The 122,992-nt window shown below is 48.6% G+C and overlaps 9 protein-coding genes and 1 long non-coding RNA gene across 19 annotated transcripts in view; 4 read left to right on the forward strand and 6 right to left on the reverse strand.

Annotated features, from left to right (window-relative positions):
- CLN3 (CLN3 lysosomal/endosomal transmembrane protein, battenin) overlaps nt 1-4,060 on the reverse strand; it is an 11,446-nt gene extending 7,386 nt beyond the window's left edge. The window contains exons 1-4 of the mRNA XM_068566184.1: nt 3,821-4,060; nt 3,510-3,632; nt 3,307-3,385; nt 799-895 (exon numbers count right to left, since the gene is read on the reverse strand). Coding sequence (XP_068422285.1) covers nt 799-895; nt 3,307-3,385; nt 3,510-3,555 — 222 coding nt within the window. The 5' untranslated portion in view covers nt 3,556-3,632; nt 3,821-4,060. The remainder of the gene's footprint in view (nt 1-798; nt 896-3,306; nt 3,386-3,509; nt 3,633-3,820) is intronic.
- A 1,508-nt stretch (nt 4,061-5,568) lies between these two features.
- APOBR (apolipoprotein B receptor) lies at nt 5,569-9,196 on the forward strand. Its single transcript, XM_068566183.1, has 4 exons — nt 5,569-5,625; nt 5,966-8,632; nt 8,724-8,986; nt 9,077-9,196. Exons 1-4 carry the CDS (start codon nt 5,569-5,571, stop codon nt 9,144-9,146), a joined length of 3,057 nt encoding a protein of 1,018 aa, XP_068422284.1. The 3' UTR covers nt 9,147-9,196.
- A 921-nt stretch (nt 9,197-10,117) lies between these two features.
- On the reverse strand, nt 10,118-14,794 carry IL27 (interleukin 27). Its single transcript, XM_068524582.1, has 5 exons — nt 14,764-14,794; nt 12,519-12,691; nt 12,336-12,434; nt 11,297-11,455; nt 10,118-10,369 (listed from the first exon to the last, which is right to left on the reverse strand). Exons 1-5 carry the CDS (start codon nt 14,792-14,794, stop codon nt 10,118-10,120), a joined length of 714 nt encoding a protein of 237 aa, XP_068380683.1.
- Nucleotides 14,795-33,205: 18,411 nt separating this feature from the next.
- Nucleotides 33,206-34,647, reverse strand: NUPR1 (nuclear protein 1, transcriptional regulator). The gene is made up of 3 exons (XM_068524563.1): nt 34,381-34,647; nt 33,827-33,976; nt 33,206-33,494 (listed from the first exon to the last, which is right to left on the reverse strand). The coding sequence occupies exons 1-2, from the start codon at nt 34,490-34,492 to the stop codon at nt 33,840-33,842; spliced, it is 249 nt and encodes an 82-aa protein (XP_068380664.1). The 5' UTR covers nt 34,493-34,647; the 3' UTR covers nt 33,206-33,494; nt 33,827-33,839.
- Nucleotides 33,876-38,293, forward strand: LOC137750202 (uncharacterized). Its single transcript, XR_011070393.1, has 3 exons — nt 33,876-34,006; nt 36,542-36,895; nt 37,872-38,293. It is a non-coding gene; the product is annotated as an uncharacterized lncRNA (long non-coding RNA).
- A 5,409-nt stretch (nt 38,294-43,702) lies between these two features.
- Nucleotides 43,703-71,669, forward strand: SGF29 (SAGA complex associated factor 29). Of its 2 annotated transcripts, none has more exons than XM_068524492.1 (10): nt 43,703-43,864; nt 58,975-59,069; nt 63,185-63,260; nt 63,914-63,986; nt 68,503-68,567; nt 69,508-69,637; nt 69,709-69,855; nt 70,100-70,135; nt 70,248-70,410; nt 71,460-71,669. In XM_068524492.1, the coding sequence occupies exons 2-10, from the start codon at nt 58,995-58,997 to the stop codon at nt 71,574-71,576; spliced, it is 882 nt and encodes a 293-aa protein (XP_068380593.1). In that variant the 5' UTR covers nt 43,703-43,864; nt 58,975-58,994; the 3' UTR covers nt 71,577-71,669. The 2 variants fall into 2 exon arrangements, with proteins under 2 accessions (XP_068380593.1, XP_068380592.1); XM_068524491.1 differs by having other exon boundaries at nt 43,703-43,860.
- Nucleotides 71,670-71,816: 147 nt separating this feature from the next.
- LOC137750145 (sulfotransferase 1A1) lies at nt 71,817-75,128 on the reverse strand. 4 transcript variants are annotated; one of them, XM_068524482.1, is made up of 8 exons: nt 75,013-75,128; nt 74,060-74,243; nt 73,828-73,953; nt 73,641-73,738; nt 73,006-73,132; nt 72,807-72,901; nt 72,129-72,309; nt 71,817-71,988 (listed from the first exon to the last, which is right to left on the reverse strand). In XM_068524482.1, exons 2-8 carry the CDS (start codon nt 74,205-74,207, stop codon nt 71,828-71,830), a joined length of 936 nt encoding a protein of 311 aa, XP_068380583.1. In that variant the 5' UTR covers nt 74,208-74,243; nt 75,013-75,128; the 3' UTR covers nt 71,817-71,827. The 4 variants fall into 4 exon arrangements, with proteins under 4 accessions (XP_068380583.1, XP_068380586.1, XP_068380584.1 ...); XM_068524485.1 differs by having other exon boundaries at nt 72,129-72,352; XM_068524483.1 differs by having other exon boundaries at nt 74,060-74,282; nt 75,013-75,119.
- A 1,027-nt stretch (nt 75,129-76,155) lies between these two features.
- Nucleotides 76,156-78,809, reverse strand: SLX1A (SLX1 homolog A, structure-specific endonuclease subunit). Of its 5 annotated transcripts, none has more exons than XM_068524487.1 (6): nt 78,622-78,809; nt 78,029-78,080; nt 77,607-77,936; nt 76,616-76,743; nt 76,367-76,454; nt 76,156-76,285 (listed from the first exon to the last, which is right to left on the reverse strand). In XM_068524487.1, the coding sequence occupies exons 1-6, from the start codon at nt 78,807-78,809 to the stop codon at nt 76,256-76,258; spliced, it is 816 nt and encodes a 271-aa protein (XP_068380588.1). In that variant the 3' UTR covers nt 76,156-76,255. The 5 variants fall into 5 exon arrangements, with proteins under 5 accessions (XP_068380588.1, XP_068380587.1, XP_068380589.1 ...); XM_068524486.1 differs by having other exon boundaries at nt 76,367-76,523; XM_068524488.1 differs by having other exon boundaries at nt 76,367-76,523; nt 78,029-78,173; nt 78,622-78,708.
- A 272-nt stretch (nt 78,810-79,081) lies between these two features.
- Nucleotides 79,082-79,960, forward strand: BOLA2B (bolA family member 2B). 2 transcript variants are annotated; one of them, XM_068524493.1, is made up of 3 exons: nt 79,082-79,329; nt 79,421-79,518; nt 79,818-79,960. In XM_068524493.1, exons 1-3 carry the CDS (start codon nt 79,267-79,269, stop codon nt 79,915-79,917), a joined length of 261 nt encoding a protein of 86 aa, XP_068380594.1. In that variant the 5' UTR covers nt 79,082-79,266; the 3' UTR covers nt 79,918-79,960. The 2 variants fall into 2 exon arrangements, with proteins under 2 accessions (XP_068380594.1, XP_068380595.1); XM_068524494.1 differs by having other exon boundaries at nt 79,102-79,329; nt 79,459-79,518.
- Nucleotides 79,961-82,354: 2,394 nt separating this feature from the next.
- On the reverse strand, nt 82,355-87,814 carry CORO1A (coronin 1A). The gene is made up of 11 exons (XM_068565687.1): nt 87,718-87,814; nt 85,931-86,129; nt 84,652-84,774; nt 84,432-84,561; nt 84,161-84,345; nt 83,894-84,013; nt 83,589-83,693; nt 83,330-83,475; nt 83,157-83,214; nt 82,848-83,063; nt 82,355-82,546 (listed from the first exon to the last, which is right to left on the reverse strand). The coding sequence occupies exons 2-11, from the start codon at nt 86,126-86,128 to the stop codon at nt 82,442-82,444; spliced, it is 1,386 nt and encodes a 461-aa protein (XP_068421788.1). The 5' UTR covers nt 86,129; nt 87,718-87,814; the 3' UTR covers nt 82,355-82,441.
- Between the last annotated feature and the right edge of the window lie 35,178 nt (nt 87,815-122,992).

Consider the following 122,992-nt stretch of genomic DNA (forward strand, 5'->3'; position numbering starts at 1 on the left):
GAAAATCTTTCACCCAGGGAGGCAGGAGGGCAGACAAACAGGGCCAGGCTCCATTCCCAGCTCTGCTCTAACTTGAAGGATGGCCTTGGGTCAGCACTGGCTTCTTAAGACCTCAGTTTCTCTATGTGCACAAGGGGGAAGGGGAGGTTTCCACAGAAGTCTCAAACTAATGGTCCACACGCCAAAGATGGCCTTGTTAGTGGACTTTATTTGGGTAACACACTCGGGAACTTTCATTTAAAAAATCTGGGTTTCCAGAAAAATCTGTTCTTGGACCAAATTCCCTGTTGGACCTGCAAGGTGGTAGCTGTTCCCCTTGGGGCTGCATCCTCCAGCTCATCATAGACAAGAGGTTCTCGACCAGAGATGATTATACCCTTCAGGGAACATCTGGCAATGTCTGGAGACATTCTTGTTTGTCACAACTGGAGGGTGAGGGATATGCCATTGTCATCCAGTGGGTAGAGGCCAGAGATGCTGCTAAACATCCTACAATGCACAGGAAAGTCACACAACAAAGAATTATCCAGCCCAAAACATCAACAGTGCTGGGGTTAAAAAACCATGGCTTAGACCATAGTCCCACCTGGCCAACGTTTGAGTTTGCAATTGCTTTACAAGAACAAATTGATTCTTAAAGACCCTTCCTGTTCTGAGGTCTGGGAACTTTAGCCATCTTGCCCCACCCCTTAGCCACCTCATTCCATGAATTTTTCAAGTGGGTTTCTGCCCAAGGGTGAGTCCCTCATCTTCCCATAGGGACTAAACATGGTGGTGGTGGTAGAGAGGGTCACTTACATGGCTCTGGTTCCCAGGTGCTCTCTGGTGACTGAGGATGTCGTGGGCAGCGCTGAGCATCACCACGTAAGAGAAGTTGTTGCAGAGGCCCAGGAGCCTGGAGTGAGCAGGACAGATCCCCCCACCCCCCAGTTTTATTGAGATATAATTGACATAGAAAAATAGACATATAATTATATACAATCTATCCACAGTCCTAGCACCAAACCTCCCCCTTTCCTGTGCTTTCTTTTTTCTCTATCGCCAGACCCCATCCCCACTTAGTGCGAAGGTTAGAAATACAGGCTTTGGGACAACAAACTTAGGTTCATATCTAATCTCTGAGACTCTCCCAGGAAGAGAAGGAAGTTATCCTTGATGACTCTCTCCTCCAAGCTCCCACCGTGATCCAGTTCCCGGGGCATTTCTCATCCACTGATCCACTGTCTCTGACTGTGGTATGGTAGAAAGATCCTGGGGGCTTGAAACCCAAAGGACTATGTTCAGGTCCCAAGTCTGCCACTTCCTACTTGAGTGGCCTCAGTCTACTCATGTGTAAAATGGGGATCCAAATTTCTCTCCTGACTATCTCACAGAGTGCTGTAGGGATCAAAACAAGATGATACCCTTTATGATCCATGAAGGATCTGGTTCACTTATTCTCATCTCCCAGAGCTGCCATCAGTGATGGGACGGGAACAGGGCCCAGCACCAGAATATCATGTGTCCTTTTCACAAGCCTCTGAAGTGGTACTGCTGCTCTTCCCATTTTACTGCTGAGAAACTGAGGCTCAGAGAGAGAGCCTCACTTCCAACCCAATCTGTTACCCAAGTCCTTGATGTTTAGGTTAGTGCTAGAAGTATTTCCCAAAGCTCAGTATTCGAATGATTTTAGGAGGTAGATGGATGACTTTTAAAAGGTAATGATGCATTTATTTAAACGTGCATTAGGAAAATACTGGCTTTCCGTCCAGAGTAGTGATTCATAGTTTTTTTTAAAAAAAGTACATGTATTTACAAATTTAAAGGCTGAATTGGATCTCCAAAATATACAAGCAGCTCATACAGCTCAATATCAAAAAAACAAAAAACCCAATCCAAAAATGGGCAGAAGACCTAAATAGACATTTCTCCAAAGAAGACATACAGATGGCCCAAACACATGAAACGATGCTCAACATCACTAATTATTAGAGAAATGCAAATCAAAACTACAGTGAGGTATCACCTCACACCAGTCAGAATGGCCATCATCAAAAAATCTACAAACAGTAAATGCTGGAGAGGGTGTGGAGAAAAGGGAACCCTCATACCCTGTTGGTGGGAGTGTAAATTGATACAGCCACTATGTAAAACAGTATGGAGTTTCCTTAAAAAACTAAAAATGGAACTACCATATGACCCAGCAATCCCACTCCTGGGCATATACCCAGAGAAGACTATAATTCAAAAAAACACATGCACCCCAATGTTCACAGCAGCACTATTTACAATAGCCAGGACATGGAAGCAACCTAAATGTCCATCAATGGAGGAATGGATAAAGAAAATGTGGTACATAATTACAATGGAATATTACCCAGCCATAAAAAGGAACGAAATTGGGTCATTTGTGGAGATGTGGATGGACCTAGAAAGTGTCATACAGAGTGAAGTAAGTCAGAAAGAGAAAAGCAAGTATCGTATAATAACGCATGTATATGGGATCTAGAAAAATGGTATAGGTGATCTTATTTGCAAAGCAGAAATAGATACATAGACGTAGAGAACAAATGTACGGATACCAAGGGGCAAAGGGGTGGGGAGGCAGGAATTGGGAGACTGGGATTGACACATATACATTATTGATACTATGTATAAAATAGACAAGAGATGGGAACATACTGTATAGCACAAGGAACTCTACCTAATGCACTGTGGTAACCTAAATGGGAGTGAAGTCCGAAAGGGAGGGGATATCTGTATGTGTATGGCTGATTCATTTTGTTGTGCAGTGGAGGCTAACACCACATACTAAAGCAACCATACTCCAATAAAAATTAATAAAATAAAATAAAGTCCTCACAACACGGCAAGACACCTGCTATCATCCCATTTTACAGACAAGAAAACGAAAATTCAGAGAAACTAAAATCAAGAAGATAACCGATGACATTGAGATTTGTCTAGAAATTAAATGATTTGTTACTGATATTCATCTCAGAAATGGTCACACAGAAAATTTCAGAGACACGAATTCTGAATTTGAATAGATATTATTTTCATGAAAAAATAAAATAAAGGCTGAGTTGGTTGGAGTAAAAACATGAAGAAAATATCCCTACAGGTCATATGAGAAGCTGGCCAAAAGGTGAAGGTGATAAGGGAATGAGTGAAATTTGGGAAATTTACACATGGCCTCAGGGCAAACCAAGCGGTTCAGTAAATATTTTGTGGATTCAGCTCCTTTTTGGAAGCTCAACTCTCTTTTCTCACCCCTCTTGTTGCTTCCCTCTTCCCACCCTACTTTTATTTCTTCAGGCCACTCACCAGAAGCCCACCGCGTTCTTCCAAAGGGCGCCCTGACGGTCCTGCGGCAGGGGCCTAGGTGCCGGATCGGCCTCCTCTCCTGGAAGGGGGAAAAGAAGAGGGCCTGACCCCTACCCCACTCTCAGGTGCACGATGGGCCAACGGGCGTTCTCCCGGGACCGAGGAAGTCAATCCCGTGAGGGTGGGCAGGAATGAATACTCACCCTCCGAATCCGAAAGGCGCCGCCGAGAGCCCGCACAGCCTCCCATGGCATCAAGTTCAGGTCCCCCGAGGGGTCCAAAGTCAGCGAGAGTTCAGAGTTGGCTCCGATGAGGCGGATGAGGGTCTACGACAGGCGAGAGGGATCAACGCCCCATTGCCGGTCCCAGCTCCGGCTTCTCCGCTGCACTGGCGGCCCCACGAGCCACGGCCCTAACCCCAGGTTCCACCTCGCGCCCTCGTACGCCCCACCACGCCCCACCCGTCGGACTCTGCCCTCGCCCCCTCTAAAGCAGGGGGCCCTGCAGCCTGTACCTTTAAGAGCACCTAAACGTTCCGCACCCAGGAATGACGGGTCACGTGACAGCACCTGTGGGTCCCTCATCACGTGCCTGAAGGTCCTCACCACTTCCGGGTCTTTTCTCGATCTTCTCTTTAGACCTTCCCAGCTTCGGGGCGGGGGACTGAGAGAGGCTGGGAGAACCCTGGAACCACCGGCTTAACACTGGGGTGGGTAGGATCAGCAAGAGGAACCATGACGTTAGCTGGGGACGCCCAAGGCCGTGACCTACCGTACCAGCACTAATCATGGCTGCCAGTGGCTTCAGCTCCTCTGCAACTGCCGGCAATAAATATGGCCACCTGCCTAGCGGGTACTGTTTCTGGCTGACAACAAAGGCAGCCAGCTTCAGGTCATTCTTATTTCTATCTGTTGCCTTTAGATTGCTTTAGAAACTGCAAATAAAGATAACACCCACCTAAAAAGATTTCATGAATTGTCTGTTGGCAGTATCCAAGGTGGTTAAGAGAGCCCTTTTCTCAAATTACCTTAGAACCAAAGTAGTAGTTCAACCCTGGTTTTACAGATGAGAAAACAAAAAAGGAAAGTTACTGATGAACATACAACGTTAGACCTAAAGGTGACCCTAGAGACTCGGCAATAAGAAATAGAGCACCGGAGGCAGGGGTGCTGGCTGAGCTGGCTGCCGCAGGATTCCTGCCTGCATTAAGGGTGCTTAGACCAGATGATTCTAAGGCCCAAGATTCTGATTCTGTGATCTCATCTAGTTCCTCTAATTGGAAATTTGGAAAGTGAGGCTCAGGGAGGGGACCCAAGGAAGAGGTGTCGATTAAGGTCACTTCACAAAGTCCCAGATAAGCAGCGATTATTCTCTTACCTTCCTCTAGGTGGTAAAGCAACATCCTGAATTTTCTTCATCACGTCTTTCCCCTGCTAATCTCTCCTGTGGGCTTCCAACAGTCAGTGCCCACCTCTCCCAGCTCTTTCTCACCACCAGGCCCTCAGACTGCTGTTTGAAATGTACCCCCTTTGGTCTGCTTCCCAGATCACTCAACCAATGAAAAATGGGGTCCTACTACCCATGCAGGGCTCTAGAAATTCAGCAACATGTCATACATGGCCTCCACCTTCAAGGAACTCAAAGGAGGGTAGGAGGTAGACGTGAATAACCACAGTACAAAGTTTAGCCAAGTTTCGTTTCGCAAGAATGACTACAGGTGAGGGAATGGGCATTGGAGCCACCAATCCAGCCCCTTCTTCCACTTGGGCAAGCATTAATGACCCTGAAATGAGAAGCCAGAGCTCTTACCAGCCCCCTCCTCACTCCTACTCCTTGTCCCCAGGCAAAACAGGAACCACAAACCCCAGCTTCCTCTCACAGAGAGGCTGTGGCTTTGGGGGGAGACGGAAACGGCTGAGGTGTAAATACAAGACCTGAGTCACTTGAGCTGCAGTTGCCACATGCCCCCTCCCCCCTCCCCAATTCTGAGGTCTCCTGCTCCTGCTTTTTCCTTTGGGTCCTCCTCCCTTGCCCTTTAGCTCCGAATGTACACCACCTGAGTCCCCTGTGTGATATACACCCATTTCCCAGCCTGGGCTGGAAGCAGCTGTGGGCATTGCAGAAGGTGGGCAGGGCTCGGGGTGGGGATGCGTCAGGGAGAGACAGGGGAAGAGGAAGTGTCTTGGGTCCTGGGGAAGACTGGCTTGGTGGGTGGGGACAATCATTGTCAGCTTTCTGGACACACAGACAGAGACAGACAGGATGGATTTCCTCCGGCTACATCTCCCTGGGCTGCATCAGGCCTTGAGGGGGGCACTGGTGAGAGGGGCAAAGAGAGGCCAGAGATTTTCACCCTGCTCCCTGGGGCCTCACCTTCCTTTCTCCCTTTGAGCTTCTCCTCAGACTCAAGATTCCTTCCCCAGGATCAGACAGACTGCTAGCCCGATCTTCTCTGGATTTCAATCCCCTCATCTCCACAAACACATCCACACACCTCTAATCTAGGCCCTTTCCTGCTCCTTCTGCAGATCCTGTCCCCCTCCTCCTCCTAGATCCTAGAACCCCTCTTCCTTCTCCCGAGTCCCTCTGGCCCAGGGCCCCGAGGGAGAGGGCTGGGCGTCCCCTTAATACCTTTGTCCCCATCCCTCTTTTCTTCTAGGAGTCTTTCAGCACCTTTGTCTCCTACCTTATGGGAGGTGATGTCCCCACTGCAGAGAGGAGGGAGGCGTGTGCAGCTGAGGAACTGGGGGAGGTGGCTGCAAGAAGGCTTGGGGGGAAGGTGGAGGAGGAAGCCCAGGAGGCCGTGGAGGGCCTTGGAGGCAGCCAAAGCAAGGGGGATGGAGGGCTGAGAGGGCCTGGAGAGGCTGGAAGATGCCAGGAGGAAAGCTCAGCTACAGAACAGACCTGGGGTGGGGGAGAAGGCAGCTCCCATGGGTCTCAAGCAGATAGGCAGGACACTGGGGCCTGGGAGGCAGCCACGGCCACTAGATGCCAGCATTCAAGTATCCCCCTGGAGCCCAGAAAGAAGTCTGAGGCAGGGTCTGAGGCTGGTGGAGACAGGAGTAGCCAAGCGCAGGACAGTCAGCAGCCCGATGAGCAGGAAGTGAAGAGAGAGGAGACACTGAGAACCTGGGAACGGGAGGAGGAGGAGGAAGAGGTCAGGGCAACAGAGCCAGGGGTGGCTGGAGGGGCGGAGTCAGAGGGGACCTGGCACAAGGAGCTTGAGCGGAAGGTGAGTGTTGATGGGCAAAAGGTGGCAGAGGACAGAAAGGAGTCAGAGCATGGGGTTGATGAGACAGCTGCAGAGGAGATCCAGGGGCCTGGGGCCAAAGGGGCTGGGAGGAAAGAAGAGGTGGTAGTGGTAAGGGGTGGCCAAAGCACAAGGGCACAGGGGACACAGGAGCCAGGGTCAGAATCTGAGGACAGGGAAACCTCAGGCAGGGAGGAGGCTGACCTCCCAGGGGTTGGGGAGACTGAACATGGGGCAGTCCCAAGAGAAAGGATCCCAGAGGGTACTGGGAGAGTCTGGGCCCTAGAGGAGACCTCCAAGGGAGACCAGGAGGAGGAGGAGGTGGATGAGAATAGAGAGGCTGAAGTGAGCCTGTTCCCCAAACAGACCCAGGCCCTGGGAACTGAGAGAGTGGAAGAAGCGGCCAAGCACCAGGCAGCAGGGAGGGAAGCTGAGGAAGGTCAGGAGTCAGAGGCGGAGGGAGGGGAGGGCTTTGAGGGCCAGGCAGATCAGGCTGAGGAAGAGGCTGTGGAGAGGCAAGACTCAGAGATCAGGGCTGCTCAGACCAGTCTCAAGGAGGTGGTGCAGGCAGAGGAGGCCGAGGAGCAGCAGAAGAGTTGCTGGGCTGCAGAGGCTGAGCTGCTCCAGGACAAAGTAGCAAATGAGGCTGAAGGTGATGTTGACTTGGAGGCAACCCCAGAGGCCAGGCCCAAGAAGGAGTTCAGCAGGGAGAGGGGTGAGGAAGAGGCTGAGACCAGGGGAGAAGCACTGGAGGTGGGGTGGGGTGGCCTTGAGCACAGGGTCACTGAAGGCCAAGAACCTGAGCTGGTGGGAGGCCCCCAGACCCCCACAGAGCAACCTGAGGAAGGGCAGGCATGTAAGGAAGAGCTCTGGAGCATTCCAGCCCTGAGCAGAGAGGAGACAGACAGGAGCCTGGAGGAATATCCCAGGAACGTGGGGTATGTAGAACCTAACAGCTCTGTGGCTGAAGCCTGGGAAGACAGAAGAAGGGATGTGGAGACAGGGAACACCCGGGAGGAAAAAGCAGATGCTGAAGAGGGGAAGGAGGAGGCTACAGGAGGCCAGGCACCGGTGGCTGAGGCTGAAGGAGGCCGAGAGTCTGCACGACCAGAGGTCCCAGAGGCAGGCGGGGAGTGGATGAAAGTAAAGGAAGCCTGGCATGAAGCAGAGGAGGGGGAGGCCCCTGGAGCAGAGAACCAGGAGCTGGGTGGAAGGCAGGGAGCAGAAGCAGGGACCGTCCAGTCATTGGGAGAGTCAGACATCACAGAAACCAAGGAGGAGGAGGTGGAGGCCGCCGTGCCCTGGGGGGCAGACAGAACATCCAGGAGAGGCTGGAGGCTGGAGGCGGAGGCTCCGAGTCTCCAGGACAGCGACGACATGGAGACAAATTCTTTGGCTACCGAGATCGTGGAGGATAAGGCAGCTCTGGATGGAAGGGCTCCTGGGACTGGGGACAGGCCCGGCAGAGAGGCTGAGGAAGCATTCGGGAGAGACCGGGATTCAGAAGGGAGAGAGGAAGCCGGCGGAGATGAGGACCTGGTAGAGGCTGCAGAGGGGGAGAAAGCAGGTGGGCAGGAGTTTGGCCTGGAGGGCTCAGCAGAGGAGGAGGTGCCTGGCAGAGGTGGCCAAGGAGAGGCTTCTGAGGCCACTCGGGAGGGTGAGCCCGGGGGAGAGCAGGCTGAGGTGGAGGAATCCGCAGTAGCAGAAGGAAGCTGGGGGATGGATGGCATTACCTCGGGCTCCCAGGTGGTGAGGGTAGAGGGCCTCCCAGGAGGGCACACACTGGGGGAAGAAGAGGCTGGAGGATGGCAAGCGAGGGAGCAGGGGCAAAGCAGTGAGGGGCAGCATGGGGACAAGCACCCCGAGGGAGAGGCACAAAGGCCCCTTGAGGTGGAGGATATCGAGGTGACTGGAGACCAAAAGGCAGAGGCCAAGGAGGTGGATCCAGAAGGCCTGGAGGACGTCCAGGGCCAAGAGGACCAGTCAACCAACCAGGACCCTGCAGAGGCTGAGCCTGGACCATGCGGGGAGGCCACCGGGAGCGCCAGAGGGGGTGCTCACAGCAGCTGGAGCGAGGTGAGGGCTCCAGGTAGCGTCCTGGGCTGGACAGAGCAGAGTCTCGAAGCTGAAGCCGGCCCCGTGGTACCCCGTGCCCTCTTCCCCGTAGGCCCTGCTGCCTGGGTCTTGCCTGGATGTCTCTGTCCCGAGGAGCCGAGTACTCCTTTCCCGCAGCTCCTCGCAGCGCCGCTCCCGGCCCTCCTTCCGACGGACCCCCGCCCCTGAGCAACCGGAGGAGCCTCCCAGCCCCCCACCGGAGGGAGAGCTGGTAGCCCCCGAACAGAGACTTCTCGAGCCAGAGCACCCCCCAGAGCCAAGCTCCTCCAGCCCTGAAGGGACTCCATTGCCAGCCAGAAGGCCCCTGGGACAGAGGTAAGCACAGGGTGAGGTGACCGGCCTGGGATGGGGAGGAGGCTGACGGCATCTGGACACCAGCTCCCACGGCCTGTCTTCCGTCTGCAGGTTTGGCCTGGCACACCCTGGCATGATGCAGGAGCTGCGAGCCAGGCTGGGCCAGCCAAAGCCCCAGTGACTGGGACGTGAGGCTCGGAAGGCTGGGTTGAACCCTGCTCAGCCTGACTCCCTCTGCCGCTTTGGACGCATCCTTTCCACCCTCTGGGCCTTAGTTTCTTGATGTGTCATTCACGGAGCAGACAGAACCAGATGTCTGCGTGAACCATGAACTTAAGGAGTCTGACTCTCCAATGTGGCTGGTGGACCACTGCCCCGCTGGGGTCACCTCTCTCTGATGGCCTGCCTTGCCTACCTCCCCAACCTGTCTCAGCTGCTTGGAGGACTGAGCAAGGACAGAGACAGTTCTCCCCACAGCCTTCCCTCTCTACTGCGCCCACTCCTCGACCCCCCCATTCTCAACCCCCCAGCAGGCCCTGGAGAGCTGTGTAGGACTAACGCAAACCTCTGGGGCTGAAGCCGGCCTCGAGGAAAAGGTCAGGAGGGCCAGTGGTGCTCCATTTGCAATCAAAGAGAAGCAGACCAGCTGCCTTGAGCTTCCGAAATGGGAGCTCAGTCTCAGAACTCCGCTGGTTACTACGGCAGCCACCAGCTGAACAAGCCAGAGTTGGGGAAGGTGGGCCAGGAACCCCAAAAATGTAAGATCAGAGAGGAGTCCAGGGTAACCAGAAGCTGCAGACTCTGTTCCAGGGCCCCTTTGCATGTCAGGCACCCCTTCTCTGAAAAGAAGCTGAGGCAGAGAGAGGGTGAGAGTGCTTTATTAGGCACCCAGCGTGGCAGCCTAGTCTGAGGATGACTAGCAGGTCCCCGAAACAATAAATAAACCATTTTTCTAAACAATAAATAAATATCTAAGAAATAAATATCTGGCAAGGACTGGAGGGGCCTTAAGTTATTGGATAGGGTCTGGGGCGGGACACCAGTGGAGTCGTGCCTTGTCTAAGGCAGATGAGCCGGAGCCTGTCTGCTGGCCCAGACTCCAGTCCTCAAGTCCTGATGGGTGGAGGGAAGGGGCTAAGAAGTCACCCTCCATCAGGGCTGGGAGCTGGGTGTGGGGAACCCCAAGGCCTGGGCTGAGTTCCTGGCCTGGGAGAGCAGCAGCAAGTCCCTCACTGCCCGAGACAAGACAATTTCCAAGGAGTGTAGCGACTGGTAGGTGTAGAGGAGCTGGGGCCAGGACACCTGGGCTGACATCTGCAAGGGGCCGCCCAGAGCCCCTGGGAGCAGCCCCTCCCCCTCCTCATTCTCCTCCTCCTCAGGCAGGTTGAATCCTGCAGCCAGCACCTGTGGGGAGAGACCCATGGGTCAGAGAATGGCCCGCCTGAGACCCTGAGTGAATCCTTGTTTCTTTATGTGCCCAGTGGTGCAGAATGACATCAGAGACCACAAGGGCATGATTTCCCTGGACAACCCCTACTTCACATCTTCCATTACGTCATCGTTTCATGTGAACTGCCTGATTTTTTTTTTTGGTTCAAAAAAATGGAAGTCACAGAGCAAGATGGTGCTCATGGAGCTGGCTCTCACTCATCCAGGACTGCCCGGGGAACTGGGGGCTCTGGAAGGTCCTCTCTTTCTCTCTCTCTCTTTTTTTTTTTTTTTTTTTTTTTTGCTGTGTCATGGGGCTTTCGGGATGTTCCCCTACCAGGGATAGAACCCGGTCCCCGGCAGTGAAAGCCTGGAATCCTAACCACTAGGCCATCAGGGAACTGGAAGTTCCTCTCTTAAGGGTTGTCTTAAGATCAGAAATGGGCAGAAAGGTGATATGGTTAGCTTTTATGCTGTTTTCATTTTCTATTCTTTTATTAAGGGTAAAATTCCTATTTCCCTTTGAAATGTTCAGGAGAATCTGGTGATGTCAGAGGATGAGGGAGAAGGGAACGTACTTTGCCGTAGGGCCTGCTGACGCCAGATGCTGTCCTGGCTTCTGTCATTTAAGACCAAGACCCCAAGAGAAGGCAGAGATTCAGGGGGTAGAGGTAGGACCTGGTACACCTACACACACACACACACACACACACACACACACACACACACACACACACCCACACACACACCCCCCCCACACACACACACACACTCAGAGGATCTGGAGCATCTCCTTCCAGACTTGTCCTACCTCTGGGCAAGGGGTGTTTTAAAAGGGAACCAATGAGCCTCAATTTTGGGTGTTAGTCTCTGGGGCTCGAGGAGGGTGGGTGGGCACTCTACCTGGAAGCGGAGATGCTGCTGCAAATCTCGGAGATCCAGCCTCATGGCCCACAGTTGCAACCTCTCTGAACTGGTCCAGAACCCCTGCCTCCCCAGCCCTCCCAACAGGGTATGGAAGGGGTGAAGTGTCATGGAGAGGAAGCGGAGTCTTTCTGGGTCCTATGGAAGGGGAGGGAAGGCATCAGGAAAGGCCTGCAGGCCAAGGATGACCCACTTCAAACCCAACCTCATCTCTATTTGGGTCCCATTCCCAGCATGAACTCCAATCCCCCTTCCATCCCCATATCTATTCTCATCCTTAACCCCATCTCCATCCCTACTCCCTTCCTATGTTCATCACCATTCCCATCTCCACTGTCTCTGATCTCTATCCTATCTCCTTTTCCAACCTCATTTTCAGTCACACCCGAACTCATCTCCAAGCCCCAAGCCCATCTCCATCCTTCTGTCACTCTCTATCCACAACCCCATTCCATTCCCTTCTCTACCGCCCCGCCCCATCTCCATCTCCTCACTTGTTTTCATTCTGTCTTCAACTTCTTTCCCCTCCTTGTTCCCATTCTTATCCCAATTCCATCCCTCTTTCATGTGTCCAGCCTCAATGTCGCCATCTCTCCATCCCATCTCCAACTCTACCCAACCCCATTCCATTCCCATCCTCACCAGCGACCCCCATTCTTTCTCTTTCCCCACTTCATTTTCACTCTCATCCCCAACCTTCTTCCCATCCCTAACCTCTTATCGTTCTCACTCATAATACCAACTCCACGCCTCCTCCATACTAATCTCTAACCCCAATCCCATTCTGTTCCCATCCCCACATCTTTCCTTGCTCAACTTCATTCTTACCTTCTTCCTAACGCCATTTCTTTATTCCAGCCTCATCTTTATATTCAGTGACCTACCCAGCCTCATCCAGATTCTCTCCCTCAATTTATCCCCAAATCCATCTTCAATTCAATCCCCAACTTTATCTCCATCCCCCCAACCCAGCCTTATTGCCAGTTTGCCTGTCCCACCCCGCCAGTCCGCCACTCACAGAGAGGCCACGCCAGGCCTGGAAGGTCAGGGAAACGTTGGGGAGCTGCTCTCCCAGGGGCAGAAGGTCCAGGTTCACTCCTGGCAGGTGAGATTCAGCCTATGGGGCAAGGTCTTTTAGTGGGGGCCCGAGGGGATTGCGGATCTTCCCATCCCCAGAGCCAGCTGCATTAGGGAGACTCACAAAGTCACGGGCCTGGACCCGAACCTCGGAGAGCAGCTTCCTGGCGAGATGCAGGCTGACCTTGAACTCCCTCTGCAACTCCTGCAGGCTCCGGAGGGGCCTCCCTGGGGGCCTCGGGAATCCCCAGACACCAGCTCGAGCCAGGAGCAAGGAGAGTAGCAAAAGGCTGAGCCCTGGAGCAATGAGGAGGGGGTGGGCAAGATGAGGGGAAGAGCTGGAGAAGAACTCAGGAAAAGGAAGGGACCGTGCCTTTTCTGAGCCTGTGCTACAGGCACACTCTGTGTGTCATCTCACTGACCCCTCAAAACCACTAACAAGCTGTTGAGACACTATATGGCATCTCTGTACAGTGAAGGGAAAGTGCCCCTTCCCCCAGGCAGACACAGTCGTGCACAGAGTGCCCGCCTTTGCAAGCAGATCTCGGGCTGGATCTTGAACCCCACTATCTCCCTTGGCCAAGTGTCTTTCTCAGTGAACAAACTGCACAAGGGTATGTGGCAGCCTGGGTGCTATTATTCTCCCTATTTTGCAGATGGGGAGAGTGAGGCTCAGTGAGGTTGACTTGCCCAAGGGCACATAGCCAGAGGGTGAGGGGACCAGGACTGGATTCCAGATCTGCCCAAATGCAGAGCCTGCATGCTTCCCCCAGGGAACTCAGAGGAGACCGCCACCTCCCCTGGAGTGGGCACGGTCTGTTCTGCCAAGGATTCCCCGGGCTCAGCCAGGTGGCTCTGATGGCCTGAACCGGGGTCCCAGGGGTGGGCTGATGATGCTGAGGCTCTATCCCAGGGAGTCAGAAGGACAGATTGGTCCAGCCTCCCCCAAGGCAGGTAGATCACTCTGCAGGGTGGGAGGAACACGGGGTGCCAGGAGAGGGAGGAGGGTCTGGAATGGGAGGCTGAACCTCTGTTTCTCATTTGGGTTCTTCCCTTGAGCAAGTCACGTCTTATCTCTGTGCCTCAGGCTCCCATCTGTAAAATGGGGGAGTCAGACTGGCTGATTTCTGAAAGTGCTTCCTGCCCTGCATTTCCTGGAAAGAAGGAAGAGGGGCAGTGGGGCTGGAGCTCTGGGAAGACGGCAGTTTCTTCTTCAGGGAGAGGAAATCTAGCAATCACTAGGGAGTTACACAATTCTCCTCGAAACCCAAACCAAAACTGGTCACTAAGTCGAAGTCTATTCCTGCTCCCCCTTCTCTCCATGCCTCTTTCCTATCCATTCTTGATCTCTAAGCCCTGGGCTCTGCTCCTCGGAATGTCCTCTCAGTAAAGACTAAGGGGAGTTTCTGGGCGCTTCCACTACCCCATGGACTTACACAGGTGGTGGGTCATGCCTGCAATCTGTAGCATTCAGGCTCCCTGGCTTGGGGGCCACTCTGGCACCCTGGAGACTTAAGGCAGAGTGGGGTTCTTCCTAGCTCTGTGGGTGCGCACCCCCAGGCCCTGGTGGATATTGCCCACCCAGAACTGAACTGGGCCGTCTCCTACTGACCCCCTGCTTTCTGAGCTCTGGAGTCCCCAGACCCTTCCCTTGGTTTCTCCTTCCCCTCTGCAGCCAATCCTGGGGCTTTTGCCCGGCCTTTGAAGGTTCTGTCCCCGTCTTTCAGTCCTTGGTCCCTACCCTGACCCTACCATCGGCTCCTCTAGAGCTAGTCTAGAGCTCTCTTTCCAGCCTCTGAGCTCTTCAGCCACCAGCTGTAGCTTGGACCTCCTTCCAAGCTTCAAACTCCAGACCCTTGACCCAGTTAGGCTGCTGACTCCTTGGCCCCAGCCCCCTGCTCCTGCTGTTCTTCCTCTAGCCAGCCCCAGTTCTCAGCCAAGCTGATTGGCCCCTGCTCATTCACCCCAAATAAACGCTTCATTTATGCGCCTGGTCCTGATCCTGGTGAAAGCGCCTGCCCAACTCTCCCCATTCATGCCAGTCAAGTCTTCCCATCCTCAGCCCAGCCCTCACCAAACTTCCACCCTTCTACAGAGCCCTGGCCCCCCATTCATGCCAGCCAACCTGCCCTGCCCCATCCTCTGCCCAGCCCTGGCTTGATCACTACCCCTTTGCCCCAGCCCCTCTCCCCAGTTTATGCCTGTGTCACTCCCATCCTCCAGTCAGCTGTATCCTGTATCCTTAGTCTTGCCCACATAGTAGCACCTCAGCCCTTGGCGCCCATCCACAGCAGGCAAGCTCACCCATCCTCTGCCCAGTCTCAGCCAAGCCCCCCACCCCTCTGCCCCAGCCCTGGCCTCAAACTCACGCCAGCCAAGGTCGCCTGCCATCTGGCCCATGGTGGGGCCAGCCTCTTTGGACAGCCATCTCCCGGGCAGGGGGAGTCTTATACTGGGGGCTGCGCCCGGTTTCACTTTCCGTCCTGCTTGTACTTTCGGCTTTGTGTTCACTCAGTCTTCCCTCTCACCACCCCTTGCTAAAATGGGGAAATGTAATTTCCCTTCCCAGAGGGGGTGGGAGGTGCAGTGAGGGTTGGTGGGAAGCTGGGGTTTTGGTCAATCCCAGCTCCTGACTCCCTGCTGCTCTACCAGATCCAGCCCTCCCCTCACTTCCCCACTCTTGGGTGAGCCACCCCGCTCTGCTTGCTGGTAGATCCCGGAGACTCTAACCCCCTCCTGTTTCTCTTCTCATCATCATCCTAGTGCCATCACCAGCTCACTGTCCTTCAAAAGGTGGATGGCCAGGTAAGGGGATTGCCCATTAGAGGGGACTTGGGGTTTTGAGTCATCCTTACTCTCTTCTGGTTTACCAGATGGCTGAGGGAGGGAGTGCCAGGGAAGTCAGGGCTCAGTGGGTAGCTGGGATGAGGTTTTGTGTGAGGCGGTGAGGTCTCAGTCTGGGCAGAGTCAGAGTTCAGTCTATAGTCAGGGTCAGGGCTGGATGAGAACACGTTCATTCAGGGCCAAGCTCAGACTTCAGCCAGAGGCAGATCTAGGATTAGCGTTCAGTCTATAACTCTGATCAAGACTTGGTCTAGGGCTGGACTCAGAGCTTTGTCTGGGGCCAACATCCTGCCTCTGCCTGTGTTTGGGGTCAGAGCTATCAATGACCTGGGGGCTCTGCATGGGGCCAGTTAGGATTGGGCTTAGAGCTCAGTCCAAATGGGGCACAGACCTCAGTCTGCGGCCAAGGTTCTGACTGAGCCTGTGACTCAGGTCAGGACTCAGGCTTGGGCTGGGATGAGAGCTCAGTTGATGACCAGGGTCAGGGCTCAGTCTGTGGCCAGGTTGGGGTTTCTGTGAGGTCAGGATCAGGGCTCAGCCAGGTCCCAGGATAGTTCTGGTGTTTCTGCTCTGTAGAGGGCTGTCAGGGGCCGTCAGGGCTGGTTACAGATCTTCCTTCCAGCACAGCCCCGCCCTCAGCCCCACCCTGGATTTCCCATCTTCAGGGAGAAGATGGGGGTTTCTTGGTCTTCCCCCAAGCCCACTGCTGCCACTTTCCTTTTAGGACCCATGGGGTTTCCCTGCTGGGTCCCTGCTGTGAGACAGAAACCAAGGGGGCTTCCCCTTCCTATACCCTGCCTCCTCAGCCGTGCCTGGGCAGGGCCACCTGGGACCAACTGCCAGGGAAGTACCAGCACCAGCGGGGGAGCAATCCCAGAGGGCTGCAGGAGGAGAAGGAAAAGGAAGAGCGGCTGGCACCTGCCTAGCCCAGACCAGTTTCCGTTACAGTGCCCCCCAGTGGTGGCAGCCCATTTCCCCACATGCCATGCAGCTGGTGCTTCTCACTGTGGGGTCCCATCCATCCTGAGACTGATGGTGAGGACAGGCAGAGGCCCTGGCTGGTCTTCCTCACATCCCCAAGTCCTGCCATTGTCCAGGAGGCGTGGCCACCCACTCACCCCTCCGACCACAGCTGCTCCTGACTCTTTGCCATCATCCAGAACTGCTTTCCCTTTCAAACTTTGAACCCCATCTCCCACTCACTCTCTGACTACAACCTCCTGGCCTTCCCAACCTTCTCAGAGACCTCCCAGCCCTTGCTGCTTCTCAGCCCTTCTCAATCTGGCTGCAGCTGACTCCTCCAGCCTCGTGCCTCAGCCCTCTTCCTGCTCCACCAACTGCTTCTTTGCCTTTGCACAAGCTGGTCTCCCTGCCTAGAATGCCCTCACTGCTTTCTCCAGAGTTCTCTTTCCCCAGCCTTCTCTGTGCCCAGACCCCTTGGCACGGGCTTTCTCCCCTGAGTGGCTCATCCCTTCCTGCCATAAATCTTGTCTCCAATGGACATTTCACATTTCTTTATCTTGCCCACTCTATACTCACTCATACCTCTCCAGCCGTACTGGCCTCCTCCTTGCTCCTAGAACATTCCAGTCATGCTCCTGCCTCAGGGCCTTTGCTCTTGCTGTTTCTTCTGCCTAGGACACTCTTCTTCATATCTGCAAAGCCCACTCTCTCCTTACTACTCTGCTCAAGTATCTCCTTTATAAATGGGGTCTTCACTGGCTACCCTGAAAAAAGGCAGCCCTGCCCCTGGAACTCTCTATCGCCTTCCCTGCATTATTTTTCTACATAGCATTTTAGATATCAAGCATTTTTAGATATTGAACATTTTCTTTCTCTCTCTCTCTCTCTTTTTTTTTCGGTCTGTCTCCATGCACTAGAATATGCGTTCCACAGAGATGGGAATTTTTGCCTGTTCTGTGCACTGATGGATCCCCAGTAGCTAACAACAGCAGGTTCTCAGTAAATCATTGAACAGATCTGTCTTCTGCCACAAGTGTCTAATCCAGGTTCTGCTCATGGCTGGTGAGCTGTAAGTTGCCTGGACGGAGCAGCAGGTCTGGGAGCAGCCAGAGCCCTGAAGTCTCACAGTCAGCTTTCTCCCAGTCTGTCCAAGGCTTCAGCCAGGTGCTGAGGGCGGTAAGGAGGCACCTGGGCTGCTGGGCAAGGCTGTGGGCTGACGATCTTAGCAGATCCTTGGCAAAAAGCCAGAGGGTCAGTGAGGGCAGTGCCAGCCTCTGTCCATATCCTTAGAGGATGGGCCTGGCCCATCTCTGCCCCCCTGGTCCTGTTTCCACAGGTGGATCTTGGCAGGTAGGCTGAGGCTTGGGTTGGGGCCAGCAGGAAATGGAAGGGATGTGGTGAGGGGTGAGAACTGCTGGAAAGGGCTGTAGACGCCGGTGTGCAGCTAACCCTTCTGGTGACCTCAGGTGAGTCACTAGCCTACTCTGGACCTCAGTTTCCTCATTGAAAAGTGATCACAATTTTCAAATGCTGCCTATTATTACATAGAGAAATTAAAACCCAGATGATTAAAAAAAGAGAGAGAAAGGAACCACCCACCAATTTTTCTGATTATTTTCCAAGCCCTGTTACGGCTCTGACCGTGTGGGGCACTCCATGGGGTTGCATGGGAATCCTGAGTTCAGGAAGCAGAAGTTAGAAGCCTCAGATGTGACATCAGGATGGAATCAGGGAGGGGAAGTCTTGTTCAAGGTCACACAGCAGATCAGTGACAGAATGAAGACTGGAACTCGAGTCCCTCATTTTCACCTTGGGCTGGCGAGGGGAATCCCTGGGCCCCATGATCTCAGCTTCGAGATCTAACCCCTCGGTGAAACCAAGATGGGCTTCAGTGAAGGTGGGAAGGCTGGGAGGAGGTGAGGCCAGGCTGGAGCTGGGGCCACACCTCTGAGTCTCCCAAACACGAGTGATGAGACCCTGAGGCTAGGCACAGCTCCCACCCGCTCCCAGGAGAGTAGAGGTGAATAAAGCCCTGCATCCCAGCCCTAATCACTGGGCCCATTGTACCAATGCGCCCTGCTGCACACCACGCCTAGGGTTTATTTTGCAGCGTGCACTCAAGGCCGCAGCAAGACAGCTTGGGTGCCCCACCCACTTCCACCCACCTTGGGGCCCGCCTCTAAATGGGACTACTGACCCTGGGGTTGCAGGGGCAGGGCGGGAGGAGCCTGGAAGGGGAAAAGGGTTTCTCACGCTCGGTCCCACCTCTTTTTTCCTCGGTTGGGGGGGGCACTCTCAAGGCCACAGCAGGCACGTGAGGGGAGGGCTGAGAGAAAGGGAGTGCAGGAGGCACCTTGCCAGGGACTAGATGTTCATCGCTGGGTGTTCTATGTAAATGACACAGGAATGCAGGGGCAGGAAGACTGAGCTATGCAGGGGGTGAGGAGAAGGTGGGAAGCCAGGTCTGTTGAGTGCCAGGAAGAGAGTTCCTGAGGCAGGGCTGCAGAGAAAAAAAACACCAGCCTGGGGGTGAAAAGTCCCGGTGCAAGTCCCGGCTCTGCTCTGCCCAAGCACACTGGGCTTCAGTTTCCCCATCTGGAAAATGAGGCCCGCGACCCCAGCCCTGCCCACCTCTCAGCCCAGAGGTGAAGGCAAAATTGGGAAGGTACAGGGCTTCAAGGGTCAGGGCCCCACTGGGGAGTCAGACAGACCTTTCACAGCTCCAGCACTTCCCAGGGTGACCTTGGTCAAGGCAGGAAGGGGACGCTACTCCTACCAGCCAGATAGGACAGCTGTGATGATTATGCATATAAATGGCTGGCACTGCCACTGAGTAGCTGTGTGATCTTACACAAGTTAATTAACCTCTCTGTGCCTAGGTTCATCATCTATAACATGAGAAAAATCATCCAAACTCATAAGACTGTTTAGAGGATTCAATGAGCTATTGTTTATAAAGTGCTTGGAACAGGAGCTGGCACGTGGTAAGACTGTAGGTTTTAGCTATTGGTATTAGCGTAAGGCCTGACCCACAAGGAAACTCTCAAGAAATGCTAGTTGTCATTAATAAATACTTGGGATGGTTGTCATCAATGGGCAAAGAAAGGCCAAAGGAGAGTTGGAGGAAGAGGATAAAGAAGAGGCTGCAGTTAGAGCTTAGGAAGTTCCGATAGGTACAGGGTGCAGGTGGGGGGCCCCAGGCAGAAGGCACCTGGTAACCCAGAGACATGCATCAGAACAGAGTTCGGGCCAGAAGCAGACACCTCAGGGAGACAGCCAATCAGGCCCTGGGCCACAGTGTGGACAGCCTCAGCTCTGAGGACCACTGGTTGGGACTCATTTCCTAAGCTGGGTGGGGCTTCATCAAGCCTCCCTATGGAGAGGACTTGGAATGGAGAGACTCTGGGCTGAGCCCCAGGCCAGGCCCTGCCAGGTGTCTGAGAGAGGCAGGCAGGCCCCGGGCAGACACCAGGCCCTCCAGCAGCCCTAAGCTCTGAGGCTGACACTGGGCCCCACCCAATCCGGGGGCCCTCACCTGGCAGCCTCCTTGGGGTCTCAGCCACCCCTGACTGCTGTGTCACTTGCTTGTCCTGAACCCTGCGTTTGAGCCCCCCAGTTCACTCCCCAGGAATGGAACACACTCACAGCTTATATTTTTATGTACCATCTGATCTGAGCAAAAGAATGTATACAACATATATGTTTCTGCTCACCCACTTTTCTTCCTTCTACCTCAGTTTTGGTCCTGGGTCCCAACAGGCTATCTGCACAACGGATTCACTGATTCCCATGGCTCCTCATTTCACCCTGAGTGAAAGCAAAAGCCCTTCCAGTGGCTTACAGTGCCCTCGTGATCCCTCCCATTGACCTCTTCTGTTCTCCTGGCTGCCCCACAAACACACCAGGCACATGTCTACCTCAGGGCCTTTGTACCTGCTGTTTCCTCTGCCCAGAACACTTTTCCCTCACCTCTTCAAATAACTGGCTCCTTGTCCCTCCTTCAGGTCTCAACTTCTCATAAATGGCTTCTTCATTCTATGTCTCTGAGAACTGTCCAATCTCATTCCCACCTACACTAAGACCCTGTTACAACCCGAAGATATAGATGTTAGTCTCTTAGCCTTTCAATTTTTCTACATATTCCAGGCCCTTCCCGAACTCCTGGAGTATTCTCCAGACCTTGAGCATCCACCCAGCTTATCAGGCATCTGGGTCCTGTCGGCAGTGTTGGTCTGAACAACGTCCAGTCCTTCCATACTTCTGCTTTGAGGTAGGAGAGGGGAAGACAGAATTAGGGTTGAATGTCAAGGTGTGGGAACCCTGGTCCTTGCCCACAGAGGCAGCTGCCTAGCCGAGCAGACTGACCCGACGTGAAACCACAGAGGACACGACAAAGCAGAGCACTTTGTAACTTACTGGGAGACACTGGCAACCACTTTTTGGCCTTCATTTCTTCACCTGGAGAGTGGGCGTAGCAATACCTTTCTCCCAGAGAAAGAGGGCACATGAACGTGTGCTCTGGTGCTCTTGAAACTGGAAAGTGCTATTAATATTGAGAGCTCATTGGGAATTCCCTGGCAGTCCAGTTGTTAGAACTCCACGCTTCCACAGCCGGGACATGGGTTCAATCCCTGGTCTGGGAACTAAAGTCACACAAGCTGCATGGCTAAAAATATATATATATATATATATATATATATATATATATATATATATATATATATATATATATATATATATATGTATGTATGTATTATATATATATATATGTATTTTATATATATATATATATATATATATATATATATATATATTGAGAGCTCATAAACAAAGATTGTCAACTGGCCAGTGGGTAAGAGGATAAGGAGAGAAAAGCCTCGCTCGGGATGCGGTTGACGTCTGTCATTTCCACCTGCCCACCATTCTTCTATTTTTTAAAAATTTTAAATTATTTTTTATTCTTTCTTTTTAAATTAAAAAATATAGTAAAGTATCTGGATTTTCCTTTGGGGAATTATCCATCCTCTCTCCCTGAGGCTGACATCCCTAACCCTCATGGTGGGCACATGACCCAGGCCCAGAGAGTCAGGGTGCCCCACACCTCTCACTACAATGAAGGATTCGAGGATGGGTACACAACACACTGAGAGGGACTTGCTGTCAGGAAAGAGGCTTTCTCTTGGCGGAGGTGCTAAACTGGAAGGTTGTGAAGCTGATCTGCCATGAGGGAAGACCCTGCCTCAGACTGGAGTCAGTGCATGGGAAAGTAGAGCTGAGAGCTGGAGAGGGAGCCGACAATCGTGATGATGATTTACTTTGAGCTCCTGGATCCAGACACTCCTGAAGCAATTAATTCTGAAATGTTCAGTTTCGCAAGCCAATCCTCTTTTTTGCTTCAGCTATTTTGAATTGTGTTTCTGCCACTCGTAACATATGTCCCCTCTCCTGCCTGGATCTACCTTCACTGTTGATTTCCAATGTCAAAAATCACAGACTAGATTTTAAAAATCATGACAAAGTCAAATAGTATTATATAGTAGAAAGAACACTGTGTCAGATCCAGGGGAGAGAGCACTTCAGGGAGAAAGAACAGCGTGAAAACAGAGTAGCTGCTTGATCAATATTTACTGAGCAACTCAGCATATCCCAGGCATTGTTCTAGGCATTAGAGATACAGCAGTGAATGAAGCCGACTGAAAGTGCTGGCTTCATGGAGCTTACACTAAATGGAATAAAATTGTAATCAAAATCTAATCAAATGCTTATATAGGCCAGACACTTTTCACTTTTCAACTATTGGCTCATTTAATTCTCACAATAACCGTGTGTTGTAGGTATTATTATTCGTGTTCATTTCACGCAGAAGAGGAAACTGAGGCCCAGAGAGGTTAAGATTTTGTGCCCAAGGTTACAGAGCTAGTAAATGGCAGCTCTGGGATCTAAACCCAGGATGTCTGGCTTTTTTTTTTTTTTGGGCGCACCGTGGGGCATGTGGGGATCTTAGTTCCCTGACCAGGGATTGAACCCACTCCCCCTGCAGTGAAAGTGCAGAGTCTTAACCACTGGACCACCAGGAAATTCCCCATGCTTTCTTTTCTTCTTTTTTTTTCAATTAATTTATTTATTTTTGGCTGCGTTGGGTCTTCGTTGCTGCACGTAGGCTGTCTCTAGTTGTGGTGAGCGGGGGCTACTCTTCATTGCTGTGTGTGGGCTTCTCACTGTGGTGGCTTCTCGCGTTGCAGAGCATGGGCTTTAGGTGCGCGGGCTTCAGTAGTTGTGGCTCATGGGCTCAGTAGTTGCGGCTCGCTGGCTCTAGAGCACAGGCTCAGTAGTTGTGGTGCACAGGCTTAGTTGCTCTGAGGCATGTGGGATCTTCCCGGACCACGGCTTGAACCTGTGTCCCCTGCATTGGCAGGCAGATTCTTAACCACTGTGCCACCAGGGAAGCCCCTATCTGGCTTTCTTAACCACTATACTCTACTGCCTGGTATAGCAGTTAGCATTTACTGAGTCTTCTCTCTATGTCAGACACTGTTCTAATGGCTTTACATGCATAAAATCATGTAATCCTCAAAACAATCCATTTCACAGAGGATGAAACTGAGGTTAAATGACAGTAACAGAACTGAAATTTGAACCAAAACAGTATGGCTTGAGAGTACACACTCTTTTTTTTCTTCCAGCTTTATTGAGTTATAATTGACAAATAAAATTATAAGTTATTTAAAGTGTACAACAATCATCACAACAAAAAATTTTTTTCTATTTCTTTAATTTGGTATCTATATAAGATGATGGATGTTCACTAAACTTATTGTGGCCATCATTTCATGATGTATGTAAGTCATATCATGACACTGTACACCTTAAACTTACACAGTGTTGTATGCAGTTGTATCTCAATAAAATTGGAAGAAAAAAGATAACAAAGTGTACAACGTGAGGATCTGGTATACATATACATTGTGAAAGGATTGCCCCCGTCGAGTTAATTAACACATCCATCACCTCACATACTTATCTTTGTGTGTGTGTGTGGGGGGGGGGGACATTTAAGTTCTACTCTCTTAGCAAATTTCAATTATACAATACAGTGTAATCAACTATAGTCACAAGAGTCCACACTCTTAACCCCTAGTGCATATGACCTATAATGAATAAACAAAGGAATGAAGAGGGACCAGAAAACAGAAACCAGGCCCGGAAATGAGGGACAGCAAGAGGCCCAGCCCTGAGGTCCCACCTTTTCAGATTCTTTTCCATTATAGTTTATTACGAGATATTGAATATAGTTCCCTGTGCTAAGCAAGACTATTTCTGACGCACTGATTCGTGAATATTTATTGTGCACCTACTTAGTGCCAGGTACCAGCTCTGAAGCAGAGGAACCAGAGGGGCACTTACACTAAGGTACAGGTAGGTGATGGAGGTCCTGGAATGCCACACTCAAGAATATGGACTGGGTCAAAGGGGCAGTTGGGAACCATGGTAAGAAGGATGGTGACAGAGAGGCCTTCTGACAGAATGACCACAGAGACTCCTGGTGGAGATGGCGTATCTCCTCCACGGAGTGGGGCGGCAGCTCCTGACTGCAGGGAGGGTGGGTGAGACCTAAGCAGAAAAGAGGACACTTAGGCCTACCTGCCTGGCCCCTAGGGCCCTGCCAACCCTCACCCTCTGCTTGTGGTCACTCAGCCTCCAGCCCTTCTCATGGCCTCTGGTTTCTTATTTATTTATTTATTTTTACTGAAGGAGAGTTGATTGACAATGCTGTGCCAATCCCTGCTGTACAGCAAAGTGACTCAGTTATACACAGACATACATTCTTCTCCATTATGGTTTATCACAGGATATTGAATATAGTTCCCTGTGCTATACGTAGGACCTTGTTTATCCATTCTAAATGTAATAGTTCACATCTACCAACCCCAGACTCCCAGTCCATCCCTCTCCTTCCCCCCTCCCCCGCTTGGCAACCACAAGTCTGTTCTCTATGGCTTCAGGTTTCTTAGCTGCCAGTGTTCCCCTCCGCTAACTCTAAACAATAAATTAATCAGTAAATATACAGTATGTCAGATGGTACTACGTGCTCTTAAGGAAATAAACAGGAATTTTAGCATGAATCACTCCCTAACTTCCTTCTGGTCTTTGCTTCAATGCCACCTTCTCGGTGAGGCTTTCCTTAACCAAGGCATTTTAAATTGCACAAGCCGGCGGAAATTCTTGTTTTTGTTTGTTCACTTGTGATCGTTTGTCTGCCCCCACTACAATGTAAATTTCACGAGAAAAGAGCTCATTTACCAGGGTATCCGTAGCTTTTAGAATATTCCCTGGCTCTAGAAATATTTGTCGCATGAATAAATGATTCTTTCCTTAAACAGTTGAAATGACAACTCTCCAAACTATTCTCCAGAAAAGAGATAACAGGATAAGGTTGCACAGAGCTGGTGCAAACATTCCACAAAGTGATTAATTTTATAACTTAAGTGTTTTGCCAAAGTTGGAAGGAGAACATGTTCGGTCAAGAGGACGGAACAAGAGGTTAGGGGTTATCTTCTGTTCCACAGCATCAGCTGCTTTTGTAATCAGAAAAGCAAAGAGAACTTGTTTTACAAAGAAAAGAAGGTGCAGAGATCTGGGTTCCGGGTCCAGCCTCTGGGAAATGGTCTCCTTTGTCAAGGCTGGCTGCTTGCACAGGGGATCGGTGCGGGCGGGTGGTGAGGTGCTCTTGCTTCTTTGCTTGCTCCCCGCAGACTTCCTGAAGACCACAGAACTCTAGAAAGCTTGGGTGTGGTTGTCAGCACACCTGGTCTACTCCTGGCTCAGCCTGTGACAGGTGGTGAACTCATGACCCAAGTCTTTTCCCTTCCACAGGGCTTTGGTAAATATTCAGTGTGATAATAAAAGTCATTGTGGCTGTATAATATTTTTATCTACAAACCAAGGTGGAGTTTTCCCCTTCTTCCTTTACACTCATCCCATTACTGAGGGAGGACATTCATGGCTACAGTAAAAGGATGTCACTGAAGTTTCCTTTTTAGTTCAACAGCCTTAGGGGACTCAAGGCACAGAGAATCATGAGGACACAAGAGCAAGGTGGATGGGGTGGGGAGTGGGCAAATTTTAAAATACTCCCCAAGTCAAGGAGGAAGGAGGAATTTGGAAAGGACACAGAGAGATCTTAGAACAGATGTGTCCTCAAGAAAGGGTGCCTGTGTCCTGCCTGTCCTGAAGAGTTTGGTGAGATCTGAGGGCGGAAGGAACTGTACCCCGTTTTCCAGGTGGACAGACCCCAGCAGTGCCTCTACACCCCAGTGTGACACAAAGGCTGTGGGAGGTGGCCCAGAGCACACAGACCAAGAGGAGGGGCTGTGTGGGCTGACAGTCAAGAACAGACAGAAAAGGGGCTTCCCTGGTGGCGCAGTGGTAAAGAGTCCGCCTGCCAATGCAGGGGACACGGGTTCGAGCCCTGGTCCGGGAAGATCCCACATGCTGCGGAGCAACTAAGCCCGTGCACCACAACTACTGAGCCTGCGCTCTAGAGCCCGTGCCCCGCGCAACAAGAGAAGCCACCGCAATGAGAAGCCCGCGCACAGCAACGAAGAGTAGCCCCCCACTCGCCGCAACTAGAGAAAGCCCACGCGCAGCGATGAAAACCCAACGTAACCAAGAAAAAAAAAAAAAAGAACAGACAGAAAGGACAGAAAGGCAGAAGGGGGGACGTCTTGGCAGATGCCAGTGTACCAAGAGGATATCAAGGCCAAGAGGATTCATGCCCCTTCTCAACTCTGCTACTGGGAGCCTTGGGAAAAGGAGAGAGAAAAACACAAACTGACCCCTTCAAACACCTGCCGCCAGCAGAAGAGGAACAGGAAATATCAATTCAAATAAACAACAGACAGATCACATTTCTTGCACACCTGGCCTATGTTTCTGTATCCTTGTTTTAATAGCGCACTCTCATGATGCTTCCTATGCATTTCACAACATTAACCCAATCACAGCAACAATCCTATATTGAATGTTATTGGCACTCCTATTTTACACCAGGGGAAACGGATGCATAGAAAGGTCAGGTAACTAGCCCAAGGTCAGACAGAGATGGTAAGAGAGCTGGAACTTGAACCCATGGAGTCTGGGCCCGGAGCCCACGCTGTCTGCTGCCACTGTGCCGCCTTTTTAAGTTTTTTTTCGGGTACCCTGCTAAGGACTTGAAAAACACAGTTTCCTTGCATTCTCAAAACCGTTCCGGGAGGTGGGAATTCCCTGGCGGTCCAGTGGTTAGGAATCCAGGCTTTTGCTGCTTTCACTGCCGAGGGCCCGGGCCCAGGTTCAATCCCTGGTCAGGGAACTAAGATCCTGCAAGCCGCAAAAAACCCAAAAAACAAACAACAGCAACAACAACAACAAAACACCATTCTGGGAGGTGAGTGTTTACAGATGAGGAAATTAAGATGCGGGGTAAACAATAACTTGTCCCAGGTCACAGCCAAGTTTGCAGGCTGGATCTGGACATGGGTCTGGGGGACTCTAAGGCTGGTCCAGTCACTATGGCTGTGTAACAAACCATCCCCAAACATAATGGTATGAAACAACCATTTAATTATGCTCCCAGTTTCTGCGGGTTGGGAATTGGAGGTGGCTTGTCTCTGCTGCACAATATCTCAGGCCTCATCTGGGAAGATTCAGTTGCTGGAGGTGACTTGACGGCTGGGGCTGGACCCATCTGCAGGCTCCTGTCACTCACATGTCTGGAGGTTGGGGATGGCTTTCAGCTGGGACTTCAGCTGGACTGAAGGCCAGAACAACAACAATATGTGACCTTTCTATATCGTCTTTCATGTGTGCTATCTTGGACTTCCTCACAGCAGGGTGGCTGGGGTCCAAGAACCGCTGGGAGCAAGGTAGAAGCGCATGGTGTTTCACGAAAACACCACCTCCACTGTCCTCTGTCAGTCAAGAAGACATGGTCGTAGAAGTCCTCCCATGTTCAGAAGGAAGAGACATAGTCCCGTGTCTCCCATTTGATGTGGGGGGGAGGGGTCAAGGGCATACTGTAAGGAGAGCACGTGGGGTGGGAACTCTTGCTGTGACCATCTTTCATAAATGTGATTCTCAAACTTCACTGCAAGCTCAAATCACGTTTCAAAATCCCAGTGCCCAAGCTATACCCCAGACCAGTGAAATCAGAATCAGGGAGAGGGAGCCAGGAAGCAATATTTTCTTTAACTCCTGGGTAATTACAATGAGGCCGTCTCCCATGTATGCAAAGCTCCTGGCACAGTGTTTGGCTCGTGAGCAACTGTTTTTTGGGTTTTTTTCCCCCAAGTGTAAACACCTATGACTCTTTTTTTTTTTTTGGCCGCATGTTGAGGCGTGCAGAACTTCCCCAACCAGGGATCTAACCCGCGCCCCATGCAGTAGAAGCACAGAGTCTTAACCACTGGACCACCAGGGAAGCCTAAACACCTATGACTCTTAATAGACAAAGTTGTCATAGAGAGTGCACAGGTGGACTTAAAGTTTTAGTTAGGTGTTTCTTTTTAAAGTTATTTTCTAATTATGACAAGTGATTGTGGGCTTCCATTTTTGGTTATGGTTATGTAGTTTCTTTTAAAATACATTTAAGTAAAAAAGGTAAGAAGGTAATTTTTTAAATGCTAAGTAAATAGGGACTTCCCTGGTGGCCCAGTGGTTAAGAATCCGCCTGCCAATGCAGGGGACACGGGTTCGAGCCCTGGTCCAGGAGGATCCCACAGGCGGAGCAACTAAGGCTGTGCGCCACAACTACTGAGCTTGCGCTCTAGAGCCCGCGAGCCATAACTACTGAAACCTGTGTGCCTAGATCTTCTGCATCGAGAAGCCGCCGCAATGAGAAGCCCGCGCACCGCAACGAGGAGTGGCCCCTGCTTGCTGCAACTAGAGAAAGTACATACTCAGCAACGAAGACCCAACGGAGCCAAAATAAAAAAAGAAGTTGAAAAAATAACAACTTTAACATTCTCTCCTTGTGCATATATGTACATACAAATTGTTCAAAACAGAATATGAGATGTCATCAAAATCCTTAGCCAGAAATAAATAGTTAATCTTTAAAAAAAATAATAAATAAAATGTTAAGTAAATAATGATGTAGCTTGAATGCACATAGGGCAGAAATCACAAAAGTGCTGTGTGGATGGTAAAGCTGGGAAAACCCTGAGGCAGGTAATCAATAATGGTATCTAGGACTATGTTATTAGTATCACCTTTAAAAAGTGCTGGTTGAGGGCTTCCCTGGTGGCGCAGTGGTTGAGAGTCCGCCTGCCAATGCAGGGGACACGGGTTCGAGCCCTGGTCTGGGAAGATCCCACATGCCACGGAGCAACTGGGCCCGTGAGCCACAACTACTGAGCCTGCGCGTCGGGAGCCTGTGCTTGGCAACAAGAGAGGCCGCGATGGTGCGAGGCCCGCGCACCACGATGAAGAGTGGCCCCCGCTCTCCGCAACTGGAGAAGGCCCTTGCGCAGAAACGAAGACACGGCACAGCCATAAATAAATAAATAAATAAAATTTTTTAAGAAAGTGCTGGTTGAAAATCAACTTTGGGTGATTCTGAAATTTTAAAAAATAGAAATCTGAGAGCTGGCCTCTGAGAAAGGAGTGGGCGGATGAAGACAAGCACATAAAGGAGCCAGGAATCCTTTGGATTGTGGCAACCTGACGGGAAATTTCCATAAGCCCCTGCGGGGAAAGAGAGGTCAATCAGCTCTCCAGTGCTCAGGAGGAACCAAAGAAATTGGGGAAACAGGTATTACATACAACCAGGAAATGACAAAAGAATGGAACAGAAGAGGGAGGTTTTGGAGGGTTCTCATCCTGATAGGATCCCTAGTCTTCATGTAGTTTAAGCCAGGCCCAGGCTCCTGCACCCTGGGCCATGATTTCCCCTTCCACAAAGGAAAAAGAGTGGGGCTCTACAGATCTGAACGTTCTGTAATTCCAAGAATGGTCTGGTTCCTGGAACAGCCACTTAAAGGCCTCCCAGGCAGAGGCTGTGCCAGGGAAGGCCAAGGCCAGGGAAGGCCAATCAGAGGCCAGGAGTGAGGGGTGATGTGTGGAGCCTCCTGGCAAGTGTCAAAGGACCCATTACCCAGGGAGTAGCCATGTCCCGCTAGAGACACAACACTCCCCAGCCTGTTTTCTCCTTTGAAGTTGATAGACGAGAGGATAGTCTCAGCAATTGACAGGTGGGGAAACTGAGGCTCACACTGGAGTAATTGACTAGAAATTAACTAGCATCTAGGATTCCTCATTGTCAGTACATAGTTCTTCTCAGGTATATAGTCAAAAAAGGGTGTAACCCAAACTTTGAAAATCAGACAGACCTGATTTATTTTTTTATAAATATATTTATTTTTTTTTAATTTTTGGCTGCGTTGGGTCTTCGCTGCTGAGTGTGGGCTTTCTCTAGTTGCAGCGAGTCAGGGCTACTCTTTGTTGTGGTACGCGGCCTTCTTATTGTGGTGGCTTCTCTTGTTGCGGAGCATGAGCTCTAGGCACGCGGGCTTCAGTAGTTGTTGCGCGCGGGCTCAGTAGTTGTGGCTCGCAGGCTCTAGAGCACAGGCTCAGTAGTTGTGGCACACGGGCTTAGTTGCTCCGCAGCATGTGGGATCTTCCCGGACCAGTGCTTGAACCCGTGTCCCCTGCATTGGCAGGCGGATTCTTAACCACTGCGCCACCAGGGAAGCCCCAGACCGGATTTTAAAGTCCCAGCTTCTGCAGGTTGCAGCTGTGAGACGTTGGCGAAATTACTTCTCTGAACCTCGGTTTTCTGGTCTGTAAAATGGGATCAATAATACTATGCCTATTGGGTTATTGTAAGGATTAAATGGGATAATGTCTATAAAACATGCATCACAGAGTAGTAGCCCAATGCATGGGAGCTGTTGCTATGATTTTCTGAAGCTGATGCACAGACCTGTCCTCGGCAGAGAGCTACTGCCCAGTGATGCTCCTGCCATTTGCCTCCTGAGTTCAAGAGCTGACACTGACCCTAAGGCGTGGTTCCAATCCTATCAGGGTCCCATTTGTCCCTCCTTGCATGCCTGTCTTCAGCCAGGTCCTGGTAATAGAGTAGGCATCCAATAAACATGAACTGAATGAATAAATAATCTGTCATGGAAAGAGGGGTTCGAGGGAAAGTCTGAAGGAGCTGTATGCCAAAATGACTGTGAGATTCTGGGCGTAGTTTTGCTGTGGGTGCCATCCCAGAGAAGGTCTCTCCCTGGGGTGGGGGCAAGGAGTCAGGTGGTGGAGGGCAAGTAGGAGAAGACTTTGAAGATCTGAGCCTTGCAGGATGGGTGGGATTAAAAGCATCTCAGACAGAAAGGACCAGAAAACAGAAGCTTGCTCAAGGGGCAGGTGGGAGAATCAGATTTCAGCTCACATTAAGGAGTGACCCTGAGAAGGAATCAGGCAACACAAAGGCAGCAATTTTCCTACCCCTAGTGGTATTCAAGCAAGCAGAGAGTATCCCAGCGTGAAGTGGGGTGAGGTTGGATTAGATGCCTTTTAACGTCCCTCCCAAGTCAGATAACAGTGTTATCTTCCTAACACAGTGTGTTCTTCCTAACACAGTCCAACTGTTATTAGGTTGGACTCAGGGGAGGCTGATGGATAAAGGTTCTTAAAGGTTCAAGCTATGCATCTGTTACTGCTCAACAGCTGCCTTATTCCTCTGTCCATATTCTTGGGTCCCTAAGAACAATTAACTCCAAGTTTTGCAGCCTAGGAAGGGATGGGAGAAAAGGAAAAAGGCTATGCCCAGGGCTAGACTGAGGGCCACCCTTTACCCCTTGCTGCTTGCTAGTTTTTTCTGATATTCACTGTCTCCTGCTTCCTTTAATAATAAAACCCTGCCCTCCCCCAGTTTTGGCTAGCACGTGGCTAAGTAGTTAAATACTACATGTCCCAACCTCTCCTGTAGTTGGGCATGGTTATGTGTCTAAATTCTGAGCAGATGTGATGTGTTCTGCTTTTAGGTTATGGCCTTAAAAATAAATTAGTGTGGGCTTCCCTGGTGGTGCAGTGGTTAAGAATCCGCTTGCCAATGCAGGGGACATGGGTTCGAGCCCCGGTCCAGGAAGATCCCACATGCCGCGGAGCAACTAAGCCTGTGTGCCACAACTACTGAGCCTGTGCTCTAGAGCCCGCAAGCCACAACTACTGAGGCTGAGTGCTACAACTACTGAAGCCCACGTGCCTAGAGCCCGTGCTCCCCAACAAGAGAAGCCACCACAATGAGAAGGCCGCGTACCACAACAAAGAGTAGCCCCCACTTGCCACAACTAGAGGAAGCCTGCACGCAGCAATGAAGACCCAACACAGCTAAAAATAAATAAATAAAATAAGTAAATTTTAAATAAATAAATAAATAAATAAGTGTGGTCTCCCCTGGTCCCTTCCCCACTCCATTTACATAAGCTGAATGCAGATGAGATGGCAGGTACTGGAGCAGCTAGGTCGGACTGCAAAGTGGTAGCCATGTTTTAAGGGTGGCAGAAAGATGAGCCAGAAGTAGCTGGAATTCCTGCCACAATGGAGCTGCCATTTTAGCCCAGGAGTACTGACCCTTGGAGCTGTTATGTAACAGAGAAAGAATTTTCTATCCTGTTTCGTTTGAGTCTTCATTACAGCAACCTAAGTCTCTACCTCAATCAATACATCCTCGCAGCTCCCATCACACCTCTTATTTGCTCCACATTCTTCTGGAAGTCTGGCTCCAAGACTGATTAACACTAGGTAAGAATCTTCCTCCTCAGCTGACTTTCCAGAACCCTGTCCTGGCAGCCCCCTTGGCAAAGGGACCCACCTCACACTAGAGGACAATAAGAATCCTTGAATTTGAGCCCTGAATAACTTGGGGCAAATCCCTTAATTTTTTTTCTTTTATAAATTTATTTATTTTATTTATTTATTTTTGGCTGCGTTGGCTCTTCGCTGCTGCGCGCAGGCTTTCTCTAGTTGCAGCGAGCAGGGGCTACTGTTTGTTGCGGTGCTCAGGCTTCTCATTGTGGTGGCTTCTCTTGTTGCAGAGCACGGGCTCTAGGTGCATGGGCTTCTGTAGTTGTGGCACGCAGGCTCAGTAGCTGTGGCACACGGGCTTAGTTGCTCTGCAGCATGTGGGATCTTCCTGGACCAGGGCTCGAACCCGTGTCCCCTGCATTTGCAGGCGGATTCTTAACCACTGCGCCACCAGGGAAGCCCCTCCCTTAATGTTTTAAATCTCAGTTTTTGCCATTTTGCAGATGGCATCAATAAATAACAGTCACTTCAAAAGGTGGTTTTATATGAATACAACATAAACAACAAGATTGTTATTCCAAAAATGGAGAGAAGCTGGGGAGGGGGCTTGTTTCATGGGAAGCGTTACAAAGAAACAGAGGAGGGCTTCCCTGGTGGCGCAGTGGTTGAGAATCTGCCTGCCAATGCAGGGGACACGGGTTCGAGCCCTGGTCTGGGAAGATCCCACATGCCGCGGAGCGACTGGGCCCGTGAGCCACAATTACTGAGCCTGCGCGTCTGGAGCCTGTGCTCCGCAACAAGAGAGGCCGCGATGGTGAGAGGCCTGCGCACCGTGATGAAGAGTGGTCCCCACTTGCCGCAACTAGAGAAGGCCCTCGCACAGAAACGAAGACTCAACACAGTCATAAATAAATAAATAAATAAAAGAACCTGAATTTCAAAAAAAAAAAAAAAAAAAAAAAGAAACAGAGGAAATTCCCTTGCACCTCATAAGAAACCACAGAAACATATGCACCAAAACACATGTATACAAAAAAAAAAAAAAGCTCACCTCTACGCCCATACAAAATTAGAAACACCCCTTCCCAGACACACAACCAAAAACAAAAACACTCACCAAAATGCTCTCATTGGTTCATGCAAATGCAGACACTTGCAGGCAGAAATGTGTACCCAAAAAGCCACACAAAGAGAGAGGACAAAAACACACACACAGGCTGCAGCTGCTGTACTTTGTTTATTGTCGCTGTCACCCTGGGGAGCTCCGGTTTCTTCTTTCTTTTTGAGGGGTACCTTCATGATTCTGCCTCTCTCTATTCTCTGCCTCTTGTTCCCCATCTTGTCCTTTTTCTGGGGTCGGGGCTGCTTTGTTGGTGGCCCCTCGGAACCTCAGTCAGGTGGGCTAAGTCCTGGGGGCGGGGGCAAGCAGGCCTGGATCCCGCCCCCAGGGGCTGATTCTTCGCAGTTCTGTCTCCATCGCTGTGGGGTGTCCGTGCTCTGACCTCATCTGGGGGAAGGAAAGCAGGTGGTGAAAGCACAGAGGCCTGGGTTCTAATTCTGCCTCTCCTGCTCACTTGCTCCGTGACTCCAGAGAAGGACCCTACCCTCTCTGGGCCTCAGTTTCCCTCTTTGTAAACCAAATTTTGCTCCAGTTGGAAAGGGTCTGTTTCTCCCTTTGCTCTGGTCACTAGGAAACTCAGAAGTCTCTCTCATTTTATTCTAGGTTGAGACAACAATTCTTGGATCCCTCCTCCCACCCAACCTCACCCATTCAGGCCTGTCCTTTCCAGGCAGAGAGACCTCTACTGGTGCTGCGGGCGGGGCCCCCTGACGCCTTACCTCGAGTTCTGTCTCAGGACCGTGCCCCTCGCTTTTTCCGCTCCGTGTTCTGGAGCTTGGTCACCAGCTTCCTCTCGTGCCCACCGGGGCTGTGACGGTTGGTATTGGCGGCGGCTTCTCTCTTGGTGCGACCTTTCCGGCCTCCCACTCCTGGGAACCGAGGCGAGAGTCGGTGGTGAGGTGGGCAGAGGCGTGAGCCGCAGGGGGTCCAGAGGGCAGGGGTGGAAAGAGCTCGGGTTAAAGTCGGGAGGCTGGGGGGCATCACCACGTAGCTTTAGGGCCGTCATTGTCCCTGTTTCCCCATGTGTGGAATGATGTTGCTGCTCCAGTATTCTAGGAGTGCATGTGGTCCCAGGGCTGAGTAGGACAGAGCGCACTGGATGAGGGGTTAGAAGAGGGTGACTTGAGGGGCCAAGGGAACAGGCTGGAGAAGGGTGATGTATGGGCAGGAGCCCAAGGAGGGATCCTAGTTTGGGGAGGGGGGTGGTCAGGCCGTTTGTGAGGGTGGGCATTGGAAATGGAAGGACCAGGAAGGTGGCAGGGCCAGGCCTTACCCAGGTAAGAATGAGCCAGGCTGTAGAGGTCATACTCATCCAGGTTGGGGTCTTCATCCTCTGGGCCTGGAGGCTGCCTGGACGGGCTGTCTGCTCTCGGGAAGGTGGCCATAAGGTCTGTCTGTTTGTCTCTGTCTCTCTCTCTCGTCTTCTAAAGCTTTGTTTGTGTCTGCTTTGCTGACACCTCCCAATTCACTGGCCCCAACTTATAAGGCCAGGTCTCCTCCTCAGCCCACAGTCTGGCTCCAGCCCCTCAGGCCCTGTCTGATGCAATCTGGCCTTTTCCCAGAACCCAGCCCAGTAAACATCAGTCACGAGAGGGGAAAAGACTCGGTCCTCTGAGTCCCAGCCCCCCTTGACCCCTCCCTCTACTGGGGCTCGCCCAGCTGGGTATTTTTCCACTGAGGAGATCCCCGCCCCTTGGGGGTGGGGGGAGGTAAGAAGCAGGGTCTGGGCATAAACAGCCCTTGGGATCGAGGGCAGCAGGGAAGTGAGGGCCTCACCTGGCTGACTCCTTCCCATCCATCTCCCGCCCTCTGCCACATGCCCCTCCTGGGCTGGGGGTCATGGCCACACAGCTGACCCTCACCCCTACCCACTTCTGGCTCAGATTCAGGACCGTGGTGGCAGAACATGGAGTGAAGAATGAGCTGGGACAGGGTACAACACACTCTGTGTTATGTCATTGGTTCTCACCCTGATCGCACCCAACCCTCCTTTTTTATAAGAAACACCTTGGAAACCCCCCTTAACATCCTGAAATGGGGGTCCCTAGGTAATCTCCCACTCCTGAGAGGGAGGCTAGCAGAGTGGTTAAGCTGATTCTGGAGCCAGATGCCCTGTATTCAAACCCTTGATCCATTACATCCTGTGTGACCCTGGACAAGTCACTTTACCTCTCTGTGCCTCAGTTTTCTCCTCTATAAACTGAGAATGATAATAACTGTATCTACCTCATAGATTTGGGGAGAGGATCAAATGAGATAATCCATGGCACGGCACCTGCAACAGTGCCTGCTACAGTGTAAGCTGCACTATATGAGTTGATCACATAGTTTCCAAACAATTCAATATAATGCCCTCCCCCTGTAATGTAAAGGAGACATAGAAGGAAATTAATTTAAAATAAAATAATATATATTTCAAACCATGGATATACTGAGGTAGAAGACATTGTGAAGTAAACAGATGTTTGTGCTAATTTAATATGAATTAAAAGAAGGGGTTTGGATAAGAAACATGGAAAAGTGGAATTTTCCTCTTTTGCCTGAAGGATCTGTGTGGGTCACATTGACCCAGAGAGGCCACACCCTGGGCTGCCCACTCATGCTTCAACTGAGGCTTCAGCACCAGGGGCAGGGAAGGAAGCAGGCACAACATTCCACTTTTTTTTTTTTTTTTTTTAAACTCTGTGGTTTCCAGTGCAAGAGGACCTTCTCAGCCCAGGGCAGGTGTTAATTCCCTGCTCACATTCCCACTTTGCTGTGAGCCCATTGAAACACTGTTTCATCTCAATGTTACCTAAATTCCATTCTTCCCCGAATTATAACCCAGTAATAACCCGCTCTTGTCCTCTGCAGAACAAGAAGCATAACTTCGGCTTGGTCTTCTCCCTGGCCTGAGCCAGAATTAAGTTTAGCTTCTGTTTTCCAGATTTGGGTGATTTGTGAGTTCTTTAACACCCAGGAAATGAAAGTGAACACAAGAGGACGCTTAAATAAAAACAGAGTGGGGATAATAATAACAGACCAGATGATAAGAGAAAGAGGAAAACAACCATAACTTAAACAGAAATAACAAACATACTGGAACTTCCCTGGTGGTCCAGTGAGTAAGACTCCAGGATCTCAATGCCGGGGGCCTGGGTTTGCGATCCCTGGTCGGGGAACTAGATCCCGCATGCCAAAACTAAGAGTCTGCATGCTGCAACCAAGACCCGGTGCAGCCAAAAAGAAAAACAAAAAACAAAAAAAACACCAAAAACCACAAACAGACCAAGGCAATTTAAGGTGGAGAAATTAGGAAATACGGAGGTCTTGCAAAGTAGTGGGCTTTATCTCTAAGTGTAGTAGCAAAATCATTCCCTCTAGCATGACATGAGATGGGGTGGGGTCGGGTCATTGAAATAAGTTTTTTTTTTTGTTTTTTGTATTTTTAATAGCTTCGTGAATGTCTAGCAGGACAGTCCAACGTCGTTCGGGTTGTGGGACTGTCCTGCTCCGACCTGAGGTCATTGTGACTACGGAGAACACGCCCACAAAATTCCCGAGCTACCTCTAGGGGACGGTCTTTCGCTCATTCACTTCTGCCACCAGGACTCTGGGTTACCAGCTGCGAGATCCTGAGCCCAATTCTGAGCTTCAGTCTGCTCATCTGTAAAGGGAGAACGGCGACAGCCCCTGGTATGTGAAAGGGCTTCCTCCAGACCCGGCTCGGGGTGTACTGCTATTTCCCCCAGTCTTCGAAGAAGGAAAACCGAGGCTCAGAGAGTGACTTGCTCAAGGTCACACGGCTGGTGAGTGGTGAAGGATTCCTCCCACGGTCTACCTGACCCTAGTTCCGGGGCTCGTTCTAAGTCAGCACAGCTGACCAAACACTGGCAAAGGTTTGACAGCTGTGTGTATGGAGGCGTCTGTCAGGGTTTCCTTATTCCTCCCTTCCTCCCAAACAGTCAGTGCTTGCTTGGGACCAGGCCAGGTACTGAAGATGCACAGAACTACATACTGCGCCCTCTGGAAGCTCTGGGGGAGGTGGGTCTTCAGCAAGATTAGTGCACATTCCTATCCAAAATACCATGCATCCCCTCAGTACATTACCCTTTCATTTTACTTTCTCCATGGCATTCAGTTATTACTAATCAAAAATCTCTTTTTTATTTGTTTACTTCTCCATGATTTGTCCCCACTAGAATACAGTCACTGGTTTAGTTTAGTTAGCAGTTAAAGGAGTAGGCTCTGGGACTTCCCTGGTGGTCCAATGGCTAAGATTCCACACTCCCAGTGTGGGGGGCCGGGGTTCAATCCCTGGTCGGGGAACTAAGATCCCACAAATGGCAACTAGAGAGCCCGTGCACCACAACAAAGACCCAGTGCAGCTAAAATAAATAAATAAATAAAATAAAATAATTTAAAAAATAAAGGAGTAGGCTCTGAAGCGGGACTGCCTGGGTCCAAACTTTGGTTCTACCAATTGTATGCCCTTAGACAAGTTATTTAGCCTCTCTGTGCCTTGGTTTCCTCATTTGTAAAATGAGATTAATAATTGTACCTACCTAGGAGGATTGTTGTGAGGATTAAGGGACCAATTTTTATAAAGACTTAGCACGGTACCTAGATCATAGTAAGCGTTAAATAATGTTAGCTCTCATTATCGTTATTCATGGTAGCAGGAATCTTGTCCATCTTATCCCTGGTGCCTGGCACACAGTCAGCGCTCAATAAATGACTAGTTGAATACATAGAGCTATGCTGAGATCAATATTGTTTTTTCAGCTTCCAGATGCTCTGTTCTGAAGAAACAGAGAGGCCCAATCCTAGTCCCACAGAGGACTGTGAAGACATGCGACTGTCCTTCATGGAGCCAGAAAAGAAGGTCTCTCTGGCCTTGATCGTGCACATGCTGGAAGAATGAAGTCTAGACTCTGGGGGGAGGGGCAGGCAGAGGGAGGGTGCCCAAGAGAGAAGGGACTTTGGGGAACCCATCAGCTGGACCTATAGGATCCAAAAGATGACTCAATGGGAAAAGTCAAGAGGCGTGTTTTCCATCCCCTTGCCTCCAGGTGTGGTTAGGCCATTAACCATAGGCCAGCTACAAGGAAGTTTATTTTCTTTCTGCTTATGACTATACCTTCATGACATTCCAGGAGATTGCCAAGCATGCCTATTACAACCCAGTATGATCAGCCTGGAGTAAACACAGGGGGCTGGGGGAGCTCTCCAGAGGGCACCTAACCCAGCAGGGCATGGGGTGGGGCAGGTGGAGGGGGTTGGGAGAGGATCAGGGCACACTTCCTGGAGGCAGTGAAGCTTGAACAAGAACCACTGTGAGAAAGACAGCAAGACATGCCCAACTCCAGGAGCTAAACCATCCAAGTCAGGAAAGCCTGGATAGCCTGAGGGATGTGTAGAGGTCTTTGGCTCAAAGGATCAGGAGCGTCCCTTGAAGGCAGGATATGTCATCAAGGTGAGTTGGTGACATCACTGTATACCAAGGGGACTCAAGAAGCTTCAAGGAGGTGAAACAAGATACGTCTGTATGACCTTATAGCCCCAAGTCCAGAGAAACCCTCAAGCTTGGCTGCTGTGCTTGGAATTATTCTTGACTGTGTGATAACATCACCTTGAGTATAAACGGATGCAATATTGATAAGAATGTTAAATGCACATACCCCCTGAGAAGTCTCCTATAGAAATGCTCCCAGGTCTTCCCTGGTGGCGGAGTGGTTAAGAATCCGCCTGCCAACACAGGGGACACGGGTTCGAGCCCTGGTCCGGGAAGATCCCACATGCCGCGCAGCAACTAAGCCCACGAGCCACAACTACTGAGCCCACGTGCTGCAGCTTCTGAAGCCCGTGTGCCTAGAGCCCGTGCTCTGCAACAAGTGAAGCTACCGCAACGAGAAGCCCGCGCACTGCAACGAAGAGTAGCCCCCGCTCGCCACAGCCAGAGAAAGCCCGTGCGCAGCAACAAAGACCCAACACAGCCAAAATAAATAAATAGATAAATTTATTTAAAAAAAAGAAATGCTCCCAGCCTTGTTTGTAGCGTGAAAAACAGGAAACAACTTAAGTGTCCATCGGTATGCAACTGATCAACACCCTTCTGTGAAATATTCTGTAGCCATTAAAAAGAATAAGCTATATCTCTAGCCCTGATGAGAAAGTTGTCCATAAATCATTGTTAAATGAAAAAAGTAGTCGACAGAACATCATGTATCCTATAATCCAAAATTTTGCATTACATTTATTGAAATAATAGAGATAATGAGTAATACATTGTTGTCAGCATAATACAGGTGTCACACATTTCTCCTGGTAACTAAGGAAGATACATGACCAGATAAAACAATAGTAGAAGACTTTAGAATACGAAATTCTATTACTGGAAGTCTCCCTAGAGATCAGCAAACCCAACCCCATTTAACAGATGAGGAAGTAAGGACCAGAGAGGCTGACATTCTCCACTCTACATATGTTAGGGCATTAACCATATGCCAGGCACTTGCTTGGTGCTGGGACATAAAAGCAGAACATGGTACCCACACCCAACTAGGTCATAGACAGGCTAGTGTCCAACATGGTACCATACAGTGTAATAAGTAATGTGAAAAAAGCACATTCAAGCTGCAAGGTGCACCTAATCCAGACCTGTGAGTAACTCCCAGAGAAGGTCATGTGTTAGCTGTACTGGAAAGGAAGAGCAGAAGTCAGATAGACCAGGAGATCGTGGAACAGTGTCCCAGGAAAGTCAAAGCGGGGAAAGTGTAGTGCATTTAGTTAACCAAAGGAGTTGGAGTACAAGGGAGTTTTAGTTCTTGATTTAGGAGACAATAGTCTCCCATCTCCCAGTTCAGTGCTATTTTTTAAGTACTACCTGTCTCTCTAAGTCTATTGACAAATATATGATGATTCAGCACATCTGTCAATTTTCTCATATAGAGAAAATAAAACACACATAGCTCATGCTTACCCAGGTGTACACATTAAGATTTTCCAAACCCTGTTGCTTAAAATCTTTTTATTTTATTTTTAAATTTATTTTATTGAGGTATAGTTGATTTACAATGTTGTGTCAGTTTCTGGTATACGACAAAGTGATTCAGTTATTTATATACATATATTCATTTTCATATTCTTTTCCATTATAGTTTGTTACAGGATACTGAATATAGTTCCCTGTGCTAATACAGTAGGACCTTGTTGTTTATCCATCCTATATATAATAATCTGCATCTGCTAATCCCAAACTCCCAATCCATCCCCCCCACCCCCCTTGGCAACCACAAGTCTGTCTCTATGTCTGTGAGTCTGTTTCTGTCTCTGTTTTGTAGATAAGTTAATTTGGGTCATTTTTTTAAAAAATATTTATTTATTTATTAAAAAAATTTTTTGCCTACGTCTCTTAGTTGCGGCACGCGGGATATTTGTTGTGGCATGTGGGCTCTTTGTTGCGACGCACGGGCTTCTCTCTAGTTGTGGTGTGCTGGTTGGTTTTCTGTCTCTAGTTGAGGCGCGCAGGCTTAGTTGCCCCGAGGCATGTGGGATCTTAGTTCCCCGGCCAGGGATCGAACCCACGTCCCCTTCATTGGAAGGCGGATTCTTTACAACTGGACCGCCAGGGAGGTCCCTGGGTCATATTTTAGATTCCACATGTAAGTGATATTATATGGTATTTGTCTTTATCTGGCTTACTTCACTTAGTATAATATGGTAATCTCTAGGTCCATCCATGTTGCTGCAGACAGCATTATTTCATTCTTTTTTACAGCTGAGTAGTATTCCATTGTGAAGCATTCCATTGTGATATATATATATCTCAATATCACATCTTCTTTATCCATTCATCTGTCGATGGGACACTTAGGTTGTTTCCATGTCTTAGCTATTGTGACTAGTGCTGCTATGAACATAGGGGTGCATGTATCTTTTCAAATTAGAGTTTTGTCTGGATATATGCCCAGGAGTGGGATTGCTGGATCATATGGCAACTTTACTCTTAGTTTTTTGAGGAACCTCCATACTGTTCTCCATAGTGGCTGTACCAATTTACATTCCCACCAACAGTGTAGGAGTGTTCCCTTTTCTCCATATCCTCTCCCGCACTTATTGTTTGTGGACTTTTTAATGCTGGCCATTCTGACTGGTGCGGTACCAGTGGTACCTCATTGTAGTTTTGATTTGCCTGAAATGTCTTTTTAGAGGAATAATCACTTCATAGTATAGACTTCCATTTAAGCTAAAATTTTTATATCAATCAGGTCGTGCCATAGAGCTCTTAAATGTGGAAGGGACGATAAGGGGTCCCTTTGTCAGTGGCGGGAGGGGGCAATGGGAGCAGCCTGACACTCTAGTGCAGTCAATAAAGGGGTCATTGTCTGTGAACTGACCTAAATCATCTACTTTTTTTTAAAATTTATTTTTGGCTGTGTTGAGTCTTTGTTGCTGTGCGTGGGCTTTCTCTAGTTGTGGTGAGTGGGGGCTCTTCTTCGTTGCGGTGCGCAGGCTTCTCATTGCGGTGGCTTCTCTTGTTGTGGAGCACGGGCTCTAGGCACACGGGCTTCAGTAGTTGCAGCAGGTGGGCTCAGGAGTTGCAGTGCGTGGGCTCTAGGGCACGCATACTCAGCAGTTGGGGCACACGGGCCTAGTTGCTCTGTGGCATGTGGGATCTTCCCGGACCAGGGCTCGAACCCGTGTCCCCTGCATTGGCAGGTGGATTCTTAACCACTGCACCACCAGGGAATTCCAAAAGCAAATTTTTGAGTCAGTTTATTTCATCCCTTTCCTCCACTGGGTTCCACGCATACTATGCCACCTTCTGGTCATGATATGTTTTTTTTTTTGTCTGTGTCAAGGAAAACCACCATTAAATGTGAATACAGTAGTTACAATATCTCCCACCTGCCTGCCACAGGAGGTCAGGTTGAAGAGAGAGCTTTTTGTTTTGCTTAAGTGGGTGATGGGTGAGCATGAACAGGGACAATCTGAGAGATTGGAGGCTGGCTTTACATAGAAGGTGCCTGAAGCAACCATGTAAAAAGCCAATCCTAAAGGGGGAGAAATCAAAGAGCAGAGAGGGATGTGAGCATGGCCCTCAGCAGTGGAACTCTGTGTCAAGGGAGGAATTCATAAAGGGATTGTTAGGAAAGTATGGTATGTAACTCTCTCCACATGCCCTCAAGAGACCGAAAGTGAAGGTTGCTGTGACTTTTCAAGGCTCTTTGGAAAAGCATTTCAGATGTGATGCTCTGAAGTGATGAGACTTAACGGATAGATGAAGAAGGCCCAGATTTCTTTGCCATGCTGTAGCTTTCTCGCAGGAAGGAACTATGCTGCCCAGACAAAGGGAGTGTTCTGGTCAGTTCCACAGTGCTAACTTTCTCCTATATGAGAGTACCTGATACGTAGTAAGTGCCCAACAAATGTGAGCTGTTATTATTTTTATACTGCAGACACTTAGTGATGGATTGAATATGGGCTGGAAGGGAAAACGTGATATCAAGGGTAACTCCCAGCTGCCGGCTTGGGCCATTGTTGCCAAGTGGAAGGTAAGAAAATGAAAACTGAGGACAGATGATTCTTTTGAGAAATCTGGATGTGGAGGGGAAGACAGAGCTACCTCTTACAATATGGGCAACGCTCTAAAACACTTTTAAAAATTAATCAAGTGATACATGTTTATTGTAGGAAACATAAGAAATTAAAGTCAAACAAAGAGTTGTGAGCGCCAAATCTCCCCTGAGGAGACTCTGAAGTTAGTATTTGACATTCAGGAGAAATAGCTTCTGAGAATCCTACAAACACGAAAATGTGAAATACTTGCTAGCATAAGCCTCATAAAATGCAGGATATAAAGCTGAGACTGGGTAGATGGTCATGCCATTTATTGAGAGACCAGAGAAAGAAAAGCAAGCTTGCAGGAAGAAAATGATGCATTAAGTTTTGGGCTGAAACAGTTTGTGTTGATGTCTGAGATTTTTCTAATGAATAAAAAAATATTGAAGGCCTATTATATACCAGGCACTATGCTAGGTAGCTGGAATACATAGGTGACTAAAACAGATGATCCTGACTTTATTGAGCTGGCAAGTGTATCAAATAATCGAAAAAATATATAATTATAAACTTTGGTAGGGGTTATGTAAGAAATTACAAGATGCTAGGATGTAGTCCATTGTAGTTAAATACTTGCTCACCCAACTGTAGTACATTCCTGGGAAGATTCCCTAAAAGCATGATTTCTGGGTCTACAGATCTGCTTGTTTCTATTTGTTTTTAAAGAATTTAAAAATAAACTTTATTTTTTGGAGCAGTTTTAGGTTTCCAGCAAAATTGAGGCAGAAAGTACAGAGAATTCTCATATGCCCACTGCTCCCACTTCAATCAACAAACCTGCTCGTTTAAAAAAAGTATTATTGTTTTATAGAGGCTTTGGGGAATGGGAGAGGATACTGAAAACACACAAGGACCCTGGTTTGGTAAAATAAGGTTCAGTTGAGTCGGGAACAGTGTGTAAAGTGAAAACTACATTTCCCAAGGGGCTGCGCGGCATGTCACAGAGGAAGACGGCGCATGCGTAGAGGGGTCCTCCGCGCTGCGCCCAAGCTCATAAAAGGCAAAAAGCGTGTGTGGTTTTTGCCCTGCCGCGAATGTTCGAACGCAAGCGCGTTGTTATCCGCAGACTTTGAAAAGCATTCGAGGGACCGCGCGCCTGCTCCCGCCGTCGCAGTTTCTAGCGCGACGTGCTTGTTCCACCCGTGGCTCGGTAGGTGGGTATGGGTCGCGGTCTGGGACACGGCCCCCCCTTCGCCCACCCCGCCCGGAGAATGGCGGGAGCGGATGGCTGAGGATCCCCATTCCCGGGCCTTGCTGAGGCGGCTCTTGAGGGGCGGTGCGCACGCGTCCTGGGCGGGGCGAGGCGGGGCGCAGGGAGGGAGGGAGGGCTGGCGCAGACCTTCTGTAAGGTCTGCGCTTGCGCCCGCCCGCCCTGCGAGGGTGGGAAGTCGACGCACGTGGTGCTTGGCGTGGTGGCCGGGAGAGGTGGGGTACCCAGCACAGGTGCGAGAAGACGAGGGCAGAGGATGGGCCCCGAACCTTGGCAGCTTCTGTTATTTGCTCAAGATGTGCCCATCTTAACCAAACAACCTCATTCTTCCTTCACATTCCTCCCGGTGGCTCATCTCTTTGCCCCTGTTTGCAGCCAAAATTTCAACCTGTATTCACCAGCACCTTTCCTCCTCCAAACCCACTCTATTCAGGCCTTGGCCCCCACCCCTCCACTGCAATAGCGCCTTGTCAAAACCACCAATCATCTCTAGGTCGCCAAATTCAGTGTTAAGTTAGTTCTGAGACCCCCTAGCAGTATTTGATGCAGTTAGTCACTGCCTTTAATGGAAACGCGTTTTTTTGTTTTGCCTGGTGGAACATTCTCGTCTTTAGCTTCAGCTCTCTCTGACTTCTCTGCTGATTCTTGCTCCTCTTTCTTACTTTTAATGGTTGTACTGCCCCAAAGCGTCATCCTAGATCTCTGCTCAGTGTTCATTTCCTGGGCTTTAAATATAAATACCGTTTACTGTGCTTAACTCTCAAATTTCTGTCTTCAAGTCATTGCTCTTCCTGAAATTTTGAGTTTTACCTTTCTCCTTGCTCAGTTTTCTCTTTCTTCCAGTTGCTTAGGCCAAGCACCTTGAGTTATTGTAGGTGTCTTTTGCTTCCTCTCTCTCCTCCTGCATCAGTCAGCACATATTTATCCTTGAGGCTTTGAAGTTTCAGTCCTGGGTGTCCAATTGTAGGTATGTTTGGTATTTGGTCAGTCCTTTCTGCCTGAGAATTTCTGTTTTCATTTTTGGCGTTCTCTGTCATTATTTATTCAGATTTAGCCATTTATGTATTCTGATCCATCCCTTTTAGAGTGTTTATTTCACCTACAAATAAGTATACCAAACTGTTTAACATCTCTGTGTTCCTTTCTGGACTGTAAGTTTCGTAAGGTCAAGGCAGGGACTGTTTGTCTCATTCACTGCTGTATACCCCTCATGCCTGGCACAGAGTAGGTGCTTGATAAATGTTAATGAATGAATGAATGAATGAATGAATTTACAAAGGGAAAGTACCTTTTCTCCATAGGTGGTAGGTAGACAATCCCTCTTAAGAGGGTATTGGTTACAACTAATTTGTTTTCTGGGGTCAGGGAGGAGAAGATATTGAACAGCCCAGCTTCAGAATTGTTGCAGTGTTTCTAAGAGGCTTCCAGGATTCAGTTAGTTCTGCAGTCTATCTTGAGGACTTGGTAGGTGCCAGGCCCTGTGCTAGTTGCTGGGAATATAAAGATAAATAAAATTGCATCCCTCTCTTCTAAGAGGTGTGGCAGGAGAGACAAGTGAAACAATTAGTCTCCGGGTGTATGTGTGACAGGTGCCAGAACGGAAGTTGGTGTACCGTGTTTTGGAAGTTTCTGGAAGTTTTGGTTGCCCTTGGCATCAGGGCAGATGAGAGGGGCCTGGGACAGCCAGATCTCCCTGCCAGTTGTTTCTGGCTATAAGCAGCTTTGTCCTTCTATCCTAGTATGCCATACAAATATTGTGTTCTAGTGCCATGGTGTGAAAAAGGTTGGCAAATACTGCTGTAAAAGTGTTAATTTTGCTGCCATTTGATTTGGACCCTGAAAAACGAGTAAATTTGAGAGATCCAGAGGGGAAGAGGGGGAAGGATCAAAGGCATTTCAGGCAGGCATAACAGAAGCATAAAAGTCTGTGCTTGTTTGAGGCTGAGGCCCTGGGATTTTTCGGCGTGGGTATTGTAGGTCAGTTGAGAGGTGCCCTCCAGGATCTGAAGCAATGCCATGGAGGTGTTTGGTAAACCAGAGTGTCCATTTTATAAATACCTGGCCCACCACAAGGCACCCTTTTCTCAGTGGGTAGGTCCAATTAGAGTCCATAGTTTTAGAGACCAATTTTCTGGAGCTAGAAGCAGGGATGTTAAGTCAAAGTCCTTTTTTTCAGATTTCTAAATTTATATACAAAGATTCTTACAAAGGTTTTAAAAATGAATCTCACTTGGAATTTTGATGAGTCATCTGCCTTGGAAAAAATACCCAATTTATGTCACTTCAGGATTTGTGGTCACTGTATCTGCGGAGAGGAAGGTAGAATGGTGAACACTGAACCAGTGGGAGTTGGATGTTGATACTAAGTTGTTTGAGCCCTTAAGGCTTAGGTTGCAGAGTCAGACAGATCTGAATTTGAATCCCACCTCTGCCACTTATTTTTTGCGTTTTCTTGGTAAAGTCATTTATTTCTCCAAGACTCAAGTTTCCTCAGTGCTATGAAGAGTACTTTGCAGGATTGTTAAATAGGATAATCCACGCAGGAGTGCTTAGCACATGGTAGGTAATCAGGAATAGCTGTCATTGTTACCTTTATTTTCCTACCTCTTTTTTTTCCAGATGGCACAATGAATCACTGTCTTACTGGTGATACTTTCAGTGTAATCATAATAACCTAACAGTTGATTGGCAGTTTACAGTAGACAAATTGCTTCTACTTCCGTGATCTCTTTTGCTATTGAATATGCTGAAGTTGTGACAAAACTTAGAATTGGGAGGAAGAGCATAGATTTTATAGTTTGCAGTCTTGCAATCCCAGCTCAACTACCTGTATTTCCTGAGTTACCAGCATAACTTAACCTGTCTGAGCTTCAGTTTCCCCAGCTGTAAAGAAGGTGGGCTTGTAGCATTGATGTAGGTTTAAAGGAGAATCACCTGTGTAAGCTTCAGTACAGAAGCATGGTAGGTACTGGGCGGGGGGGGGGGCGGGGGGGGGGTAAGTGGAAATCATCGTCTTAATTTAAAAAAAAAAACTAACTGATTAATGTAGCTTCTTACTGATGGTGGCTAAATTGAGGGTATGGGATCTGAGTGTAGGGCCTTAGATGCTTTGCTTCCCTTTGACTCATAACAAAGCTTTTATTGTCTTGAGTCCTGTGGGATTCTTTTTAGAGTGGTTTAAGTATAGGATGTTTGCATTTGTTTGTATGAGGCCTTGGCTGCTAGTAGAGGGTCAGAGAATAGTTTTAAGCTGGGTGTTTAGCAGCTGATATGTGCTTTCCACCTGAAGCCTTTGTCCCCAAGAGTTACCTCTTTTTAGTCAAACTTCCCAGTTGCAGGTAACAAAAAGGTAACCCAAACTAGTCTAAGCAGAAAAGGAGTATCTATTGACTGTATCTGGAGTCCTGGGTGCATCAGCTTCAGGCATGGCTGTATCCAGAAGCCTAAATTATGTCACCAGTATTTTCTGTGTCTTCTCAGCTCTGCTTTCGTCCATGTTGATTTATCCCTCAGGCAGGTAAAAGCCTCCATCAGTTCCAGGCTTCCATGCTACTCTTTTTTTTAAACATCTTTATTGGAGTATAATTGCTTTTTTTTTTTTTTAAACATCTTTATTGGAGTATAATTGCTTTACAATGGTGTGTTAGTTTCTGCTGTATAACAAAGTGAATCAGCTATATGTGTACATATATCCCCATATCTCCTTCCTCTTGCGGCTCCCCCCCACCCTCCCTATCCCACCCCTCTAGGCGGTCACAAAGCACCGAGCTGATCTACTTGTGCTGTGCGGCTCCTTCGCACTAGCTAGCTATCTGTTTTACATTTGGTAGTGTATATATGTCCATGCCACTCTCTCACTTCATCCCAGCTTCCCCTTCCCCCTCCCCATGTCCTCAGGTCCATTCTCTGCGTCTGCGTCTCTATTCCTGTCCTGCCCCTAGGTTCTTCAGAACCATTTTTTTTTTAGATTCCATATATATGTGTTAGCATACGGTGTTTGTTTTTCTCTTCTGACTTCACTCTGTATGACAGGCTCTAGGTCCATCCACCTCACTACAAATAACTCAATTTCGTTTCTTTTTATGGCTGGGTAATATTCCATTGTATATATGTGCCACATCTTCTTTATCCATTCATCTGTCGATGGACACTTAGGTTGCTTCCATGTCCTGGCTATTGTAAATAGAGCTGCAATGAACATTATGGTACATGACTCTTTTTGAATTATGGTTTTTCTCCGGGTATATGCCCAGTAGTGGGATTGCTGGGTCATATTCCATGCTACTCTTAACCAACAGAAAGAGGTTATCTTTTTGCAGATAGCTCTAGAAAAAGATCTGAAATTGATTTTGGCTAGATTTGGGTCACATATCTCTTCCTGAAGCAGTCATGGCGGTCAGGGAGAATATAATATTTTCATGGGCCCAGGTGGTATACCCAGCCTTGGAGCCAAAGTGAGGGGTGGTTTCCCAAAGGGAAATTCAGAGTGCTATTACCAGACCTAAATATTTACTTAAGAAAAATGAATATGTGTCTTTAAAAAGAATCACATGTGACTGCTCATAGCAGTTTTATTCATAATGGCCAAAAGTGGAAATAGATGCTGTTCAGAGAGAACAGGTTAAACAAACCAGTTTGTTCATACAATAGATGCAACTCAGCAATAGAAAGAAACAAACTCCTGATACACACAGCAACACAGATGAATCTCAAAACACATTAAGTGAAAGAATCCAGACACTAAAGAATATGGATGGCATGATTATATTTCTATGAAATTCTGGAATAGGCATAACTAGTCTGTAGTGGAAAATATCAGAACAGTGGTTCCCCTTGTGGGTAGAAATAGAAAGTGTGGCCATCTAAGTGGAAAAAAGAGGGTTCTAGGACCCAGAAGGTTTAGGGTACTGGGCCTTGCTTCAGAATTCATAAGAATTCTGAAATTTATAGGAATTGCGTAACCTCTTCTTGGTTTGCGACTAATGCTGAGATCAGCTGGGACCCTTGGACTCAGATAATGGGCAGCTTGGGCTGAACATTCAGTTTCCTCCCAGCTGGGAGCTGCCTGAACTTTCAGTTAGATGTGGTCCTGAGTCTGCATTCCGGCTTTGCACCACCAGGCTTAATGTCCTCAGAGTGGAGAGCCACAGAAACCTTTGCCTCTACTGAGAATGTGTTTTCTGGGGAAGTTCAAGTTCACAGCTGACTGGATCCAGAGATAGCAGTAGTTTATTGGAAAATCATAAAATGAGTTGGTTTTCTCAGGCAGGGCGCACCCAATAGGCAAAGCTTAAGCAAGAGAGGGCCCTTAAATGGTGGGGGCAGTGATTGCTTCCCCAGACTTGGGATGCGTCAGTGTTTTCTGTTCCTTGTGCCTTTGACTGCTTTGCTCAACTTAACACAGTCCCTGTCTTTTTTCCTGGCAGTCCCCTGACCCACATCTACAGACAAGGAGGAGGCAGCTCGTATCTACTAAGTGCACGCTCTGTGCCAGACACTGTCTATCACCTTACTTGTGTGGTTAGTCCTCAAGTGGGTGCTCTGGTTTTTATAGAGACTCAGAAAGGTTAGAGAACTCTCCCAGGGTGAGAACTTTATAGCTGTTCTGTCCCCATTCCTCTCCTTGGAACACTTCTAAAATATGCCTGTCAGTTCATTACCCTGATGGCTGTATTGCAGGCAATCACGAGGGGAAACAACCAACACACTTACAACCATTCTGTACCTAGGCAGCCATTCTGTTTTTCACTTTCAGTGCAGTATTCAATAAATTACACGAGGGGACTTCCCTGGCGGTCCAGTAGTTAAGACTCCATGCTTCCAATGCAGGGGATGCGGGTTCAATCCCTGATTGGAGAACTAAGATCCCACATGCCGTGCAGTGTTGCAAAAAAAAAAAAAAATTAAATTAAAAATTAAAAAAAATTTTTTTAAATAAATAAATTACATGAGATAGTCACTTTACTGTAAATAGACTTTGGGTTAGACAGTTTTGCCCAACTGTAGGCTAATACTGTAAGTGTTCTGGGCACGTCTAAGGTAGGCGAAGCTAAGCTATGACGTTCAATAGGTTAGGTGTATTAAGTGCATTCTCAACTTATGATATTTTCAACTTATAGTGGGTTGATCGGAACATAACTCCATGGTAAGTCAAGGATCTGTATATTACATATACAGAAGGTATCATACAAAATGAAAATCATTGTAGGTTGCTGGGATTTGCTTTAAGATATTCTTTGATGTTGCTGACTTTTTTTTTTTTATCACCTAAATTAGGAAAAAATGGAAATAGAGGTGTGACCAGAGTACTTTGGAGAGCCAGGGGAGTTTCTGACTGCCTCGCTGGTTAAGGAGTACCCCAGAGAAGAGAGGGCACTGGAATAGGAAGAACTCGCTGCCATTTGTCAGTCAAGTCCCGGGGGAGGGGCATCAAGGTAGTGGAAACAGCTTGATGGTCCTTTCAGAGAGCTCAATACCGACTGCTTCCAGAGAGAGCAGTAGTTCACTGTATGATAAAATCATAAAATGAGGTTCTCCTAGGCAGGGCACTACCCAGTGGGCAAAGTGAGCCTCCAGAATCCTGGCACTCATCTCATTACTTCAGAATTATTGGGTTGGCCATAAAGTTCATTAGGGTTTTTCCATAAGATCTTTTTGGTCAACCCAGTACTTCACACTGAACGGAAATGAGGTGAGAAGAGAGCATTTTAAAAGTCACAAGTCAGTGTTTTTATGTGAGGGCATCCCGACAGGTCTCTTGTCAAAAACAGGGCCCTCCTTTCCCACCTCTGCCTTCTGATTGCAGAATTAGGCCCTGCCTGGCTCGGTATTTGACCTACTCCTTCCCCTCCAGACCAAGTGGGTCAACTTTTTCACTTTGGTTGGCTGAAAGTTTCAACATCAATTTCTTTGTCTGACTCTGCATCTACTAATTGCAAAAGCTTTTATGAGATAACATACTTTTTCTTCTTGTATATACATGGGATCTCTGGAGAAATACCCAAAAAACAGCAGGGGTTGCCTCAAGGGGTGGGAGATTTCATTGTGTTTCTTTTAATTGTTTGAATTTTTTTTACTGTGTGCATATATTATCTAGTAGTTAAAGGTTTTCTTTTTTTTTTTTTTTTCCCCTTAAGCGGAACAGACTTTGTGTCTAACCACAGTGAGACAAAGAGACAGGTGATATCGCAGTAATGTGATGAGAGCCTAAACTAAGGCAGTGACAGGTGTGATGGAAGAGAAGGGTCTGGATTTAAGAGAAATTTCTGAGGCAAAATCAATAGAATTTGAAGGGGGATTGATCAAGGGCATGGGGTTTGGAGATGAGCAAGGAGAAGACCCCAGGATTTCCAGCTTGGGAAGCTGGCTGGACACTGATGGGCACCACTAACCCACGTCTGGAAGGCAGAGCCGTGCAGGGCAGGAAGTGTGAAGTGTCTGAGGGGCATCATGGTTGGGACGTTCAGGCGGCAGCTGCAGGTCTGAGCTGGGAGCCTTGGAGAGAAGTCAGGGCTGATGATACTGATGTGGAAGTTTCAGAATATGGGTGCTTGAAGCTGGTGACAGTGCTCAGGGAGTGCTTAGAGAATGAGAAGAGGATCCAGGGTGACCTTCCGATGAGGTGGAGGAGGAGGGCAACAGAAAAATAGGGGAGACTGGAGGCCTAGAAACCCAGAGAACAGAGCTTTGAGGAGCAGCGTGTGGTCAGGTACTCAGTGCAGCAGAAAGTTCCAGGAGCTGGCAGGAGATCATAGGCACTGAGGGAGAGCCGGACTGCAATGGTTAAAGATTAAATGGGAGTAGAAGTGAGGGTGGTGGGTACCGTGCCAGCCCTGTGCTAGGTACGGAGAGTAAAGTGATCCCCGCTCTCAGAGACTGGACACGCTAGGGGAGGGGACAAATACACACACACAGAGAATTGTAATACGATTTGATGGGCACAGTGGTAGAGAGATGCACAGGGTATAACGGGGACACAGAGAAAGGTAACTTCACCCAGCTGAGGAGACGGGGGGTTTCTGTGATTAGAGGAGGGGGTGACTTGGTAGTAATGCAGGTCTTAGAGAACAGTTAAATCAGGCAGAGGATTAGGGGTAATCTGCCTGCAGGAAGAACATCCCAGATAGACGGAGCAGCACAAACATAGGGCACAGGCATAGGAAGTTCCATGGCGCCCAGTCAAAAGCGGAACAGTTCAGTATCGCTGGAATGTAAAATGTGAGGCAGACAGGGCTGAGAGATGTTGGAGTGGGGGGAGACATGAGGATGGAAACCTCTTTGTGGAGACCTTGTGTCCTGTATTAAGGGCTTGACTTCTCCTGGGGGGGGGGGACGTGGGAGGGGGTTGAAAGTTTTTGGTAGGGAAACGATATGGCCACACTTGTCTTTTAGATGGATAGTCCTGGAGCTCTGCAGAGGGTGGATTTGAGGGAGATGAGAAAGCAGGGAGGAAGCCCAGCTAGGAGGCTGCTGTATAAGTTACGGTGAGACCGACCTGATACAACCTGAACCAACGAGTGAAGGACTAAAAAGGAGTGGATGGAGTCCTGAAATACTGGGGCAGTAAATCAGCCAGAGTGGTGATTGGTTGGACATGAGGATTGAGGGAGAAGGGGGACTTGAAAATAACTCAGGTTCCAGCAGAAGTGGCTGAATGGGTTAGGAGAAGCATGCTACCACGTAGGGGTTTGGGGGTGGGGTGAGTAGGGAGGGGATGAGCTTGCTTTTGCACATACTGATTTTTTTTTTTTAACGGTTTTACTGAGATATAATTCACCTACCATACAACTCACCCATTTAAAATGTATAATTTATTGCATTTTTAAAAGTATATTCAGAGCTGTGCAACCATTATCATCATCTAATTTTAGAATATTTTCTGGGTACATTGATTTAAGAAAATTTTTTTTATTATGGAACATTTCTGACATACAGAAGTAGAATCACATAAGGAGTGTCTGTGCTGGGCAGAGTGATTTGGGGTCTCCTCTGGTGGAGCTGTCCAGCCAACACGAATAGTTGTTACGGGAATTTCAAAATGGACCTAACTTCGGGGAGGGGGTCAGGGCAGGAGAGAGGTGGTGTGTGAAGGAGTAAAACTATGAAGTTCCTGTCGATTTCCCGACACTATTTCCAGTGGGGTTATTGGTGAAAGGGGGTTGTTGATGATAGCAGAGATGACTGTTCTTGCCTGAGGAGCTTCCAGGCTGGTTGGGGAAGAAAAGATCTACCTACATCCACTGGCTGGAAAGCCAGTTTATAGGTCTAGGTAGGTTCCAGGAAAAGTCAAGAGAAAAGTTAGGCTTATTTAGGGATGGTCAGACAAGACCAGTTTTGATCTGGTTGTTGAAAAAAGTGTAATGTTTGTGTCCTTGGCAGAGAGGGAGAGGGTGTAGATGGCACACCCTTTCAGCCTCTTTGGAGGGTAGTGTGGAATGGGACAGGACATCTGCATTTGAGTGTGTGTAGGTAAGACAGACCAGAAGAAATGTCAGCAGATAATGACAGATGACACTGGATATGTCTCAGGGCTGGATCCCACCCCTCACCCTCCGGCCTCTTCAGATGCAGCCCCATTTTCTCATCCTTGGACTTGTTCTCAGTGTGCTCCCACCCCTCAGCCAACACGCTCACATTTCCTCCACCTGTAAACCCTCCTCCGTCTGCTTGGCCTCCCCTTCAAGCCTCCACCCCTGTCTCTGGTCACAGCCCTGCTAGCAGGAAATTGTTATCTTTATTTGCTACCACACCCCTCCTGCATGGTGGTGGGTCTGAGGGCAGGAGCAAAGATATTGAGGAGGGAGAAGGTTTGAAGTGTCAGAATTATCAGGGAAGGTAACTGATTTACCTGGCAGCAGAGTTGGGGTGCTTGCTATCAATGCTTGTATAAAGTAAAACCCGCTGTCCGGTTGGGGGGGGCTTCCCCCAGTTCTTTTTTTTTTTTTTAATTTACTTTTATTTATTTTTGGCTGCATTTGGTCTTCGTTGATGCACGCGGGCTTTTCTCTAGTTGCAACGAGTGGGGGCTACTCTTCATTGTGGTGCGCCGGCTTATTGCTGTGCCTTCTCTTGTTGTGGGGCATGGGCTCTAGGCGCGTGGGCTTCAGTAGTTGTGGCACGCAGGCTCAGTAGTTGTGGCTCGCGGGCTCTAGAGCACAGGCTCAGTAGTTGTGGCGCACGGGCTTAGTTGCTCTGTGGCATGTGGGATCTTCCCAGACCAAGGCTCGAACCCGTGTCCCCTGCATTGGCAGGCAGATTCTTAACCACTGCGCCACCACGGAAGCCCCATTCCCCCAGTTTTAATATGCACAGGTGTAGGCATGTAAAAGGCAGGTGGTTCTGACCAGGATTCTGCTTTATGTGGCAGGAGAGAACAACCCTTTTCCGTGCTGATCCGTTCCTTCCGGGGATCTTCCCACTGGACTCTTCTTTGGTGCACACCTTCACCTTGGTTGTGGTTCAGCGGGGCTCTTTCCCCCTTCCTCTTTGCTCACTCAGCAGATCATCCCTAGCGTCATCAATTCCCAAGACTTTAGCAACGACCTTTATGCTGATCATTCTCAAAATTATCCACTTTGAATCTCTTAAACTCTAGATCCCTGATTTTGTGTGGTTCTAATTAATGCAACCAGACTTTTCTTTCTTAAGGGACATGTTCTCTATATTAGAATGCATTATATAAAGCTTGTGGTGGTAAAAATAGTGTTGCACGTGTGAGGAAAAAAAGATATGTCACAAGCAGTCAAATGAAAATAAGCTGGACTTCATAAAAATTAAAAACATGTGCTTCAGAGGACACAATTCAGTAATCATTTTTTAAAAAGCCAATTAAAAATGGCAAAGGGCAGTTCTCCAGAGAAGATACACAAAGGCCAGTAAACACATGAAGAGATGTTCAACATCATTAGCCATCAAGGAAATGCAAATCAAAACCACTGGTTACCGTTTCACACCCACTAGGATGGCTATAATCAAAAAGACAAGCAGGGCTTCCCTGGTGGCGCAGTGGTTGAGAATCTGCCTGCCAATGCAGGGGACACGGGTTCGAGCCCTGGTCTGGGAAGATCCCACATGCCGCGGAGCAACTAGGCCCGTGAGCCACAACTACTGAGCCTGCGCGTCTGGAGCCTGTGCTCCGCAACAGGAGAGGCCTCGATAATGAGGCCCGCGCACCGCGATGAAGAGTGGCCCCCACTTGCCACAACTAGAGAAAGCCCTTGCACAGAAACGAAGACCCAACACAGCCATAAATAAAAAAATAGATAAATAAAAATTAAACTTTAAAAAAAAAAAAAAGACAAACAATATCACATGTTGGTGCACGTGCAGAGATATCGGAACCCTCATACATTGCTGATGGGAATATAAAATGGTACACCCACTTTGGAAACAGTCTAGCTGTTCTCAAAAGGTTAAACATAGAGTTACCATATGATCCAGCAGTTGCACTCCTAGGTGTATACCCAGGAAATGAAGACATGTCCACAAGTATTCATAGCAGCAATGTTCATAACAGCCAAAAAGTGAACACAACCCAAATGTCTATCAGTTGATGAATGGATATACAAAATGTGGTATATGCAAACATGAAATATTATTCAACAATAAAAAGAAATGAAGTGCAGAATAGGCAAATCTATAGAGACAGAAAGTAGATTAGTGTTTGCCTGGGGCTGGCAGGGATGGAGATGTACATGTATTTAAAGCATACAATTCAGTAGTTTTTAGTATATTCAGAGTTACACAGCCATCACCACAATCAATTTTAGAACATTTTCACCGCCTGGCCAAAAAGCCCAATTCTCATTAACAGTCACTCCCCTTCCTCCCTCAAAGCCCCCCGCCCCCCCCCCCAACAGCTTTCTATGGACTTGCCTATTCTGGATATTTCATATAAATGGAATCATACAATATGAGGTTTGTTTTGTCTGGCTTCTTTCACTTAGCATAATGTTTTCAAGGTTCATCCATGTGTAGCATGTGTCAGTACTTCATTCCTTTTTAGTGTAATAATATAGTCTGTTGTATGGATAATACCACACTTTACCCATCCATATAGTTTCTCCACATCCTCACCAACACTTGTTATTATGTCTCATTTTCATTATAGCCATCCTAGTGAGTGTGAAATGGTATCTCCTGTGGTTTTGATTTGCATTTCCTTGATGGCTAATGATATCAAGCATCTTTTCATGTGCTTGTTGGCAGTTTGTATATCTTCTTTGGAGAACTGTCTATTCAGATCATTTTTATATATGGTCTGAGGTAGGGCCCCAAATTCACTCTTTTACATGTGGACATCCAGTTGTCCTTGCACCATTTACCAAAAAAGACTATTCTTTCCCCATTAAGTTGTCTTGGCAACCTTGTGGAAAATCAGTTGACCATGGATATAAGGGTTTATTTATGGTCTGATTCTGTTCCATTCATGTTTATGTCTACCCTTATGCCAGTACCACAACATCTTGATTACAGCTTTATAGTACGTTTTGTAATTGGCAAAACTTTTTCAAGATTATTTTGGGTATTCTGGATCCCTTGAATTTTCATATTAATTTTAGGATGAGCTTGTTAATTTCTGCAAAGAAGCCACCTGGGATTTTGATAGGGCTTTCATTGGAACTGTAGATCAATTTGGGGAGTAGTGCTATTTTAACAATATTAGGTCTGCTGATCCATGAACATGGGATGTCTATTTATGTAGATCTTCTTAATTTTTTTAAACAATGTTTTGTAGTTTTCAGTATAAGAATTGTATACTTCTCTTATAAAATTTATTCCTAAGTATTTTATTCTTTTCGATGCTATTGTAAATTGAATTGTTTTCTTAATTTCATTTTTGGGTTGTTCATTGCAACTGTATAGGAATGCAATTGATTTTTGCCTGTTGATCTTCTGTCCTTTAACCTTCTTTATTAGTTCTAATAGTTGTTTAGTGGGTTTCTCAGGATTTTGTGTATACAAGGTCATGTCATCTGCAGATGAAGATAGCTTTACTTCTTTCTTTCCAATCTTGATTCTTTTATTTCATTTTATTGCCCTAGTTTGAACCTCCAGAACAATGTTGACCTGTTGCTGATCTTAGGGGGGAAAGCTTTCAGTCTTTCACCAATAAGTATGATGTTATCTGTGGGTTTTCATAGATGCCCTTGATCAGGCTGAGGAAATTCCCCTCTATTCCTGGTTTGTATATTACTCTTTTAATAAACAAAAGCAGAGATTTTAAGAAGATATGCATATTTAAATACATAGAGTTCACAGTTCATTACCGGGGGGTGGGAGACATGCAGTGTGAATCTGATCTTTGTGGATATGGAGATGTACTAATTGAATGATCTTTATAAGAAGGTAGGGTATAAAGTAAAAATTTCAGCATCCTAAAAAAAAGTTCTTTTTTTCCAGTCTACTTTTATCTTTAGGCATATGTCCAGTTTTACCTAGTTACAGTAGTTTACTTTTTAAAAAAAATTTTTATTGAAGTATAGTTGATTTACAATGTTGTGTTAATTACTGCTGTACAGCAAAGTGATTCGGTTACACATATATATACATTCTTTTTTTTAATATTCTTTTCCATTATGGTTTATCATAGGATATTGAATATAGTTCCCTGTGCTATACAGCAGGACCTTGTTTATCCATCCTGTATATAAAAGCTTACATCTGCTAACCCCAACCTCCTACTCCATCCCTCCCCCAACTCCCTCCCCCTTGGCAACCACCAGTCTGTTCTCTATGTCCATGAGTCTGTTTCTGTTTCATAGATAGGTTTCCTTGGTAACCACCAGTCTGTTCTCTATGCCCATGAGTCTGTTTCTGTTTCATAGATAGGTTCCCTTGGCAACCACCAGTCTGTTCTCTAGGTCCATGAGTCTGTTTCTGTTTCATAGATAGGTTCATTTGTGTCATATTTTAAATTCCACATATAAATGATATCATATATTTGTCTTTCTCTTTCTGACTTGCTTCACTTAGTAGGATAATCTCCAGTTGCATTCATGTTGCTGCAAATGGTATTATTTCGTTCTTTTTTATGGCTGAGTAGTATTCCATTGTATGTATGTACCACATCTTGTTTATCCATTCATCTGTCAGTGGACATTTAGGTTGTTTCCATGTGTTGGCTATACAATAGCTTACTTTTAAAATTACCTTTTATTGTCTCGTATTCTTTTTCTAATTACCTACTGTTGCATTTTATTTTCATCAGAATACGTTCATCTTACCTTAAGTCAGACATTTTTAGTAGTTAATTTCTCTTCCCTCTACAGTAAAAAAAGTAACAATGCTTTATGACTTAGAAAGTGTCTTCATATAAAATCTTATTTGAATCCTCATTTTACACATAAAAAAAAAAGGAAAACCAGAATGCTTGAATCATTTGTCAGGATAGTAGGAGCAGAGCTGGGGCTAGGGCATACTGCTTTTGAAGATACTTAATAAGTACACCTGACTTGGTTGAACATATCGAATACGAGCATCATTGGATTAGGGAGGAAATCCAAGACAACTTGCCACTGTATCAGTTTCCTAGGGCTGCCATAACAAACGACCATAAACTGGGTGACTTAAAAGAAATGTATTCTCACAGTTCTGAAGGCTAGAATTCCAAAATCAAGGGGTTGTATTAGTTCCAGAATCAAGGGTGGGTTCCTTCTTGAGTGCCCAGAAGGAGAGTATGTTCCGTGCCTCTCTTCCAGCTTCTAGTGGTTGCCAGCAATCCTTGCTATTCCTTGGCTTGCAGCTGCATAACTGCACTCTCTCTCTGCGTCTGTCACATGGCTGTCTTCCCTCTGTGTGTGTCTCTCTCTCCACCTGTCATTCTCTGTATGTGTGTCTCTGTTTCTTCTCTTATGAGGACACCAGTCATGTTGGATTAAGGCTCACCCTACTCCAGTGTGACTTCATCTTAACATATATCTTAATTACATCTGCAAAGACCCTGTTTCCAAGTAAGAGGTACCAGAGGTTAGGACTTCAGCATGTCTTTCAGGAGAATGGTTTAACCCACAACAGCCACTAACAAGGCTCTCTTCTGCTCCCCCTCCACCCCAGGCGCCCCCGTATACCACGCCATGGCCCTCGTGTCTGCTGATTCCCGCATTGCAGAACTGCTCACAGAGCTCCATCAGCTGATCAAGCAAACCCAGGTAAAAATCCACAGCCCTCCACTCCTAGAGGGGAACGTGGGCTGTGATGCTGAGCTGTGGAGGGGGCGGGGGTGGTTGTGTTCAAAGAGATTGGACATGCAGGAACCACGGTGATGTAATGAAGGTGGGAGGAGAAAGAGAATGTAGGGTATGACTCCCATTCCTGTTGGATTTTCTGTCATGTGCAGGGTTTCATGATTCGTTTTGTTTAGTAACAGCTATATTGAGAGGTATAATTCACATACCATACAATTCACCCATTTAAGGTGTACAATCCAATTTGAATCAATATTCAGAGTTGTGCAACCATCACCATGATCAATTTCAGAACATTTTCATCACTTGACAAAAATACCCTGTACCCAATAGCAGTCATTCTCCTTGTGCCTCCACCTCAGGTAAACAGAGACACTCTTATCGGGCAAGATAGTCCAAGCGTGTTTAGAGGTTATCTACTAAGAGCTGGTCAAGGGCCAACCCTTTTTTGGAATGTGTAGTGTTTGAAAACCCAGGCCTGCTGAATTGATCTTTAACTGCACATGCCACCCCCCTGGCCCTTGGCCTAGGCTCTGTTACAGCGAAACAGTCATTTGAGCATTTACCTTTAGTATAGCATTTATATAAAAGATACAGCAATAGTATCAGGGTAAATATGCCTAACATTTGCAGGAATCCTTATAGGGTAGGGATAGACTTAAAGAAACAACTAATCTGTCCTATGAAGCCATTACATACACTTTCATATTTTTGTACTAATTTGATTACCTGTTTTCCTCCTTCATCTACCACCATCTGTACCTTATGATAAATTTGTGTGAAACTGTTTAGCATAGAAATTAGCTGATGGTGAGTTAAATCCAGTTCTTCCTCAGGTCAGTCACTTTCCATCAGCATTACATTCCCAGAAGACTTTGAATCGATCTCCCAATACATTTGGTCATCAATATCAGTATTATCCTATGACTGACTTACATAAGGTAGTTGAATCTTACCAACAGTGCCAGTGTGTTACACCATATTGAAGTATGGTCATGGTAAAATTCGGTTTCATTATGGAACAAATCAGTAAGAATTACAGAGCTATTTGTTAGGCCTTTACAACAGAATTGGCCCTGCCCATTTACCAGATTTTATTACGGACAGGCTTTATTACAGTTGGCCATGATTCAGTTATTTCTGGGTTCCAAGTCAGCTGGGGATGAAGCCAGTCACTCTGTCTCAGCTCAGGCTCGTACTGAGACTGGTTTCCACTGCATACTGTTGTACAGCAGAGTCCACCTCCCTCCTACGGGGAGGACACAGGTGGTGTTCAGAGTACAAGTCCTACCTCTGCTAACTGGACTTCAGGGTATGTCTTATTTTGATCCATTCTTGGGTCAAGGGTAGTCATGGTGCATTGATGTAAATTGCACATGCCGCTTGAGGGCTTCCATAGGTTTAGAGGTCCACAAAATTCCCATAAGTGTGCCCCTTGGGGCTCAGCAGCTCGATGGAGGGCCGCTGCTCATGGCTACTTATTAAAGTATCATCCATTTTAAAATAGTCAAGAAACCCTGGTGGGTCAAGGTGCAAGCCCTTTCCCAACAACAGGTGGGTCCTAGAGCTATCCACATTACCTGTTGGGTTGGCCTGAACCACTTCACTAAAGCCTCATCATCTTTCCAGGCTGACTCCCATCCCTTGCCTTCCTCCTAGGAGGGAACTCATTTCTGTTTGTTTATTCTAATCAACAATCTTTTCCCCCTGATTGCTGCTTCTCATTGAAAATGAGTTCAGCTTGCCCCACAATGAACACGACAGTACCTATGTCCCCTAAAGCCTTTTTCTGTCTATGGGCCAATGTTGCTTACTCCACCATGCATTTTGTTGCCATTGTGTACTAATGGCCTGGGTACTGCAGTTAGGATACATATTTTGTACCCAAAAATGTTGGGTGCCCCATACTAGGGTTAGATGAGTGGTAGTTGCACCTAGATGTAATTTAGCCTAAGTATATCATATGGCCTCTTAGGCCTCTCAAAACCTTCCTCGTCTAGGGGAGCGGGGGATGGGGCTGTTCCCCAGGGGAATTTGGACCTACCATGTGCCTACTGCTCTAATCCTGTCAGAAACCCACTTTTCCCTATTGTTTTTACTTGCTTTTCATTCACAAAGACAAGGGTGATAATGTATTTGTGCGAGCATGCTGTGGCATATCATGTCCATTATAACCAGGGACCTTTCTGAGCATCCCATCATCCAGGCTTGTAGTTACACAATGATCAGTCTGCTGGGAGCCGCCATACAACCCAATGGGAGCAGTTCCCAGAGATTCCTTTCCAAATGGTATCCTTTGTAGTGGAATGTGACCTGAAAAATAAGAGTCAGAAGATCCTGGCACACATATTGCTAAGTGAAAACCCAGTCTGAAAGGTTTTCTATACTGTATGATTCCAACTATATGACAATATGGAAAAGGCAAATCTATAGAGAGGATAAAAAGGTCAGTGATTGCGCAGGGCTTAGAGGGAGGGAGGGAGGGATGAATAGGGGGAGCACAGGGGATTTTTAAGGGAGGTGGAACTCTTCTGTATGATACCATAATGGTGGATACATTACATTTTGCATTTGTCAAAACCCATAGAATGTAAAACACAAAAAGTGAATCTTAATGTAATCTATGGACTTTAGTTAATAATAATTATCAATATTGGTTCAGTAATTGTAAGAAATGTTCCACACTAATGCAAGATGTTAATAATAGATGAAGCCGTGCAGGGGAAAGCAGGTATATGGGAACTCTGTCTTCCACCTGCGCGATTTTTCTGTAAACCTAAAACTGCTCTAAAAATAGTTTATTAATAAAATTTTGAAGATAAAGAAAAAAAGATACTGGCACATTACTAGAATTCCAGTCAGTCATCAACAGTTTGTCCAGTTTATCATCATACTGTATAGCCAAAATGTCTCTCAGAGGGTTTTCAGGCTTCCATTTGACTTTGTCGGGTTCTAAAAGCAGAGGTGGTCTTGGCAAACACACGGCGTCACCCTTCAGGGCATCTGGTATGACTTGAGTTAAGAGTCAATGTTATTCTCTTGCTCTGAGCCTCTCTCAGGTATTAATGTAATACTGAATTTCCATCATTGCATAACCCATTTATTCATTCTTTTACCCTTGGCTACTCTTTCTCCTTCTCTCCATTTGTCCAGATTTTTCTACTCTTTGAAGGACGTTAGGCTCAGCCACCGTGCTGGTCCTGATTGCCAGCAACAACGCTAGTCTAGCAAGTGCCTCACCTTCCCCCGACTCTCCCCCTATCCCCACCCCGGCCCCCGTCCATTCCCATTCATGTAAGGTAGGGTTACTTAGGTGTGGAACTAGTGGGCTGTTTTTACCACTAGGCATTATAGCTGCGTTCACTGTTAACTCCATTTTGCCAGATGGGGTGAAAGTACCTACCCCCTCAGGCACTTAGAAATTCTGACATAAAGGTTAAAAGGTATAGTTACAATTTCTCCTTAGGAATCATCCCTGCTTCCGGCATCTTCATTTGCAGCTCTGGTCCCAGGACCGCTGATGTGGGGAAGAATTGTATCAGCATCCTTACCCACCCCGCTCCCCAGATGAATTGATCATGGATACATGTGTTAATTTCTAGACTCTCAATTCTGTTCCATTGACCTATATGGCAGTATCACACCATTTGACTACTGCAGCTTTGTAGGAAATTTTGAAATTGGGAAACGTGAGTCCTCCAATGTTTTGTTTGTTTTTTTTTTAAGATTGTTTTGGCTATTCTGCGTCACTTGAATTTCCATATAAACTTCAGGATCAGCTTGTCAATTTCTGCAGGGAAGTCAGCTGGAATTTTGATGGGGGTTGCATTGAATCTGTGGATCAGTTTGTCTTTTTGATAAAGGAGAGTCATTAAATGTATAACTTGTAAGTTAACTTTAATGCCTTTTGTATTGCTTTTGCATTAGTTGGGGGAAAAATCCTTTTAAACTTACGGATTTGGAAGTTGGATTTACAAAATGAGGGTCATATTTATGGGGCCTCTGGCCTGGGCTGCAGGGTAGTTGCCACAGCAGGATAAAGGGCCTCCCCTCATGTCCTGTTGACCTCTTCCTTGCAGGAAGAGCGTTCGAGGAGCGAACACAACTTAGTGAACATCCAGAAGACCCACGAGCGGATGCAGACAGAGAACAAGAGTGAGTGGCTGGGCTCGGGAGAGAAAGGAGTGGGCCAAGACTGTGAACATGGCGGTCATCGTTTTTGAAAGGGACTTTTGCATGTATCTGCCTAATCCAAAATGAACTGCTTGCTCCCTAGGCCTGAGGAACAGTTTTCCCTTAGGCTGGGTGACCTAAGATGACCCAGGAGACAGATGACAGACTGCCTAGCCACTAAGGAACCTTAAAATCCCCCAACTCTGAGGACTGGGAAGTCAGGAAATGACGCTGCGTCTCGGGAACCCCCTTACAGTGCACAGGACCCCCCAGTTAGCCGGCATTTTCTAGAGCTTCCCTACTCGTGTGCCCTGCACATGCCCTGAGGTCAGGCTCCCGGGCTGGTGCTTTCCAACTCTGAGGAGCTTGGAGAATTGTTTTCTGTTTGCGTGCGTCACACTCTGGCAGAGGTTAGAGAGTCCTCTCCTAGATGTTGTGATGGCATCTGTACCATATGAAAATGTGAACATGGAGGTATGGGCCTTGGGGGGCACTTCTGAGCCAGTAAAGCTCATACCTCAGCCCACGGCCCCTCGGTGCCTCCCAGAGTCTGATTCCGGCGGACTGGAAGCAGTGCCACGTTGCTGCCCGCTGCCCCTCACCCATGCATCTTCCTCCCTTTGTTTATTCTGCAGTCTCTCCCTATTACCGGACAAAGCTGCGTGGCCTCTATACAACCGCCAAGGCCGATGCAGAGGCTGAGTGCAAGTGAGTACCGTCCCACTGCCCTGCCATCGCCTCCCCTCCTCATCCAGGTGCTGGGCTGTAGGAGCGTGTGGACCGTAGCCCCAGCCTGCCTCTCCTCCCACGGATAAGCAGATTCTGACTCCCCAGCTTCTCCGTTAGGGCCCACTTTCCCTAGAGCCCACTCTGGCCTCTCTTCCCTGGCCCTGCTGTTTTATAGACGGCAGAAAGGTGTGGATCAAATCCCAGTGATGCCTTTTTCTAGTCACTTGACCTTGGGCAGTCATTTCAGCTGAGACTCAGTTGCTCCGTCATTAAAGTAGGGATAATAACTACCTGTAGAATTGTCAGCGTAAAATGGGAGAATGCACACAAAGTGCCTAATACCAGTATTTTTCAAACTCTTTTGACCATAACCCATGGTTATGCCTGGTGTTGGGCAGTCTCCATAGAGAGACACAAGGATAGTGAGGATCCTGCCTTCAAGGGCAAGCAGTCCAGAAAGGAGAGACACCCTAAAAAAGTTACAGGACAGTGTAGTTGGTGGGCTGGCCGAGATGGTGTTCACTGTGCCTGGGGATCTGAGACCCTCTCAGGGAGGAGGAGAAACTTGAGCTGGGGATGGGTAGGCAGACAAGTCAGAGAGCCCAAGTGGAGGACAGAGTGTGCCAGGGCCATGGAGGAGCGCATTTGGGGAATGAGAACTAGTCCTTGCATGGGAGGGGAGGGCAGGATATGGAAGACCTCCAATACCTGGACGTTATCTTGGAGGCCATAGCGAGCCAAAGACGATGTAAGAGCAGGAGAGAAACCCCTGGCTGCCGCACGGAGAGTAGACTAGGTGAGATTCAAGGCTAGTTTGGAGACCAGGCAAGAGATAGTGACGGAGTTGAGATGAGACAATGGCAGTGGGGATAGAGAAACAAGGGTGGGTTCTGAGATCAAACTGGAGGACGAGTTGGGAGAGAAGATTTCCAAGGTTTTTAGCTTGAACAGAGGGGTCTGATGGGGCTCCCTTTGCCAGGGTGGGAAGAGAACAAAAGGGTGGGGCCGACTGGCGGGGAGGGGACACAGTGAATTCTGGTTGGAGGTGTTGCTTGCTTGGCTTTCCAACCCAGCCTTCCCCACCCCCATCTTCTCCCTGATTTGCAGATTCATCAGGTAGCCATAGTTGGGCCCTTTCCCATTAGTGGGCCTGGAGTTTGGCTTGTATAGGTCAGAGTGACTCAACGCTCATTTGGAAGTAAAAGGCATACTTTCCCTTCCCAGCTTAACTGCCGGCAGAGTGAGGAGGCTGCTTCTGCAACCAGCTGGTGTGAGCTCTTCTCTGGCATGGACTTAACCAGAGTTTAACACTTAAAGCTTGTTTCATAAGTGCAGGTCCCTTGCAGTCCTGCTGTCATTTCACTTTTTCAGACTCTTAGACCTTCATACGTTCATTCACTAAACAACAAATAAGGTGTCCTCACCTCCAGATACCATGCTGGGAACAGGAGAGTGGGTGAGACAGATAAGATGCCATCCCTACCCGCAGGGAGCTCCGTGTCTGGGTGGGGAAAACATGGTACTGTGTGTGCCTGTGGCACTGACCCAGGTGCTGCAGCACCTATCAGCTCATCTTCTAAATATTTGCATTAAACCTCTTGGGAAACTGAAGAGGCGCCAAGAGCCTGCTTCATGAGCTAGCCCAAGCCTGTGATGCTTTGCTGTTCCTTCTATCCAGTCCTGGCTGGTTTTCCTCCTCCTGCTTTTGCAGAAAACAGAAAGGAACCCGTGTCTTCATTTAACAATCATCTCTTTTAGCAGCAGGAGTCAAAGGGAAACAGATCAAAGATGTCACTTTCCGTGTTCCAGTGGAGACGGGTAGCCATTCTGGGTGGGAACAAGATATTTTCCAACATTGGTTCAGAAGGCACTTCTCCAGGTGCGGCTCTGTGAGGGCACAGGAGAGAAGGCCCACAAGGAATTATTTTTCACCCTAATCAAATAATTACTGTGTATTGGTATGCAGCAGTATTGGATTACTTTAAAGAGCCCACACCATTTAGCCCCTTACGAATGGTTGGGGAGGGGTGCCGGGTTTGTGGGGGGAGGGAGGTTAGGGCTCAGGGTTCTTGGCTGAGGACCCTGCAAAGGAAGGTCAGCCAGCAAGAGGCGTTTCCTCTGCTGTCCCAGGTGAAGTGGGGCTCTTGGGATGGCACCATCCCTGACGGTTGCTGATGGGCTGGCAGGCTGCCTGCCAGAAGGTAGGGACCCACGCTTTGCTGGGTGGTCATCCTGGTTGACCTGAAGCCTCTATGGTTCCGAGATGGAGAAGTTTCAGCTCCAGAAAACTGCTCTTTAAATAGTAAATGATCTTAAAACATTGTTTCCTCAGATCTCTGCAGTGGAACTTCAGTAACTTTAGGAAACGGAATATTACATTCCTCTCCTTAGAGATTCACAATGCAAATTAAAGTACTGAAGTATTAAAGTACTGCAGTATTAAAGCATTGAAGTATTAGAGTACTGAAGGCTCTGCCAAGTTCTGCAACAGCAATTTCTTTAACTCAGTATTTCACAAACTTACTTGACAGTGGAATACATTTACACACTGGTTCTCAAGTCTGGCTGCGCCCAGAGGTTCTGCTTTAACTGGGGTGGAGTTCATGCATTGGTGTTAACTTTCTACATAATTTCAGACTTATAGAAATGTATTTTTACCACATTTGCTTTATCACTCTCTCTATATATATGTATTTAGAATCTTTTTTTTCTGAATCATTTATGTTGCAGACATGATGCATGATGCCTCTTGACCTCTAAATACATCAGTCAGCATTGCCTAAAAACAAGGACATTCTTAAACAACCACGGTACATTTCTCAAAATCAGGAAATAACAGATATAAAACTATTAACTGATCTACAGATCTTATTCAGATCTCATCACTGTCCAGTGATGACCTTTACAGCAAAAGAACATTTTTATAGTGCAGATCAGCACTGTGTTTAGTTTTCCTGTCTCTCTGGTCGTTCAATCTGGAACAGTTCCCAGGCTGTCTTTGCTTTTCCTGACCTTGACATTTTGAAGATTATAGGCCAGTGCAGAATGTCCCTCAGTTGGGTTTGTCTGATGTTTCCTCATGATTAGATTCAGGTTTTACGCTTTTGGAAGTAATAGCATGGAAGTGATGTTGTCCTCTGTCATCATATTAGAAGGCAAAAGACTCCCACTGGTTAAGGTGGGCTCTTCCAGGTTTCTCCTGTGTCAAGTTATTGCTGTTTTCCACTGTGTGATTAATAAGTATCTTATGAGAGATACTTGGAGACTATGTACATATCCCGTTTCACATAAGACCCACTAGTTTTGGCATCTGTTGATGATTCTTACTTAAAGCAATTGGGATTCTTTTTAAAAAGCTCCCCAGGGCGTTCTGATGTCCAGCTAGGGTTGAGAACCACTCCATTAATATCTCACAGAATACAGCTTAGGACATAACTACGTAAAAGGATGTCCTCCAAACAGGCCCGGCAGCAATGATCAGACTTTGCGAGTTCCCTTTGGCCTGCTGGCTTTTACTCCTCCTCTGCTTTCCTGGAAGCCTGATTGCCCCGTGTCCCAGTGCTCACTCACAAGCCCGAGGTGGCTCCCGCTGAGCTGTCCTGGCGTCCGACACCAGCCACACTGAGCTTCAGTGCTCCAAGCCTGTCGGCATGGTGTTCATCCCTCCCTGCTTTGGTTTGCCCAGTTCCCTCTGCCAAGGCTGCCCCTTGCCCGATCTTCTGGCCTTTCTTTGCCTGATGGGTCCACAAGAGTCACACCCTCTGGGACACCTCCTGTGACACTATTGTGCTGTGTTCTCATGGGTCTGAACCAAGGCTTTCAGAAACACCTGGGCATTTACTAAAGGTTTGCTAGAGGAATGTGCTGGAGAATAAATGACCTGAAGTGGCTTCTAGGCTGCTTATTGCTGTTGAGATATTCTTTGGGGGAGGTTCCCGAAGGTCTAGGATAAAGAAGCCTTCTTCCCGCAAGGATTTGTGTGCACTTCTGCCAGGTTGCTTGGGTCCCAGCCACCCTGGAACCCCTGTAATCGAACTCCAGAGGTTTCCTGGGGCTGCAGTCTTTCAGGGATGAGTTCCCTCCACCCCCAGCCCTGCTCTGAGCCGAGACAACTCCCCACAGTCCTCTGGAATGTCTCTTTTACAGGTGCCACTAGGGCAGACCCCAAGTTTTAACTTCTGTCCTCTGAATCGCAAGAGGTTGTTAGAGTCTGCTGGCACCCAGCAACACTTCTTCAGGATTTGTCAGATTCACTCCGGCCAAGGCAGCTCTCTGCTTTGCTTACCTCTCCAGGACCCTCTTAGGTTTTTTGGCCTGCCACTTCCTCTTGTCTCATCAGTTCTTTTATGCTTTTAAGATTAAAAAACACGTGCCTAGGGTTTATAGTTTCCAGCATCAGGGTTGGTCTGAGCTAGCCAGCCTGCCGTAATGAGAAAAGGAAGTCTGCGCTTTGTGCTTCATCCAGACCTCTTCTTTCCCTTCTCCCTGCCCTCAGCATCCTCCGGAAAGCCCTAGATAAGATTGCGGAAATCAAGTCTCTGTTGGAAGAGAGGCGGATTGGTGAGTTAGAGACGACCAGGCCGGCATTCCTGGACCAGGCGGAGTGAGGGTTCCTGAGAGCAGCAGTCAGGTCTCCCTGTAGGGGAGCCTGTGACCTCAGTCCGGTGGGATTGTTCCGGGGGCTTCTGACAGAGAAGCGCCTGGGCAGCCTGGGGTTGGGAAGGGAATGGGGATCATCCCCAGAGCTCCCTGCAGACCACACTGATTCCCCTGCTCCCTCTACTGCCTGGGTCAGTCACCTCCCTCCTTCCTACTGCCACCCACTCCCATTTCTTGCTGTGGGGAGAACCAGAGCTGCACCCTGGGTGTCTTGAAGCCAGCCTTCCACATGGAGTTTACCTACATGAGGTGCTGGCTTCCAGATCCCTCAGGCTGCTGTGGCTTTCCCACCTCTCCTGCCCCAGTGAACCCCCTGTGTGCAACTCCTCACCCATCAAAAATGCTGTCACACTGCCAGCTGGGTTTGTATGAAGTGGCTGGGTGTGTTGAACCATGCCTGAGGAGGTCAGGGGTCTGTCCACATTTGAGAGTTAGTTTGTTTTTTAAACTTTTTGTTGAATTACAACATATGTTCATAGAAGAGTACACGTAAGTGAACATACAGCTCACTGAAACTTTCACTAATGGAACAAAACCGATGTAACCAGCACCCAGATCAAGAAATAGAACGTGACCAGAACCCCAGAATCCCAGCTTTTGCCCTTTCTAGTTCCCTCTCCCTAGGGTATCCACCCTCCTGGTGTCTCACCATCTGGGCGGTCAGGGCGGTCTGACTGTGGGCATCTGGTGGAAGGGGCAGGATGGCACCTGGGCCCTTGGTGCTAACTTGGGCGGTGGGGCTGCAGGCTGAGCTCTGACAGCCCGATGCAGGCAGGCTAGGGTGGGCCTGGGGGTGGGCACCCTGTCCCTGGTGTCTCAAGGGCTCACTTCTTTCCCACAGCGGCCAAGATCGCGGGCCTGTACAATGACTCGGAGCCCCCTCGGAAGACCATGCGCAGGGGCGTGCTGATGACCCTGCTGCAGCAGTCAGCCATGACCCTGCCCCTGTGGATCGGGAAGCCCGGTGACAAGTGAGGGCGGGCCCAGGGCTGGGGGCGCTGGCAAGGAGGGGACTGGAAGTGACATTGTACTCCACCCTCAGGCCCCCGCCCCTCTGTGGGGCCATTCCAGCTTCTGGGGACTACGTGGCCAAACCTGGAGACAAGGTGGCTGCCCGGGTGAAGGCCGTGGATGGGGATGAGCAGTGGATCCTGGCCGAGGTGGTCAGTTATAGCCATGCCACCAACAAGTGAGTGGACGCCCAGCCCTGTGGGCTGTTCTCCCGTCACCACACCCACTTGGGCTGCAACTCTCACCCGTCTGCAAGATGGGAGAAAAGCAGCTTCCCCTGGGTGCCAGTGGGGATGGTGTGTGAAGCAGTGGGCTCCTGGGGCTACTTCCCTTCCCCGCCCTCCTCCCCCGCTTCCTCGGGGCTCCCTGACTTGGACTATGCACCTCCCTGCATCCACCGCTTTCCTTTTGTTTACCCGCAGGTATGAGGTAGATGACATTGACGAAGAAGGCAAAGAGTGAGTGTGCTCATGGGGGGGGGGGGCATGGAAGCCTGGGGGCAGCTAAGCTGCTGGGATGGGGCCCCCACCTGGCCATGGGTTGACCTCAGCTCCCCCTCGCCCCCGCCAGGAGACACACCCTGAGCCGCCGGCGGATCATCCCACTGCCCCAGTGGAAGGCCAACCCGGAGACGGACCCCGAAGCCTTATTCCAGAAGGAGCAGCTCGTGCTGGCCCTGTATCCCCAGACCACCTGCTTCTACCGTGCTCTGATCCACACACCCCCGCAACGGGTAAGCCAGCCTCCACGGGAGAGACACTGGCCCGATACAAGGACCAGCTGGGTCATGGAACATCTTCCCACTTTCCGTCCCCTTTTCCTCATCTTACAGCCTCTCTGAGCTAGGAGGGTCCTGTAAGTTGGCCTTTGTCTTCTGCTTAGTCTGCCCTACAGCCCTGCCCTCTAGGGCAGCACCAGCCAACCCTCCTCTTTCCAAGCTTCAGAGCCTTAGCAAGCCCTGAGCGGAATGGACCCGAAGCATACTTTAGTCTAACCTCGCTTTTGCACTGAGATGGGAAGTTCAATGCCCAGGGCCTGTTTTGGAACCCTTGACTCCTGCACCACTGCCCTTTCCTTGGCTGAGCTGCTTTCTCTCAAGCTCCTGACATTGTTGACACCCTGGTCACCCATCACCTGATGGTAGTTTAAAGGCTGTTCTCCCCTCTTCCTCCAGGATACCTGCCTGCTGCCCTCTAGGCTGTCTTTTTTTTTTGGCTGCGTTGAGTCTTCGTCGCTGCGCGTGGGCTTTCTCTATTTGCAGCGAGCGGGGGCTACTCTTCGTTGCAGTGCGTGGGCTTCTCATTGCGGTGGCTTCTCTTGTTGTGGAGCACGGGCTCTAGGCACACAGGCTTCAGTAGTTGTGGCGCACGGGCTTGCTTGCTCTGAGGCATGTGGGATCTTCTGGAACCCGGGATCGAACCCGTGTCCCCTGCACCGGCAGGCGGATTCCTAACCACTCTGCCACCAGGGAAGTCCCCCTCTAGGTTGTCCTTGATCCCTTTAACACAGGCTCCCTGGTACCAGACCCTCCAGTTATGGCCCATCCACATAGGTGGCAAGTCTCCCTTCTCCCTGCTCTTCATCCCTTACCCTTGGCCCTTTGTTGCTGAGGAAAGAGCTCTGTTGTAACAGGGACTAGGTTCAAACATCTAGACTTCCTGAGTGACTACGAGGACAGGAGAGGCTGGGGGCCCACGAGCCAGAGGTTCCTGTCTATCTAGGTTTGGGGGGGCCTCGCCTGGAGGTCTCTGACCAGTGACTCCTGTCTGCCCCATACTGCAGCCCCAGGATGACTATTCGGTCCTGTTTGAAGACACCTCGTATGCAGATGGTTACTCCCCTCCCCTCAATGTGGCCCAGCGGTACGTGGTGGCTTGTAAGGAGCCCAAGAAAAAGTGAAGCGGCCTAGCAGACTCGCAGTCTCCTGACACCCTCGAAGGGGGATGCAACACAAGATTTTGTGATCAAATAAATATTCCCCCTCCTTGTCCATGTCTCGTGGGTTTTACTTTTCCAGACCCTTCTTTCCCTCCCCACTAGGGCGAGCTGGAGGCCACCAGGGAAGATGGCCTCATTTGGTCCCAATGGGCATTTACCCTTTTAGCTCAGGTTTGCTCTTTGCTTCCAGCAGAGGCTCTGTTTAACACACATCAGATTTTATTGTTGAGGCTTGTTTCACGCTCATCCTGATGAGCACCACTCAGCTCCCAGCGGAAGTGGAGGTTGCAGCCTGCCATCTTCGCGGCATAGTCGGCTTCAAAGCGCTCATTCTGGGCCACAGTGAAGGTGGATTTCCAGTCCCCAGTGATGCCTGGGAGAGACGAAAGGAGGGAGGTCCCCGCCACAGGGGAGGCCCTGAGTGGCTGAAGGGCGGCTCTAGCTGCTGCTCCCCCACTCTCTCCCCAGATGCCCGCGCCCGCTCCCGCTCCCGCTCCCTGGGGCGGCTCTCACCTTTCCTCATGAAGGCAGAGATGCTGTGGTCCATGACTTTGATGGGTATGGTGCTGTAGTTGGTCATGGGGTTCTTCCTCATCTCCTTGAAAGACGTGTGCTGGATGATGTGATCCACGGTCTCCTCTGGCAGAGAGCGCCCCACAAACTCCAGGATCTTCTGAATCTCCCTTTTGGGGTTCTGGAGCAGCAGAGGGCTCCTCAGTGGAGGTTTGGATTGCTTGCTGAGCAAACAGAAGGGAGGCCCCTTTCTAACCCTGTGGGGATCTGGCCACTTCTGCTTAGAGACCTCAGACCCTGTTCCTTGACTCTCTGGTCATCTTTCCCTAGGGCAGGTTTGATTGCCTTCTGCCCTGTGATCCTTTATTACAGATGTCTGGTTCCTGCTGGATGAGAGGAGGGACAGTCCTCTTTCATAACCGTGGCCCCAGGAGAAGCAACAGCAGTAACTAGCTGATGGATGAGTGCACGTGTTGCTGACTCGAGTGCTAGGAGATGAGAGCTATACAGGGCGCTGCTGCAAGGGGGCACTGCTGCTCAGTCCTGCGGAGGGGATCCAGGGGGACTGGGCTGTGGGCTGTCATAGGGGAGGGGGGCTGAGAGGGCCTTGGCAGGTCGCTGTGAGGTTCCTGCCTCTCTGCGTGTGACATGGAGGGAGGCAGAAGCAGGTGGTCTCACCTGCTTTATGTCCTCATAGAAAAGGTAGAGAACAGGGTGGGTGTGACTCAGCTCCCACCACTCCTGCACGTGCTGGTACCAGGACCCGTAGGACACTGGGGAAAAGGGCAGGGGGCATGGACACAGAGGTTGGCATAAGTTGTAGCTGGTGCCCCTCAGCTCCACCCCACCCCTTTCCTTCCTCCAGAGTCAGCCCCACCTTCCCCAGCCATGAACTTCTCCAGGAAGCTGTCCCAGGTGCCAGGGTCAGGGTGCACCTTGGCCATGCGGTAGAAGTGGTAATAGGAGACGGCCACATCCTTTGCATTGCGGGCAACGTAGACCACCTGGAGGGGCAGATGACACCCCCACCCCAGCACCATGACCACACAGCACACCGGGCACTAGGTGTCCCACCCTTCACAGCATCCTTGCCAGGGAGGTTCTCTCAGTTTGGCCGAGGGAGAAACAGGTCTAGAGGCTGACTCACTTGCAGTCCCATGGTGTGGGCGAGACTGAGTTAGGGCTTGAACCCTGCTCTGATGCCGAACTCTGGGCTGGTCCCTGAAACCGTATTTTCTACTAATCTAATCCCCTCAATGCCGCTCTGCCTGAATTTGGAACAAGGCACGCTGGATTCCCACCAGCCCCTCTTCCATGGGCCTGTGAGCCCCAGCCTGCACAGAGGAGTCTCCTTTTCACCAGATTATCTGACCCCACTAGAGCATCAGGCAGATGCCCCCCGCCTCCCTTAAGATGAGACCAGGCTGGAGGAAGTTAAGACCTTCCCAGAAGGTAGGGCCAAAGTTGGGATGGCCCCAGCAGCCTCCTTCCCTGGCTTCCTCTGCCATTCACCTTGACCTTCTGATCCAGCAGGGTTGGGGGAAGCAGAGCCAGGGGCAAGTGTGTCTTGATCAGCCGTGGGGCTGGTGTATCTTCCAGAAGCTCAGCACCTAAGCCGTAGGTAGGGAAAAGTTGGCTGAGCTGGAGCCCGAGTCCTACCTCCCTCTGCTCTGCTTGCCCCCAGCACCCCGCCACACACCTGTGGGAACCCCAGGGACCCTGAACTCAAGGAAGGGCACCCGGACGAAGATGGGGGCTCTTTGACACTTCTCCAGGTCGCCACCCTGGTAGATCAGGTCCAGGATCTCGCTTACCCAGGTGGTGCCTGGAGAGAAAGGGAAACGGGAGATGAGCAGGGCTGAGGGCACGCCCCTCCCGGCCCAAGGTGGGGACTGCAGCCCAGGAGAGGCATTGGTGCCCTCATCACCTACCAGATTTGGGGTAGGTGCTGATGAGCAGGTCATTGGGCCAGGCTTGGAAGCTCTGCAGCGGCCCCAGTCCCTCTGCAAAGTACTTGATGAGAGGGATCCCCTTCATGTACTCCAGTGGCGGGCGGGAGGTGTCCTGGACCAGCTCCATGCTGCCACGTCAGGGGCGAGAGTGTAGCTTCCTTCCCTTAACAATACCACAATGGTGCCAGCTGTTGAATTCTTGCTTTAAGGTAAGGAAACTGAGGCTGAGGGAGCCACTTGCCCACGCTCACAGAACTAGTGAGTGGTGGGGCTGGGATTCAAAGCCAGATCCAGTGCTCACGCAGTGGGTCACACCCAGGCTCATTTTTATTTGCCTGCAGAGCTTTTAAAATCCCAAACCAATTAAAACACTCTCTGGGGATGGGACCCAGATAGCAGTTTTTTGGAAGCTCTCCAGGGGATTCCATTGTGCACTTGAGAAAACCTCCTCTAGGTCCTGCCTGTCTGAACTTCCTGCCAGCCCCCGGCTTGCTTTCTCTTCCTGCTTTGCCTCCAGGCCTAATCCTGGTGGGCTCCTCCCTGACGTCCCCTCCTTGAGCTCCCCTCCTGGCCCCTCACATATGGAAAACTCCCAAAGGCCAGTTGGGCCTGAGACCCCGCTTGCCCAGCTACCCTCCCCAGCTTGGAGAAAAACACAGCCAATTGAGCAACTGTTTGGGGAGCCAGAGTCTGGTATGTGAATGGGCAAAACTGATGACTCACTGGAGGAGGGGGAGGAGAGGGAGCAGTGAAGTGGGAGGGGGAGGAGGAGGAGGGGGATTATTCAGGCCAGGCTGTAGATTGAGATGGGCAATCCATGGGGAAAGGGCAGGATGTGAGAAGCTGGACCAGAAAGATCAAGCGACAGGATAAGAGCCAGCAGCGCAAGCTGAGGGAGATCCAGCCCAGCCAGCCCACAACCTCGCTCTCACCTGACTTCTCTGGATCTTGGCCTTGTGACGGCTGCGTGCTGTGGCTTAGAACGGGTGTGGTATGGTGAGTGCAGGACTGCTCTCTGAGCTGAAGGTGTTGTAGGTCCAAAGTGGGAGGGATCTGGAGCCAGCACTGGGACTTGGCTGTCGTCCAGGAAGGAAAGGGTGAAGTTCGGGATGGGAGGGCCCCTCTGTGCTACCCTGCTCAGTGCCCAGCTGGAATCAAGCTTAGACCGGCCTGAAAACCTAAGATGTGGGTTTAGTGTGGAAAATAGAAGACTGAAACTAGACACAAGGGTGCAATAGTTTTCTTTTTTGTTTTTTGGTGTTTCGAGCTGTAATCCTGGCTCCCGACCTGCCCTCTAAACTCCACCCCTGAAAAGGGGGCCAAAAGACAGCTTTACCTAATGGACCCAGTCTAGAAAGGGCAGAGGAGTGGAGGGGAAACGTGGGATACTCACCCTCCTGCTGGCTCCTGACCAGTCTTGAAGAGGCCAAGGGTTCAGGTGGAAGGCAGCCCACAGGCCCCCAGCAGCCCAAACATTGTTCCAGGAACTTCTGGCTCTGACCACGAGGCCAGTCCAGAGGGATGTGCGTGGGCCGGGTCATGGGGTTTGGGGCAGAGCCGAGCAGGGCCGGCTCTTTTTGAGGCAGCAAAGGATAGGAAAGAGCCAGAATGCTTAAGTCGAATAACCCTGGGAGTGAGCCCCAGCTCCATGGCTCCCGTGGGAAGGCGGCTCCCGTGGGACAGCACGGCGCCTCACTCATGGTTGGTAAAACAACAGCCCCCAGAAGGTGTTTTTCTCTCTGTGGGTGTGAACAAGGCTCTGCAGACAGAGATGAGAAGGAGTTGGGGCTTAGAGAGCCACAGGACCCCATGGGGGGACAGCATCCCCCCTCTCCTCCTCGGCCTTTGTCCTTACTATCTGGATTAAAGTCCAGCGTCAAGCTGGGCACCGGAGGTGGGTGGGCTCTGTGTGCAGGGTGTGAGTCTCCCAAGCCCTCAAAGGACCATGTGACTTCAGAGGCTGGTCCGTGCTGGGGCCTGTGGCCGTTCCCCACTCTGTCCTCCTCAGGCCCCAGTGACTGGCAGGGCCTCTGCCTCCTACCCCACTCTCCCACCCCCCAGCAAACACCAGAAGGTACCTTAACTCAGACTTTTTATTGTACTCAAGTAAAAACTGCCCAGACCCACAGGGCGTGGCACAGAAAAGGAGTGGGCAGAGGTTGGGGACGCTGAGGATCAGATCTCCAGCATGTCGGTCCAGTGTTCCTGTGGAGACAAGAGGGTTGGTGAAAGGCAGCCCAGGAGATGGGGTGGGGTAGTGAGGCTGGGGCCCAAGCCACCTCTCACCTCTTCTAATTCCGAGTCCTCCTCTTCCTCCTCGGTGCCCATCCGGCACAGCCAGATCAGGTCTCCCCACAGCAGTGAGTTCTTACAGCTACCAGAGGTGCGGTTGGTAGGAGATAGAGTCAGGATCACAAGCTTCCTCCAGGCCAGGACCTGGGTGCTAAGATGAGGACTACCCCAGGCCTGGACTTGGACAACCGGCCACCGTCTTCCCAGAGCTAAACCAGGCTGGAGTAGGGGTGCTGGACTCACCCAGGGCATTGGCCCTCTAGGGGCAGAAGCTGCCCTGGCTCCTCCTGCAGGAACTCCTCTGCCAGGCAGATCACATGGGCCCTCAGGGAGCAGCCAGGGTGGGGGCAACACAGGGGGTCTTCTTCATCCTGTCAGAGGTGGCAGGCAGGTAAGAGAGAAAATGGGGAGTAATGACGTAGCTAGCGATGGTGAAGAATTTCTATGGACCACACACTGTTCCAAGACTTTACATAAAACCACCTTGTGAGACATGCACTACTGATACTATTATTTGTATTTTATAGATGAAGAAACTGAAGCACGGAGACGTTAAAATACTGGCCCACAGGGACTAAGCTGGCCAGTTTTCTCTGAGTGTTAGCAGCGATTATATAACACCATGGCAGGGCAGCCAGACCTAGAGTTCCTTAAAGGCTGAGCAATCTCAGGCAGGTCACTTAATCTCTGAATGGCAAGAGCTCCACTTACATTTACTGAGGGCTCAGTAGAAGCCAGACTCATCATCTCAATTAATTTATTAAATATTTATTGGCCACCTGCTCTGCACTAGACCCTGTTCTACAGTAGTGAAAAGGAACTAAATGCCCCAGCAGAGTTTAGAATTGGGGGGGTGGGGGTAGAAACTGATAATAAGGTAAATAAAATATACAGTATGTCAGACAATGATAAGTGTTAAAGGAAACCAGGGAAGTGTACAAGAGTGGCAATTTCAGATGGAGAGCCAAGGAAGACCTCACGGAGGAAAGGTGGCATTTTATCAAGACGTAAGGTCGAGGGAAGAACCTTCCAGTCAAAGGGAAAGGGCAAAGGCCCTGAAAAGAGGATACTGGCGTCGAGGAATGGCCGCAAGCACTATGATCCCCGTTTTAGAGACGGGGGCAGACTGGCCAAAGGGTGTCAATGGGCTGCCCAGTCCCTCAAGAAACAGCTTGATCTTGAGTCCTCTGAACCCTAGACCGCCCTGACCGGGAGCCCAGGTGGAGAGTCTTACCTGGAGCACGCGCGCGCACAGGGTGCAGCGGGTCTCAGCGTCGTGCTCCAGCTCGGACTCGGTGTCAGCCGCGCGGCGCCTCGGGGCCGAGGCCCGGGGCGGTGGAGGCCCGAAGGCCAGCGGCACGTGAGGCGGCGGCGGCGGGCAGAGATCCTGGCGGAAGTCGGCGCGCAGCCAGCGCAAGGTGAGCGGGAGGCGCGCCCAGGGCGGCGCGCTCAGCATGTGCGCCAGCACGCGCAGGTGGAAGGCGAAGGCGGCCTCACCGCGCAGGCGCGGACCCACGTGCGCCAAGCGGCGCGAGGCCTGCGGGTGCTGCCAGGCCCACTCGAACTGCAGGCGGGGAGTACTGAGCTTCAGGGCTGCCCGGGGAAGGCCCTAAGCCCTATCCCCCGTCCTCCCGGCACCCCCATCTCTTTTCTTACCCGAAGGGCGGCCACTGCGGAGGGGAAGCCGTGTACGATGAGCACCATCTCCCTGGGGAAGAGAATGAGGGGCGGGGCCTGTGAGCCCCTCGCCCCTCCCCGTGTCAAACCGAATCCCCTCGCCATGATGCGCCTCCGGTCCTACCTGAGAGGGGAGTCACACGCGGCTTCAAGCCTAGCCCACGAGGCTCTGCCCCCTTCATGGGGGTATGTCCCCTCGCACCTGCTAACCTCAGGCCCCGCCTCCAGTCACAGGTATTTAACAGCCCTCCTCAGTTCCTCTCCCTTCCAGGCTTTCTCTATTCCAACCCAGCCTTGTTCACCAAGCCCCCTGTCGGTGGACCAAACCTAGATCATCAGTCCCCTTCCCACCCAACCCCCTCCTCTGAGACCCACAGCCCAGACTCACAGGGCTCCGCCTCCCCACTACCCCTTCTCCCCCGCGATAGTCCCGCCCTCGTCACTAGGACCCCGCCCGCAGCCCTGTTTTTCGGCCCCCACGCCGGCCCCGCCCCTCTCAGCGGGCCTCCCCTCCGCCGGCTCCGGCCTTCTCCTAGAAGCCCTCCTCCTGACAGTGACCCGCCGTCTCTTACCAGGGCCCGCGTCCACTGGTCCGCCAGGCCCCGCCTTTTTTGCGGCCCCCGTTGTGCTGCTGCACCCGACGAGCAGGGTTGACCGTGAACCCCACGTAGACGCGGCCCCGGTGCCGAGGGTTCAGGCAGTAGAGCAGGTAGACGCCGAAGAAGCGCCCGGGCCTCGCCGCGCCCCCTGTGGGGCCCATCGGAACTTGGGGGTTGATTGCTCTGGCCTGTGACCCCGGGGAGAGCTGGGTTGCCAGGGCCGCAAAATGCTTGTCTCGGAAAAAGCGCTTGGGGGCAATCCCGAGGTACCCTAGAGGCCACAGCAATGCAGGCTCGCGCACCCTCTCCTAGCTGGAGCTAGGGTGTCCAAACCGGGGCACAGAACCCGGGCTGCTGTGCAGGCGGCGGGTACCAATTAGCGTCCTCAGGGGCCTTGTGCAGACTCTGATTGGCTGACTGATGGTAGGTGTAGAAACCGGAGACTGTTGGAAAACTGGGCTTGCAAGAGGGCGGAAGTACTGTGTTTACTGACGCCTTAGTAAGGGCGGAAATAGAGGCCTCAAAGGAAGTGGCGCTAGTAAGGGCGGAAGCAGTGTGGCAGGGGTCCGAGCCGGGGTTCTGTCCCCGCTGAGCTGTCGCCCCCGTTGGGCTGCCACAATGGAACTCAGCGCGGAGTACCTCCGGGAGAAGCTGCAGCGGGACCTGGAGGCGGAACACGTGGTGAGTTGAGCGGCCTGGACACTCGCCCAGCGAGGGGAACAGGGCTCCTGAGGGGCGGGCTTGGTACCATGAACCCCATTCTGCCCCATAGGAAGTGGAGGACACGACTCCCAACCGTTGCGCGTCCAGCTTCCGAGTCCTCGTGGTGTCGGCCAAGTTCGAGGGGAAGCCGCTGCTTCAGAGACACCGGTGAGACCCCAGGCACGCCTCACTCAGCGCGGCCCCAGCTCCAGGACCACATCCCCGGCCGCACCCCGAAACCTAACTCACCCCCACCAATGCGGCCCAGCACCGCAGACCACGACCCCAGCGATCCCGCCTTCATGGCCTCTGCTTCAAATATTGAGACTTTAGCCCTCTACCTCACTTGTTGCCAGGTTCCGGGGACTACGACCTGGGGGACACCTCCAGTCTCCCGGCTCACCCTAGCTTCGGGGTCTGCGACCCAGGCCCCAGCCTGCCGTTTTCTAACCCCATCTCTCTCTCAGGCTTGTGAACACTTGCCTAGCACAAGAGCTCCTGCACATCCATGCCTTTGAGCAGAAAACCCTGACTCCAGAGCAGTGGACCCGTGAGCAGCAGAAATAAGGGACCCGGACCTGCACATCTATTAAATTATGAGTCAGGCCCACCTTCTGTGTCAGTGTGTGTTGTATGTAGGAGGGTGGGAGGTGTGCAGAGGCCGGGTCTAGGGCCTGGCTTCTCCCTGCCCTCCACTCTCCATTGTTTTACTTTGGGCAAGTTCCTCTCCACACAGAGGCCTTTGTGTCCCCACTTATAAAGTGAAAGTTCAGTACTTTTTTTTTTAAATTTATTTTTGGCTGTTTTGGGTCTTCGTTTCTGTGCGAGGGCTTTCTCTAGTTGCGGCGAGTGGGGGCCACTCTTCATCGCGGTGCGTGGGCCTCTCACTGTCGCGGTCTCTCTTGTTGTGGAGCACAAGCTCCAGACGCACAGGCTCAGTAGTTGTGGCTCACGGGCCTAGTTGCTCCGCGGCACATGGGATCTTCCCAGACCAGGGCTCAAACTCGCGTCCCCTGCATTGGCAGGCAGACTCTCAACCACTGTGCCACCCGGGAAGCCCGAAAGTTCAGTTCTTAAAGTCCCTTCCAGGGTGGGCCTCACAGGTCTTCTTTGTAATCCTTGGTGGACCCCCTAGGGGTACGGCCACTACCCACCCGACCGACGCATTCATTGACCATTGCTGGGGGTTCCTGCTCTGTTCTCCTTCAAGATGCATAGATGAGAAGTGCTCAGGGTTTCAGGGCCCTGGACAATTTAACAAACCTCTCCCTCTCCCTAATATCATCCCAATGTCAGAGGCATTATAGAAGATTCCACACTTCCTCTGTTGGTTCCCCAAGCCCTTCACAGCCTCAGGGACCTGGTACCCCAGCAGGGGCTTCCCAACACCTGGAATGCTGGTGTTTTCTGGCCCCTGGAGAAGGTCCAGTGACCCTTTGGCCCTGGGCTTGATGTGGCCACAGCTGCCCCTGGAGAGCTGGTGAGGTTTTTCAGGAATGGAGGGGTGGGATGGGCATAGGGATGGGGTTACAGCAGGAAAGTAAGGCCAACTAGAGCCACAAAATTGGGGCATGTGATGCCCTAGAGTCGACACAGGTGCCAGGGTTGGTTAGGCCTTGCATAGATGAGGGCCCTGAGACCCAGGAGGAATAGAAAGTGTGCTAATTGGGGCCAGAGCTCTTTGGGGGTGAGAAATTGCAGATTTCAACCATCCCACCCACCCTGCTCTCCTGTTTTCAAGGCCAGTTTCTTGGCCCCTAAATTACTGCCACCCCCACCCCCATCTCCCTCTCTTGTTTCTCTCAGAGGAAGCTGGAAATCATGGTGAGTAGGGGCTAACCCTTCTGAGTTCCAGGGATCCTTCCCTGAACTTTTGTCCATTTCCCTGGGCCAGGAGAACTAGTGACTACCCACAAGTCTGCTTCACTAGGAGGGCCCATCATCCCTTTGTGTGGGAGGCTGAGGCCCAGGCTCCAGATGGTCTCCTTCTCTCTGTACCACACCCCTGATTGGATCCACCCCCTGGGTTCACAGAGCTGTGGTGGAATCCCTCCCCATTCTATAGATGAGCAACTGAGGCCTGGAGAGAAGTGACTTGCCCAGGGTCACATGGCTCGCATAGAGATTGAGACCCAAATGGGCAGACAGGGACATTTGTACGGCATGCCAAAGGGGAATGGGGGTTCAAAGGGGACATTTAGTCCTTGCTGTGGTCCCTATGTGGATGAACAAAGCCCTGCTGTGGCCGGGACACCCATCCCCAATAGTCCTGTGTCCCAGCTCAGGGGGGATCACCTGCTAAGTTGGCCATCGGAAACCCATTTCCAAGTGCCCCCTTGATAGGGCTTGACAGATTGAGGCCAGACCCAGGTGGAAGCCACAGACAGGGCTCAAGAGGCAGCCACGCCGTGCAGGGAAGGCTCTGAACTAGAAGGGGAGACTTGCATCTTGACTCGGGATCTGTCCTTCAGCAAGCCCCGCTCCTGCTCTCAGCCTCAGTTTCCTCACTTGTAAACTAGGGTCAGGGCCTATTGCTTTGATTCTAAGTTTTCTTCTTACAAAAGCACCCCTTATTTTGATCCCTTGGGCTTACAGTTTGAAAGATGTCATGCAAGTGCTGGTTGCTTCATTTTCCCCACAAGCAAGCAGCAGTGTCAGGACAGCTGCATGCAAGCTGATGTTGGGGTTGACCAGCAAAGGCAGATTTGGGGTAAACGTGGGAATGAACGAGGCTCCAGGCTAGAGCCCTGAGCAGCTCCGACCTACCAGCTGAGAGCAGAGCAGGCTTCCAACCCACAGCAGCACAGGATGGCTCCCACCCACAAAGGCCTGTTCCTGTCTGTGGTCTAGGGCATTCTGAGGCATCTCCCCAGCCCGCCCCTGCTATGGGTCAAGCTCATCAAGGCTATGGAGGGGGAAGCTCAAGCGCAGGTCAGTTCAGGAGACCCAGCATCTGGTGACCAGTCACTGGAGTCTGAGAGGTACCAGAAAATAAAGCCATTTTATTAGTATTTTCTTATCTGCCATTGTGGCCTGAGAAGTGGGAGTGGAAGGGAGGGAGGCGATGCCGTTGGCCTCAGCCGGTGGTCGTCTACTTGGCCTGGACTGTCTCCTCCAGCCTATCCAGGCGCTTCTGTAGCTCCTGCACCGTGGCCTGGAGCTTCCTCATCTCTTCCTCCAACCGGGATACGGCATCCTGGGGGATCCAGGGCTACATCAGGCCCAGCTCCTCCCTGGCCACTAGGCCTCCTCCCAAGAGCCCCAGGGCTTGGGCCCTTCTGTCTCTCAGCCAGAGAGCTGCAGGCCTATAAGCCTGAAACCTGTTTTCTGAGGCCTCAGGATTATCCACTCCCAGCCCCCAAAGGATCCCCAACATTGTGAGTTTGGGCTGCCCCAAATGCCAGCCTCTTTCCACTGGGTCAATGACCACATCAGTAGCAGCCCCTGCCCTACCCCATCTTCCTGTCCTGATTCCCGGGCTCCCATCTGCCTCTCACCGAACTGGGAGCACCACTGGCCTCAGGTGCCATCCTCTTGCGCCCAGTGTCCAGGCCCCGGTTGATCCTCAGCTCCCGGCTCTTTGAGGGCACGTAGCCATCCTTGAGGGAAATGAGGAGGGGCCCGGCATCCCGACCCCCTAGCCACTCCTCAGCTGTGAGGGCAGCGTCAGGCCCTGCAGTGGGCGGGTACAGGTCCTCCTGGAACAGGTCCGACTGTGGGGCAAGGCCAAGGCTGGTTAAGAAAGTGCTTGGGCCACACCACCACCCGCCACTCCGAGAGCCCGGGGAGGGACACTGGGGCATCACCTTTCTAGGCACCGTCATGGCGATGGGCTCACACCTCCGCTCATGCAGCTTGTAGAATCTGTGGAAACAGGAAGGCAATCAGCACCCACAGCATGGCTGGGCTGGGACTGAAGCTCGGCATGCGGTCGGCACTGCCCAAGGAGCATACTCAGGTCAGGGTCAGGGGCAGTTACCTGGCAATCTCACACTTGTTCACCTCCAGACCACGTTTGGGCATGTAGCCCATGCCACGCTGGGACTCCTTGGAACTGAACATGGAGAGATAGTGCAGGAATGGGGCCTCGGAAGTGATCTCGAAGTACCGGATAGAGCTGTCACCCTGCAGGTGGTGGATGCAAGGGAAGATCAACACCGGCAGATGCCTCCAGCCGTGGTCCCTTCCCAGTCCCCCTGCCCACCTCGCTCCCCCGACCCCCTGCCCAACGGGGCCACCTTGCCACAGAGGTAGACAATGTTGGTGTCGGGGTCAAAGAAGGGCAGCAGGACACCGCTGCTCGTGTCCAGTTCCTGCAGGGACAGCGGCTCCTCCAGGTGCTTCTGTAGAAACGGGCAGGGGGTTATAATGAGCTGGGCCCTGTCAGGCCCAGGTGTGGTCCAGTGATGCAGGAGTGGGGGGGGGGGGCTCAAAGACCAGCCAGCGGAAAACCCCATCTCGCGGTGGGTAAACTGAGGCCATGGCCTTCCAGCCAGACACTTGGCAGGGCTGGGACTAAACCTGTTCCCCGCCGGGCACTCACCGTGTCCCACAGCGCCACCTGCCGCTCACTCATGCGGCTGAAACCTGTGGTCAGGATCTTTCCATCTGACACAAACACGGCGCGCACAGGCCGGGTCCCCTCGTGGGGACGGTCCTTCTCCTGGAAGGAAAGGGAGGGGACTGGTCAGGCATCCGCACGCATCCCCTAAGGGCCAGGCCCCAGCTGGGAGAGGGTAGCATCTAGGGGCCTGGTTGGTGGTGGGTAGGAGGGGCAAAGGTCTCAGGGTCAAGGGTCAAGGCAACTCACAGCTACAATGGTGCCTTTGCGGGGCTCAATGATGCGGAATCGCTTGTCGCGGCAGGAGGTACAGATGAGGGCGCCATCTCGGCTCCAGTCCACGCTGTAGATTGTGTCCGGGTGCACATCCGAGCCCAGCGTCAGCACCGCCGCCCCCGTGCCCACGTCCCACACCAGGATCACGTTGTCGCAACCTGGGCGATGCCCCCAGTGTCAGAAGCCATGAGCCTCCCACCCTCGCTGTCAGGGGACCAGCCCTCCCTGCTTCTCCCCCGGGCACCTGCACTGAGCAGCACGTTCTGGGCCGTGGGGTGCCAGGCCACAATGCCCACGCGCTTGGTGTGGCCCTCCAGGGTGACGACAGGCTCCCGCAGGGGCAGCATCAGGCCCCCATCAGGGATCTCCCACACCTGCAGAGAAGCGGCGAGTGAGTCTTGGGGGCTCCAAACGTCAGCTCCAGTGCTGGAGCCCCCTCCTGGCCCGTGTGTCCCCACACTCACCATGACTGTGCAGTCCTCGGAGCCACTGGCAATGACATTATCATTGTGCGGGCACCAGGCTATGTCCAGCACCGGGGCCGTGTGGCCACAGACCGTAGGTGCGTTCTTGTCCACACGTCCAGTCTAGAGGACACAGCAGGGCCTCTGAGGGAGGTGCTTCTGCCCTCCAAACCCAATCTAACCTCCCCACTCCCCTCCACGAGGCACGGAGAGAAAAGCTGTGAGGTCCCTGGGAGGCAGAGCAGGGCCTGGGGTGGGAGGGTTTGGGCCTCTGCCCCAGCCCCAGAGTTGTCTGGGCAACTCAGTAGCGCAGGATGGGCGCACGGGGCTGGTCCTGCCTTGCTGTCAGAGCCTTGCCAAGTTCCTGCCATCTCTAGCTCAGTTTCTCATCCATGCCCCGCGGCCCGGTACTCCCAGCCCAGCTTCCCCAGGTGAGGCTCCCATGGGAAGACAGGCCAGGGCCCTGGGCATGGGACAGGCTGGCGGGGGGTAGTTATACTGGGGCTGGAGTTCCCCAGGGAAGTGTGAATGATGGGGCTGTAGGGATGGGTCCTTCCAAAAGGACAGGGATGGGGAAGTCTGTCATAACCGGCCCCCCTGCAGGAGCAGAGGTTTGGAAATGGGCTCTTCCGGGGACAGCTGCTGCAGCAGGGCTTCCTGTGTGAAAAGCGGGCCCAGCTCTCACCCCGACAACCACTTCCTCTTCTCTTGTTTCCATCGGCCCTTTTAAGGTAACAACTGAGGGCCTGTCTCCCCTTCCTGTCTCACCACCCAAGAGCACAGGAGTGTGCTGGGGGTGGGGTCAGCAGACAACAGGGCCGGGGAGGCGAGATCTGACGGAGGCCGGGTTGGGGGAGTGGAGAGGGTCTCTTACATCACCCCTGCCTGTGAGCTGGGAGCCAGAGCTTACTGGGTTCCCAAGGGCTCAGAAAGTTTCCTCCAAACCCTAAGAGCACTGCTGGGCCTGCCCAGACTCCATCCCAGCCCTCTTCGTGCTCCCGAGGAGAGAAAGGTCCAGGCTGAGAATTGGGAGGCCTGGCCCTGGGTCTGCAGGACTCACTGTATGTCCCTTCCCGTGTCATCTCCCCCCTGAGCTTTAGCTTCCATCCAACCACTGCATGTAGGAGCTGAAGGAAGCATAAGGTTCATCTGGCCCAGCTCAATTTTACAGACGACCACACTGTGGCCCGGGAAGGCTTGGGGATAGTCAATCACCTCATCAGGACCCCCAGGGGGCCACTAGATGACCAGAGGCTCCCCCAGGGCTCCAGGGGCTCACCTTGCCCAGGGGCAGCACCAGGAAGGCCCCTCCCCCGCTGGCCTCACAGATCAGGGCCACGAACTTGGGGTTGACAGAGCAGAAGCCACTGTCCCAGGTGTTCTGTGAGACGCGCACGTCCTCATAGCACTGGTCAGCCTTGGCCGGCTGTCCAAACACGTGGCGGAACTTGCTGGAACGGACCACCTGCCGGCTCATCCTGGAAGGCACACAGGTGGAGGACTTTTCTCCCTTCAGATCAACTCTGACCTTACAGTGGCCCCCATCTCCCCCAGGACAGCCCTCAGCCTGGCAGTCATGGTCTCAGCTAACTTCCCCAGCATGTCTCCCCGGCCCCTTGCCGCTCTCCTCTGTAACTGACATCCTGCTACACTCACACTCGCCTTGCCCACACCTCCTCACCCCTGGCTAACCTGCAAGGCCCACCTTCTCAACCCGCCCCAGGCCTGGCTTCTGTACCCTCAGCCTCCCCAGCAGAGCCTGATGTGGGGTAGCACCCAGTGCCGATGTGACCACAGAATGGCTGATGGGCACAGAGCCCTTCCTCTCTGACGGGTCACACTCCGGGGCCTCAGGGCAACAGCTTGGAGGGAGGGTTCTCTCAGCCTCCGTGTCCAGACCTCACACCCTCACACCCACAGGAGAAGCTGCCTAAAGGCAGGGGCCCTCCCCGCCTCCAGGCCCAGGGTTGGACATGCTGAGGGAAGAGGCGTGTGGGTTTGCCTGGGAGGCACGTCCTCAGTGGCAGGAGGGCTTCCCCAGCAGGTCTCTGGGCACCAGAAACAAGCGAATGGCTCGGGTCCCAGCATCTCCTCCTCCATGCACCTCTGCTTCTCGCCTCTGCTTAAGCAGGTGCCCTTTAGTGCCTTCTCCACCCCCAGTGGGACTATCCACACAAAGGGAGAGGCCGGCGCTCACTTCTCGGAGGTCCAGCTAGGATGGTTTTCCCCCAGGGCTGGGTGACAGCGAAGCCAAGGGGCCTGCCTCTGGCTCCCCAGGCTCCAGGCCCCCATCCTGGCGCCCAGCAGCATCACCTTCCAGCTCACCGTGGGGGGCCCCCCAGGGCCTCTCCTCCACGGCCCCAACTCCACCCTTTTGCCCTCCCTTCAGGCCTAGCCCTTCTCACTGGGGGCTCCAGCCAGCCTCGCCCATCCCGTGACTCTCCGGGAGGCTCCAGGGTCCACCCGCCCGGAAAGCAGGTGAGGAGCTTGCGTGAGGAGAAGCAGTCTGGGGGCAGGGGACCCATCCCAGGTGGGGAGCCTGGGTCTGGGGAGAGGGGAGCCGCAAATCGGAGGTTGGGAGACAGGAAGCCATCGTCCCACCCCACCTCCTTCCCCACCGCAGGTACCAGGCCCGGAAACCACGGAAAGGGGAACTTGGTCTTTTCTTGTTTTGCTCTCAACCCCTTCCTGTCTCCAAGCTCAGGGCAGCTGCTGGGCTCACCCCACCCTGCCCCCCACTGCCACCCCAAAGACTCCCATTCTGGGGAGAGCCCGGTCGGCGCGTGTCCTGACCCCCGGGCTCCCCCACCTCCATCTTGGCTGCGGTGGTCCCTCACCCTCGCCCGCTCCCGGAGCTCTCAGACACGCAGACGGACCCTCCTCCGCGCACCCACACCCCAGGCGAGTCCCGCCACGCGGGGCGTGAACGGGCTCTGTCCCCGCCTCAGAGCCAGCTCGCTCTGCCAGTCTGTCGGCCGCCGCGGAGGGCTTCTGCCAGGCTCCCGCCTGCCCCACAGGTGGCCCAGGGCAGCGATGCCGAGTCCCGTCCGCGGGCTCCAGCCTTACCTGCTGCTGAGAGATGAGTGACCCCCCAAACGGAGGAGGGAGAGGAGGAGGAGGAGGAGGAAGGAGCTGGAGGAGCCTGCGACTGCCGGCTGAGGATGCTCTTGTCAAGACAATGAATGAGAAGCGGCGGCGCCCGCCTCCTTAGGGGTGGCAGCGCCCCTTTGGGCGGAGCTCTTAAAGGGGAGAGCCCTTCCCTCCGCAGAAGCGCCGCCTCGCCCCACCAGCCCGCAGCCTCCCCTCCCCTCCCCTCCCCTCCTTCCGCGGAGAAGCTCAGCGCCTTAGCTGCCAATTCCAAACCAAAACAGATGCTGCTGGCCAGTCGCTGACAATCTGATCTGCACTTTTTAATGTCAAAATGCAAAAAATACCCGCTCCTTCTTCCCTCCTTCAGCCCACCCCCAGCCTACTCGCCATCCTTCGCCTGGCATTCATAAAAGGGCCCATCAGTCCCCACAGCGGTCCTTGGTACAGCCTCCCCACCCCCCCCGCCCCCAGCTAAGGCTATGCTGCCATCTCTTCCCCCACCGACGACGCTCAGGGAACAGGAAGGCGGGGGGGGGGGGGGGGGGGGGCGGGGGGGACAAGGAGGAGGGAGAACCCTGCACCCACCTGCACCGAGGAAGCCTGGGGCCTCTCCAGGCTCCTACATTTGCAAGCAGGTGGCCTTGGGAGAGTCACTTAACCTCTCTGGGTCTGTCCTCACCTAGGAGCACCTCTGCCTGCCTCACAGGGGCGAATGAAATAATTTGGTGTTATGGAGAGCCTCTTTGTGCAGGGGCTATGGAAGTGAAAAAGTCAGAGTCGAGTTCCTGCCCCAAAGAGCTCTCAGCCTACTGAAAGGAGAGGCACAAATAACAGCTCCAAGAGCTAAGTAGAGGCCGAAGCCCAGACTTCAGACTCAAGAGGAAGGAGTTCGTTCCCATCCTTGGGGTCAGAGTCTCGGAGGCAGCAACGCGGAAAGGCCCGCTCTAGAATCAGACTGCTTTATGAGTTTGACTCCCGGCCGTCACACCTACGGAGTGACGTTGGGCAGGTTCCTTAACCTCTATCAGCCTCAGTTTCTCTTTCTGTAACAGTGTCATACCTACCTCCTGACTTTATTGGAACGGAAAGCCTTCTGCACCTCATCCAAAGTGTAGCAAGCGCTTAATAAATGTTACCTCTCACCACCGTTACTGTTTAGAGTATTGGGACTGAACCTGAAAGGTTGAGAAGGAGACAACAGGCGTGACCAGAGGAGGTCTTGTCAGCAGAGGGGCAGCCTGAGCAAAGTCCCAACGATGTGCTCCTTCAGCCCCTGGTTCAAATCCTGCCTCCACCACAGCTTGGCTGCGTGATCTTGGGCAAGAGGTCTAAACCTCAGTTTCTTCATCTGTAAATGGAGGCTAAGTATGATTTGCCCTGTCCAGCTCACAGTTATGAGGCTCGAGTGGTTATAAAAGTGTCCTACACACTTTTATTCCACTCAAGCATTCAATTGTAAGAACCCCTGTGTTGTATTTCACCTAAGAGCCTGCTACTGGCCTGGACTGGACGGGGATGGGCAGGGACTGTGTTGTATAGTCTGCAGCAGAAGTGATGAGAATAACGGCTGGGATTTACTGAGCACCTACTGTGCGCCGGGCGCTGCTCTAACACTATAAATACGCTGCACTCACTTAATCCTCACAACACACCCAGGGGGCAGGTACCACCTCCAATGTAAAGAGAGGAAACTGAGGCACCCATGATCTTCAGTCCTGGGGCACCTCATTTCCAGGCAGAGGACAAGCATGTTGTGAGGGGCCTGAAAACCATGCCCTTTGAGGCAGAGCCTGACAGGCATGGAGAGGGAAAGGTGGGGATGCGCAGAGGCTACTTTCTCATTCCAGCTGGTCTGCTGTGGGGCGGGGGGCACAGACGCGAGGCTGGTAGTGGAGGTTGTGAGGCAGCAGCTGTCCCAGCAAAACAAGAGTGAGCGTTAGTTCAGTAGTGGGTGCTGAAGGGCCCTGCCATGCGGCTCTTCATGTGATTAAGATGAGGCTGATCCTTCCTGTGAGGGGTGTTGGAAGGGTGTTCCTGCCAGGTGCCACTGGACCAGCATCTTACCATCCCCTCTTTACTGGAGGCTGCATCTGGGTTTTCCTTGAAGAAACCAACCTTTATGCACTGGCAATCCTTGAGGTTTGAGAGGGTGCCCAGGGTAGGCACACGGTCCACATTTCCCCAGTCAAAGCTACCTTTTTTGATTGGTTCAGGGGTGGACACTTAAATCAAGTCTATGCATGCAGAAGCAGATTCACTGGAGCTGCTAGGAAAAAGAGCCCTCTTTCCACTGGGGGTTAGTAAGCTAAAAGGCTGTAAGCCCAGGACTACTAGTGACCATCTTGACACCATGTAGGAAAAGCCAGCCAGAATGAGCCCACACAGAGGATTGCAGACACAAGATATGAAGACAGACATATTCTTGACATCATTTGAGTATCTGGATCAAGCTGTGCCTGAGTCCCTTAACCTATCATAAGTTCCTTTTTCCACATAAGTCAGTACGTTTGAGTTGGATTTCTGGCATTTACAGTTGAAAGGGTTCTTACTGGTACACCCACCATGGAGGGAGACAGGACCGGAGGCCCTTCCAAGGTGCCAGATACACACAGTAAAGAGGGACTGAAATGCTGAGCACGGGATAAAGTTCAAACTCCTTAGCAAGGCCCACAAGACCTCCTCTGGTCTGTCCTGCCCTAAAGGTCTGTAGAGCATGATGGAGTCAGCCCCAGAGAACCTTTCCTTCATGGTTCTCCTGCTGCCCCAGCACAGTGATGTTTCCTCACCTGTAAAGGTGCACAGCACTGCTCACTTACATTAGAGTGTGTACCCATCACCCAGCTTCAACAAGTACCAACACGTGGCCAATACTCGTTCATTCCTTCTTCCACATTATTTTCTTGGCATCTATTAAAAGAAATCCAAGACATCATAGCATTTCAACTTAAGTACTTCTGCATTTATTTCCAACAGATAAAGACTTTTAAACTCTTAGAGTTTTTAATAAAATTGCATTAACTTTATAGATTAATTTGAGAAGGATATTAAGACTTCAATCCATGAATATAGTGTATTTCTCCATATATTTATGTCTTCTTTTATGTCCCTTAATATGATTTTATAATTTTCTCTATAAAGGTCTAGTATATCATTAAATTTCTCCCCCCAATAGGTGTATTATAGTTTTGTGGCTATTTTGAATGGATTCTTCTCATTCTAGTTGTAACCTTACTTTATTTTCTTTCCTTTCAAAAATCAACTTTATTTACATACAATAAAATACATCTTTATTCCCATACAATATAACACACTCAGTTTAAGTGCATGGTTCAATTAGTTTTGACAAATGTATATACCCATGTAATTACCACCATAATCAAGATATAAAATATTTCCATCACTCTTAAAAGTTAACACCCTTCTACAATCAATTTCCACCCTCAGACCCCGGCAACCACTGATCTGCTTTCTGTCAGTATAGATTAGTTTTGCCTGTTCTAGAATGTTCCATACAAATGAAATCATACAGTATGGGTCTGGCTTTTTTCATTCAGCATAATGTTTTGAAATTAATCCATGTTATTGTATGTCAGATAAGGATTTTTATTTTACCAGAGCACAATACCAATATGTAATACATAATTATACCTAAAATGTTTAGCAATAATTTCTTTTTTTAAAAAACTTTTTAAATTTATTTATTTATTTTTTTGGCTGCGTTGTGTCTTTGTTGTTGCACGTGGGCCTCCTCTAGTTGCAGCGAGCTGGGGCTACTCTTCATTGCGGTGCGCAGGCTTTTCACAGCGGTGGCTTCTCTTGCTGCGGAGCATGGGCTCCAGGCGTGCGGGCTTCAGTAGTTGTGGCGCACGGGCCCAGTTGCTCCGCAGTGTGTGGGATCTTCCCCGACCAGGGCTCAAACCTGTGTCCCCTGCATTGGCAGGCGGATTCCTAACCACTGCGCCACCAGGGAAGCTCTCTTATTTTTTAAAAATATTTATTTATTTATTTTATTTTTGGCTGCATCGGGTCTTAGTTGCGGCACGCGGGATCTTCCTTGCGGCATGCGGGATCTTTCGTTGCGGTGCGCGGGCTTCTCTCTAGTTGTGGTGTGCATGCTCAGTATTTGCGGTGTGTGGGCTTAGTTACCCTGCGGCATGTGGGATCTAGTTCCCCAACTAGGTAACGAACCCGCGTCCCCTGCACTGGAAGGCGGATTCTTAACCACTGGACCACCAGGGAAGTCCCTAGCAATAATTTCTTAACATCATCTAATTCCCAATTTATGTTCAAATCTCCATGATTACCTAAAAAAAGAAAAGAAAGAAAAAAAGAACCCAGAAGTGACTCTTAACATCACCAAAAGTAGGACACCCAGATATTACGTGCCTCCCATAAAATGATATAATAAGTACGTCGCATCACCTTTGCAGTATTCTTGCCAAAATCATCACCATCATCATCATCATCATCACCAGCCAGAATCTAATGGAGCCTCTAGATCTAGCTATTAGTTTATAGGAAATAAAAAGGATAGAAGAACAGGTTAAATAACACCAGGAGGAAGCAATTACCTAAATCTATAATGTAGAAAATTTTATAGGATAAATGATCTGGTTTCAACAAATAAATGGCATTAAAAGGAGGGGAAATATATTAAAAGAGTCTTAAGAAACATATCAACCAACTGTAACATGTGAACTTTCTTTGGATCCTGATTCAAACAAATCAACTGTAAAAGGAGATTTTTTTTTTTTTTAAGCATGAGTTTTAAAGCAGGGAGACCCTGGTTTGTTTGTTTGTTTGTTTGTTTGTTTATTTTTGTCTGCATTGGGTCTTCGTTGCTGCGCGTGGGCTTTCTCTAGTTGCAGCGAGCGGGGGCTACTCTTTGTCGCGGTGCTCAGGCTTCTCATTGTGGTGGCTTCTCTTGTTGCAGAGCACGGGCTCTAGGTGCACAGGCTTCAGTAGTTGTGGCACGTGGGCTCAGTAGTTGTGGCTTGCCAGCTCTAGAGCTCAGGTTCAGTAGTTGTGGCACATGGGCTTAGTTGCTCTGTGGCACGGGGGATCTTCCCGGACCAGGGCTCAAACCCATGTCCCCTGCATTGGCAGGAGGATTCATAACCACTGCGCCACCAGGGAAGTCCCTAAAAGTAGATTTTTAAAAATTAGGTTCTGTCACTTACAACCAAGAGTCCTGACTGCTCCAAGCAGCAGTAGGTCCTTGGTGCTGCACCAACATTCCATCACTGAAGAGTCTCAAGAGCTCTGTGAGGTGTTTTATTTTCCCTCTTTTACAGATGACCAAAACGAGGCTCACAGGCAGCAAATGACCTACCCACAGTCACACAAACTGGGATCCAAACACAAGTCTGCCTGACCATTGAAACCCATGAGTCCATTCAAGGTGTCCAGTTGTTTTGCCGAAAGCCTGCTTTCAGTTTTAAGGTTCGTTGGGTTTGTTGACAAAATAACCACTCGTTTCACAAAAATAAACAGCTTTAATCAATTCTTTAATGAAAGGTGGTTTAACTTAATTTTAATATACAATCTTTAGAAGGAAAGGAACAAGAATATTAGAGAAACATAACAGGGTATATACATCACCGAATTGGGCCGACACCTACTTCCAGATCCAAATAACAGCTGGGAAGTCCCAAGTGACAGCAATCTGGAGCCCTAGTTGGGAAGGGTCCTGGGCGGTTCGTACACCCCACGGGTGAGACTTCAGATTGGAGTTCTGGGGGCTTCCGTTTACAATTCCAGGCCGCAAACTGATATGATCAGTTTGCATGTAAAAATGCAGCTCTGAGTTTACTTTAATAATGCTGTTGGTTTCACCATGTGGGTCACAAGATTTTCCAGACCCTGGGGGACTGGCCAGGTCCCCAGAGCTCAAGAAATTCCAAGACCCACTCCCTTTCTTATTGTAAGCGCTGCTTGACTTGCTAGCAGCAATTGTTGAGTGTGCAAGCAGTCCCGCAGTCCAGGCAGGGTCACAGGTCGGTCAGAGGCCTGCTTCTGCCTCTGAAGCCTGAACAAGACTACTTTATTAATTTTCCCAACACCAGTCGACCTCTCGAAGCAGAGGGGGGCACAAAAGCCAAGAGCAGTGGGATCTGGAGGGCGAACCAGGATTGAAGCATGGTCCGTAGATGGTGGTGGAATGGGTGAATGAAATTACACTTATACTGGGTCTTGAATAAGAGTCTGCCAAGCAGAGAAGATAAGAGAGAGGAAGAAAAACAAGGAAGGGACAATGACATTTTAAGGGGATGGTGAGCTCTTCACCATGGCTGGAGCTCAGGTGCTTGGGATGAAGGGGAAAGTGGTGAAGCTGGGAAAATCCCCAGGAGGCAGCTCATGAGGGACCTCAAGCTGTGTCTTCTCAAGGAGTTTGCTCCTTATGCAAGTCTCTAAGTAAAGAAGTGACAGGGTGTCATTTGCAAGAAGTTACTCGGACAGCCTGGACCCTGCCCCTGTGGCCCCCAGGCCTTCTCACAGTGTGGTCCTCCATCCACCTTCAGGCTCCGCCCTGACCCACATTCAGGAACCATCCCGGCCTCAAGTGGGAGGCACATAAGCATGCCTTGTCCACAGGCTCAGGTCTAAGCCAACCTTGCCGGCCACTTCTCGCCAGCCACCTACTCAGGCTGCCTTCCTCACCTTTATGAGATGATCACTGCTCCTATTTTATGGAGAAAAAAGGCAAGAATTCTTTCAACCCCTTTACTCCCAACAGCAACAATATCTCCAGCTCCTAGAAACAACCATAGACTGTCGTTACAGAGGAGGTGTCCTCGTGGGGCCCAAGGCTGATGCCTCCGTCTTGGGACACATTCCTTCCCACTTCCTCAGTGACCTCACTGCGTCGTTTAACCCCTTTCTCCTGCACTGCCAAGTTCTCCTCTCCACAGACCCTCTCTCTTCAGTATCTAAAAACAAGCTGAGGTCCCCTGTGTCTTTGGGGGAGCCTCTCTCAACTTGGCAACCTCAAACCACTTCCCTATCTCTGTCTTACCGTTCACAATCAAGTTTCTTGAAAGAGTTGTTTACACTTATTGTCTTCACTTCCTCATTTCCTACTTAGTCTCATGAGTCTGGCTTCTGTTCCCACCTTTCCGCACAGACGTGCCCTTGCCTCAGCCACCAGTGACCTCCTGATCATTACATCAAATGAGCACATTCTGGTGATCATCTGATGCTACCTACCACTCCCTCCCTCTAGAATCTTTCCGTTCTTTTGTGTCTGGGCCCCACCATCTCCTGGTTCCCTTCTTTGCTTTGCAGTTTTCTCTCAGTCCCTTGCAGGATGTCTCTCCCTTTGCTTAATACACTGTCTGTAGGATGCTCTCCAGGACACCACCTCTTCCAATGCACCCAATCTCCCCACACCATCTCTTCCACATCCGCAAGTTCAAACTTTGACAGTCCCCAGTCTGTCTCTGTGGCTCAGTCCTACTGCCTGTGCTCCCTAGTTCTGACTACCAACTCCATGGCTCGACCGGCATGTCCCATTAGGACCTCAGGGAGAGCCTCACAAGAGGAGAAAGTCTTGACCTTGAATCTCTCCCTTTCTCTCCATGCCCACCACCACCGCCTGAGCTGTGTTGCTTGGACCATTGCGCTAGCTCCCTGACCGATCGCCTTCTCCTGATTCATCTTCTACCAGGGACTGGTTTCATGGAAGACAATTTTTCCACGGACCGGGGCGGGAGGAGATGGTTTGGGGATGATTCAAGCACATTACATTTATTGTGCACTTTATTTCTATTATTTTAATTATTGTAATACATAATAAAATAATTATACAACTCACCATAATGCTGACAGGAGGCGGAGCTTAGGCAGTAATGCGAGCGATGGGGAGCGGCTGTAAATACAGATGAAACTTCACTCTCTCACCCTCCACTCACCTCCTGCTGTGTGGCCCGGTTCCTAACAGGCCATGGACTGGTACCAGTCCGTGGCCCAGGGGTTGGGGACCCCTGTTCTACAGCATCTCTAGAGTCACCTCCCCAGTCATACTATACCTACCTTACAAAACTCTACCAGCTCCTGAACATTTCTGGGAAAACACTGGAACTCCCTCAGCATGGCATCAAAAGCCCTTCATGATCTTCCCCCATCCACCCTTCTGGCCTTGCTGTTCATCATCACCCAAGCTCAACATGCTGCCTCATTCCTCTGGTCCAGAGGCTGAGCCCTCAGATGTCTACAAGGGAAGGAGAGGACGTGGGTGTTCCAGTTACCTGTATGGAGTAAACCATTCCAAAACTTTGTGACTTAAAATGACAACTGCTTTATTAGCTCTCATTATTCTAGGGTTTGGAAAGGGAGTGTCCCGAGAGAATGCTCCAAGAGGATAGGCCTGTGATTTGCATAGGGTTACTTCCACCACATTCTACTAGTTAAGCAGTTACAGGACCAGCCCAGATCCCAGGAGAGGGAAAATTTACTCCTCCATTTGATGCAGAGAGTTACAAAGAATTTGCAACCATCTTTAAGCCACCACGGGTAACAGGAATCGCTGATGCAGGCCAGGTGAGTTCTAATAGGGACCGGAGGGACTGCAGCTGCTCTAGCCCTTTGTCAGTGGGCAAGAATGAGGGCACTGTGTAGCTAAACCTTCTGGTGCTTCTGGTTTTTCAAGACAAGTTAGAAATATGGATTTTTGAATGAAAGCTCCAGATCTTTATATATCGGCAACCAATTCAAAAATTTCTAAAAATGTTAGATGAGCAAAATTAAATATATCTTTGGGGCTTCCCTGGTGGTGCAGTGGTTAAGAATCTGCCTGCCAATGCAGGGGACACGGGTTCGAGCCCTGGTTTGGGAAGATCCCACATGCCGCGGAGCAACTAAGCCCGTGAGCCACAACTACTGAGCCTGTGCACCTAGAGCCCATGCTCCACAACAAGAGAAGCCACCGCAATGAGAAGCCCGCGCACTGCAGCAGAGAGTAGCCCCAGCTCGCCACAACTAGAGGAGGCCCCCGTGCAGCAACCAAGACCCAACGCAGCCAAAAAAAAAAAAATATATATATATATACATATATATATACATATCTTTCATTTGGATGTGGTTTTTCTGGCCAACAATATTTCTGGACTCTATTCTTTGCCTTTGGCGCAGGCCTGCAATGTCTTAGTCCTTGTTTGCTACCAAATTCTTATGTACCCTACTTATCCTTTAAGACTCAGGTCAGAATTTCCTTCTCTGTGAAGCCTTCCCTCATACCCACCTCCCCCACACAGCCACTCCTCAAATGGTTTCTTTTCTCCCCTGTACTAGTGGCTCCTGATGCATCCCTCTCTCACAGTAATTAGTACATTGGATAGTAATTGTTTACAGGTCCAGCTCTTCCACCAGACTGCCAGGCACAGGGCCCAACACATAGTTGGCATTCGATAAACAACACTTCTTTCTTTCCCAATGCTACTAATCAACCAGCAACTCTTTTTTTTTTTTTAACATCTTTATTGGAGTATAATTGCTTTACAATGGTGTGTTAGTTTCTGCTTTACAACAAAGTGAATCAGCTATACGTATACATATATCCCCATATCTCCTCCCTCTTGCGTCTCCCTCCCACCCTCCCTCAACCAGCAACTCTTTTTCTTTTTTTAAAGATTTTGTCCAAGTTTCAGAGATTTATGTTTTGATCTACATTTAGTTAATTCTTTTTTATTTATTTATTTATTTATTTTTGGCTGTGTTGGGTCTTCGTTTCTGTGCAAGGGCTTTCTCCAGTTGCGGAGAGCGGGGGCCACTCTTCATCGCGGTGCACGGGCCTCTCACTGTCGCGGCCTCCCTTGTTGCGGAGCGCAGGCTCCAGATGCACAGGCTCAGTAGTCGTGGCTCACGGGCCTAGTTGCTCCGTGGCATGTGGGATCCTCCCAGACCGGGCCTCGAACCCGCGTCCCCTGCATTGACAGGCAGATTCTCAACCACTGTGCCACCAGGGAAGCCCAACCAGCAACTCTTTTCCACTCTGCTGACACCAATTTCTTTCCTGACTGATCCATCCTCTGTCCCAACTGCTATTACAGTAAGTCGCCTACATATGAACCTTCAAGTTGTGAATTTTCAAAGATTCAAACATGTGTTTGCATGTCCAATCACATAAGTTAGTTCACGTGAAGTTGCAGCTTGCCCTCTGTCTCCTATTGCTGACAATCCTTCAGCTCTATCATCTCCCACCTCCTCTCCCTCCTCTAGTCAGTAACTCTTCTTGCCTGTTCACTTGATGCCAGCCCCTGTATACCAGCTGTTGTACTGTACTACTGTACTTTTCAAGGTACTGTATTGTAATATTAAAAATGTTTTATTTTTTGTGTTTGTTTTTTGTGTATTGTTTGTGTTAAAAGTATTATAAAACTATTACAGTACAGTACCATATAGCCGATTGTGTTAGTTGGGTACATAAGGCTAACTTTGTTGGACTTACGAACACACTCTCGGAACAGGACTCGTTCCTATGTAGGGGACTTACTGTACTCTAGTTCAACCCCTCCTCACTTCTGCCCAGAATGATTCCAAGAGCCTCTAACAAGTCTCTCCAACTCCATCTCCTCTGTTGCCCCAATCCCTGCCCCTCAGCCAGACTCCTCCTCCCTAATGCACAGATCTGACCATTGCAACCCCCTACTCAAATGTTTTAAGATTCTTCCTTTGTTCCTCCGAATAAAATTCAAACTCTGTGGACAGGGTTAGTGGGTGGAGGTTTTGTGCCTCTTCAGCCCAGCTGGTTCAGGGGCAGAAGCAGGGCCATTTAATGTCTGCCTTCGGTCTTTTTCTGGAACTGCTGGTTGCCATTTCTGTCTCCATGTGGGGAAAGCCTTCCTGAGAATGAAGCTGACAGGCAAAAACCAAGTGGGAATGAGGAGTTGGGGAGAGAGAGACAGAGACAGAGAGAGACACAGAGGGGGAGAGAGAAGAGGAGAGGTTGATTTGACGACCTTGTTGAGCCCCTCGATCTAGTTTCGCATGATGCCAGGTTCATCCCAGGCTTTCCCAGTTCTCAGAGTCAAGGTGAGATCAACAGCCCGCTGGCTAGACTTGGGGGCCTGGTTTGACTGATCTGAAAAGCAGAATTCATACACACATAAAACAAAGACATTCATCAAAGAAGGCCCACATTGATTCATTTCAACCATGCTGCATTTTCAGAGAACCACACCCACCACTGATCCACTTCCATTTTGGAATTGACAAACCAAGCTCATCACAGGTGACCTCTAAGGAGAATTGTATCCCAAAGCCTCATCAACCCTAGGTAGGGTCTCTCCACATGACACAAATTTCTCCCATAGCCTCCCTTGGGAGCTCTGCAATAGAATCTTGGGACATTAATACTAGAAGGGATCTTAGTCCAGCTGCCTCTTTTTACAGCTAATGAAACCAAGACCCAGAGACCACAGTTAATTAGACAGTCACAGAGTCTGAGCTGTGGGTGTGGATTCCCACACTTGGTACAATGTTACCAAGTTTGAGACAAGATCCTCCTCTCTTTTTCACACCCAGCTGCAGCTTAGATACAAAACAGACACTCAGTCTTCAGGCTTTTTCAAAGACCCATAAGGTGTCCTGCTTCCTTGCTTATGGTAAATAAAAACAAACAGGGAAAGAAAAGCGTGCACACTAGCTATTGAGTAAACTATTTTTTTCACTTCATATGCGGCTATTTCTGAACCCATTTCCTTTTGTCTATGTCCAGATTTTACTCTCATATTTATACAGCATCAGAGCATCTATTTCAAACTGTAAGCAAGGAATTTGTCTTTATTAGCCAGGTCTCTTTGGGTTACAAGTTACAGAAACCCAGCTTAAATCAATATAAGCCAAAAAAAAAAAGAGAAGGAATTTAGGGGTTCACACAACTGATAAGTCCGGAGACTGAATCCAGTTGCTCAAATGATGCTATCGAGATCATCAGGATTCTCTTTCTTCTTTCTAATGTGTTTAATTCTTGGGCAGGTTCTCTCCATTGATAGCAAAGACGACCACCAGAGCTCCAGGTTTATAACTTAACAGATGGGCAACCCTGGAAAAAGAGAGATTCTCTTTCCCATCAAAAGTCATGAACAGACTCTCATGGGACCAACCTGGGTCACTTACCCATCCTTGAACCAACCCCTGTGGCCAGAGGGATGGAATAGACTGAGTGGCCAAGTCTCAGTCTCAGTGCCTACTTCTCAAGTTGGGACAGTGGAGTCAACAATGTTCAAAGCACTGGGACTGAGAATAGGGGCTTAGACCAATCATTTAAAATAGAATGAATATTGGGAGGCAAGTATGACCACTACAGTTCCCCAAGTAAAATCAGGGCAGAAGAAAGACTAGCACTTAGCAGGCAAAAATACAGACTAAACTGCATGACTTAGGCAGCTTTTATTACTGAATCACCTATGTTTCTGATGATATAGGAGTCTTACAGTACATATATATCAGGGTAATAAGATTTTGAATGATAGTTACCAAGGTTGTTTTTATGTCCTTCTCTGAGTTGCAGAAAAGCATGTGAGCTGTTTTCCATTGCTAGAAGGCAATATATATGCTAATTGCCGTATTTCAAAGCTGGAAGGAACCATTTTATTGGAAGAAACTAAGGGCCTGGGGAATTGCCTAGTGGTCCAGTGGTTAAGACTCCGCGCTGCCACTGCAGGGGGCACAGTTTGATCCCTGGTCAGGGAAATAAGACCGCAAGTGGCACGGAGTGGTACCCAGTAATGTAGCGGCAGAGTCCAGTATCCAAGTTAATGGTTTTTCTCACCACATTCCAGCTGTTTCTGATGGTGAAGGAGATACCTGTTGTTTTTGCCTGATTGTCATCTATTCTCTATTCTATAATAGGAACTAGAATTTCCTTTGGAAGTCTGTAGTGATGATATGATCGTTGCCTACCTAACCTCCATTTCATTCCAATGACTAGTCTAACTCAATCAGGGAAATCCTATTCCTGTGCCAGTAACTGGTTCAGAGATGGACATTTGCCTCAAACTGGCCAATGAGACCAGAAGAAGTCATTAGCAGGTGCTTCATGTAAAGACTTCCTTGCTCATAAAAAAAGATACACTGGTGATCACTTCCGTCCAAAACTTGTGATTATCTAACTCTTTTATTATAGGCACCCTCCTGGATGCAAAATGGAATCTCTTTGTTCTTTTTATTTGCATTTCCCTAATGACTAATGATTTTATCTTTCCACATGCTCATTGGCCATTTGTATATTTTCTTTGGAGGAATGTCTATTCAGATCCTTTGTCTACTTTCAGTTGGGTTGTCTTTTTAATACTGAATTATAGGGCTTCCCAGGTGGCGCAGTGGTTGAGAATCCGCCTGCCAATGCAGGCGACATGGGTTCGATCCCTGGTCCGGGAAGATCCCACATGCCGTGGAGCAATGAAGCCTGTGCACCACAACTACTGAGCCTGTGCTCTACAGCCCGTGAACCACAACTACTAAGCCCGCGTACTGCAACTACTGAAGCCCACGCGCCTAGAGCCTGTGCGGCACAAAGGGAGAAGCCACCGCAATGAGAAGCCTGTGCACTACAATGAAGAGGAGCCCCTGCTCGCCGCAACTAGAGAAAGCCTGCGTGCAGCAATGAAGATCTAACACAGCCAAAAATAAATAAATTAAATAAATAAATAAAAAATACTGAATTGTATTATATGTATAGTTCTTTATATATTTTGGATATAATTCCTATATAAGATGTACAATTTGCAAATATTTTATTCTGTGAGTTGTTTTTCACTTTTTTTTTTTTAAGATTTTAATTAATTTATTTATTTATTTTTGGCTGTGTTGGGTCTTCGTTTCTGTGCGAGGGCTTTCTCCAGTTGCAGCGAGTGGGGGCCACTCTTCATCGTGGTGCGCGGGCCTCTCACTGTCGCGGCCTCTCATGTTGCGGAGCACAGGCTCCAGACGCGCAGGCTCAGTAGTTGTGGCTCACGGGCCCAGTTGCTCCGCGGCATATGGGATCTTCCCAAACCAGGGCGCAAACCCGCGTCCCCTGCATTGGCAGGCAGATTCTCAACCACTGCGCCACCAGGGAAGCCCTGTTTTTCACTTTCTTGATGGTAGTTTTTGTCTTTCTAGGACTTTGTCCATTCCATCTAAGCTATCTAATTTATTGGCATATAATTGTTCATAGTATTCCTTTATAATCCTTTTTATTTATGTAGTTGGTAGTAATGTCCCCCAACGTATCTAATGAGAAACTGGCTTCAATTAAATGGAGGCTGAAATAAATCATTTGAACCTAAAATAACTTTTGAGGGGGTCAGATACTATGTTTTAAGTCTCTTTCATTTTGCTGACAAGAAAAGCTACCTGCAAAAGTGGAATCCAGAAATTAACTAATCGGGTTAAGCAAAAACTTTACACGTGGCCTGTCCAGAAAAGGCAAATCCATAGAATAAAAATTGGATTAATGGTTGCCAGGGACATAGGGTCTGGGCAGGGGATGGAGAGTAACTCCTAATGAGAATAGATTTTTTTTTTTTCTTGGAGATGAAAATGTTCTGGAATTAGTGGTGATTGATGCACAACTTTGTGAATATACTAAGGACTAAAACCACTGAATTGCATACTTTAAAAAGGTAAACTTTATATAATACATAGTATACTTCAATAATGCTGTTTTTTAAAAAAGATTATATATGGCCTTACTCTAATTTTCCTAACGTTAGGGAATTAAATGCTGTATTTTTCTACCATTCAATGAAAAGAGATAAGGGCTTTTTGCTGGGCAAAAAAATAACTTATTTTATTGCCCTTCTAAAATATAAACCTTTTTTTAAACAAGAATTGTGAAATATATTTTAATAATTATAAGAAATTATTTATCACAGTTAGTGTAGGAGTTTAATGATATTTCATTAATTTTACTCCATCATGTCAGATGATCCTGATTTACCATGACATCTGTGAGATTTCCCATTCAAAACTTCTTTTGTTCCTTCAAACTGTAAAAAGCTGATACAGCTTTTAGTTTTTGAGATAGTCAACACAATTTTCTATCTTCCTTCTGCAGAAGTTAAAAAAACAAGTTTAATTAAAACAACAAAAGGGGCTTCCCTGGTGGCGCAGTGGTTAAGAATCTGCCTGCCAATGCAGGAGACACGGGTTTGAGCCCTGGTCTGGGAGGATCCCACATGCCGCGGAGCAGCTGGGCCCGTGAGCCACAATTACTGAGCCTGCGCGTCTGGAGCCTGTGCCCCGCAACACGAGAGGCCGCGACAGTGAGAGGCCCGCGCACCGCGATGAAGAGTGGCCCCCGCTTGCCACAACTAGAGAAAGCCCTCGCACAGAAACGAAGACCCAACACAGCCAAAAATAAATAAATAAATAAATTTTAAACAGATAAAAAAATAATGGGGTAGAGAAAACGTGTAACTCTTTAAAAAAAAAACAAAAAACAGTACCTATGACATTTTCTAGACCTAAACATATCTTAGAACTTTGTTAATATTTCACAACTACTGCATGGCACTATTTTGTATGGGCCTTGCCAACATTCCTAAAACTGGTTTTCTCCTGAAGTTTCTATCTCCAAGACTCAACTAAGAAAACAGAGTGTGTTCCCTGAGTCTGGCCTCGACCATCTGAGGGCCTGGATGTGGACTAACGCCAGCTCACCTCCCCCTCAGGGTCAGGACGGTGACAAGGAGTCTGAGAAGTGGGGCCTTGGCGTCTATCTGAGTCTGAAGGGTCTATCACAAAACACTCAGATGGTACCCCTGCTCCTTGGCATTTGAAGCACCTCTTTTAATGTTCAGCCAAAGAACAGTAAAGAATTACATATTTAATGTTTTCATAATTAAGCATTTTAATCTCAGTAGTAATACATGCTAACTGTATATTAAATTCCAAAAGATACATAAAGAAAAAGTCATTTCAACACTAACCCTCCATTCCCATTGCCCTCAGGTAAACTATGTCAACAATTTGACGTGTTTTCCTGCACACCTGGCAAAGAATATGCTAAGTGTGGCTATTTCCCAGAGAGCCAAGGAAAGTCTTGGATAACATAAGCATGCAAAGGAGCCTAGAAAAGAGAATAAAAAGGAACAGTCAGTGGACTGCAAATGGGCCTGAGAAATCTTTTGGGGGGTGATGAAAACGTTCTAACGCCAGTTTGTGGTAATGAAACTGCACAACTCCGTAAATTTACTAAAAGTCATTAAATTGTGCACATAAAATGGGTGAACGTAAATTATACCTCAATAAAGCTGGGATGGTTTTTTTTGTTTTTTGTTTTGTTTTGGCTGCCGTTTTGTTGTTGTCTTGTTTTTTAAATAGCCAGGAAGATAGGAAGAAAACCAGGGGCTAGTTTTCTCTGTGAGCAGAGGTCTGTGCCCTTTAGAACCTACCTAGACACCCATGGCAGGCAGAATAACGCCCCTGCAAGGGTGTCCACACCTAATCCCTGGAACCTGTGATATGTTCCCTGACGTAGATAAAAGGACTTTGCAGGTGTGATTAAGTTTACAGACCTTAAAATAGGGGGAGTAACCTGGATTATTCGGGTGAACCCAATCGAATTACTTGATTCCTTAAAAGTGGTGAACTTTCTCCAGCTGGAGGCAATAGAGATGCTGCAGAAGAAGGCGGAGATTCACCAGCCACTGCTGGCTCTGGGATGACCGGGCTCTGCGCACGCACTAGTGAGGCCCCTAGGAGGCCAGGGCGGCCCCCAGGTGAAGCAGCAAGGAAGTGGGGACCCCAGTCCCACCTACAACCACAAGCAACTAGATTCCGCAACAGCCTGAATTAAGTGGATTCTTCCCAGCGCCTCCTCGCCGGCATGCAGCCAGCCAGCACCTTGACTTCAGCCCATTGATCCCAGAGCAGAGAAACCAGTTGGGCCGACCTGGACTTCTGCACTACAGAACTGTGAGGCTGGAGATGTGTGTTGTCTTAAGTCTCTAAGTTTGTGGTCATTTGTTAGGGTAGCAATAGAAAACTAATACAATACCGAAATTATAAATCAGATGTCAGACCCCACTTCAAACCTTTTAATGACTTTTTGTTGCCTAAAACCAAATAGTCTAGACTCCTTAATGCAGAACATGTGGCCCTCCATGACCTGACCTTCACCCCACCCTGACTCATTAGCTGGAGGCTATTCTCCCACCTGCACACACCCTGCTACCTCTCACCTCCCTTCCTCTCCATAGTATGACCTTCTCATTCTCTTGGACTAAACCTAGGCATCACCGATTCCAGGAAGACTCTCTGATCTGTGTTCCATAGCACTTGCTGAATGGTTCCTTCATTATAATACAATATAATAATAATAATAATGACACACTTACAAAGTATTACAATGAACCATTTATGTGCATGGATCCCCGCTTAGGCTGTAACTTCATCCAGGGCAGGATCAAATCTTATTCATCTTTGCTTCCCGGGTGCCCTCTATGGTGTATGCTCCATAAATATTATTTACATGTCCCATTTTTTTACAATATTTATTTGGCTGTGCTGGGTCTTACTTGCGGCACGTGGGATCTTCGTTGCCGCATGCGGGATCTTCAGTTGTGGCATGCGGGATCTAGTTTCCCGACCAGGGATTGAACCTGGGCCCCCTGCTTTGGGAGCACAGAGTCTTAACCACTGGACCACCGAGAAAAAAGTTTGGTAACTAATAAAGAAGTTCATTAATCTACAAGGAGGTTAGATCATGAGGGCTGTTCCCACGTTCATTCATTTGTAAGGAAGTAAGTGGGAGTTCAGCTGTGTTCCCTAGTTTATTTCCATGAAACAGGACTGTGTATCAGTCCTCAAACTTTAGAACAAGCTCCTTGATCCTCCTCGCAGCTAATGTTTTATAGATACTATTGTTGACATCCGTGGCAGAAGGAAACCTCCTTCCTTGATATTTCGGTGTTAGTGGGAAATCCTCGCAGCTACACATGTCCACATTTGCCACCTGGTTACTCACTTGGATGTTGGCTATGTCAGAAGGGCCTTGACGTATGAAACTACCAGAGTCAGGTGACTAAAGTTTCCGAACAGTACCTTCACTAACCTTTGCCTGTAAATTTTCCTAGTGAATATCAGGATTATATTCACTAGGATTTCCTAGTGAATATCCTAGTGAATAGATCTTAGAGGCATTTGCCAATCACTTTTCCTCTTCCCTTGATGATAAATGTCAATGACACATTTTTGCACTTTGCATATTTGGATCTTTGTTCTTCAGAATGGGTTTCTCTTGGGGAAAACTTCATTCCATGTATGCAAGACCATTCACCATTTTTTAATGACCTATTTATTGCTACTACCACATTTTCTAACTAGGATTTTTTTTTAATGTCACTGCCATTTTGTCTTTTTTAAAAATGAATTAACTTATTTATTTTGGCTGCATTGGGTCTTTGTTGCTGCGCACGAGCTTTCTCTAGTTGCGGCGAGCGGGGGCTACTCTTCGTTGCTGTGTGCGGGCTTCTCATCGCGGTGGCTTCTCTTGTTGCGGAGCACGGGCTCTAGGCATGCGGGCTTCAGTAGTTGTGGCACACAGGCTCAGTAGTTGTGGCTCACGGGCTCTAGAGCGCAGGCTTAGTAATTTAGGCACACAGGCTTAGTTGCTCCGCGGCATGTGGGATCTTCCCGGACCAGGGCTGGAACCCGTGTCCCCTGCATTGGCAGGTGGATTCTTAACCACTGCGCCACCAGGGCAGCCCTCTAACTAGGATATTAAACACTGATGAGGCGTAGCAGGGTTAACAATGTTTGTAAAACACCTCAAAACCAAGCACAAACCCAGGAAACACACCAAGATTAAGGGCTAATGCTGATGCTTAGTAATGCTAAAATGATTGCACACAACCACTAATTCCATCTGTTGGTTCAAGCAGAGTTGGCACATGCTTTTTCTTGGGTACAGCTTGGCTTTTCCTATAAAGGTGTACGAGTTGAATAAGTAGAGAAAATTGTGTCTTTGGACTTGAAATTAAAATTATGTTGTAATATTATAGCACACATATTTAGAGGCAAATGCTCAAAATGTTCACCATTAATTTCCAAAGATTGTTGAGAATGGTGACCCCTGAACTGACAAGTATTTAGTTTTCTATACTTTCTCTCACTGGTCCCCTCCTTTCATAAATGAGTACCTGATAACGTTCTGCCTCAAATCTATCACATAACCTAAAAGTGGCTGCATGTGTTGGTAAATGAGTTTCATATTCATGTCTCCAGCATTGCTGAGGCCTTGAAACATCTTCCTTTCCCTTAAAATCCACTTAGGATGCTCAAACATCAGGTATAATCCTGACATCCTGAACCTCTACTTTTTCACCCATGCTGCAACTGGTATAACCAAATGACATCACTAACACCAACCTGGGAAACAGTACAAATTATCACATTTTATCTATATTTGTAAATGTCTTCGTCAACACTGAGATGTGTAAATGTTTTTTTTGCAACCCTCTGAAGCTGAGTAACATGATAAAATGCTCTCTTCTAGCAGAAAATCCAACCTTCTGATCCTAGGCCTCAGAGTTTCTTTGTAACCTGCCCCTCATATTCCTCTCCACACAACTCTTATTCTTGACCTCTTCACTTCATGCAAATTCATCTGGTATTCATCATCACTCCCTTTTACCTACCCAAACCCAGCCCATTTCCCTGAAGTTCCATTTTTTTCCATGAAGTTATTTTTTTTCTGAATTTCTAAATAATTTATTAGGAATCAAAACAATTCAGTCATAAACAAACTGGATGTCTGCATCTTAAACTTCAAGAAAAGGTTTACTTTTTTTTTGGCTACACTGCACAGCTTGTGGGATCTTAGTTCCCTGACCAGGGATTGAACCCAGGCCACAGCAGTGAAAGCGCGGAGTCCTAACCTCTGGACTGCCAGGGAATTCCCTTACTTTTTTTTTCTTTCAGAGACATCAATGGTTTAATGGATGGGGGAATCTTACATGTCTGAAACAAGGTGGAGTGACACCCCACCATGTACGGCAGATAGCAGGCATGACATGGAGGCAGTCTTCCCTCGAAAAGGTTTACTTTTAAAAATTGGAGGGCTTCCCTGGTGGCGCAGTGGTTGAGAATCTGCCTGCCAATGCAGGGGACACGGGTTCGAGCCCTGGTCTGGGAAGATCCCGCATGCCGCGGAGCAACTAGGCCCGTGAGCCACAACTACTGAGCCTGCGCGTCTGGAGCCTGTGCTCCGCAACAAGAGAGGCCACGATAGTGAGAGGCCCACGCACCGCGATGAAGAGTGGCCCCCGCTTGCCGCAACTAGAGAAAGCCCTCGCACAGAAACGAAGACCCAACACAGCCAATAAATAAATAAATTAAAAAAAAAAATTGGAGCGCTTCGGGGCTTCCCTGGTGGCACAGTGGTTAAGAATCCATCTGCCAATGCAGGGGACACAGGTTCGAGCCCTGGTCCAGGAAGATCCCACATGCTGTAGAGCAACCAAGCCCATGCACCACAACTACTGAGCCCACGCACCACAGCTACTGAGCCCACGCACCACAACTACTGAGCCCACACGCCACAACTACTGAAACCCGCGTGCCTAGAGCCTGTGCTCCACAACGAGAAGCCCCCGCAGTGAGAAGCCCGCGCATCGCAACAAAGAGTAGCCCCCACTCGCCACAACTAGAGAAAGCCCGTGCACAACAACAAAGACCCAACACAGCCAAAAAAAAAAAAAAAAAAAAAAAAATAGAGCACTTCAGGTTAAAGATGGTAGATTAAACACATGTATTTACCCCCTTCCTGCCAGAACTATAATAAAATGACAGTAAGAAGATTTTTCTAATGCCACAAAATCACAAGAACAATGAGAATGAGAGAAGACCATAGAAACACAAATTTCATTGTTTTTTTTTTTTTGAAATATAGTTGATTTACAATGTTGTGTTAGTTTCTGGTGTACAGCAAAGTGATTCAGTTATACATATATACATATTTTTAAAGGTGATTTTTAAAAATATTATTTATCTATTTATTTGGCTGCGTCAGGTCTTAGTTGTGGCACATGGGATCTTTGCTGTGGCATGCGGGATCCTATTTTTTTTAATTTTTGGCTGCATTGGGTCTTTGTTGCTGCGCGTGGGCTTTTCTCTAGTTGCGGTGAGCGGGGGCTACTCTTCAGTTGCGGTGCGCGGGCTTCTCATTAGATGGCTTCTCTTGTTGTAGAGCATGGGCTCTAGGCACACGGGCTTCAGTAGTTATGGCACACGGGCTCAGTAGTTGTGGCTCGCCGGTTCTAGAGCGCAGGCTCAGTAGTTGTGGTGCACGGGCTTAGCTGCTCCACGGCACGTGGGATCTTCCCGGACCAGGGATCAAACCCGTGTCCCCTGAATTGGCAGGCGGATTCTTAACCACTGTGCCACCAGGGAAGCCCCTATGTCTGCATTTTTATAAGAAGCATATATTTATTTTTTATGAAAAGATGTTTTAATGGATCAAAAGAAGAAATTGGTTGAAAAGTATTTCTGGTCGCTGGTTTGGCAACCTTCCAGCCAGGGACATATACTTCACCTTTATAAATGTAAATAATTATTTGTAAAGCTGAGGCAGTTTTAAAATATGGCCAAAAAATCTTTTTTTTTAAATGGCTTAAAGCAATATCCATTTTATTGAGCTTACAATTCTGTGGGTTGGTTGAACAGTTCTTCTGAGCCATAAACTCTTTGACACTCCTCCCATCAAGAGGTGGGGTCTGTGGGAGTTCTCTGGTGGCCTAGTGGTTAGAATTCCAGGCTTTCACTGCCGTAGCCCGGGTTCAATCCCTGGTCAGGGAACTGAGATCCCTCAAGTCATGCGGCGTGGCCAAAAAAAGGAGGTGGGATCTATGTCCCCTTCCCTTAATTAAGCCTGTCTGTGACTGCTTCAATAAAAAGTGTGGTGGAAATGATGCTGGGTGACTTCCAAGGATGGGTCATGCAGTTTTCACCTTGCTCACTGGAACACTTGTTCCTGGAGTCTGGAACTCCCAGGTAAGAAGTCCAGTTACCCTGCCACAGTCATGCTGGTAAGGACACCCATAGGCACTATGGTTGATCCTGTCCTTCAGCCATCCCAGCCCAGGCCACAGCCATGTGAGTGAAGAAACCATCTTGGAAGTGGATCCCCCAGTCCCAGCTGTTCCAACCCCAGCCGTCAGAGTCACTCCCAGCTGTTCAGGTCATCCAAGCTGAGACTCAGACATCATGAAACTGAGTATAATATATGCCTTTTCCAAACTACTGACCCACAGAGTCAGTGAGCATTTAAAAAAAAAGTTTTATACCACTAAATATTGGAATGGTGTGTTACAGAGTAATAAATGAAACAAAAGCTAAGGGCAATAGCGGCAAGTAATTATGTATTAATGTACTCAGCATGAAGAGAACAATGCCTACAACCATTACAATGCTGAATTAATCACTGGGTGCTAAATTGATGCATAAATTAATCATTGGGTGCTTGGGTCCTAAATTAATGAACAATTATTTCATTGCATGTACTAAATAATTTTCTCTTTATGTTCCAATACTAAACTAATATGTGTAATTTTAATTATCACTTCAAGAACATCCAACCAAAAATAAACAAAGAAAAAAAAGTCATTCCTTTATCCCTTTTAGATCCTGATGATGATGCAATGGGAGAACATTTAAAGGAACTAAATTGACTGCACAGGAAATTCTACAAGAGAAGATGGAAGAGCTACCTACTCAGGGATAAACACACAAGACTGGTATAAACCTATAAGAATATTATCAGGATGGCTGAGACTGTGAAACATGCTATAGACAACAAAAAGGGCTTTTAAAGCTATATTTGGAGCAAGAAGAAGAAGAAGGAAGAAATGGGCCCATTGCTTGGGGTAGATGGTGTAATATTAACAGATGACCAAGAGAAAGCAGAACCTCTCAACTTTCATTTGGTTTGCCTTCTATAAAGAAAATGATGCTCAAGATTTTAAAATGGTTTTAAGGTTGTGGTTCAGAGGAAATTGAAGCCCCAAAAGTGAAGAATAATGATATGAGAACACTAACTCAATTAAAATGTTCAAGACCCCAGATTTGCATGCAGTCCATCCACAGGATGCTGAAGGAAACTGGAGATATAGTTTGGGAACCATGGTAGACAAGCTCTGAGAAATTTTAGAAAATAGGAAAAGTACCGGAGATAGGCAAACACCTTTCTTGCTTTCAAGAAGTTTTAAAAAGTGATTTTTAAAACTATTCACCAATGACTTTGGTATTAGTCTCCCTGACAAGGTTCTCGATTCTATATTCTTCAGATAATTTGTGAGCACTATTTGTGAGCACTAAGTAGTGGGGACAGTGAGAACTAATGTTAAATAAACCTCATTTCCCTTTTTCATAGTGTTACGATAGGGTTACCCCACGATGAGACAGGGGAACCCTTAGGATTTTATTTGCTTTCTACCTTGATTTCAAGGAAGGAGCACAGTCTTTCAGGACATCCTTGCAGATCATATAAAGGAACGTGGTCATGAGTCCAGGAATTTGGTGGGTCTGTAGTAGTTTGAATGTTAATATTAATTAAATGCTTATTTTGGTGATGTCAGAAAAATGACAGAGAAAGGACCTATGAAAATTCACTCCTACATAAGAGCAGTAAAGAACCCAGCAAAAATTGTCAGAATCAACTTTTAAAAAACTCTATAAATTAACCAAAGGCTAACAGCAACTTGAGGAATGCTTATTCAAGAAAAATTGCTGAATCTTGGTGAGAACACTGAGCTTTGTGACATTTTAACTTGCTTAAGTCCCGTCCTCTACTCTCCAGCTCTGTTGAAACCTTGAAAAATAGCCCACATTCCCAGTACAACCTGGCAGACACTGGAGGGAACAGAATGGAGCTGGAGCACTTTCCAAGTCTTTTTTTTTTTTTTTAATTGAAGTACAGTTGAATTACAATGTTGTGTTACTTACTGCTGTACAGCAAAGTGACTCAGTTATATATATTCTTTTTCATATTTTTTTCCATTATGGTTTATCACAGTTCTTTCCAAGTCTTATTTCCAAAGAGTTGTCATTATTGGCACTGTCTTGTGGTTCCTTGGAAGACCCAGCTTACAAGGCTGTCTGTATTTGACTTCACTTGGAGCTTGCCCAGTGTGAGAAGTCCTCTTCCCAGGGGTCATTTGTCAAAAACTTTTAAAGGCAAGTGTTTTAACTTTGCAGCTGCCTGAGGTAGTAGATAGCTGTTAGGGCAAACAATAGACTAACCAAAAAGCTTTAGAGGAAAAGCTAGGGGAGATCAAAGCTCTGAGATGACGGTGTGAGGATCTCTGCATTCCCATTCCCCAGAATAACAAGCAAAATTGATGAAAGTTATTTTTTTTTTAAATCTTGAAATTTCTGGAAGTTGTACTAATGGCACATAGCCAATGAAGAGACATTTACTCAGGAAAATCTACTAAAACTTGGTAAGACTAGGAGGAGTCTGTGGCATTTGAGCCAAAAGAATTCCCTCCCTCCCACCCTCCCCCCAGTTCATCTTAAAGGAAACTCTGCCCCAGGTAGGTGTGGCCAAGAAGACAGGGCTCCCTCTCCCCTCAGCTCCCAATCAAGCCTTACCATATCTCGCCATGAGGGACAGGCTGCCAGCATTTTTCATCCCCTCCAACTCCAAGCTGAAGAGGCTAAATTTCTGGTGAGTGTGGCAGAGAAGTAGGGGGTTCCCTTCCCCCATGCAGCCCCTACTCATAGGATGGAGGCTCTGTCCCTGGTGTGATGGTCTAAGAACATTGCGGCCCCAACCACCCTCATCCCAGCTTGCTTGTAGAGTAGAGATCCAGTGCTGGGAGAAGCAAGCCAAGAAGACCAGAAGCTACTGCCCTAGCCAGTGCCCAGAGTAGTAGTTGAGAGACTTTGCCCAGGGACAGACAGTCCATAGAAAAGAGACTTGAGGCTCTCCCCAAAGGAATTGACTTTATTTGAAATTTAGTATAGGAAAGCTCAAGCCTAAGGGCACTCTCAAAAAAAATTTAAAAATATCTCTTCTTAATTAAGAACCACAAGGCTAAACCATAAGCCATTTAATTCACCGGAGAGAACCAGTGAAAGAGACAGCTAAAAAGAGCCCTCCTGGGGTCAGAACAAACCTCAAAGACCAGCCTTAACACCTACCGCTGCCCAAATTTAATTGAATCAGACTGCTGAGCAATATATGCCCCAGGGCATTGTCAAAAACAATAGAGCAATCAGCCAGTAATTAGTGGAGCCTAATAGGCAGTGTGTAATATCAAATGAAGCAGACCACTTACCAGAGAAATCGGGAAAGAGACAAAGAGAGCCTGCTATAACCCCTGTCATCCCAAGGTGACAAGAGCTCAAACAGGAAGGCAGAGTCCAAGGCCATGCCCTTCAAGGAGCAAGACCAGAGCTTTCCTGGTGAGGGAAAACTAACTAAAATAGCCTAGTCAAGTCACAAAACAAACAAGCCAACAACAACGAAAACAACCCCTAGGGAGGGAGAAGGGGAATCAGTATCCAGAGTTGCTATAGTGCCTACAATGTCCAGTTTTCAACAAAAATTATGAGACACGTAAAGAAAAAGTGTAACCTATACACAGGCAAAAAAGCAGGCAACAGAAACTGCCTGCAAGAGGGACTAAATGTCCAGTTTAACAGGCTTCAATGTAGCTATTATAAATACGTTCAAAGAATTAAAGGAAACCATGCTTAAAGAAATAAAGGAAGGTATGATGATGACGTCTCATCAAATAGAGACTAGAGACTATCAAATAGAGATAAAGGGGTGGAAATTATTTTTTTAAATAACCAAATAGAAATTCTGGAGTTGAAATGTACATTAACCAAAAGGAAAAATTCATTATAAGGGCTCAACAGTTGATTTGAACTGGCAAAAGAAAGAATCAACAAGCTTGAAGACAAATGGTTAGAGCTTATGGAATCCAAAGGACGGAGAGAAAATGGAATGAAGAAAAGTGAACAGAGCCTCAGAGAAATGTGGGATGCCTTTAAACACACCAACATATGTGCAATAAGAGTACCAGAGGAGAGGAGAAAGAGAAAGGAGAAAGGAAAAACATTTGAAGAAAACTTGGCTAAAGACTTCCCCAATTAGCTGGAAAATGTTAATCTATACCTCCAAGAAGCTCAACAAATCCCAAGTAGGATAAATGCAAAGAGATCCACATCCAGACATATCATAGTAAAAGTACTGAAAGATAAAGAGAAAATCTTGGAAACAGCAAGAGAAAAAAAAAGATTTATCACATGCAAGGGGGTTACAATAAGATAAACAGCTGGACCTAAATGTAAGAACTAAAACTATAAAACTCTTAGAGGAAAACATAGGCATAAATCTTCATGACCTTGGAATATACAACAGTTTCTTATCTAAGAAACCTATGTACAAGCAACAAGAGAAAAACTAGATAAATTGGAATTCATCAAAAGTAAAACATTTTGTGCTTAAAGAAAATGAAAAGAATCCATTGAATGGGAGAAAATATTTGTGAATCATTTATCTGATAAGGGTCTAATATTCCAGAATACATAAAGAACTTTTACAACTCAACAACAGAAAGACTAACATCCCAATTTTAAAATGGACAAAGGACTTGAATAGACATTTCTCCAGAGAAGATATACAAATGGCCAGTAAGCACAAAGCCTTCAGAAAAATGCAAATAAAAACTACGAGATACCATTTCACACTTGCTAGGATGGGTATTATTTAAAAAGACAGATAATAACAGTGTTGGCAAGGATGTAAAGAAATTGAAACCCTCATGCACTGCTGGTGGTAATGTTAAATGGTGCAGTCACCATGGAAAAGAGTTTGGCAGTTCCTCAAAAGGTTAAACAGAGTTACCATATGATGCAGCAATTCTACACCTAGATATATACCCAAGAGAACAGAAGACATACGTTCACACAAAAACTTGTACACAAAAGTTCATAGCAGCATTATGCGTAATAGTCGAAAGTGGAAACAATCCAAACGTCCACCAACTGATGAATAGATCTATAAATGTGGTATCTGCATACAATGAAATATTATTAAGGCATAAAATAAGAATGAAGTACTGACATATGCCAAACCCTGGGTGAATCTTGAAAACATGCTAAGGAAAAGAAGCCAGATGCAAAAAGGCCACATATTATATGGTTCTATGTGAAATGTTCAGAATAAGCAAATCCATAGAGACAGAAGGGATTAATTGTTGCCAGGCTGTAGGGTTGGGGGAATGGGACGTAACTACTAATGGGTATGGGCTTTCTTTGGGGGGTAATGAAAATGTTCTGGAATTAGATGGTGGTGATGGTAGCACAACCTTGTAAATATACTGAAAACCACTGAATTGTACACTTTAAAATAGTGAATTTTGTGAGTTCCCTGGTGGCCTAGTTGTTAGGATTCAGCGCTTTCACTGCCGTGGGCTGGGGTTCAGTCCCTGGTCGGGGAACTGAGATCCTGCAAGCCGGGGCCAAAATTAAAAAAAAAAAAAAAAAGGTGAATTTTATGGTATATGAATTATATCTCAATTCAAAAGTTGAATATTAGTATGCACAACGTAATTTAATCTAAAAATATACTAAGCATGAGAAGTTAAACATAAACACTACTTTGTGATTCCATTTATATGAAATCCTAGAAAAGGCAAAACTAGAGTAACAGGGCTTCCCTGGTGGCGCAGTGGTTAAGAATCTGCCTGCCAATGCGGGGAACGCAGGTTCGAGCCCTAGTCTGGGAAGATCCCACATGCCGCGGAGCAACTAAGCCCGTGAGCCACAGCTACTGAGCCTGCGCGTCTGGAGCCTGTGCTCCGCAACGGGAGAGGCCGCGACACTGAGAGGCCCGGGCACCACGATGAAGAGTGGCCCCTGCTCGCCGCAACTGGAGAAAGCCCTTGCACAGAAATGAAGACCCAACACAGCCCAAAATAAAATATAATAAGTAAATAAATTTAAAAAAGAAAAAAAACAAAAACAAAAAAAACTAGAGTAACAGAAAGTAGATCAATCATTGCCTGGAAGAGCGAATCACTGGAAGGGGGCTTTTTTTTTTTTTTTTTTTAATCTTTTGGCCGCACCACGGGGCATATGGGATCTTATTACCCCACCAGGGATCGAACCCGTGCCCCCTGCATTGGAAGCACGGAGTCTTAACCGCTGGACCGCCAGGGAAGTCCCTGGAAAGGAGCTTTTTAGTTTGAAGAAATTGTTCTATATCCTGATTGAGGTGACTGTTACATAACTGTATTGAATTACCAAAATTCATCAAGCTGTATATGTAAAATGGGTGGATTTTATTGATTATAATTAATATCTTAATTTTAAAAACAACAAAAATTTGATGTCAGCTTAGGGAGTTACCTCTTATGATAAGAGACATATAACATCTATATATCTTTTGCAGTTTTTAAGGCCTCCATATTTAAAAATCTGTAGGGGCTTCCCTGGTGGCGCAGTGGTTGAGAATCTGCCTGCCAATGCCGCGGACACGGGTTCGATCCCTGGTCCGGGAAGATCCCACATGCCGTGGAGCAGCTAAGCCTGTGTGCCACAACTACTGAGCCTGTGCTCTAGAGCCCGCGTGCCGCAACTACTGCAGCCCGCATGCCTAGAGCCCGTGCTCTGCAACAAGAGAAGCCACCACAATGAGAAGCCCGCACACTGCAACAAAGAGTAGCTCCTGCTTACCACAACTAGAGAAAACCTGCGCGCAGCAACGAAGACCCAACACAGCCAAAAATAAATAAATAAAATAAATTAATTTTTTAAAAAAATCTCTAAAACTTTACTGTACCTAACTTTGTGAAGTAGACAGAATCAATTTATGATCCCATATTTGGATTTGATTCAACTAAAGTTTAGAAAAGTTATGCCACCCACCCAGTTTCACATATTAAAAGCATTTAAATCTCAGAATCCCTATGAAGTACTATATCCTCTTTTTCAGATGAGAAAACTGAGGAAGAAGTTAAACAACTGATTAGTGGTGACAGGATTCAAACTCCAGCAGTTTGATTCCAGGACCTGAATTTTTGTTTTGCTTTGTTTTTTGATTTTTTTAAATTAAAGGAAAGCAAAATGACATGAGTCAAGTAATATACATCTGCAGGCTGAATATGGCCTTGGGTTACCTGTTTACAGCCTCCAGTGAAGAATCAGATAGACAGCTGTTTGAGTCCCGGTCCTGACACTTATCACAGGTGTGGTCTCCAGCAAGTCACCCAAGCTTTCCGCCCCAGCTCTCCCATGTGTGAAAAGAAGATGACGTGTGTTTCACAAGGCTTGTGTGAATATCAAATAAGATCATGTGCCCTCAAAAATCTAGCACTTGGGAGGCACTCAGTTTCCCCCTTCAATTTAGCCATTGCCTACCTGGCCCTAAGGTACTCAATTTCATTGTGTGTTGAAATAAAATAACCCGAGCCTCTGCAGTTAATAGGATTATAGCTCATCTCTCCACAGTTCTGGAAAGCGAATTCACGGAGGCAGAAAGCGAAGGGAACTTGCAGTCCCCACACTTCTAATTACTGTGTTCTACCGCTTCACAAGTGAATCTTTGACAAACTGTGATAAGTCCCATGAAAGAAAAGAACACTGTGAGGAGGCATATGAGCTTCAGGGAAAGTCTCTGTGTGGAAGAGAATAAAATATTGGACCAATACAAGGGAAGCAATACTCCTACTATACTCCCACTGGTCAGACTACATAGAGAAAATGGTATTCTATTTTGGGTGCTGCATTTTTAACAGGAACACAGTCAACCCTGAGCTCATACAGAAAAGTGCATCCCAGCTGACAAAGGGTGTGGAGACCATTCCATAAATATTCAATTCTCTCTTTCAACAAATATTTATTGAGTGCAAAACACATCTTGGTACTGAAGAGGGTTGCAAAGTAAAGACACCATCATTACAGCCCTCAAGAAATTCTACCATCTAGTAGGAAGGGCAAGATGAGCACATAAATATAATACACATTTGACATTTGCTCTAAGACATAGAGCTGCAGATGTAGCACATGTAGCTGGAGGATACCAGGAAACACTTCATCCTGGAAATGGAAATGATTCCTTTTATTGAAAAACCTGCATAACGGTCATCCCAAATAACAGAAATTGCGTGAGCAAAGGTACAGAAGCAGGAACGTGTATGGTATGCAAGCCACTGAGAAATTCAGTTTTCCTAGAGAGAAATGTTCATCTAGGAAATGAGCCTGAGAACGATAAGATTTGGATCAAAGTAAGTAGGGCCTTGGATGTTGGTAAGGAATTTGGACTTCATTTGGTAGTTAAAGGAGGAATGAAGAATCTCTAAAGAGAAACATTGTAATGACACTGTTATTTTGCCTGTCCAGCACTTTCTGAGGATAGCACACCAATTTTCATTGGGAAAACCATCCCTCCCCCAGACCAGTTCATGTCATGCAAGTAGAGATAACTAAATCCCCAGTTCTACATTGATTGGTTCAGGGATTTGCACAGGCTCCAAACAGAACCAATATCCAATGGGAGTCAAATCTGGCATTTTTGTTACAAGGAGACAGAAAGACAGAGATGAGCTTTTCCCCTGCTGGAGTTACTGGAAAAAACATCAGACATAAATCTGGACCTGCTGGCAGCCATCTTGCCACCATGAAAGGAACCACCAGAGAATGGAAACAATTCAGAAGAAAGCAGAGGTCAGAGGTGGGACCAAAGTCCTGATGACATTGTTTAAGTCCCTGGAGCCAACTGTGCCTTAACATCTACCTCTAAATTTTTCAGTAAGTAAACCCATACATTTCCTTTCTTGTTTAAGTGGGTTTGAGCTGGATCTTTAAGCACTTGTTACTGAAAGAGTCCTGCTTCATACACACCTTATAAGCTCTGTGTTTTAGGCATATCTGAGGAGGAAGAAGACTGAAGAAAAGGAGGCTAGTTAGTACAACAGTAGTAGCATCACACAATAGTAGAGGCGAAGTGAAAGGAGGAACCACAAGGAAACATCAGACACACTCTCCGAAAGTGTCAAGGTCAAGAAGGACCAAAAAAAAAAAAAAAAGACTAAGGAACTATTCCAGATTAAAGGAAATTGAGTGATAACAACTAAATGCAACATGTGATCCTGATTTGGATCCTGAACTAGAAAATGGACATTATGGGGACAGGTGGCTGAAAAAGACCTGTAGATTAACTCTGTTCATGTTAATGTCTTGATTTTAATTATTGTACTGTGTTTATTTAAAATGTTAACATTTAGGGAGTGTTGATGAAGGGTATACAGAAATGTTTTGAACTATTTCTGCAACTTTTTGGTAAGTTCTGAAGTTAGTTAAAGAGTTAGAAAGTAAAAGAATAAAAACATGAAATTAGGGTTTTTAAATTTATTTATTTATTTATTTGGCTGCGCCGGGTCTTAGTTGTGGCATGTGGGATCTGGTTCCCTGACCAGGAATGGAACCTTGGCCCGCTGCATTGGGAGCGTGGAGTCTTAGCCACTGGACCACCAGGGAAGTCCCTGAAATTAGGGTTTGATCAATGGTAGAAGAGATGGCTTTGGGAAATATTGTGATAATAAAATGACAAGGAGTTGGCTAGACGTGGAGAGAAATGGAAAATGAGAAAATAACAGGGTTCAACTCTGAGAGAATGGTGGTTGTCCTGAAACAGAGTCTGTAAGAGAAGCAGGTTTGGGAGTAAAAAGGATGACTTTCATTGGACATCCTGAATTTTCTATATCAGCTTGTCTCCAGGTGAATATGTCCATCAAACACTGAAATTTTGGAACTGGAACTTGGATGAAAGGCAGTGGCTAAGGAGAGATTTAACATAAAGGAAAAACTTGACATCACAGGAGCATGATATGACTAAGAGAGAGACATCAAGAAAGAAGGCTGGTGAGGACAGCCCAGGCAAGGAGCCCAGTGGGGGCAGGCAGAGCTGACCACAAAGATTTCAGAGAAGGGATCAGCTGAAGAATGCTTATACCAGGGGAGAGATGTTTAGACCCAGCTAATCTCTCATATATGAAGAAGTGTCACAAGAAAATTATAATGAGGGTTTTTTTGGATTTAAAAAAAGAGATCAGTATTTAAATCTTAATAAATTATTCATTGTGTTCTGACCCCTATTCCTGTACATTTGCTCCTTTCTCGGTTTGTGCTGGTGAGCTGAGTTAGCTGAAATGGGATTGTTCATTTGTGTTCTTCCAATGTTACTGGCTTGTATTACCCTGAGCAAATTACCAACTGGCCTCTCTTGTGACCTTGACATCACAAAGAGATAAGAGCTGGTTTAAGACTTAGTCTGGGTTGGGACTTCCCTGGCGGACCAGTGGTTAAGGTTCCATGCTTCTACTGCAGGGGGCGAGGGTTCGATCCCTGGTAGGGAAAGTAAGATTCTGCATGCTGTGTGGTGTGGTCAAAAAAAAAAAAAAAAAAAAAAATGACTTAAAAAGACTTAGTCTGGGTAGATCCAGAGGCTGTGGAGGTACTGCACTACCTGACAGAGGAAATGATTCTAAAGTTCCTTCCAACTCCGTAGTTCAGTGAGCTGCTGCTTATTTTTTTTCTGTTAAATGTTTATAGTATCTACTTCATATGGCTGCTATGAGGATGACAGGAGATAAAGTACATAAAAGTGCCTGGCACAGGGAATTCCCTGGCCATTCAGCGGGTAGGACTTGGTGCTCTCACTGCCAGGAACCCGGGTTTGATCCATGGTCGGGGAACTAAGATCATGCAAGCCGTGCAGCAAGCCAAAAAATAAAAATAAAAACAAAAACAAAAAAAGAAAAAAAAAGTGGCGTACTGAAGTCTCCAACTATTAAAAAAATAAGTGTCTGGCACAGAATAGATGTTCAGTCTGTATTAGTTGAATATGAATTTATGAAATAGACTAAGAAATCCCAATCCAATCTCCAAGGAAGAAGGAAGTACCAACCCCAGCCACTAGAGGGGACTCTCAGTCACACGCCTTTAAATGAGGCTCAGATACAGCTGAGGTGGCAGGCACCCCTCCGGATACACCAGTCTTTCCCATGCCGGGAAACTCACTCCTACTCAGGAAACCTGGCTCCACGCTCAACTCCATGGTGTTTTCTCTGAGTCACTATATTCTCCCATAGTTGCAAAATGATCTGGCAAAAGTCCCTGAAAGGCTTTTACTGCTTACTGAGTAATATCCAAACTCCTTGCCGGAATCGGAGGCCTTCCTCAACCTGGCCCCAACCTACCTCTCCAGCCTAAACTCCCCTTAACCCTTTATACTGCAGCCACGCGGGACAAATCATGCTCCCGCCTCTATGCGGTGGTTCATGCTGCTCCTTCTTCTTGATGCCTTTCCTCCATACTGTCCTTCTGAAACCCTACTTCTTTTTCAGAGATGCAGATGCTACCTCCCCCATCATTCCCTCCTCACTTCTCTAGAGTGATCTCACATCCATATATCACATATATTACATCCATCTATCCTGTATTAAATTGATTTCTGTATGTGCATCTTTTCTCTTTTTTTAATTAATTAATTAATTTTATTTATTTATTTTTTGGCTGCATTGGGTCTTTGTTGCTGCGCATGGGTTTTCTCTAGTTGCCACGGGGCTCCTCTTCGTTGCGGTGCACAGGCTTCTCATTGCAGTGGCTTCTCTTGTTGTGGAGCACGGGCTCTAGGCATGCTGGCTACAGTAGTTGTGGCACTCAGGCTCAGTAGTTGCAGCTCGAGGGCCCTAGAGCGCAGGCTCAGTAGTTTTGGTGCATGGGCTTAGTTGCTCCACGGCATGTGGGATCTTCCTGGAGGACCAGGGCTCGAACCCATGTCCCCTGCATTGGCAGGCGGATTCTTTTTTTTTTTTTCTTAACATCTTTATTGGAGTATAATTGCTTTTGGCAGGCGGATTCTTAACCACTGTGACACTAGGGAAGTCCTATCATTTCTTTTTAAGATTAGAAACTCGATGAGTAGAGAGGCCAGTGTGTAATCTGTCCAGGATAACATAGCAAGTGGCAAAAATGGGATTCTAATCCAGGCAATCTGACACCACAGAGCTCTTGCTCTTAACCACTAATTCACACTATACAGTAATCTTTTATCAGCCCTAGTGCCTAGCTCAGAGCTTTGCACACAGTACCATTCAATAGCTTATCAAATGAATAACTAAAAAAACACAAAAGGATCTAATTAGCACCTCTTGTTTTTAAAATTAATTATTTATTTATTTTTGGCTGTGTTGGGTCTTCGTTACTGCACGCAGGCTTTCTCTTCTCTCCGTGCGGCGAGCGGGGGCTACTCTTCGTTGCGGTGCGCGGGCGTCTCATTGCGGTGGTTCTCCTGTTGCGGATCACGTGCTCTAGGCGTGCAGGCTTCAGTAGCTGTGGCGCATGGACTTCAGTAGCTGTGGCGCACGGACTTCAGTAGCTGTGGCACATGGACTTAGTTGCTCCGCGGCATGTGGGATCTTCCCAGACCAGGGCTCGAACCAGTGTCCCCTGCATTGGCAGGCGAATTCTTAACCACTGCGCCACCAGGGAAGTCCTAATTAGCACCTCTTGAACCTTCGCTGACTTGTGGGTTATTGGGAACCAGCAACTTGGTCTCAGTCTGAATTAGAGCCTCACCATAGACCTAATTATGAGCAATTTCAGAATCATAATTACAGTTCCAGTTTGTCTCTTGATCTTTAATGCATACAAGGACCTACTCCCAGCTTCTAAGGAAGACAAAAACAAGATTACTTAAGCCTAGGAGGTGTGTTTCTGTGAAGGTCCCAGCTCACATTTTCACTGTGAAGTGAGGGAGATGCACTGGATGGTCTCTGAGGGCCCTCTCTTCAGTTTTAACAGACTATGATTCCCGGAGACAGAATGAAATTAAAAAGAGCCTCTACTTATGTGTCAGAAGATACCATGCTGAGTCTCAGCTCCCCAACTCTCAGGTTTCCCATTCTGTAAAAGTCGATTCATCCATTCAAATATTTTTGAGGGTATGAGTTTGAGTGTAGGGGTGAGGGGTGGGGGATACAGCGATGAACAAGACAGACATAGCTCCTGCTCATCCAGCTCAGAAAAGCAGATGACATCTGCATTGTGGGGTTGTCCTAATTTAGAAACTGAAGTGGACCAAGTATTGTGTAAACTATAAAGTCTAGTACAGAATCAAAAGATGATGATCTTGACAGGATTGCCAAACCCAACTACAACAAAAACGTTAGCTATCTTGCTGTTTTTGAGAAAAGCCTAATAGTATATTTTCACCGAACCCAGTCAACGCAGCTCTCTCACCTCTCCCCTGCTC

Source organism: Eschrichtius robustus, chromosome 16 (genome assembly GCF_028021215.1).
Source record: "Eschrichtius robustus isolate mEscRob2 chromosome 16, mEscRob2.pri, whole genome shotgun sequence".
NCBI lineage: Eukaryota > Metazoa > Chordata > Mammalia > Artiodactyla > Eschrichtiidae > Eschrichtius > Eschrichtius robustus.

Excerpts from the sequence above, each read along its gene's own strand:
- APOBR (XM_068566183.1), top strand. The coding sequence starts at position 5,569 with ATGGATTTCCTCCGGCTACATCTCCCTGGGCTGCATCAGGCCTTGAGG. Across the intron at positions 8,633-8,723 it reads CTCACAGCAGCTGGAGCGAG|GCCCTGCTGCCTGGGTCTTG; the intron begins GTGAGGGCTCCA and ends TCTTCCCCGTAG. Across the intron at positions 8,987-9,076 it reads AGAAGGCCCCTGGGACAGAG|GTTTGGCCTGGCACACCCTG; the intron begins GTAAGCACAGGG and ends TTCCGTCTGCAG.
- IL27 (XM_068524582.1), bottom strand. The coding sequence starts at position 14,794 with ATGGGCCAGATGGCAGGCGACCTTGGCTGGC. Across the intron at positions 12,435-12,518 it reads GGGTCCAGGCCCGTGACTTT|GCTGAATCTCACCTGCCAGG; the intron begins GTGAGTCTCCCT and ends CTTGCCCCATAG. Across the intron at positions 10,370-11,296 it reads AGCAGCATCTCCGCTTCCAG|GTGCTGGCTGCAGGATTCAA; the intron begins GTAGAGTGCCCA and ends CTCTCCCCACAG.
- NUPR1 (XM_068524563.1), bottom strand. The coding sequence starts at position 34,492 with ATGGCCACCTTCCCGAGAGCAGACAGCCCGTCCAGGCAGCCTCCAGGC. Across the intron at positions 33,977-34,380 it reads CCTGGCTCATTCTTACCTGG|GAGTGGGAGGCCGGAAAGGT; the intron begins GTAAGGCCTGGC and ends CTCGGTTCCCAG.
- SGF29 (XM_068524492.1), top strand. The coding sequence starts at position 58,995 with ATGGCCCTCGTGTCTGCTGATTCCCGCATTGCAGAACTGCTCACAGAG. Across the intron at positions 63,987-68,502 it reads GATGCAGAGGCTGAGTGCAA|CATCCTCCGGAAAGCCCTAG; the intron begins GTGAGTACCGTC and ends CCCTGCCCTCAG. Across the intron at positions 69,856-70,099 it reads TATAGCCATGCCACCAACAA|GTATGAGGTAGATGACATTG; the intron begins GTGAGTGGACGC and ends GTTTACCCGCAG.
- LOC137750145 (XM_068524482.1), bottom strand. The coding sequence starts at position 74,207 with ATGGAGCTGGTCCAGGACACCTCCCGCCCGCCACTGGAGTACATGAAG. Across the intron at positions 73,739-73,827 it reads GGTCCCTGGGGTTCCCACAG|GTGCTGAGCTTCTGGAAGAT; the intron begins GTGTGTGGCGGG and ends CCTACGGCTTAG. Across the intron at positions 72,902-73,005 it reads GAAGTTCATGGCTGGGGAAG|TGTCCTACGGGTCCTGGTAC; the intron begins GTGGGGCTGACT and ends CCTTTTCCCCAG.
- SLX1A (XM_068524486.1), bottom strand. The coding sequence starts at position 78,809 with ATGGGCCCCACAGGGGGCGCGGCGAGGCCCGGGCGCTTCTTCGGCGTC. Across the intron at positions 78,081-78,621 it reads ACCAGTGGACGCGGGCCCTG|GGAGATGGTGCTCATCGTAC; the intron begins GTAAGAGACGGC and ends TCTCTTCCCCAG. Across the intron at positions 76,744-77,606 it reads TGTGCGCGCGCGTGCTCCAG|GATGAAGAAGACCCCCTGTG; the intron begins GTAAGACTCTCC and ends CACCTCTGACAG.
- BOLA2B (XM_068524493.1), top strand. The coding sequence starts at position 79,267 with ATGGAACTCAGCGCGGAGTACCTCCGGGAGAAGCTGCAGCGGGACCTG. Across the intron at positions 79,330-79,420 it reads ACCTGGAGGCGGAACACGTG|GAAGTGGAGGACACGACTCC; the intron begins GTGAGTTGAGCG and ends TCTGCCCCATAG. Across the intron at positions 79,519-79,817 it reads CCGCTGCTTCAGAGACACCG|GCTTGTGAACACTTGCCTAG; the intron begins GTGAGACCCCAG and ends TCTCTCTCTCAG.
- CORO1A (XM_068565687.1), bottom strand. The coding sequence starts at position 86,128 with ATGAGCCGGCAGGTGGTCCGTTCCAGCAAGTTCCGCCACGTGTTTGGA. Across the intron at positions 84,562-84,651 it reads CCGAGGACTGCACAGTCATG|GTGTGGGAGATCCCTGATGG; the intron begins GTGAGTGTGGGG and ends GCTTCTCTGCAG. Across the intron at positions 84,346-84,431 it reads GAACGTGCTGCTCAGTGCAG|GTTGCGACAACGTGATCCTG; the intron begins GTGCCCGGGGGA and ends GGCATCGCCCAG.